We start from the raw sequence: 140,963 nt of genomic DNA, 5'->3' as shown, positions 1-140,963 counted from the left end.
CTCAAACCCCACTACCCTGGGGGACCCTGCCCTCTCCCCCCCCAAGCACTCACAGGAGACATTGAGCCAGGTGGTTCTTTCCACGGTGGCCTGAACTTCTGGCAGTTTCACCTGACAGGTGAGGTTGGTGCCATGGTCCTGCAGCCTCGGGGTGAAGGCCAGCACCGAGGAGTGCAGGGTCTCGGGGTCCAGCGAGTCCAGAGCAGCCCCCACCCAGGAGAATGTGAGAGGTCTTTCCCCTTCGCAGGACCCCGGCAGGCTGCAGGTCAGCTCTGCGGGCCAGCCAGACTTGAGGGGCTCCGGGAAGTGGATGTCGGGTTCCTGTGTCAGGGCTGAGGAGGAGACAGGGAGGTGCCCGGGCCCCAGGGAGGTGGGGACCCACGGGGTGACCCTGAGAGGGTCCGGGCCTCAGGGCCCAAGCTGACCCCGGGCCCCGTTATCTCTTCCAACCATCCCAGCCGCAAGACCCGCAGCAGGGAATGTTCCGGCGTCCTGTGCCTGCTCTAAGAGGGGGTGTCCACATCCCAGAGCGCTCCCCCGGGGCCCCTGCTGTACCTGCCACCCGCAGAGTCATCGTCGTATGTGTGTAAGTATATCTCACGTCTTCTCCTCTCTCCACTCGGAAAAAGTAGACTCCTTCATCACTCCTCATGGCGTCTCTGATTTTCAGGGAGCAGTTGTAGGCCCAGGGGTCCCCGACGAGGCGGAATCGGCCCCGGGCCTCTGTCTTCACTGCTCTCTGTGGGTTGTTTGTAGCCACCGGATAATGGTTGCTTGAGGTGTCCTTTTCCCGGAACCAGTATATGTAGAGCATCGTCCGGGGATACCACCACTTCCAAGGGTAGGAGAAGGAACAGGGCACGTGGACACACAGACCCTCCTGCACGGTCACGGATTCCTTCACTCGGAGCTGGTACTCTGGATCCTCCCCTGGGGGGACACGGAGGCTCAGCCGGGGCTCCAGCCCCTCCCACCTGTGCCCAGCCCTCCTCCCGAGGCCCACTCACCCCCCAACAGCAGGGGCAGCAGCAGCAGGGGCACCATGTCTGCACCGGCCAGGGCAGGAGCCCGGATCCAGGTCCTTCTGTCAGGGAGGGAAATGCCCCAAATGTGGGGTGAGGCCAAGGAAGCCCCAACAGGAAGCCGTGTGTGACAGAGCTGTGGTCACCACAGAAGGGGAACTTGGGCAGCACAGGCCGTGGGGGGGTAGGGGGGTGCGGTGAGTTGGGAACTAAGAAATTATCTTGTCTCATCTCTGCATCTGACACAGCCCGTGAAAATACCGAGGGCCCCGGAGGCTGGGGTGCTCATCCAGATGTGAAACTGAGGGTGGTCACCCGGCCAAGGCCATTTAAGTCAAGAGTGAGGTGAGCGAAGGGAAAGAGAAACGGGGAGCCTGTGGGCAGCCTCAGCCCCTTCCCCCAGCCCTTTCTCTTCCCAGCTCCCCATCAGCCTGTGCAACCAGGCGGGGGCTGCTTCGAGGAGTTTCGTGCAAGCCCAGTGGGTCTTAGGTCCTCCTCATGCCCTACAGTCCCTTTTACCAAACCTGGGGCCCTCCGAGCCCCAGCCCCGGGACTTCAGCAGTCACGGGTGGGCGGGGACGCCCAGCCACTGCTCAAAGAATTTGCTGAGCCTACCAGGAAGTCAGCAGGACTCAAGCAACAGGAGGAAAATTTGCAACAGTTGTAATAGTCCACAAAGCACCTTGCCCAGGAAATACAATAGTTAGGAACTGGACGCTCAGGAAGAACAAAGGACGCCAACTGAATGACTTCTCTGCAGCCTTAAAGGATTTCCAGGCTGGGTGGAGAGGAGGGTCTGCAAAGGAAAAGGAGAAGATCGCCAGGGCGAGAGCCGCATGTCTCCCTGCAGAGGGGAGGCCACGAAAGAGCAGCGCCTGTCCTTTGATGGCCACGACGAGTGGGACCAGATGCAGAACCAGGGGGATGACGTGGCCACCTCGGAGCAGGAACTGGAACTGATTAAAGAGAGGGAAAGGGCAATTCGGCAGCTGCAGGCTCACACTTTGGACGTCCGTCAGAGGTTTAAAGATTTGCCCGTGATGATCCGTGACCAAGGAGACCCCACTGACAGCACGGAAGCCGACGGAGAAGGCCCAGAGGTGCGTGCAGACAGAGCCACGCCGGTCAGTTTCCGCAAGCAGCTTACGATCAGAAAAGAAAATCTCGCAAGAACGTCTGTGTTCTGGTGCTCGTCCTGTTGGTTATCACTGTTCCCTTGGTACTTAGTATCTGACAGATTTATACATGAAGCGATTGCCTCGGAGCTACCCTCTGCTTAGCTGTAGGGGGTCCTTCTGGAACAGACTGATCCGGGGAAGAGAGCAGAGGCCGGATCGTCATAATTGAGTTAGAAACTAGCTACCCACCAGACAGTGTGTATCAATTTACACACACACTCTATTGATTGCTCAAATTAGGAGTTAATTTACGTGCATTTTGCTTGCTCTTGTATTCTGAGTGCCCTTCATCCCAAGGGCTTACTGGAATTTCCGTTCTAGACATTCTTGTTTTGACAGGTGACACCAGGGTCTTGTAATACCGCCCTTTTAGTGTAAACGAGGTTCATCTTTTTACCAGCAACTGGGATAGAATTACTCTCTGGCACCCAGGATCTCGGAGTCTGGCAGAAACTATATAATAAGCCAGCACTTTTCATTATTGAACCTTTTCATTTGAATTTCTTTATCTGCTTTGAAAGATTTTTAGCAATGTGTTTAACTGGAAGGCAGTTTCTTTTCTCTTTTAAGAAACGTTTATTTCTTTGTTTTGAGAGAGCACGAGTGGGCACACGAGCAGGGGAGGGGCAGAGAGAGAGAGAGAATCCCAAGCAGGCTTCCCTGAGCTGAGAGCTGGACACAGGGCTTGATCTCACGAACCTCGAGGTCATGGGCTGAGCCGAGATCAAGAGTTGGTCGCTTAACTGAGTAGCTCAGGCACCCCTGAAGTTTTCTTTTTTTTTTTAATTTTTGTTTTTAATGTTCATTTATTCTTGAGACAGAGACAGAGCGTGAACAGGGGAAGGGCAGAGAGAGAGAGAGGGAGACACAGAATCAGAAGCAGGCTCCAGGCTCCGAGCTGTCAGCACAGAGCCCGATGTGGGGCTCGAACTCACGGACCACAAGATCATGACCTGAGCCGAAGTCGGATGCTCAACCGACTGAGCCACCCAGGCGCCCCTGAAGTTTTCTATATTATCTGCTGGTGTCCATAGCAGCTCACCCATATGCACACTTCACTTTCTGAAGTGGTGAATTTAGTTAACAGTAAATTTCCCTTGGGGGACCACACAATGTTCCATCGTAAAGTATGGGCACCAGCCGTAGAACAAAGCCCTGCGGGTAGCGTTTGGCTGACAAATCGTACCGCAGAACATCGTCCCCGTTTTCTATAATCGGAGAAAATGGCCAGCACTCACTCCCACGATCCTCTTTTTCCCTAGAAGCTCCTCTCCCATCACCGCTTAGCCTTCTCGATTCTTACCTCGATCTTCTTGTGGTGACCGATTTCTTCTTTCCGTGCACATCTATAGAGTGTGTTCGGTTAAGTATTCTGATGCGCCCGGGGCTTCCAGAATGGAAGAGACCCACCTCTGCTCTAGAGGAGGGTGGAGTCTAGTTGAAGTAAATACAAGGGAAGCATCCTGAGGGAACAGACGGAGCAGAAGGAGCACCTCCTCCACTGGAGGAGAGAAATGGACGCGGTAGGACCAGAAGGTATTGCAAGTATGGATTTCTGTTATCCCGTGAACATTGGAGTCGATGCCAGTCGCTCTTGGCGTGGGAGATCCAGTGAACAAAAGCGTGTGGCTTCTCTCGCGAAGCTTGCAACTCCGTAACGGGAAAGGACAGGACCCGAGATGATCCGTAGTCGCCTTCGTCTAGAACAGGGGTCCGGAATGCGGGCATGTGGCCAAATCCGGCCAACCACTTTGTGTACGAGTCTGACTTGCCCATCCGGTCGTGGCCTACGGCTGCTTCTGTGCTACAGTAAGAGTTGAAAACCCGAATGCGGAGACACTATGGCTGCAAATACTGGCCCTGGCCCTTTAAGGAAAATTGTGCTAAACTCTGATAGAAAATCAGATGAGGAAGTGGTGAGCCCCGGGGGAGAGGGGAGGGCATCTTCTGAGAGAGATCCTTCCGAGGAACCCATGGCGATAAGGCGACACTTGAGCACAGACCTCAAAAAAAAAAAAAGGAAACAAAAAAACCCTCCGGGGTTCATCTGCCTCAGTCTGGATAGACAAGGGAGATTTAGACACAGCATGCTTTTGGAAGGCAAACAGGAATGGTGTGGAGGGGTTTCATCTTGTTGCTGCTGCCTGGGGTTCTGTGGTCCCGGTGCACGGTGAATATTGCCATGGCCATGAAAAGGCCGACCTTTCCACCGTAAGGATTGTTGGGCATTTGATGGCAGGGAGATTCGCAAAGCTATGCTGAGGTGGGCTTAAAATTTTGTCCTTGTGGGGCACCTGGGTGGCTTAGTCGATTAAGCGTCCAACTTTGGCTGAGGTCATGATCTCATGGTTCGTGAGTATAAGCCCCAATTCCCAATCTCTCTCTCTCTCTCTCTCTCTGCATTTCTTGCTTACTCCCCACCCCCCCCCCCCAAAAAAAAACTAGTCCTTGTGAACCTGGCAAGAAAGTAAAGAGTCATTTTTGTAAATAATACTGGTTTGGAATAGTGATATTAGACTTATGTTCCTAGGAACATATGAAGAGATTAGTTTCTCCTCCCATTGTTTTAGACTAAAAAAAAAAAAAAGAAGTTTCAATAAAACATTGCTGTCTTGGGGCGCCTGGGTGGCGCAGTCGGTTAAGCGTCCGACTTCAGCCAGGTCACGATCTCGCGGTCCGTGAGTTCGAGCCCCACGTCAGGCTCTGGGCTGATGGCTCAGAGCCTGGAGCCTGTTTCCGAATCTGTGTCTCCCTCTCTCTCTGACCCTCCCCCGTTCATGCTCTGTCTCTCTCTGTCCCAAAAATAAATAAAAAACATTGAAAAAAAAATTTTTTTTAAAAAAACATTGCTGTCTTGGGGCACCTGGGTGGCTCAGTCGGTTAAATGTCCGACCCTTGATTTTGGCTCAGGTCATGATTCCAGAGTGGCGGGATGGAATCCCGTCACGTTGAGCCTGGAGCCTGCTTGATATTTTCTCTCTCTCCCTCTGCCCCTCCCCTCTTATCATGTTTAGTCTCTTAAAAAAAAAAAAAAAAAGATTGCTGTCTTGTAATTAATCCTTTCTAAAGAGAGAAAGGGGAAACTCCTAGAGATTCAGTGTGACTCACCCTCCAGCTGAACACCACTGCTGCTTCTGGAAAAGGATCATTTACCATTTCCTTAAAACCATTCAAGTGCAGGCCTGGAAGGAAGGCATTTCCGGACCCAAATCCAGGGGAGGGGGGGAAGCAGGGGAAGGCTCAGGGTCAAAGCCCTTCTGCCCTGACGGGTTTTGGGAACACGGCATCCTCAAATGATTGTCTGCGGATCTGAGGGTCTTGTGGGACAGTGATGGCCCAGGCCGCGCAAAATGACAGATCAAGGGAGATCGGGACCCCACTGGGCAGGGACACCCCAAATCTGTGACTTTAGCAGAGAAGCAGCATTACCCTGCTGCCATGAAGGTCATGAGGCTCTACCTTTCAGGGACCCTTTCTGAAAGCACTGGGAGGGGCTCAACCTTGACAAAGCGTTCCTCAAATTGCGCCATGATCATAAACACTTTAGACATTCCCGTAGCAGGCTGTAGGATTGAAAGTCAAGTTCTTGGGGCTCCTGGCTGGCTCAGTGGGAAGAGCGTGCCACTCTTGATCTCAGGGTCATGATTCTGAGCCCCACGTTGGGTGTAGAGGTTACAAAAATCAATACATAGAAACCTAATACACACACACACACACACACACACACATATATATATACGCCAGAGAGGTATCGCAAACGACTGATGAAAGGAGTCTCTAATGCTTGTGAGATATCTTATTTTTGGATTTTGAGCATTTTTGCTTTTGCAATTTGACATGGTGCATTTAAAAAAAAAAATTCATATGTGGGGCCCCTGGATGGCTCAGTGGGTTGAGCCTCTGGCTTCAGCTCAGGTCATGGGTTCATGGGTTTCATGGGTTCATCTCATGGTTCATGGGTTTGAGACCTGCATGGTAAATCTGCTGACAGCATGGAGCCTACTTGGGATCCTCTGCCCCCTTCTCTCTCTGCCCCTCCCCAACGCACCCCTCCCCCTGACTTCAGCTCAGGTCTCGATCTCACAGTTCAGCAGTTCGAGCCCTGCATCGGGCTCTGTGCCGACAGCTGTCGGTCTGACAAATCTCAAGCTGTGATGACCAAAAAGACAAGAAACAACAAGTGTTGACAAGGATGTGGAAAAGAGAGAACTGTTGTGCACTGTTCGTGGGAAGGAAAGTGAATTGGTGCAGCCACTCTGAAACACAGTCCAAGGGTTCCTCAAGAAATTAAAACCAGAACTACCACATGATCCAGCAATGGACTTCTGGTCTGTATCTGAAGGAAATGAAAGCACTCACTCAGAAACATATGTGCACCTGTGTGTTCATCGCAGCAGCATTTACAATAGCGAAGATCCGGGGGCTCCTGGGTGGCCCGGTCAGTTCAGCGTCCGACTTCGGCTCAGGTCATGATCTCCCAGTTTGGGACTTCGGACCCCTTCGTTGGGCTCTGAGCTGACAGCCCAGAGCCTGGAGCCTGCTTTGGATTCTGTGTCTCCCTCTCTCTTTCTCTGCTCCTCCCCTGCTCATGCTCTGTCTCTCAGAAAGAAATAAAAGTGAAAAAAAAAATTTTTTTAAGGGTGCCTCGGTGTCTTCGTCGTTAAGCATCTGATTTCGGCTCAGGTCATGATCTCACGGTTTGTGAGTTCAAGTCCCACATCAGATGAACATGAGCCCTGCTTCTCTCTCTCTCTCTCTCTCTCTCTCCACCCACTCTCTCTCTGTCCCTGGTGGGATTCTCTCTCTCTTCTCCTCTCCTCTGTCTCTTCCCCTTGCTTTTGTGCCCTGTCTCTCTCAAAAAAATAAAATAAAATAAAAATAATATCTTTAAAAAATATTTTTAAATGTGTGGGGCGCCTGGGTGGCGTAGTTGGTTAAGCGTCCGACTTCAGCCAGGTCACGATCTCGCGGTCCGTGAGTTCGAGCCCCACGTCAGGCTCTGGGCTGATGGCTCAGAGCCTGGAGCCTGTTTCCGATTCTGTGTCTCCCTCTCTCTCTCTGCCCCTCCCCCATTCATGCTCTGTCTCTCTGTGTCCCAAAAATAAAAAAAATAATAATAATAATAATAATAATAATAAAAAATAAAAAAACGTTGAAAATATTTTTAAATGTGTAAGTAAATAAAAAAATATGTCATGCTAATGGGTTTAAAATAATACTGTATAAAAGTCAAGTCTACCTAAATTCATATGCAGAATCAGAGCCATATATCAACCAATCCCCCGGAGCGATTTTTGAAGAACTTGATATTTTCATTATAAAATTTATATTGGAGTAGGGATCCGTGGCTGACTGAGTCAGTAGAGCATGGGACTCTTGATCTCGGGGTTGTGAGTCTGAGCCCCACATTGAGTGTAGAGAATACTTAAAAATGAAAATATCTTTAGGGGCACTGGGTGGCTCAGTCACTTAAGCGTTGACTCATGATTTGGCTCAGGTCATGATCTCGCAGTTCCTGGGTTCAAACCCCACATCGGGCTCTGAGTTGACAGCGTGAAGACTGCCTGGGATCCTCTCTCTCTCTCTCTCTCTCTGCCCCTCCCCTGGGTGCACTCGCTCTCTGTCTCTCAAAATAAACAAACATTTGAAAAAATAAAGTCAAGTCCTGAGACCTAAGTCACAGTTCTTACTAAGACTCATGAAAAAAACATACATCTGCACACACCAGGGGGGGGCTAAAGTTGAAAGGCCTGGTTTTATCCAGTGTTGGACAGAATGCAGGGGACCCAGACCTCTTCAGACCCTGCTGGTGAGAATGTCAATGAGCATGGTCACTTTGCAAAACTGCCTGACAGGACAGCGGGTCCCCTTAGTCCACAGTTTCACTTTGTGTGGTTTCAGTTCCCCTGAGGTCAGCTGCGGTCTGGATGCTTTTTCCTTAGGACAACCAGAAGGTCAATGGCAGCCTAGCGCTACATCACAAGCCTACCTCATTCCCCTCGCTTCGTCTCAGAAAGTAGCGCTTTATCATCTGCATCGTCGCATTCAGAAGAAGGGTGAGGACAGCACAAGTGGAAATTCTGAGAGAGAGCCTGAGAGATCACATTCACATACCTTATAGGACAGTATATGGTTACCACGGTTATGATATCTCACTGTGCTTCGTATGTAACTTTATGATAGGTTTGTAGAGAGAGAAGAAACATTATATAGGATTGTTGGTTCAGGCATCCCCTGGGGGCCTTGGAACATACGCCTGACACAAAACACCCTTGGGTTGAGTGCTGGGGATGCGGGGAAGAAGCTTTTGTTCTCACGCTGAGGGAAAGGACATCAGCTTGCCTGTGACAATCACACATCACCCTCAGGAAGCCTCCCACGTATCATGCTGGGTTGGCAGCTTTGGGTTCTCTGCAATGAGTAAGTGTGAGAGATCCGGCCATCTTCTGTGGATGTTAAATCTGAGAAGGATGAGGGGCACCTGGGTGGCTCAGTCAGTTGAGCATCCAACTCCTGATTTTGGCTCAAGTCGCGATCCCAGTGTCTCCGGATTGAGCCCTGCATTGGGCTCCGCGCCGACCGTGGAGCCTGCTTAAGATTCTCTCTGGGCGCCTGGGTGGCTTGGGCACGTAAGCGTCCGACTCTGGCTCAGGTCCCAGTCTCACGGTTTGTAAGTTCGAGCCCCACGTCGGGCTCTCTGTTCTCAGTGCAGAGCCTCCTTCGTGTGCTCTATCTCCGTCTCTCTGCCCCTTCCCTGTGCTCTCTCTCTCTCTCAAAAATAAGCATTAAAAAAGAAAAAGATTCTCTGTCTCTCTCTTCTGCCCTCTCCCACTCTCTCTCTAAAATTAGAAAAAAAAATTTTTTTTAATAAAAAAAGTCTGAGCAGGGTGCGGGATTTGCTGTGCTGGTTTGTACCATAAAACTCAAATCTGCCGCTGTAGCATAAAACTGAAATAAGACAGTCAGGTGCAGCACAACTTGCCAACATTTCAGTGAGACAGAGGCACTGGGAACGGAGTGGTAACGCCCGTGCCTGAGCGTATGGTGCCGTGCGGACGGGCCGAGGTAGGGGGAAGTAATTCTCAAGGGCTCCAACCACGACAGCTGTGCATCACGGGCAAGAAGAGAGAAAACCCAGGGGGCTGTGCCTGCTTTCTCGTCTGGCTTCCACTGGGCGGCATTATCCGTCTCCTGTTCCCAATCTGTCTGTCTTGACTAGGTTTATAGAAGGGTTTCGTTTGGGTACGGAAGACAGAACACAAAAACGACCATTTTGGCCATCTTGACCTTTTTGTTTTATTCTTTTGTAAAGTTATTTATTTTTGAGGTGGGGGAGGGGCAGAGACGGAGAGGGAGAGAGAACCCCAAGCAGGGTCCCCAGTCCGCACAGAGCCCAACACGGGACTCAGTCCCACAGCCTCCAGATCATGACCTGAAGCGAAATCAAGAGACGCTTAACTGACGGAACCACCCAGGCGCCCCTGGACCATTTATTTTTTATTTTTTTTTTTTTAACATTTATTTATTTTGAGACAGAGAGAGACAGAGCATGAACGGGGGAGGGTCAGAGAGAGGGAGACACAGAATCTGAAACAGGCTCCAGGCTCTGAGCTGTCAACACAGAGCCTGACGCGGGGCTCGAACTCACGGACTGTGAGATCATGACCTGAGCCGAAGCCGGCCGCTCAACCGACTGAGCCACCCAGGCGCCCCTACCCCTGGACCATTTTAAAGTATACACTTCAAGTGGCACCAGGGTGGTTCAGCGGGTCAAGGGTCCCACTTCGGCTCAGGTCATGATCTCACGGCTCGTGAGTTCGAGCCCCGCGTCGGGCTCTGTGCCGACAGCTCGGAGCCTGGAGCCTGGAGCCTGCTTCGGATTCTGCGTCTCCCTCTCTCTCTGCACCTCCCCTGCTCGTACTTTCTCAAAAATAAGCAACTGTTTCAAAACATAATAATACATGAAGTATACACTTCAACAGTATTCAGTACACTCAGCCTGTTGTGTAACCATCACCATCGTGCATTTCGAGCACTTCCTCAAGTTCCCAAACTGAAACTCTGTACCCAATAAACACCAACTCCCCATTTCCCCCTCTCCCAGCCCCTGACAGCCGCCACTACTTTCTGTTTCTGTGACTCTGACCACGGTCCATGTACCTCACATTTTCTGTCTGACTTCTCTCCCTTAGCATAACGTCCTCAAATTCACCCACGCCGCGGCACGTGTTCGAAAGTTCCTCCGTTTCACGACTGAATAAGGTCCCATCGTGTGTATACACCTCATGTGGTTTATCCGTGGAGCCACGGATGGACTCTGGTCGGCTGCCAGCTATTGAGGGAGAAGGAGCTGTGAACACCGATGCACAAAGATCCGTCAAAGTCCCTGCTTTCCATCCTCTGGGCATCTATCTGCCTAGAAGGGAAATTGCTGGATGGAGCAAGGTTAGAACTTTGAAACATGCACACGGGGGGCGCCTGGGTGGCTCTGGTGGTTACGCGTCTGACTTCGGCTCAGGTCATGATCTCACAGTTAGTGAGTTCGAGCCCCACATCGGGTTCTCTGCTGTCGGCAAGAGCCTACTTTGGATCTTCTGTCCCCTTCTCCCCCTGCCCCCTGAGCGTTCCTCTCTCTCTCTCTCTCTCTCTCTCTCTCTCTCTCTCTGAAAACACATACAGAAACTCAATAAAGGCTGGAAAAATTAAAATATTAAAAGAAAACATGAACATGGTGATGGGGATGTGAATTCACGTGACTATTCGGGAGAAGGCTTTCATGATATTCTCTGCACCTGATTACACGCCTACCTCGTGATGGAGCAGAGTGCTAGCGTTCCTTCTTTTTCAGTGAAACTTTCCTATCGGGGGCGCCTGGCTGGCTCAGTCGGTGGAGACTGCAACCTTAGGGTCATGAGTTCACACCCCACGTTGGGCATGGACCCTACTTAACCAAATTTAAAAAATCACATAAATAAATCATCACAAATAAAAGCCAAACCCCGGGAACAAATGCAGTCACTGTATTTTAGAATAAACGGATGGCAGGATGTCCAACCTACGATACTAATTAAAAGCAAAAACTGGGGTGGCTCCGTCGGTTAAGTGTCTGACTCTTGATTTCGGCTCAGGTCATGATCTCATGGTTTGTGGGTTTGAGCCCTGCATTGGGTTCTGGGCTGACACTGCGGAGCTTTCTTGGGATTCTCTCTCTCTCCCCCCCCCCCCTCTCTCTCTCCCTCCCCTGCTCTCTCAAAAGAAATAAACATTAAAACAAGCAAAAAGAATACCAAAACCAAAAATGAATTACTGATGCATGAAACAACATGGATACACCTGAAAAACTTAAAGCTGAGAGAAAGAAGTCAGACCCTAAAGCTTGTGTAGTATCTGAGCCCCCATTCGTAGCGCACAAAGAACGGGCGCTGCGGATCTGCGGGGACAGAAGAGAGGGAGGCCATACAGTTGTAAATGTGTGATTTGAAGGGGCCTAAGACAAAGCCCAATGCCTTCAGCTGGGCACTCAAGGCTCCAACATTTCTCACCCTGCCTTCTCTCCCATGGCGATCCTGTCTCTGGTGCTTCTGGAACCCCTGCCACGCGGCGGGCAAGGGGCCCCCCCCTTCATCTGCCAGGGCCGTGTCAGTTCTTGGCACATCTCCACCCTGACTGCCCGCCCACCGCTCACCCTCCCCACCTTAGTGGTGGAACCTGACCTCCAGCAGGAAGTGGAAAGAATCTGTAGGTTGAGCTTGGTGGGGGAAGCAAGGGTGTCCACACAGGTAAGCACTGATCGAGTTGCACTCTTTAGATTTGCATATTTTACTCTATTTAAGTTAGGCCCCCAAACACAATGAATAAATGAAAAGTCTTGGTTAGAAACTGTTCAGCAAAAAGGAAGAGAAGATTAAAACATAATTTTGCTCTAGAAATTTCTATAGACATTAAATGATAAAATCAATTGTTATGTCTCACTTTTAATCAAACTCGTATATACAATTTTTTATTTTTTTAATGTTTATTTATTTTTCAGAGAGAGAGAGAGAGAGAGAGCAGGGAGGGGCAGAGAGCGAGGGAGACACACAGTCAGAAGCAGGCTCCAGGCTCTGAGCTGTCAGCACAGAGATTGACTTGGAACTCGAACCCACAAACTGAGATTATGACCTGAGCCAAGTCAGACGCCCAACGAATGCACTGGGCCACCCAGGCGCCACTGACTTGTATTTATAATTACACGTGATGTTCTGGGGGTGCCTGGGTGGCTCAGTCGGTTAAACGTGCCACTCTTGATTGAGGCTCAGGTCAATGACCTCAAGGTTCATGAGTTCAAGCCCTACATCGGGCTCTGCACTGCCAGTGCAGAGGCTGCTTGGGATTCTCTCTCTCCCTCTCTCTTTCTCAAAATAAAGAAATAAACTTAAAAAAGCCTGTGATATTCTCTTGCAATTATTATGAGGTAGGTGTCTTTCGGGTGGGAAAGACGCGTTCCTGACTCCACCGGGCATTGACGTCTACACTGAGCAGGAAATCTGGGAGACCAGAAAGTCGGGGGTTAGGCAGGTAACTTCTGGGTCATGAAAATAAGGCTGAATGAAGCTCATTCCTTTCGCAGGGGCAGGGCTGGGGATGGAGAGCAGGAGGGTGGGAGGGGTGACACCAGCAAGGAGGAGCAGGCTGAACAGAAGGAGTCACCCACAGGCACAGACGGGGGAGAGGGGGTGCCCGTGGGGTGTGTACTAGTCAGATTGTTCGTTTCCTGTATCTTGTGACTTTTGACCTGTTAAAAATCTTGCCATCCCTGGGGAGACGGCCCCTCCAGGCCGGGCCGGGTCTTAAAGGTAGCAGAGGGCTCAGTCCCTTCAGAGCAAACCAACCAATCCCCAGCCCGTGTCCCCCAAACACCCCTTTTCTCTACTCTCACGCCAGGCCACCGTTTCCCCTGCCCTAAGACACCCAGGACGGGAACCAGACACCTAGAGCCCCCCTCTAGGCCAAGGCCCCCCCAGAACGACTCAAACTAGCTGGTCCCAAGCTGCCCTCCCGGCCTGGCCTTTCCCACAGGTCTCTGTCGTCTCTGGCGAGGCTTCCCTGCACCTGCTTCTGCCCCTGTGGCCCTGAATGGCGTGGCGTGCCACAGCCCCTGCTGAAACCTAAGTAGTCCCTTCTTCTGATGGCGTGGCCTCCCCACATTGTCACTCAGTCCGCTCTCCAAATTAAACTCCCAGGAACTGAGCAGGCTTGAGTTGAGAGCTTCCAGGAAGAAGCTGACCACGAGGGCCCCATATCTGTCCCTCTGGGCTCCAGGGCCACACCTCAGTCCCGTCTCCAGAAGGAGGGAGGCTCGGTCTGGGCTCTCAGCCCTGCTTCCTGGCGGCCTCCACACCTGCAGGGACAACATGGGTCTCAGATCAGAGAGTCGTCCCTTTCATTCTAACTCCAGGCGGGTGGGACAGCTGCGTCCCACCTGGAACTCAGGGACTTCCTGGAGACTGCCCTGGGCGGGGGGGTGGAACAGGCCCGCTCACCTGGTGTAGTAGATCCAGGTAAGGCCATAGGTGAGGAGGAAGCCAGCCCCCATGAGGGCCCCTCTGAGCAGGGTGAGGACCAGGGGCCAGGAGCCCTCTTGCTCGTCAGTCACACAGTTGCAGGAAGACGGGCTTCCTGGTGAAGCGGGGGACAGAGGATGAAGTCCTGCCCGCAGGCCCCAGGCCCTTCCACATCCCAAACACCCGGCCAGGCTGTCCACCCCCACAACCCGTGTTGCGACTCACTCTGCACAGAGAGGCTGAAGGAAATGTGCTGGGAGCCCAGCGGGTGCCGAGCCTGGCAGGTGAATTCCCCTTCATCTCCAGCCCCTACGTGGGGCAGCTCCAGGACCCCGGGCGTGGAGGGCTGGGAGGGGCTCAGGGCTTTCCCCTCCCGGGACCAGCTCAGCACGGCAGGGGGATTGCTGTCAGCCACGCAGACCAGCCGCAGGAACTGGCCCTCCAGGACCGGCAGCGACATACCGTTGCACAGCGTCTTGGGGACTGGGTAAGAGATTCACCACAAGGCGGGTGGAGCCGGGACACGAGTCCCTTCCGGATTGTGCCCGCAGAGCCAGAAGTGGAAAGACAGGGCCATGCCACAAGGGCTGATGGCGGGGCTACTCGTGGCTGATTAACGACCCAGGCGGTCAAGTCAGGCCACCAGAAAGAAGGGGGGCTGCGCTGAGGTGGGGAGGGTGAGCCGTGGGCGGGCAGCTCCCGTGGAGATGTGCCAAGACTTGAGGGCCTGGCACGTAAGGGGAGGAACACCTGCGCCTGGGCAGGGAGAACCAGGACAGACACCGTCCCGGTGGATCCCGGTGGATCCCGGTGGGAGAGAAGGCGGGTGAGCCTTGAGGGCCGGACTGAGCGCCTTGAGCTTTGCCCTGAGGTTACTGGGAAGCAGTAGGGGCTGTAAGCAGGGGAAATGCAGTATCAGCACTGGGTCTAGAGAGATCCTGCTGGGGCCAAGTGGGGAGTGCAGGGGAGAGATTAACCAGGAGGCAGGGAGGCTGAGGAGGAGGCTGAGGCGAGGGTTCAGGGTCCAGGAGCAGACTGGAGCTGGGTCTGGGGCCAAGGGCAAGAAGAGGGGAATGATTTGGGAAGTGAGGTCCTCGAGACTCCCCGACTCGTGGGGGGATGCTGGCAAGGAGGGGACTAGAAAGTTGTGGGAGGCACCAGGATAGGGTCAGGATAGGGACGGGGGCACAGGTGGAGACAGGGACAGAATGAGCAAGCCCACGAGAGTGGAGACAGAGAGAAACAGGGGTCCAGGCTGGAGCTGTGGGGAAGGGGAACATGGAAGGGTCCACCAGATCAGAGAGGCAGGAGAGCAGACAGCAACTCCAGCCCAGGGAGCAGAACCTGGAGAGTCAGAAGGTGGAAGGGAGGCTGCCAGGGAGCGGGGGAGGGGAGGGGAGGTGTGGGAGGGGAAGCGAGGGGAGTTGGTGCCTGATGGACACAGTTTCGGTTCTGGGAGCTGGAGGGAGCCCTGCAGACCGGTTGCACAACACCACGAATGGACTGGACATTGCTGAGCTCTACCCTTAAACACCCGGAAGGTAGTGTTACCTGTGTCTGTTTCACTACAAGTAACATAGACTTTGGGGCACCTGAGTGGCTCTGTCGGTTGAGTGTGTGACTCTCGATTTCAGCTCAGATCTTGATCCCAGGGTGGTGGGATCAAGCCCCGCGTAGGGCTCTGGGCTGAGCTCGGAGCCTGCTTGAGATTCTCTCTCTCTCCCTCTGCCCCTCCTCCCTCTCTCTCCGCGCGCGCGCGCTAAAATAAAACTTAAAATGAAGTTAAAAAACCACAGACCTTAAAACTAAGGAACAATGGAGAAGGTCAAAAGGAACCAACGTCCAGTTATAGAACAAATAAGTCACGGGATGTAACGCGCAGGCACGGAGACCGTAAGTAATAGCGGTACCCCAGACTTGAAAGCTGTTGGGGTGCCTGGGTGGCTCAGTCGGTTAAGCGTCCGACTTCGACTCAGGTCACGATCTCGCGGTCCGTGAGTTCGAGCCCTGCGTTGGGCTCTGGGCTGATGGCTCGGAGCCTGGAGCCTGCTTCCGATTCTGTGTCTCCCTCTCTCTCTCTGCCCCTCCCCCATTCATGCTCTGTCTCTCTCTGTCTCAAAAATAAACGTTAAAAAAAAAAATTAAAAAAAAAAAAAAAAAAGAAAGCTGCTACGAGCACAGATCTTAGATTTTCTCACCACAGGAAAAAAGAACAGTAACTACGTGTGATGAGGGATGTTAACTGAACTTACTGTGGTGATCATGCCCCAATACATGTCCCAATACAAATCATTATGTTGTATAGCTAAAAACGAACACAACAATACAACGTTATGTGTCGATTAGTCCTCAGCCAAAGCAAAACATAAACAATACATACAAACCAGAGAAAAGAAGAGGCAACAGCCAAAAGCAATACAGGATCCACGATGGGAGACGCTGGTGAGGTGGGGGGGGGGGGGCAGACCCAGACCACAGGGCTGAGGAGTGGGTGAGGGTCTCAATCCCCAAGGCCTGAACCCTGAGCCCTGAGCACGCAGAGACCCAGTTCCTATCACAGCCCCAGGGAAGAGAGGATCTTTCCTGCCTGTGTTATGTCCCTGCAAATTGTGGGTGGTCATCAACTGCGGTGTGGCTGAGAGGGGTGGGCTTTTGCCCTTTGTTCCAGAAGCCCCGTAAATGAAAACCTTGGACGGGGTGTTCAGACTTCCCCCAATGTCCTCCTGGAAAAGGATCCCAAGCCTGGATCCCTCTTCCCCCCATTGCCCTCTGGGACCCAGCCCTCCCTCCAGCACTCATGGGAGACAGTAAGCCAGATGGTCCCTTGCTGGGAGCTGAACCCTCACCCTCACCCCAGGCCTGGCCCCAGCCCCCAAGAAGACAGTTCTTTCCTACCTGTGACATTGCTGAAGAAGATGCTGATGGTGAGGTTGTGGGGGGCATCTGGGGTAGAAAGATATGGTCCTGCTTCAGAGGTGAGGATTGGGATGGAAGCTGACCCAGCACCCCCAGAGGGGTGGGGAGCACTATGAGGGGGTGGGGAGCACTGAGAAGGGGTAGGGGCGCATTGGGAAGGGGTAGAGACACTGAGAAGGTAGGGAGCACTTGGAAGTGGTGGGAGCACTAAGAAGGGGTAGGGAGCATTGGGAAGGGGTGGGGGAGCACTAGGAAGGGGTAGGGGAGCATAGAAAATGGGTAGGGGAGCACTGGAAAGGGGTAGGGAGCACTGAGAAGGTGGAGATGGCCGTCCTTGCCGTCTCCCCTCCCTCTACTCCCAGAACTGCTCAAACCCCACTGCCCTGAGGGACCCAGCCCTCCCCCCACCAAGCACTCACAGGAGACATTGAGCCAGGTGGTTCTTTCCACGGTGGCCTGAACTTCTGGCAGTTTCACCTGACAGGTGAGGTTGGTGCCATGGTCCTGTGGCCTCGGGGTGAAGGTCAGCACCGAGGAGTGCAGGGTCTCGGGGTCCAGTGAGTCCAGAGCAGCCCCCACCCAGGAGAATGTGAGAGGTCTTCCCCCTTCGCAGGACCCCGGCAGGCTGCAGGTCAGCTCTGCGGGCCAGCCAGACTTGAGGGGCTCCGGGAAGTGGATGTCGGGTTCCTGTGTCAGGGCTGAGGAGGAGACAGGGAGGTGCCCGGGCCCCAGGGAGGTGGGGACCCACGGGGTGACCCTGAGAGGGTCCGGGCCTCAGGGCCCAAGCTGACCCCGGGCCCCGTTATCTCTTCCAACCGTCCCAGCCCCAAGACCCGCAGCAGGAAATGTTCCGGCGTCCTGTGCCTGCTCTAAGAGGGGGTGTCCACATCCCAGAGCCCTCCCCCGGGGCCCCTGCTGTACCTGCCACCCGCAGAGTCATCGTCGTATGTGTGTAAGTATATCTCACGTCTTCTCCTCTCTCCACTCTGAAAAAGTAGACTCCCTCGTCACTCCTCATGGCGTCTCTGATTTTCAGGGAGCAGTTGTAGGCCCAGGGGTCCCCGACGAGGCGGAATCGGCCCCGGGCCTCTGTCTTCACTGCTCTCTGTGGGTTGTTTGTAGCCACCGGATAACGGTTGCTTGAGGTGTCCCTATCCCGGAACCAGTATATGTAGAGCATCGTCCGGGAATACCACGGCTTCCAGGGGTAGGAGAAGGAACAGGGCACGTGGACACACAGACCCTCCTGCACGGTCACGGATTCCTTCACTCGGAGCTGGTACTCTGGATCCTCCCCTGGGGGGACACGGAGGCTCAGCCGGGGCTCCAGCCCCTCCCACCTGTGCCCAGCCCTCCTCCCGAGGCCCACTCACCCCCCAACAGCAGGGGCAGCAGCAGCAGGGGCACCATGTCTGCACCGGCCAGGGCAGGAGCCCGGATCCAGGTCCTTCTGTCAGGGAGGGAAATGCCCCAAATGTGGGGTGAGGCCAAGGAAGCCCCAACAGGAAGCCATGTGTGACAGAGCTGTGGTCACCACGGAAGGGGAACTTGGGCAGCACAGGCTGTGGGGTGGGGGGAGTAGAGCGGGGCTGAGAAACCATCTCCTCCTGCCTCCCTGCCTGTTGCAGGGGAGCCCGGGAGCAACTGGAGATGGACCGAGGCCTGTCTAGGCGGATAAGGCCCCAGAACGGTAGTAGCCCTTTCCTCGGGCACCATGTTTGCACAGGGAAGAGAAGGGAACACCACTGGGCTAGCTCCCTGGGGTGGGAGCCCATGGGCGCTGGAAGAGATCAGACAAATGCATTATCACACGACGGGGCTCTAAGGAGAGGCTCCCAGGCTGAGAAGCCAGGCGGCATCAGGGAAGGTAAGTTCTCAGGGACAAATACATCAGGTAGACGTCACTCGGTCCCCAGCAGTCCCTAGAGATGTGGTTGGCACCAGTGACCCTATGGCCTCCTGACCCCTTGGATATGGGTCCCCCTTCCCACCACTGTCCTCATCCCAGGCCGCCTCAGACTCTGGCCCTGGTGTTGACGCAGAGTTGACCCGAGAGCCGGGCATTTGGAGTGTGCGAGTTGAGGGCTGGAGTCACCAGGTTGGAACCCAGACAGCTGTCTACCTACCACTTCTGCCACCTGCTCAACTTTGCCAAAATTAGTTAGCCTCGCAGTGCCTCAGTTTGCTCATCCATAAAATGGGGCCACTACTGCACATGCTATGTGACCTTAAATGAGTTCACGTGTATCAGATGCCTAGGGCAGTGGCTGGCACTGGGTATTTGTTCATCCAAATTCTGTTTCCTGGACACCTCCCATGTGCCAAGCCCTGTTTTACAGCTGGAGACGATGCGTTTGGGAGTGGAGGTGGGGGTCCAGAGCCAACAGTCAAGAAAGAATTCTTGAAATGTCTTTGGTGCAAAAAAAGTGATTTTATTAAAGCACAGGGATAGAACCTGTGGGCAGAAAGAGATGTGCTGGGGTTGTGAGGAGTGTCTGGTTATATACTGTGGCCTTGGGGGAGGGAAAGGCAAAAGGGACGTTTCCAGAAGGACTTTCATATGCTAAAGAAGACTCACAAGAGGGGCACTCGGGGGTGGCTCAGTTGGTTGAGTGTCTGACCTCAGCTCAGGTCATGATCTCAGGGTCTGTGAGTTGGAGCTCATCATTGAGCTCCACACTGTGCACAGCCTGCTTAGGATTCTCTCTCTTTCCCTCTTCCTCTCTCTCTCTCTCTCTCTCTGCCCCTCCCCCACTCACACTCTCTCTCAAAACAAATAAACCTGAAAAAACGCAAAAACAAAACAAAACAACAACCAAAAAAAGAAGACTCACAAGATACTAGAGGCCTTGCTGTTGTCAAGCTAAGGTTGTATTTTCCCTGAGTAAGACATTAACATGACAACAGTGGGGATTTCTGGAGAAATGTTTTACTCCACTGCCTCAGGCATCTATCTGTCAATGGGCTGCAGGTTACAAGGAAACTTAATTTTACCTCCCATTTTCCTTCTGTCTTTGTTTCCCACATCATTCCCCCCTGAACCATTTTGACCCTGAAACCTCTAAGGTTGCTGAGGGTGGAAGGTCTCATCTGTAGTCTCCTCCAGCTGAACAGGGGCTAGAGATGTCCCCACCTGTGGGTCAACATTGGTCAAGTGGGGTATTTATATACAATTACCAAAGGCAGAGGCAGCCATTCCAAGGTGGACAACATATATGAACCTCCTGGAGTAGAAAGGATCATCTGTCAGCTACAAGTTATAGCAGTATAGGAGTTTGGGCACCAGGCAGGGAGACACCAGAAACGACAACAAATTAGGGTTAATATTATTATAAGAACAAGCCTGATAAAAACAGCCTTTGGTAGTTCATCTGAACTTTCCTCAAGGCCTTCACTGTCGTTAGAAGAGAAATTTGAGGTTCTCTACAGGTTCACAGGAAGGTGCATCAGCTGGCATACTAGATTCCTTTGAGGAAGGTACAGGTTTAATTCCTGATATGTCAGTCCATGAGGAATGTCCTTCTAATTTTACTGCCATGGAAGGGAGTACATAATATGACCCGGTAGGAGTCCTTCCATTTTGGAGTTAAATCCCCTGTTGTATTAGACTTCCGATTGAAACAGGGTGCTGCCGGAAAAAAACCACCAGACGCCGAATAGAAGCGAGGCAAGATTTTATTCACGGGCGGGCCAAACCTGACCTCCTGATCTTAAGGAGAAAAGTGCAGAGAATGGCCCCGAACAAAGGTAGCAGTGAGCTTATATGGATTTTAGCAAGTCAGAATACGTCATTATTTAGTTAACCAATTATAATTTACAGCATTTCATGGTAGCCAATTATACTGTGACATACAGACGTTAGTTTTGGTGGGAACCTATCAATTTAAAGTTCTTTGTCCTTAAGAGGATTTAAAATGACCAATCATAGCTAGACACCCGAGATACCATGGGGCAGTGAGTACGTGACTTTTTACATGTTGGCCTTGCCTAGGCCAGATCTTGGTAGAAGGGGTGGGGGAGCGTTTTGCATCCTGTTATCTATTTAGCAAGCAGGCGAGGTCACAGAAGCGAGATAGGGCAGTTAGTAATTTCCGATAACCCTAATAGGGAACTACATAAGCTTTTGTCTCAATTATTCATGAAAGGTGAGTTTAAGCCGAACTTATATCAATAAGCTTTCTGATATCTTATAAGTTGACCTATTACACCGATTCTTTAAAAAAATTTTTTTAAATGTTTTTATTTATTTTTGAGAGAGAGACAGAATGCGAGCAGAAGAGGGCAGAGAGAGAGGGAGACACAGAATCCGAGGCAGGCTCCAGGCTCCGAGTTGTCAGCGCAGAGCCCAAAGTGGGACTCATAAACCATGAGATCACGACCTGAGCTGAAGTCGGAGGCTTTACTTACTGAACCACCCAAGTGCCCCGAGATTTCCAGTTCTTTAAATAAACTAGGTCTCCTGAGTTTATATGGGATGGGTTTCTAGTAACTGTCAGATCAGGTTTAGGGAGGATATGGTTTGCATATTCATTTAGAGATTTATGAATTAACCGGGCCTCAAGCAAATAATTTAACAGAGCATGATAGTCTTTACCTATTGATAGGTCTACTGTGAAGGAAGGCCTTTTGGAAGCAGACTGAAAACCTTAGTTTGGAGAGCCATAGCCAAATCAAGACTAATTCTTTTGTAAAACAAGTCCAGTTTTAACAAATTTTACATTGGGGCGCCTGGGTGGCTCAGTCGGTTGAGCCTCCGACTTCGGCTCAGGTCATGATCTCATGGTCTGTGAGTTCGAGCCCCACGTCGGGCTCTGTGGTAACAGCTCAGAGCCTGGAGCCTGCTTCGGATTCTGTGTCTCCCTCTCTCTGGCCCTCCCCTGTTCTTGCTCTGTCTGTCTCTGTCTCAAAAATAAATGAACATTAAAAAAAAATTTTTTTTAAACACCAAACTTTACATTATTTACATAATGTAAATAATTATTTACCTAAGCTACCTAATTATTTACATAAGCTCAGCAAGAATAGTGATTGGCCATATAGATCTTTTAAAATCTGCTTTGTTGGAACTTTTCATGAGGAATCTAAGTTGAACTTTTAGTAGCCTCTCTAGGCCAGAAGCCAAGCCAAATACTTGCCATCAGACAGGCCTGTAAGGCCTGTAGAGTTGGGTCAAGTCCTCTTTACGAGGTCCCCAAGATATCCTGAGGTTCCTGCACCTGCCAGAAAGTGACCTTCTTTACTCACCTGGTGAGGCTGCTGGGAACTCTATAAGCAAGGTGTCAGGCCAACATTTCCAAGGGACTTTATGACTCCACGTTTCATAAAGTCAACCTTAGTTCCTTAAAGTCATCTGGTTATATCTGAGTCTATGCATGTCTCTCAAATAGGACATTCCAGTCAAAGCCCTGGTAAAATAACCAACGTTTCTAATGGTGTCCTGTTACATGAAGAACAGATTCCTTTTTTTTTTTTAAGTTTATTTATTTTGAGAGAGAGACAGAGAGAGCGGGTGGGGAGGGGCAGAGAGCAAGGGAGAGAAAGAATCCCAAGCAGGCTCTGCGCTGACAGCAGGCTCAAACCCACAAACCATGAGATCATGACCTGAGCCAAAACCAAGAGATGCTTAACTGACTGAGCCACCCAGGAGCTTCAAAGAACAGATTCTTACTGAATTTATGTGAATAATTATGATGGCCATGAAAGAAAGAACACTCAAGGGGAGTTTTTTGAATTTCAGAAGGTTCAGGTAGAGAGAAAAGTTAAATGCTTCGATTTGTTCACAAATGAATATTTTGTCACATTTCTTTTTTTTTTTTTTTCAACGTTTATTTATTTTTGGGACAGAGAGAGACAAAGCATGAACGGGGGAGGCGCAGAGAGAGGGAGACACAGAATCGGAAACAGGCTCCAGGCTCCGAGCCATCAGCCCAGAGCCTGACGCAGGGCTCGAACTCACGGACCGCGAGATCGTGACCTGGCTGAAGTCGGACGCTTAACCGACTGCGCCACCCAGGCGCCCCTTGTCACATTTCTAAAGGGGTCACAGATACCTTAAGAGAAAGTTTCCTTAACGTGGAAGGGCAAACATTAGAGAACAGCAATATTTTAAACAGGAGTCACAAGAACTACAAATGACAAAAAGACTCAAAAACGGACAAGGTTAGAGATCTGAGGAGAGTGCGTTATGATGCAATTGACGGGGAAATTCAGTCGCTTCCGTGGCACACAACACTTCAATAATTAAGACTATCAAGTGATGCCCTTATACCAAAATATATTAAAACTTTAAGAATTGCCTATCATATCTCTAGAATAGTTATAGCATTTACCCAAATGTAACCCAAGGCTTATTGTTTGTTTAACCACGGTGACGATAAAAGATTGCAAAGGCAAATAGTTAGGGTTATATGGGTGTTAGCAAAACCTAGTTCCTTTAATACTGAGAAGTGTTGACTGAGTCATCAAAGACCTGATAAAGACAAAATATAAAAACTGGTTTTCTGGGCAGACAAAAGAGGAAAAACAAAAACCTTTATTTACATTTTCTTATCAAGAGCAGACCAACAATCCAAGAAAGCTTTTTTGTTTTTTTTAACGGAAAGAAAGCATAATTTCAATCTGATACCAGTGTACTTTTAAAATCCATTCATTTCAGCTTTAGTCCTGACCACACATAAAATTCCTTTCCAAAGATTTCCCTTCATAAACCTTTCACAAGAACTTTTTAATCCAGAGTTTCTTTATTTCCATCTATCTAACTACATTTAGCAGAATTTTAACTCTTAGAAACCTTCATCTCCAGTGAAAACTAGTAGTAACCGATTGTGAACTGTGATATCAGAATTCTTTGGATGGCAAACTCAAGTATTCTTAGTTTCTCTGTAATAAGTAAGAAACAAAAACGTTCAATAATCAATGCTTTAGCATTTTATCTCATTTGGAAAAGGCTTAAATGCCCAATGAATTCAATCCCATTTATCATGCAGGCAAAACTTCAGAGTTTCAAGTTACCAAAGGCTGAAAGCCATCTTAACAACTACCCATAAAAACCTTAAGACGGAAAAAATTAACTATCATTTTCAGTCATCTTTTTGCTGCCAAATTGCAACAGAGAAAACATGAGTTTGTTTGACCTTCAGTAAACCTAGGAAGAATAAAAGTTTCATATTTAATGCTGATAACTCTAAAGGCATGTGTATCTTAATTAAACCCACACACTCAATTTAGATTAAACACCAAATCCTGTTCCACTTGGGTCCACTTAAAAGACCACCAACTTGTTCCCCGTGGTCAATTTTTACCTGGGCCACTGGTGGGGAAATCTGAAGTGGGTGGTCCAAGGCAGGTGCTCTTGCTCCTTGACAGAGAGGGGGGGAGGAGGAGCCAGTGGTGCCAGAGGCACCGAGGATGGCATAGGTACCAGTTACAGAGGCTGCACCGAACGTGGTGCAGAAATAGGAGGAGGAGGGGGAGGCAGAAGAGGCGAGGTGCTCCCAGAAGGCAGAGAAAGAGGCTTCCTGGTTCTAAACCTCATCAGCTCAGACAGGTGAGCAGACACCGTGTGTGTTCTTTTTTTTTTTTTTTTTTTTTCCACCAAAGTGGATATAGCAGTCCGTGTTGGGCCTGAGAAGACAGAGAATTTCCTGAAACAAATGGAGTTTCACCAGCTGCTTGGGAATATTACTTAAAGCCTCCATCCCAAGGTAGACTTATCAGAGACAGTTGGTTCCAATTAAAGTTATTAGCTGGGTGAATGAATGAGGGAGAAGCCCCCACATCTATTAGGAGAAGAATAGTGAGAGACAGATGGTATACTCTTCATTAGAGGTGGCCTGTATTTCCTCTAGCAATGTGGATTTATTCAGAGGAGTCCTGTTCAGATAATAAGAGGCCCTTAGCTCTCGGTCCTGATTTAGAGCCATAAAGGCCTGGATCTAGGGCACCTCTATTCATTTGCCCTGTTTCCTGCAGAAGAGATCTAACTGCTAGATCCTACTGAGGCCATGTAGTGTTACAGAAGATCAGTCCTTTCTCAAATTTTACAATCTGAGTTGTTTCCAGTGGGTTAAAAAAAGCATCCCAGGGGTGCCTGGGTGGCTCAGTTGGTTAAGTGTCCAATTTAAGCTCAGGTCATGATCTCACAGTTCATGAGCCCTGCATGGGCTCATGCAGGGTTTGAGCCCTGCATCTGCACTGACAGTGTAGAGTCGGCTTGGGGTTCTCTCTCCCTCTCTCTCTCTCTCTGCCTCTCCCCCACTAGAACTCTCTCTCCCAAAAATAAATAAATAACACTTAAAAAAGAAAAAGGCATCCGAAGGGAGAGTCCTTGGGGACTTAAAGAAGGTCAGTTACTAAGAAAATCCCCCCCTGACTCTTGGTGGTGTCCCACACAGCATATGTCAGAGGTTCCTGGTGTCAAAGCGGCCCAAGGCATCCCTGGAACTAAATTGCTATGATCACCACCTGCCATAAAGGCCCTGTAGAAGAGAGGACGGCCCTCCCCCTGCTTCCCCATTGCATTCTAGACTACAGTGGATGCTGGCATAGGGACTGAGTTTGCCTTGCTGAGAAGGCTGTGAAGAACCCGTCATTTTTAACCCATGGAAAACACTGGAAAAGTTTACAAGGTGAAATTACCCACTTATGTAGTGGAAAACAATGATGGAAAACAGTAAAGCTAGAAATCCATCATTATCTAAGTGACATTCCAACACATGTAGTCCTTACAGCCAACTTCCTAGCAGTCTCTGACTGGGTTTTAATTCATTCAGGTACTGGTTTTGACCAGCTTTGCGGGAGGTCCCACGGCCAGAAGCTGCTAGACTAGAGATGTGGAGGGGATCACATAAGACCAACAAGGAGAAAACCTCACAAGGGAGTCTTAAGTTTGGAAGCTATGCTAGTCACTTTGGTGGCAGTCCCGTGCCCAAGATGGACAACTTTGTGTAAGGACAGAAATAAAGAGAGGGCATCAAGTTTCTGGGCCTTATTACCATTTCAGCCAGGCTACTAACTTCCAGCCAAAAGGCAGGCTTTCTCCTCCCCATAGAGTAGCCATGGGCTAGAGGACTGCAGCCCGAGCAATTGACATGAAAATGTTCCAATAAGACCATACTCCTTGAAAAGCCCCTGAAATGAGAGTAAAGGAAGAAAAGAGAAAATACTCAGCAAATTTGCACCGAAGCTCAGAGTCCAGATGCAAAGACTAGGAGTCCCACGTTGGACACCAAAAATGATGCAGTTTTGTAGCGATGGTTGGATTCAGAGCCAACAGCCAAGAAAGAATTCTTGAGATGTCTTTGGTGCAAAAAGGTGGTTTTATCAAAGCACAGGGACAAGACCTGTGGGCAGGAATTGCTGCACTGGGGTTGTGACAGGTGACAGATTATATACTACGGAGCTGGGGGAGGAAAAGGCAAAAGAGAGGTTCCCAAAAGGATTTTCATTTGCTAAAGAAGACTCCTAGGATCCTGGAAGCCTAGCTATTGTCAAGCTAAGGTTGTTGTCCTCTCTAGTGAAGCATTAACATTACGGCAGTAGGGGTTCCTGGAGAAATGGTAGACTCTGCCTGCCCCAAGTCTTTGTCAATGGGCTGCAGGCTATAAGGAAATTTAATTTTATCCACCATTTCCTTCTGCCTTTGTTTCCCACATCACATACAATGGAATATTACTCAGCCATCAAAAAGAATGAAATCTTACCATTTGCAATGATGCGGCTGGAGCTAGAATGTACTACGCTAAGCAAAGTAAGTCGATCAGAGAAAGACAAATACCATGTGATTTCACTCATATGTGGAGTTTAAGAAACAAAACAGATGAGCATATAGGAAAGGGGCGGGGAGAGAAGAGAGGGAAACATACCACAAGAGACTCTTAACAATGGAGAGCAAACTGAGTGAGGGTTGATGGGGGGAAGTGGGTGGGGGGTGGGCTAAATGGGTGATGGGTACTAAGGAGGGCACTTGGGGTGAGCACTGGGTGTTGTACCTAAGTGATGAGTCACTGAATTCTACTTCTGAAACCAAGATCGCAGGGTATATGAACTAAAATTATAAATAAATAAACAAACAAAAAACCAAATAAAAGTATCTTGATTTCCTTTTGGAGGACAGCCATCGTCCCATTATCAACCCGATTCCCTATTCTATGGGTGAGTCTGTGAACCAACACTAACCGGTGGGCATATTTCATCACCGATAACACCCACGGTCAATTTATCGGCTCCTGGATGAGCCTATATCCATTTTCCTCTAACGAGTTTCCAGGACTTCTGCTATACCTTGGGGAAATATAGCTGCCCTGTTTCTCCTGGGGTCTCTGAAAGGGTAAGATTCAAGCCTGGAGCTGTCAGGGCCCAACTGGGCTACAGCCTGCCTGAGAACAAAGCCAACAGAGGAGAGCAGAGCTACAGGGGTAACAAATTTTTTTAAAGTATTTCGGTGACATCGACCAAGCTCTAGAACCCTCTGTGCCACAGGCCAGTGTATTTCAAAACCTTTCAGCCAGCAGAGTGTGTTACTGTGATTTATAATAAGAAATATATATTTGGTCACTGTCCCAGTTCCCGGCAGAAATGTCCTAAAACCCTTGGAGAATTTCCTTAGTGAGGAGAGCAGATAAAGGTTTCTTTTGTTATGCTAATGAGGTAACTTGGAAAGCACCTAAGGGGCGGAGCTGGTTGCCAGGGGAAACAACCTTGCTCTTAGGATGTTGGGACTTTCTGGGGGCACCTGGGTGGTTCAGTCAGTTAAGTATCTGACTTCTGCTCAGGTTATGGTCTCACGGCTCTGTCTCCCCCTCTCTCTGCCCCTCCCCCATTTGTTCTCTCTCTCTCTCTCTCTCTCTCTCTCTCTCTTTCCCTCTCCCCCCTCCCGCAAAAATAAAGAAATATTAACAACAACAACAACAACAAAAGGAATGCTGGGACTTTCAGTCCGAGCATGTTGACTTCCAGGGAAGGGAGAGAGGCTGGAGGTTGAGTTCAAACACCAGTGGCCAATGATTTAAGCATTCAAGCCTATATAATGAAGCCTCCGTAAAAACCCAAAAGGACAAGGTCCAGAGAGAGCTTTCAGATGCATGAACCAAAACGCATCCATGTGCCACCGTGTAGGGTCCCAAACTCACAGGCACAGAAGCTCCTTTGTTCAGGACATCACCCTATGTACCTCTTATCTGGCTATTGATTCCTAGCCTTCGATATTCTTTGCAATAAATTGGTAACCTAGTGAGTAAACAGGTTTTCTGAGTGTGTGAGCTGCTCTAACCAATTAACTGAACCCAAGGAGGGGGTCTTGGGAGCCTCTGATCTACAGCCAGTGGGTTAGAAGCACAGGTGACAAGCTGGGACCCTTGACTGGCATCTAGGGGAAGGGGGTGGTCTTGTGGGACTGAGCCCTTAACCTGTGGGATCCTAGGCTGTTTCCAGGTAGCCAGTGTCAGAGTTAAGTTGAACTGTAAGACGCTCAACGAGTGTCTGAGAATTTCCTGGATGTGTAAGGAAAAAGACGTTGGAATTGGGAGAATTGTAGTGAGTTAATACTTTTTTTTTCCCCCTCCATTAGGCCAGTTTGAACTGGGCTGATCTTACACATACTCAAAAGGTCTAACACCCCCTCTCCGCTAACCATCGTGCCCATGCCCGCTTGCCTCAACCCCTGCAGAGGCAGAGAGAGAGGCAGAGAGAGAGGCAGAGAGAGGTTACCTGCTCTGCCTCAACCCCTGAAGCTGCCAGCACCTCCCTGTGAAACTTGACTTCACTTTCACAGTTCATAAGCCTTCCATGGACTTCCGGGAAAGACACTGACATATGTTCATGCTTTAAAAAAAAAAAAAAAAAAGTTAATTAATTATTTTGAGAGAGAAAGAGAGAGTGTGGGGGGAGGGGCAGAGAGAAAGAGAGAGAGAGAATCCCAAGCAGGCTCCCAGCTATCAGGGCTGAATCCCACAAACCATGAGAACATGACCTGAGCCCACATCAAGAGTCAGATGCTTAACCAACTGAGCCCCCCCTGGGGTGCCCCCTGAAACAGTTTTAGTTCATTGGTCGCAGTTTAACATTTGGAGATCTCAGGGCGCCTGGGTGGCTCAGGCAGTTAAGCATCTGACTTCAGCCCATGTCGTGATCTCACAGTTCATGAGTTCGAGATCCATTTCCGGCTCTCTGCTGTCAGTGCAGAGCCGGATTTGGATCCTGTGTACCTCTCCTGCTCATGTGCTCTCTCTCTCTCTCTCAAAAATGAATGAACGCTAAAAAAAATTCGGACATCTCTTCCAATAATCTGAATGTCCACCCTTTCTTGAACGTATTGATCCTCTGGCATTCCCATATGACAGATCAGCTAGGGCTGAACGGAATCTGCAGGGCCTTAATCGGCGACATTGTCCCAGCCAGTGCCGTGGTCTCAGTGGAACTGGGGCCAAAGCTCAGGTCCCAGTTGTCAGCATGTATGCCTGCCCCACTACTGTCCTTTACCGCACGTCTGCTACCTCATTTTCTGTCCCTGCCTTTCTATTGTAGGGGTTTGATTTTGCATCTGCTGGGAAAATAGATGCCCTGACTCATGAAGCAAAAACTTCATTTCTCAGCCACGGATCTTGTTGAACCTGAGGCAGGGAAGCAATCAAAGTCCAAGTGTGCCCCCTGCTGGACAAAGTGCGCTCAGCACGCTTGGCCCGTAAACCGTGGAGTGAATTCCTAGGATTCCCAATTTAGATGCCTAAAAAACGCTCCAGCTCTCTCTTCCAACACAATTTTGACAAATAATAAAGGAGAAAAAGAAAAGAGGATGAAAAAATTATAAAGAGGGGCGTTCGCCTGGCTCCGTCGGTGGAGTATGTGACTCTTGATCTCAGGGTTGTGAGTTCGAGCCCCACATTAGATGAAGAGATTACTTAAAAATAAAAGATTTTTTTAAAGACTATTTATTTATAAAAGAGTATTTTAATTTATTAACTGCAAGAAGCAAAACAATGGTAGGCTCTAGCAGCTTCCACTTATATGGAAATTGAAGAAAACTTATATGAGCAATAATAAGAAAGCAGAATACAGGGGCACCTGGGTGGCTCAGGCGGTGAAGCATCTGACTTCAGCTTAGGTCATGATCTCACAGTTAGTGAGAATGAGCCTCGTGTCAGGCTGTGCGCTGCCGGTGAAGAGCCTGCTTGGGATTTTCTCCCTCACTCTGTCTGTCTCTCTCTGTCTCTGTCTCTCTCTCTCTGCCTCTCCCCTGCTCGAGCAGGTGCATAGGTGCGCGCTCTCTCTCTCTCAAGATAAATAGAAATAAAACTTGGAAAAAAAAGAAAGAAAAATGCAAATGGAACTGGTAAATCGAGGGCAAACTATTAAGGAGAAAATGATGACAATGAAAAATTAAAATGGGACTTAGAAGCATAAAATACAAGACTCTGCACACAGAAAATAAACACGAGTGGCATGGTTTCCAAGTTCAGGAAAATCACACAGGATGCGGGGGAAAGAGCCAAAGGGTGAAAATAATGAGAGGGATGGTGACAGCTCTGGAGGAACCACATTAGAGAACTCTGTTCAGGGGCGCCTGGGTGGCGCAGTCGGTTAAGCGTCCGACTTCAGCCAGGTCACGATCTCGCAGTCCGTGAGTTCGAGCCCCGCGTCAGGCTCTGGGCTGATGGCTCGGAGCCTGGAGCCTGTTTCCAATTCTGTGTCTCCCTCTCTCTCTGCCCCTCCCCCGTTCATGCTCTGTCTCTCTCTGTCCCAAAAATAAATAAAAAACGTTAAAAAAAATTAAAACAAAAAAGAGAACTCTGTTCAGCTCCTTGCTAATAAGTAAAACACGTGGGATGAATGGATGATTTTTCAGAAACCTAAGTTGCAAAAATATTCCCAGGAAGAGATGAACATGTTAAATAGATTGGTCACGATGAAATAAACCTACAGAGGGGCGCCTGGGTGGCTCAGTGGGTTAAGCATCTGACTTCGGCTCAGGTCATGATCTCGCGGTCCATGAGTTCGAGCCCCACGTCAGGCTCCGTGCTGACAGCTCAGAGCCTGGAGCCTGTTTCAGATTCTGTGTCTCCCTCTCCCTCTCCCTCTCCCTCTACCCCTCCTCCACTCATGCTCCGTTTCTCTGTCTCTTTCAAAAATAAATAAACATTTAAAAAAATTCTTTGGAAATAAATGGACAGAAGCGTATTATTTTAAACTATCAACAGACAGACGATTCTGATTCCACGTAAACTAAAGATAAAAATTAAAACTTCCTGGGGCACCTGGGTGGCTCAGCTGGTTAAGCATACAACTTCAGCTCAGGTCATGATCTCATGGTTTATGGGTTCGAGCCCCCTGTCAGACTCTCTGCTGTCAGCTCAGAGCCTGGAGCCTGCTTCAAATTCTGTCTCCCTCACTCTCTGCCCCTCCCCCACTCACGGTCTGTCTCTCTCTCTCAAAAATAAACATTAAAAAATGTTTTTTTTTTAAATAAAACTCCCAAATTATCTTTATAGAGTCAGCACTGCATAATATAAAAATTGAATATGGTAACACAATAAGGGAAAACTACAGACACATAGATAACAAACAATAGAAACCTCCAGTACTGGGCGCCTGGGTGGCTCAGTCAGTTGAGCACCCAACTCTTGGTTTCAGCTCAAGTCATGATCCCAGGGTAGTGGGATTGAGCCCCACGTTGAGCTCTGCACCAAGCGTGGAACGTGTTTAGGATTCTCTCTCTCTCTCCCTCTGCCCCTCTCCTCTACTTGTGCTCTCTCTCTCTTCTTCTCTCTCTCTTCCTCTCTTTTCCTCTCAAATAAAAATAAATAAATAAAAGAAACCTCCAGTTTCTTTTATATAATTAAATAAATATTATACAAACACACACACACACACACACATACCATGGCCAGCTAGATCTCCTAATTTTCAGATACCTTTCCCAACAATAATCCCCTTACATAGGATTATTTCCTTTAATTTAGAATTCTACTTGGGCGCCTAGCTGACTCAATCAGAAGAGCATGGGACTTGATCTCAGGGTCGGGTGTTCAAGACCGACGTTGGATGTAGAGATTACTAAAAATAATACATGAACTTAAAAAAAAACCTTGAGGGGCGCCTGGGTGGCTCAGTCGGTTGAGCATCCGACTTCGGCTCAGGTCACGATCTCACTGTCCGTGAGTTCGAGCCCCGCATCGGGCTCTGTGCTGACAGCTCGAAGCCTGGAGCCCGTTTCAGATTCTGTGTCTCCCTCTCTCTCTCACCCTCCCCCGTTCATGCTCTGTCTCTCTCTGTCTCAAAAATAAATAAACGTTAAAAAAAATTAAACAAAAAAAACCTTGAGAGTTCTACTTACCAATCTCTCAGGTCACCTAAAACCAAAGACAAGTTAAATGCTTCCTTGTAAAACACTGCATTGGCAGCCTACCCCAAGACCTACGCCTTGGGCCACTTCTCTCTGCCATCTTTACTCATTCCCGAAGCAATTTACTCCAGTCTGAAGTCTTTAAAGACGACAAAATACTGGTAACTCCCAAATGTGTATCTTCCTTCTGATCCTCTCACCAAAGCTCCAGGTTCCTCAATTTACTTGCCTGCTTGGGGTATCTAATATGTCTCTTAAACTCATCATGCCCAAACCTTAGTCTGGATTTCTGCTCCATGTCTGCTCTTCCCACAGCCTTCCCCATCTCGGGAGAGCTTAACTCCATCTGTTCAGGCCAAAGACCTCAGAGTTATCCTTGTCTCCTTTCCTCATTCACCCTACATCCAGCTGGAAATCCCCTCGGCTCTGCATTCAAAATATATTGAAAATTCATCTTCTCCTTTCCCCGCCCCATCCCTCCTTCCTTTCCTGTCTCTTCTTTTCTCTTTCTCTTCTGATCAGGAGGGCTCAGGTGCAAGACGGATACCTGTGTAGAGTGGTGGCCTAGAATGAGGTGTCTCAAACACGTGAAGAGGGTGTCTACTCAAGAATGTCATAGAGGAGGGGTGCCTGGGTGGCTCAGTCGGTTGAGCATCTGATTTGGGCTCAGGTCATGATCTCATGGTTTGTAAGTTCAAGCCCCACATCAGGTTTGCTGCTGTCCGTGCAGAGCCCACGTCAGATCCTCTGTCCCCATCTATCTCTGTCCCTCCCCTGCTCATGCTCTCTCTCAAAAATAAATAAACATTAAAAAAAAGAAGAAGAAGAATGTCATGGGGGAATGTCAGAACCTGAGCAAGATAAGGAGGGCATTTGCATGTGTTTACTCTCTGGAATGACCCAGCAGAATGAGAGGGAGTCCTTGGTGGAGGAGGGTGGGAACATCCCAGCCCCGAAAGCAGAGCCAATAAGGAGGAATGGTGGCTGAGAGGGAGAGCTAGTTACACTCAGAGGGACTGATGAAATAAGTATACATATGATGGATAATGGGAAACAGGTTTCCCGTTTTTCAGAGAAGGGATTCACACAAGCAGGAAAGCGGAAACTAGAATGGCCCATGTGATAATTGGATTGGAACCGGAGGTAAAGGAATGAATGCATGGACTTCAATATTCATTTTGTGAATGAATTAATGAATGTGTGCAAACAAGAGACTATTTCCAGCGAAGTCAGGAACAAGACAATGGCACCTGCTATCACAATTATTATTTAACATTCTAATAGTCGGGTTCTTGGTTGTGAAGGAAACCAATTTGGGTTAACAACAAAAAAGAAAAGGAGTTCATTCATAGGACATGGGGCAGCTGAGAAAGCTAAAGTACCAAGTTCAGAAAATGGGTCAGAACCCAAGGAAACAATGAAAGGAGAATCATCGCCAAGTTTGCCTAGGGACAGCCTGGTTCAGTGCCAAAGCCATCAAAGTGAGCACTGACCCCTTCTTGATGTCTTTATAAAGTCTCAGTGTGAGTTCAGTCAGACACCTGCATGCTAGGTTTCAGGGAAAGCAAGCAATCTCGCCGTTAGGTCCTTAATGGTAGGAAGTGGGCCTTCACAATGACAGAATTCCCAAACAGAGAAGTAGAGTTCAGCTGCTCAGTGCAGACACGGGTTAAGAGTGCCAGCCAAGTGCAATTACAAAACAGAACCAAATAAGAGGTAGAAATACTGGAAAGGATAGATCCTTATTTTTTGCGATTAGTGGGATTGCATCCCTGGGAAATCCAAAACGAACTGGAAACACTGTTAGAAACAACATGATATCTCGTTAAGGTGTCGAGTTACACCACAGATTTTCAATTTCAGCACTACTGATCCGCCTTCCATTCACCCGATGCCAGGAACACCCCTCTCCCCCAATCAGGATGAACAAATGTCTCCAGACCTTGCCAAGTGCCCCCAGGAGGGAAAGCAAAATTGTCCCCGCTTGGATTGGGTTGTACAATCAATATTAAAAAAAATCAATAACTTTCTTACATTAAAAAACACCCAATCCAAAATTATAATGGAAAATATTTTTTGTTCGTACATAAATTACCTTAAAAATCATATTAGATCCATCTGGAATGACACTATGTATTGTTTGAAATACACATCTAATTTTACCTGTTGCAGAGCCTGGGTGGCTCAGTCAGTTAAGCATCCAACTTCAGCTCAGGTCATGATCTCACAGTTCATGAGTTCGAGCCCCACGTCAGGCTCTGTGCTGACAGCTCAGAGCCTGCAGCCTGCTTCGGATTCTGTGTCTCCCTCTCTCTCTGCTCTTCTCCTGTTCATGTTCTGTCTCACTCTCTCCTTCAAAAATAAATAAACATTAAATTTTTTTTTTAATTTTACCTGTTGATTCTTCGTAAGATCTTGATGAATATATTTATCTTATATCTTGCCAAGTCAAAGAACTTGATAAGGAGTTCTGTTTCTCTGTAAATTCTCTTGGGTTTTTTAGGTGAAGGATCATATCATTTTCAAAAGATGACCAGCTTGCCACTCATTTCTCATATCTACACAGTTTATTTCAATTTCCTGTCTAGCTGCCTGTGCTAGCATTTCAGAAGTAATTACAATTGGGTTAATAGACCACCCGGTTCCTGGCATAACTGGGAAGACTTTAGAATTTCACCATTATCACTAATGACTCTTAAATTTCTTTAGCAGTTGAGATGGCTGGACTCTGTTGGATTTGATGTGATTATTTTCTAGATATTCTGAAATAGCGATTTTGATGGGCCTATTGTCAGAGAATGTTTTCCTTCCATTTTGGCTCTGTGTATGTGTGACTTTTACCATTTTGTGATAGATACGATGACTCATTAATTACATGAAATAGATCCTCTACACAATGTGTCTAATAGTACTTGCCATCTGTGCTGTCTAATATAGTGGTCACTAGCCACATGTGACTAAAGAGTACTTGAAATATGGCTAGTTGTGACTAACTGAATATTCAGTTTTATTTCACTTTAATTAATTTAAACTGACATAGCCATATGTGGCTAGTGGCTACTGTATTAGACAGGACAGCTCTAAAATTTTATTTATTTTTACCCATTGATTCTACCATAGCCAAGAGGGGTAAATTAAAATCTCTTAGTACAGGAATGCCTGGGTGGTTCAGTCAGTTGAGCATCTGACTTTTGGTTCTGGTTCAGGTCATGATCTCACAGTTCATGGGATTGAGCCCCTCGTCTGGCTCCACTCTAATAGCACAAAGCCTGCCTGGGATTCTACTTGGGATTCTCTCTCTCTACCTCTCCCCTGCTCACTCTATCTCTCTAAATAAATAAATAAATAAATAAGTAAATAAATAATTTAAAAAATCTCTTAGTACAGATCAATATTTGTGGTTTTGCTGTTTAAGTTGTGATGCTATACAATCCTGGACTTTAGCCTCTACTACAAAGCTATAATCATCAAGACAGCATGGTATTGGCACAAAAACAGACATATAGACCAATGGAATAGCATAGAGAACCCAGAACTGGACCCACAAATGTATGGCCAACTAATCTTCAACAAAGTAGGAAAGAGTATCCAATGGAAAAAACACAGTCTCTTTAGCTAATGGTGCTGGGAGAACTGGACAGCAACATGCAGAAGAATGAACCTGGACCACTTTCTTACACCATACACAAAAATAAATTCAAAATGGATGAAAGACCTAAATGTGAGACAGGAGACCATTAAAATCCTAGAAGTGAAAACAGGCAACAATCTCTTTGACCTCGGCCATAGCAACTTCTTACTTGACATGTCTCTGAAGGCAAGGGAAATAAAAGCAAAAATGAACTACTGGGACCTCATCAGGATAAAATCTTCTGCACTGCCAAGGAAACAATCAACAAAACTAAAAGGCAGCCAACAGAATTGGAGAAGATATTTGCAAATGACATATCGGATAAAGGGTTAGTATCCAAAATCTGAAAAGAATTTACCGGGGCACCTGGGTGGCTGAGTCGATTGAGCGTCCGGCTTCAGCTCAGGTCATGATCTCACAGTTTGTGGATTCGAGCCCCGCATCAGGCTCTGTGCTGACAGCTTCGAGCCTGGAGCCTGCTTCGGATTCTGTGTCTTCCTGTCTCTCTGCTCCTCCCCGACTCATGCTCTGTCTCTCTCTCTCCTTCAAGAATAAATAAAAATTTTTAAAAAATTAAAAAAAAAGGATTTACCAAACTCAACACACAAAAAACAAATAATCCAGTGAAGAAATGGGCAGAAGACATTAATAGACACTTTTCCAAAGAAGACATCCAGATAGCTAACAGACACATGAAAAAATGCTCAACATCACTCATCACCAGGGAAATACAAATCAAAACCACCTCACACTGCTCAGAGTGGCTAAAATGAACAACTCAAGAAACAACAGATGTTGGGGAGGATGTGGAGAAAGGGGAACCCTCTTGCATTGTTGATGGGAATGCAAACTGGTGCAGCCATTCTGGTAAACAGAGTGGAGGTTCTTCAAAGAATGAAAAATAGAATTACCCTATGACCCAGCAATAGCACTACTAGGAATTTATCCAAAGGATACAGAAGTGCTGATTCATAGGGGCACATGTACCCCCATGTTTATAGCAGTGCTATCAACAATAGCCAAATTATGGAAAGAGCCCAAATGTCCATCAACGGATGAATGGATAAAAATGATGTGGTAAAAAACGATAAAAAATGATGGAATACTACTCAGCAACAAAAAAGAATGAAGTCTTGCCATTTGCAACAACGTGGATGGAACTTGAGGGTATTATGCTAAGTGAAATAAAGTCAGTCAGGGAAAGACAGATGTCATGTTTTCACTCATATGTGGAAGTTGAGAAACTTAACAGAAGACCATGGGGAAAAGGAAGGGAAAAAATAGTTAAAAACAGAAGGGAGGCAAACCATAAGAGACTCTTAAATTCAGAGAACAAACTAAGACTTGATGGGGTGGGGTGGGTGGGGAAATGGGTGATGGACATTGAGGAGGGGACTTGTTGGGATGAGCACTGGGTGTTGCATGTAGGTGATAAATCATGGGAATCCACTCCCAAAGCCAAGAGCACACTTGGCTTGACAAGTGAATTATATATATAAATAGCTAACTTGACAATGAATTATATATATAAAAAAAGACATTTCTATTGAGAAAAAATTGTGATGCTATATTATTTGATATGTAGAATATCATGGGTGTTATTAGATCATTCTTGTGTTATATATATCTTTTATTCTCATAAAGTATCTCTCTTTATCCTGTTTATGGCTTATTGTCCTAAATTCAACTTTGTTGTATATTAAAATTGAAGCCCTGCTTTCTTTTTCTTTCAATTGGTCTCACATGCCTTGGCCCATCTTTTCATTCGCAAACCTTCTGCATCCATTTGTTTTAACATGTTTCTACTATTTCCAGAAAATAGTTGGGTTTTACTGTGTGATCTGATGTGATAATTGCTTTTAAAAAAAAATGTAGAATAAGCACATTTAAATTCATTTCTATGACAGATATATTTTCCCTTAGTTTTATCAACATTTTAATGTTATACTTTCTGTTTTTATTGCTTCTTTTGAAATTATATTTCACAATATGGTCTATATTTCTTTTTGTTGTGTGTGTGTGGGTGTGTGTGATCATTCTTCACTATGAGCAATGACAAAATTAGAATATTTCCACTTCCTTTCATCCCCTCCACACCCAATTTTTAGTTGATTTTGCTGTTTTTCTTAGTTCTGGTTTTTACTTTTTTTTTTTCCTTAAAGTAGGCTCCACACCCCATGTGGGGCTTGAACTCACGACTCTTAGATCAAGGGTCTCATGTTCTACTGATTGAGCCAGCCAGGCGCCCCTGGTTTTTACTTTTATATCTTTTTAAAAATGTTTTATTTATTTTTGAGAGAGACAGAGACAGAGTGTGAGCGGGGAAAGGGCAGAGAGAGAGAGAGGGAGATACAGAATCCAAATCAGGCTCCAGGCTCTGAGCTATCAGCACAGAGCTGGACATGGGGCTCAAACTCACGAAACTGAGAGATCATGACTTGAGCTGAAACCAAGAGTCGGTCTCTTAACCGACTGAGCCACCCAGGTGCCCCTATCAGCATGTTACTCTTATAGGCTTATAGATTTATACTTCTGTTCTGTGATGACAATCCCCATCATTGTCTTACTCTGAGTCCAGCAGGTAAGTAGAGTTGGTGTTCATCATTTTGTAGGAGGGTTGGTACAGTTGACTGGTTGCTCCATAGCTGTTCTTTCCCCCTTTTATTGTTCTCACCTCCTGCTGAAGAGACTGAAAGGGCAAGAAGCCAGTTCTCCACTTTTTAAATGATATCTGGGGCGCCTGGGTGGCTCTCAGTTGGGTAAGCGTCTGACTTCGGCTCAGGTCGTGATCTCAGGGTCCATGAGTTTGAGCCCCGCATCGGGCTCTGTGCTGACAGCTCGGAGCCTGGAGCCTGCTTCCGATTCTGTGTCTCCCTCTCTCTCTCTCTGCCCCTCCTCCACTCACGCTCTGTCTCTCTCTCTCTCTCTCTCTCAAAAATAAATAAACATTAAAAAATAAATAAATAAATGATCTTTAATTCACTACCTACAGACAGTTGCTTCCACTGACGCTCATGAAGGTGGCTACAGGCTGATCCAGGCTTTTATGGCTCTTACAATCTACGATGACAGAGCATGTAGGGTCCTTATTCTTTCCTGTCATTCATTTATCAAACCTCTTAGAAAAGTAATGAAGGGTGTTTGTTTGTTTGTTTGTTTGTTTTAATGCAGAAGAATATACTATCAATTTGGTGTTATCAAACTACTGTAATATTGGAATAGGAATAGAAAAATAGATCAAAGGACATGATAAGGAATCCAGAATAGATCCAAGTCTACATGAGAATTTTAAATATAACAATGGTGATGGTCCTATACAAATGAGAAAGAATAGTGTATTTAACAAACAGGCCTTGGGGTGCCTGGCTGGCTCTGTTGGTAGAGCATGTGACTCTTGATCTTGGGGTTGTGGATTCAAGCCCCACGTTGGGTGTAGAGATTACTTAAAAATAAAATCTTGGGGCGCCTGGGTGGCTCAGTCGGTTGAGCTTCTGACTTCGACGCAGGTCATGATCTCATGGTTCGTGGGTTCAAGCCCTGCGTCGGGCTCTGTGCTGACGGCTCAGAGCATGGAGCCTGTTTCAGATTCTGTGTCTCCCTTTCTCTCTTCCCATTCCCCTCTCACGCTCTGTCTCTCTCTCAAAAATGAATAAACATTAAATAATTTTTTAAATACATAAAATCTTAAAAACAACAACGCTAACTTCTTTAAAAAAAACAGGTCTTGGCTAAACAGACCTATCTGAAAATATAATAAAGCTGGCTCCCATCTCAGGTCACATCACATACAGAAAGGCATGGGAGGATTAAACTTTTTTTTTTTTAAGTTGTGAACATATTAGAAGAAAATCAAGGCAATTATGCGACTGTGGAGGTAACTTTAAGCAGGAGACCAAAAGGTCTGGGGAAAAAATAGTCATGTGACTATATGGATATAAAAACTTTTGCCAAGGGGTGCCTGGGTGGCTCAGTCCATTAAGCATCCGACTCTTGATTTTAGCTCAGGTCACCATCTCACGGTTCATGACAAAGAGCCCCGTGCCAGGCTCTGTGGTGACAGTGGAGAGTCTGCTTGGGATTCTCCCTCTCCCTCTGCCCCTCCCCCACTCGCCTTCTCTCAAAATAATTAAATGAAAACATTAAAAAAAAAAGAACTTTTGGCAAGAAACAGACTCTTAACTACAGAGAATGGACTGATGGTTACCAGAGGGCGGATGGGTGGGGGGATCGGTTAAATAGATGATGGGTATTAATGAGGGCACTTGTGATGAGCTTCGGATATTGCATGTAAGTGTTGAATCACTAAATACACCTGAAACTCATATTACACTGTATGTTAACTAGCTGAATTTTTTTCTTTTAAGTAGCCTTCGCACCCAGCATAGAGCCAGACCTGAGCTGAGATCAAGAGTCGGATGCCTACCTGACTGAGCCACCCAGGTACCCCTAACTACTGGAATTTAAATAAAAACCTGGAGGGGAAAATAATAAATACTCTATATGTAAAAATAAAAATAAAAACTTCTGTATAGCAAAATGCACCCAAACAATCATCAGTGTACCGAGGGTCATGGGTAGTACATCTTTCAATACTGATGGCTATTAAAAATCGAGATCCATTCTCCCACAAGAAGTTAAAAAGAGAGAAACAACTCAATAGACAATGGGCAAGGAATGAGAATAGAGAATTCATAGAACAAAATAAATCCAAAAAGCTAACCATGAAACAAATGCTCAAATTAACCAGGAGTCTGAAAAGTGCGTATCTGAGTAACAATACAGTGCCCCTTTAGATGACACAATTATAAGGCATTTGAACACCCTTCGCTGGCGTGAGTGTGACGAAAGAACACGCTTACATGTGGAAGTGATACGGCATCGGCCACTAGCATTACATCTACATACTGCCCTGATCGCAACCATCCCACTCTAGAGAATTAATTCCACGGAAGCAGAGGTAGAAACACGTAAGGATGAACAAATAAGGATATTAATGGTAGCATTACTCATGGTAACAAACCAAACGAAACCCACAAAACTGAACACCAACTGAACGCTCACCAGCTGAATCATGGATGAATGAACTTCGGCTCACTGACATCACTGAAAACAAGCCAAAATGAAAAAAAAAAAAAAAAAAAGCCAACTATCACAACAAATTGAATGAAGACGCAGGTATGAGAATTCTGTTATCTCCCATTAAGCCGGAGACTAAAGAGGTTTGCAAAAATGTAAAACAATCTCTCGCTCTCTTTTAAGGCTTTATTTATATAAGTGATCCCTACAACCAATGTGGTTGTAATACTTTTGACAGCAATTCTCATTGGATGAGGATTATAAAGAAACCACAAACTTAATTAGAAAAAGAATTAGGCAACCCAATACCAAAATTGCCTAATGCCCTGAGCAGACTTCACAGAAAGCCCAAATGACCAAGAGTTACATTAAAAGGTTCTTGATAACTTTATTATTTAAAAATATAACAGGGGCGTCTGGGTGACTCAGTCGGTTAAACGTCCGACTTCGGCTCAGGTCATGATCTCACGGTTCGTGAGTTCGAGCCTGCGGTCGGGCTCTGTGCTGACAGCTCGGAGCCTGGAGCCTACTTCCGATTCTGTGTCTCCCCTTCTCTCCGTCCCTCCCCTGCTCATGATCTGTGTCTCTGTCTCTCAATAAGAAATAAACGTTAAAAATTAAAAAAAAATATATATATATATATAGTAAGGTCAGTAGCATTATACCAATGTTAATTTCCTGAGTTAAAAATTTTTTTTCTTTTTACATTTATTTATTTTTGATAGAGAAAGACAGAGCACAAGTTGGGGAGGGGCAGAGAGAGAAGGAGACAGAATCCGAAGCAGGCTCCAGTCTCCGAGCTGTCAGCACAGAGCCTGACATGGGGCTCGAACTCATGAACTGTGAGATTACAACCTGAGCCAAAGTCAGAGGCTTCACCCGCTGGGCCCCCCAGATACCTCCCCCTCTAACAAAGTTTAAGGGTACAACACAGTGCTGTTGATTGTAGGGACAGTGTTGTACCACAGATCTCTAGAACTCATTCATCTTGCTTACCTGAACTTTATGTCAGTTGATAAGTAATTTTCCATTTCCTCCTTCTTCCAGCCCCTGGCAACCATCATTCCACTCTTTGATCCTGTGAATTTGACTATTTTTAAAAAAATTTTTTTAAAACGTTTATTTACTTTTGAGAGACAGAGAGAGACAGAGAATGAGCAAGAGAGGGGCAGAGAGAGGGGGAGACACAGAATCCGAAGATGGCTCCAGCCTCCGAGCTGTCAGCACAGAGCCCGACACGGGGCTCGAATCCACGAACCCTGTGATCATGACCTGAACTAAAGTCAGACACTTAACTGACTGAGCCACCTAGGCGCCCCAAATTTTGACTATTTTTTAAAAGATTTTATTTTTGGGGCGCCTGGGTGGCGCAGTCGGTTAGGCGTCCGACTTCAGCCAGGTCATGATCTCCCGGTCCGTGAGTTCCAGCCCCGCGTCGGGCTCTGGGCTGATGGCTCAGAGCCTGGAGCCTGCTTCCGATTCTGTGTTTCCCTCTCTCTCTGCCCCTCCCCCATTCATGCTCTGTCTCTCTCTGTCTCAAAAATAAATAAACATTAAAAAAAAAAAGATTTTATTTTTTTAAGTAATCTCTACACCCAATGTGGAGCTCGAACCTACAACCCTGAGGTCAAGCATTACATGCTCTACCTACCGAGCCAGCCAGGTATCCCTGAGTTTGACTATTTTACATACCTCATGTAAGTGGAATCATCCAGCATTTGTCTTTCTGTGCCTGGCTTACTTCAGTTAGCATGATGTCCTCAAGGACATGTTGTTGCATGTTGCAGAATTTCCTTTCTTTAAAGCTGAATTAGATCTCATCATATGTATATACCACAGGGGTTTTGTTTGTTTGTTTGTTTGTTTCAATCCATCCACCTGTCAGTGGACACACAAGTTGTTTCCACATTTTGGCTATTGTTGATAATGCTGCAATGAACACAGAGGCACTAATATCTCTTCAAGATCCTGCTTTCAATATTTTTGGATAAATTTCTAGAAGTGAGATTGCTGGATCATAGGTAGTCTCTTCCTAATTTTTCAAGGAAGCTCCATACTGTTTCCAATGGCACCCCTGCCATTTTGCATTCCTACCAACAGTGTGCAAAGGTTCTAATTTCTCCACATCTTCAACACTTTGGGGGTTTTGTTTTGTTTTGTTTTGTTTTGTTTTGTTTTGTTTTATATAGCCATCCTGACAGGTGTGAGGTATATCTTATTGTGGTTTTGATTTACATTTCCATGATAATGAGTGATGTTAAGCACTGTCTCATGTATCTGTTGGCCATCTATGTGTCTTCTTGGAAGAAATGTCTATTCAATTTTCACCTCATTTTTTAAATTGAGCTAAATTTTAAACTAAGGCTTTTATTTTTTTTACTCTTGAATTGTAGGAGTTCCTTACATATTTTAGAGATTAACTCCTTATCGGATATATGGTTTGTAAATATTTTCTCCCCTTCCATAGGTTGTCTCTTCGCCCTTGATTGTTTCCTTGGCTGTGCGGAAGCTTTTTAGTTTGATATAGTCCTCCTTGTTTGTTCTTGCTTCTGTTGCCTGTGCTTTTGGGGTCATATCCATGAAATCAGTGCTAAGACCTTTGTCATGAAGCTTTTCCCTGTGTTTTGTTCTAGGAGCTTTATAGTTTAAGGTCTGATGCTTAGGTCTTCAACCCATTTTCAGTTGACTTTTGTGTAGGCTATAAGGGTCCAATCTGATTATTTTGCATGAACATTCAGTTTCCCCCACACCATTCGTTAAGGGATTATTCTTTCCCCATTGTGTATTCTTGGCACCAGTTATATAAGAAGTTAACATTAGGGAAAGTTAGAGGAGTATGTGGGAATTCTCGGTACTATTTTTGCAACTTTTCAAAACACTAAAATGAGTTCAACATAAAGAGTTAAAACTGTATGATGATCTAACTTTAACATTTTAACAGTAGAGAGTGGGAACAATGATTTCTAGGCACTTTTATTTTTTTAATGTTTATATATTTTTCATAGAGAGAGAGAACACGGCGGGGGGGCGGGTGCAGAGAGAAAGGGAGACAGAGGATTGGAAGCGGGTTCTGTGCTGATGGTAGAGAGTCTGACTGGGGCTCAAACTCACAAACTGTGAGATCATGACCTGAGCCAAAGTTGGATGCTTTACTGACTGGGCCACCCAGGCGCCCCCTTGGCACTTAACACCTGTTATTTCTTTTTCTCTCTGTTCACCAAACTGCACAGTTCTGACACTAAGTAAATGCTCACTTTGCCAGTAAAGGATCCCCGTGATAGTGATGTCACCATCAGGGTATTAAGCTTTCCTTCCTCCCTAAGAAAAGAAAGTGATTAAAGGAAAGGATTACTTCCTCTTCGGGAAAATTTGGTCAAAAGCAATGATGTAATTTCATTAAAGATGTTCCACAGACTGAATCTTTGCTGCTTTCTCAACCATTTCAGAAGCCTATGTAAGATTCTTGCTCTCAGCTATATATTTCTTGTGAAATATTACATAAAGATGCATAAAACAAATGTATTCATACGCACGAGTAATTTTATTTTATTTTCACACATGAGTAATTTTATTTTATTTTTAAAATTTTTTGGTGTTTGTTTTTGAGGGAGAGAGACAGAGACACAGTGTGAGCAGGGGAGGGGCAGAGAGAGAATCCGAAGCAGGCTGGAGGCTCCGAGCTGTCATCACAGAGCCTGACGTGGGGCCCGAACTCACAAACCGTGAGATCATGACCTGAGCCGAAGTCGGACGCTTAACCGACTGAGCCACCCAGGCGCCCCTACACATGAGTAATTTTAAAGTAAACACTCTAGGGGCACCTGGGTGGCTCAGTCGGTTAAGCGTCCGACTTCGGCTCAGGTCATGATCTCTCAGTCTGAGAGTTCGAGCCCCGCGTCCGGCTCTGTGCTGACAGCTCAGAGCCTGGAGCCTGTTTCAGATTCTGTGTCTCCCTCTCTCTCTGCCCCTCCCCTGTTCATGCTCTGTCTCTCTCTGTCTCAAAAATAAATAAAAACATTTTAAAAAATTCAACACTGTATTGTCACATAGGTCAAGAAACGAAATATACACAATATTTCAGAATCTCACGCATGTGTTTTCCTTTTCTTCAGTGGTAACTCCTCCACACCTCCAGAAGTTTGCAACATTCTAACTTTTTGATAAACTTGTCCTCAATCTTCTTCTTTTTTTTTTTTTTAATGTTTATTTATCTTTGAGACAGAGAGCCCAATGCAGGGCTTGAACTCCCAAACCGTGAGATCATGACCAAGCCAAAGTCAGAGGCTCAACAGACTGAGCCACTCAGGCACCATGGCTCTGACTCTTCTTTTTAATGCCTTCACTTAGTTTTCTTTTGCCTGTTTTCAAGGATAGATATTTATGCACATGAAACAAGACTTTCTGTATCCTTTTGTATCTTATTTTCTGCAACACAGTGTGTGTGAGAATTCTATACATAGTTGTATGCTTCTCAGCAGGCCCCAGAATTTTCAGTTTCAGGACGTCTTTACACTATGAAAAAAAGAAGTATTGAGAGCCCCAAGAGCTTTGGCTTATGCAGTTTATAACTATGAATACTCACCTTATGAGGAATTAAAATAGAGGAACTTTCAAAATATTTATGTATTAATTCATTTAAAAATCACATTTTAAAATTACAAGTTAACACAAAGAATGTATTTAATAGAAAACACTCTTTTAAAACAAAAGCCAATGAAAAGAATGGCATTGTTTTACATTTTTGTGAATGCTTTTTTTTTATGTTTATTTATTTGTTTTGAGAGAGAACGTGAGCAGGGGAGGGGCAGAGAGAGAGAGAGAGAGAGAGAATCCCAAGGAGGCTCAGTGCTGTCAGCACAGAGCCGGACGTGGGGTTTGAACTCACGAACTGGGATATCATGACCTGAGCTGAAATCAAGAGTCGGATGCTTAGACTTCAGCCAGGTCACGATCTCGCGGTCCGTGAGTTCGAGCCCCGCGTCAGGCTCTGGGCTGATGGCTCAGAGCCTGGAGCCTGTTTCTGATTCTGTGTCTCCCTCTCTCTCTGCCCCTCCCCGTTCATGCTCTGTCTCTCTCTGTCCTAAAAAAATAAATAAATGTTGGGAAAAAAAATTAAAAAAAAAAAAAAAGAGTCGGATGCTTAACGGACCAAGCCACCATCAGCCTGTTTGGGAATGTTTTTAGTGTCTGATTGATGGAACAGATTGTGGGACTTCCCAGCCTCCATAATTGCATAAGCCAATTCCATATAGACAATCTCTTCCTATGTATCTATACCCTATTGGTTCTGTTTCTCCAGACCACCCTAAGAGACCCATCCTCCAAGCCTACATGTCTCACTGGCTTCAGGTACCACCGTTTCCTTCCTTGTCCCATCAGATCTGGGGGTGGTAATGGCTCCCCACCATTGCTGGTACCAGAAATCCCACTATCCCTTACTGGACCTCTTCATCCTGCCACACCTCTGTAACTAGTTATGTTTAATTGGGCCATTAGCTTATGTTCAACTGAGCCCTTCACAGGGCCATGAGTTTCACAGTGAGATTCTGATGGAAACATCTATACATTGACCACTTTCTTGCTCTGTCCACCTCACACCTTCCAGCTGGGACCATTTTCTTTTTGTGATTTAAGAACCTTCCTCCAGAGAGGGTGTAAGTTTGCTTTTCCATTTGCCATAGAAGCAGCAGGGTACCACTTTGATCTGGGTTCCCTTCATTCCGGGAGCCTGTTGAAAACTATGGCTCATTTTCATAATCAGAGCAGCTCAGAATGCTTTTCTTATTTCTCTGAGTTCCCCCTTAATAAACCTAAGGTGGGAGAGCCACCTGGGTGGTTCAGTCGGTTGAGCATCCGACTTTGGCTCAGGTCATGATCTCACAGTTGGTGGGTTCAAGCCCCGCGTCGGGCTCTCTGCTGACAGCTCAGAGCCTGGAGCCTGCTTCAGATTCTGTGTCTCCCTTGCTCTCTGCCTCCCCCACTCATGCTCTGTCTCTCTCTCTCTCTCTGTCAAAAATAAATAAACATTTAAAAATTAAAAAAAAAAAAAAACCTAACCTGGGAAACTCCTCACTAGATTGTCCTATCTTTCATGATTTTGCAAGAACTGTTGTTAGCATTTTATCCAGTGCTTTTAGTTGTTTTCAGTAGAAGGGCTGATTGAAATAACCCAGCCTGACATTATCAAAAGCGAGAAAGCCCTGCCCTCTCTCACATTTCTTTTTCTTTTCCCCTGAGGTTTTTGCAGGCACTGGCTACTTCGCATAATTACTCAGGAATAATCTGTTCTTCCATCTCAAATGAGAAACATGACAATGGAGCAAGGCCATTGACTTCCAGGATGTCAAAACTGTATTAGTCATCTTTTGCTGTGTAACAAATGATCCCAAAACGAAGCAGCTTAAAACAACACATTTATTGGGGCACCTGGCCGGCTCAGTTGGTAGGGCATGTGACTGTTGATCTCAGGGTCATGAGTTCAAGCCCCACGTTGGGTGTGGAGACTACTTAATTAAAAGAAAAAAAAAACCCAACACATTTATTATCTCAAGGTTTCTGTGAGTCAAGCGTCTGAGCATAGCTTATCCAGTCTTCTGTTTCATACTTTCTCACTAGGCTAAAACCAAGGTGCTGATCCAAGGCCTGCAGTCTCGTTTGAAGGCTCTACTTGGAATGCCTCACTTCCAAGCTCATTCATTGGTTTTGTGCAACATGCTTCATAGGAGGTTGTACCGAGAGCCTCAGTTCCTTGCTAGGATTCCCTCAGGTTCTTAATACCTACGTCCTTCCAAAATGGGAGATCACAGTATAGCCACTTACTTCATTAATAATGAAAGCCAGGAAGGCAATAGAGAGAATTTGACAGAAATCCCAGGCCTTTGTAACCTGATCTTGGAAATGAAATGACATCCCATCACTTCCACCATATTCTATGAGTTATAAGCAAGTCAATGGGTGCAGCCCATACTCAGGGGAGCTGGGTTACACAAGGGCATGAGTACCAGGAAGTGGAGATCATTGGGAGCCATTTTAGAAGGCACCTACACTACAAGAATGCGGTCTGAATTTCCATCTGTGAGCCCGGTTTTCAACAGCTACCCACCAATTTTGGCACCTTGGTAGGAGCGGGATGACGGCAAACTTTTTATAACACGTATCTGTATAGACTACCTCCATGCTCCAAGCACCTTGGTTTGGCTACCTCTTCAGTAGGCTCATCAGATAAACCAACCGCTTTTTCTATAAGCAACTCTCAGTCGTCAGGAAGTCTTGATATGTTAATATTGCCATGCAGAGTATACCATAAAATCTCTTCTTGGGGCACCTGGCTGGCTTAGTTGGAAGAGCATGACCTTCTGTTTTTGTTTTTTTTTTTTGTAATATTTTTTAATGTTTTATTTTTGAGAGAGAGAGAGACAGACAGACAGACAGCACAAGTCGGGGAGGGGCAGAGAGAGTGGGAGACACAGAATCCAGAGCAGGCTCCAGGGTCTGAACTGTCAGCACACAGCGGGATGCAGGGTTCAAACCCACAAACTGTGTGATCATGACCTGAGCTGAAGTCAGATGCTTAACCAACTGAGCCACCCAGGCACCCCGAGCATGAGATTCTTGATCTCAGGGTCGTAAGTTCAAGCTCCACCTTAGGTGTAGAGATTACTTAAAAAAAAAAAAAAAAAAAAAAAAATTAATAAACTTAAAAAAAATAAAAAATATCGTCTTTTGCTCAAGTGGGCCTTTGAACATAGAAAAGCTTTTTTGCCATTTTGTTTGAATGCAGTTCCAAAACCTGTTGTATGTCATGAGATTGATTTTGGCTGAAGAAGAACCATAACAGTGTAGCCCGCCATCTTTCTGCTTATGGCCGGTAATTGTTCACCTGGTACTGAGCTCCAGTCGCTTTAGACACACAGCTAAAGAGTGTGAACACATCATAATACGCTTGCAATTTCTAATTCCCTCATAGCCTTCTCCATTTTCGTTCCATTATCAACGACAACACTGCTTTTCCATTCCACATATATTTCATAAGCCATATTCATTGTCTTATTAACTATGTATAAGACCTAGAAATATCTCAGCAATCAAGTAGAAACAGGGTTAAGTTCATTATAAATCAGGGACACCTGGGTGGCTCGGTCAGTTAAGCATCTGACTCAATTTCAGCTCAGGTCATGATGTCACGGTTCGTGACATCAAGTCCCACATCTTGCTCTGTGCTGACAGTTCAGAGCCTGCTTGGGATTCTCTCTCCCTCTCTCTCTGCCCCTTCCCCCGCTTGTGCATGCACATGTGCTCTCTTTCTCTCTCTCTCAAAATAAATAAATTTAAAAATTTTTCATTACAAATCAGATAAAAAGATACCTGATGGTTTCTTCATATCCAAATGTTCCATGTACAAGATACGGAAGTAATACACACAGGAAGTCTGTGCACAGCTTAATAAGATCCAGACAATTTTTCAAACTATGTTTTCTAGAAAGAACTTGTGGGACTAATAGCTTGGGAAAATTTTGAAAATCATTCATTTTCCACTTCTGAAAACAGTTGACAGTATTTTGCAGTCAACTTGGCAGCTTTGATGTAAGCTTTTGGCCTTAATAGGCTCAAAACTTAGATATGCACTTGTATCTATATAAATTATCCTTCCAAAATATTCTTTTACTTTATTAAAAAAATTTTTAATGTTTGTTTTTGAGAGAGACAGAGAGAGAGAGAGAGAGAGAGAGAGAGAGAGAGAGTGCAAACAGGGGAGAGGCAGAAAGAGAGGGAGACACAGAATCTGAAACAGGCTCCAGGCTCTGAGCTGTCAGCACAGAGCCTGACGTGGGGCTTGAACTCGGGAACAGCGAGATCATGACCTGAACCAAAGTTGGATGCTTAACCGACTGAGCCACCCAGACACCCCTCAAAAGTATTCTTATAAAATATGTTGTTTTGAGGTTTGATTGGTAAGAACAACATGTATTCAGCGGATCTAATTTTCTAACACTTTCCTATTTTCCTCATGCTCTTTGTATTCACTATTATGTCTAGATCAAAGGTGATTTATCATACAAGTTGGTGTACATAATTTTAGAGAGTTTTATTTCCACTTCAAGAAATTTAAGTCAGCAAAGCTGTCAAACTTTTAAAATTCATCCTCACAAATGTGAAGGAATACTTTTTACCATTTATTTATTTATTTTTAACTTTTTATTTCATTATAATTTTTTAATGTTTATTTATTTTGAGAGAGAGAGAGGGAGAATCCCAAGCAAGCTCTGTGCTGCCAGTGCAGAGTCCAACATGGGGCTCGATCCCACAAACTGTGAGATCATGACCTGAGCTGCAATTAAGAGTTGGATGCTTACCTGTCTGAGCCACTCAGAAGCCCCTATTTTTTATTTTTTTTAAGTAGGCTTCATGCCCAGTGTGGAGCCCAACACAGGGCCTGAACTCAAAACCCTGAGATCAAGACCTGAGCCGAGATCAAGAGTTGGACACTTAATCGACTGAGCCACCCAGGCACCCCTGAAGTAATACTTTTTAAAAATACAATTAGGGGCGCCTGGGTGGCGCAGTCGGTTAAGCGTCCGACTTCAGCCAGGTCACGATCTCGCGGTCCGTGAGTTCGAGCCCCACGTCAGGCTCTGGGCTGATGGCTCGGAGCCTGGAGCCTGTTTCCGATTCTGTGTCTCCCTCTCTCTCTGCCCCTCCCCCGTTCATGCTCTGTCTCTCTCTGTCCCAAAATTAAATAAACGTTGAAAAAAAAAATTAAAAATACAATTAACTAAAAAATCAAATATAGTTATTAAAGATTATTTTTAATAGTATGAATGGTAGAATACAAAACAATTCTACAAAGAAGGCTGCCTGCCATAGAAATGATCTCTGAATTTCCATTTGATCTGATCTTTGCTGTTTTGCCTCACGTTATTTATTCTTCACATTTTTACAGGAATTTGTCCATTGCAAGAGGAGAAAACTGTCTTCCTAATGGTATCTGAATGAAGCACCTTTAATATTCACACCAACACTCACTCTCCTTCCTGATTTACATAATTACACGGGAGCTCTCAAAGTTTGTTTGGGGCATGTAAAAGCCATCCTATAATGGACAGACTTCCCCTCCAGGACACTGCTGAGGGTGTTGAGGTCTTGAAGCTGAGTGCCCGTCCCAGAGACTGCCCTCAGAGGAAAAGGGCTGCCTTGCCCACTCCCTTGCCCTTGGTCACAGCCCCTCCCTAGGGGCAGCCCACATCCAATGCCAGGTCAATGTGTAATACAAAGACTTGGTCCTCTTGCCTCTTGAGACACATGCCTGGGGGCATTCAGCTCTAGCTGCCTGTGGGACTGGATGAGGTATCCTAGTTCAGCTTCTTCCTCTCCCTGCCCCCCTTTACGCTGCTGAACCTGACAGCGCTCCCCAGTTAATATCCTAAACCCTAATTTCTTTTTCAGAGTCCCTTTCCTGAAAACCCAACCTACAGCCTGCAATCATCATTAATTATTTCAGCGTCTTACTCCTGTAATTATGTAATTACTCATGCGCGCACATATACACACACTTCAACTGACAGATAAAATTTTGACTTTGAATGCACACACAAGGTTTTCACTCCCCTTACACCAGGATGCTTAAATTTAAAAGTGGCTATTATGATCTTAGGAGCACCTGGGTGGCTCAGTTGGTTGAGCGTCTGACCCTTGATTTCGGCTCAGGTCATGATCTCACGGTTTGTGAGTTCGAGCCCCACGTCGGGCTCTGTGCTAACAGCTCAGAGCCTGGAGCCTACTTCAGATTCTGTGTCTCTCTCTCTCTCTGACCCTCCCCTGTTCATGCTCTGTCTCTCTCTGTCTCAAAAATAAATAAACATTAAAAAAAAAAAAAAGATACCAGTCATTGGATTTAAGGCTCACTCTACTCTAGTATGATCTCATCTTAATTTGATTACATCTTAAAGACCCCCAAATCAGGTCACATTCACAGGTACTGGGAGTTAAGAATTCAACATAGGGGTGGGTGGCACATAATTCAACCCATGACAGATACCATATGTAATTCAGGGTGAAGAGGTGCCTGGGGCGTGGACAAGAAGGAAGGAGTCGAGAAAAGACAAGCTAGGGGCGCCTGGGCGGCTCGGGTGGTTAAGCCTCTGACTTGGGCTCAGGTCATGATCTCCCAGTTCATGAATTCAAGCCCCAAATCCGGCTCTGCGCTGAGCCACAGAGCCTGCTTCGGATCCTCGGCCTCTCCCTCTCTCTGCCCCTACCCTACTTGTGCTCATTCGCTCTCTTTCTCAAAAATAAATAAACATTAAAAAAAAAAAATAAAGACCTTAAAAAAAAAGCAAGCAAAGGAAAAAGAAAGAGGAGGGAGAGGAGGAAGAATGTAGTAAACAATATTTCCATAAGTATAAATTGTCCTGGGGCGCCTGGGTGGCGCAGTCGGTTAAGCCTCCGACTTCAGCCAGGTCACGATCTCGTGGTCCGTGAGTTCGAGCCCCGCATCGGGCTCTGGGCTGATGTCTCAGAGCCTGGGGCCTGCTTCCGATTCTGTGTCTCCTTCTCTCTCTGCCCCTCCCCCGTTCATGCTCTGTCTCTCTCTGTCTCAAAAATAAATGTTAAAAAAAAAATTAAAAAAAAATAAATTGTCCTGTTTCTAGAAAATGCTGTGCATGTTTATGTAGAAATTAGACTAAAGAGCTAGCTTTCTATTTTTTGTGGGAATAATAACAACAGATAATCCTATCTGTGGCTTACTAGGAGCCAGACACTGTTTTAAGCACTTTATACATATTAACTCCTGTAATCCTCATATCTCAACCCTGTGATGTAGGTACTATTAATTATCATACCCATTTCACTGATGCCAAAATTGAGGCCTAAAAAGACACAGCTAAGAAAATGGTTGAGCCAGGATTCAGCCTGGCTTCAGAATCTGTGCTCTTAAACACTTTGCTATATACAATATAATTCTGTTCTTGGAAAACAAAAACACTACATGTGTGTACAAATGCTTGTATACTTGGAGTGCCTGGGTGGCTCAGTTGCGGTTCGTGGGTTCAAGCCCTGGGTCAGGCTCTGTGCTAACAGAGCCTGGAGCCTGCCTCAGATTCTGTGTCTCCCTCTCTCTGTGCCCCTCCCCGAGGCGCGCTCTGTCTCTCTCTCTCTCTCCCAAAAACAAATAACGTTAAAGAAAATTTTTTTTAATGCTTGTATATTTTATAAGACCAAATAGATAAAAAACAAATAACAAAACGAGGCGTCAAAATAAAAAAGTAAAGAGGCGCTTGGCTGCCTCAGTCAGTGGAGCATGTAACTCTTTATCTCAGGGTTATGAGTCTTAAAATCCTCTAAAAAAATTTTTTTTAAGATTAAAAAGTAAAAGCTTGGATTCTAATCAGTTCTGTTTCAGGGTCAGAGGGGACACAAATGAATGTTCTGATTGGCCTGTGTTGGGTCAAATGCCCAGACCACATGTTTTGCGGGATGGAAGTTGCATTAGTCCCAGAACATTCTCAGTAGAGTCACATGGGTGGATTTCGTACACCAAAGAGGCTCTATTACCAGAGGAAGCGGAAGTAGATGGCCTCTGAGGGGCTTGGAAAACCACCCATCCACGCCAGTCTCCTTGAACCTCAGAACCACCCTCCCTACCTTTTGAAGAGATGCAAAAAAAAAAAAACCAGGGTAGCTGGAAGTCCTTCACTATTTGGATGAACAGAAGGCATGGCCCTAAGGGGAAGAAACAGGCTGCGGAGAAACTCTCCCTTCAAAATCCCTCCCATGTTTCCTACCCTCCGCCCAGGAAAGGGTTAATAAAGGGACAAAGCTTTGTGTTCTCTGCACCTGCCACACAGACAGACAGACAGACAGACAGACACACACCACACACACACACACACACACACACACACACACACACACACACAAAGGTGCCCCTGTCCCCAAGTCCTACGAGGGGCAAGTGCCCATCTGGGATAACTTAATGGTGCAACGGGAGCTCGTGTTGCATTTGGATCATCTGGTATTTTGGTTGCTCTGCCAGCCTGAGGATTATCGCACCTGTGGGGATTAAGTGGTGCTGTAGGATTATCTTGAGTTTGGAGTTTAACCCCCACGTGGAAGGATTTTCTGGCGGTACTGTAGGATTATCTCGGGTTTGGGTTTGATCCCTCATATGGAAGGATTCTCTGCTACTTTGATGTTCTTCATGACCTGGTGCCTTCTTTTCTACAGTATTAATCAGTGAATTATTGACTCAAGACCTACTTCAAGGCAGGTATCTTCATGGCTAATAGTTCCTGTTCTGGGATCGTGGAGATGTATTTGTGATGGGTGGGATGGTTCTATTTTCCATTGGCACACTGTTCCAAGGGATAATAATTATGGCAGAACTTGTATCTCAGGAGTTGGTGGGAATGGTGGGCCCTGTATCCTAGGGGTATAGGAATTATAGATGTTGGGTCTCAGGGACTGAAAAGAACAACAGTATTTGTATCCCAATGTCTGATGAAAATGGTGGCCTTGGTGTCTCCAGAGTTGATGGGAAAGGTAGATCCAGAGTCTCAGGGGCTGATGGGAAGGTGGGTCCTGAGTCCCAGGAGCTGATGGGAAGGGTGGGTCCAGAGTCCCAGGGGCTGATGGGAAGGGTGGGTCATGACTCTCAGGGATTCGTTGGAATGGTGGGTCCTGAGTCTCAGCGATTAGTGGGAACGGGTCAGCTGAGTCTTAGGTGCCAAGGGAGTCGAAAACTCTATATCAGAGAATGATGGAAACAGTTGGTCCTGTGACTCACTAACCAATGAGAATGTAGGCCTTATGTTTTAGGAACTAACGGGAATTATGTATGTTCTTTTACCCCAGAGGCTCAAGCAAGTCCCAAGCCAACCCAACCCATAAAGCTGTTTGTTATTCATCTATCCCTCCATTTCGTTAGCAAACCCTTTCCTGGGCCCCTACTATGAGCCACACCCTATGCTGGGTGATAGTGAGGACACAGAGATGACTCAGGCCTAGATGGTGCCCTCAGTGAATTCCCAGAGCCAGACCCAGACACCGAGAATCACAACATGACAGGATCAGAGCCAGGAAAAGGAGACAGCAGGGTGGTGCAGTTACTGTCCTGTCCAGACTATAGGGCATCTGGGGTAAATGTAGAGTGACAGTAACTCTGTATACCAAATCAAGGTGTAGGGCCTGACAGAATGTCCTTTTTCTCCCATGTGAATTCGTGTGCATGACAGGAGCCAAATACTAATCCCAAGTGAGCTGCATATTTTTGCAGAGGCAGCTCGCCCCCGAAGGAGAGGCATGGACCGTGCAGCCAGAGACACCAGGGTTCAAGTCCTGCCATTGCCATTCACTTTGGAGGTTGGCTAACTCCCTGTTCAGAACTTCAGTTCCCTCATCCTTACACAGAGATAAAACAATTCCAATAGCAAGACTGCTCTGAGGGGCGCCTGGGTGGCTCAGCTGGTTGAGCGTCCAACTCTTGGTTTCAGCTTAGGTCACGATGAGATCAATCCCCACATAGGGCTCTGTGCTGACAGCCTGGAGCCTGCTTGGGATTTTCTCTCTCCTGCTCTCTGCCCCTCCTCCCCCCGCCCCCCACACTCTCTCTCTAAATCAAAAATATTTAGGGGCTCCTTGGTGGCTCAGTCGGTTGAGCGTCCGACTTCAGCTCAGGTCACGATCTCACAGTTCGTGAGTTTGAGCCCCGCTTCAGGCCCTGGGCTGATGGCTCAGAGCCTGGAGCCTGCTTCCGATTCTGTGTCTCCCTCTCTCTCTGCCCCTCCCCCATTCATGCTCTGTCTCTGTCTCAAAAATAAATAAACATTAAAAAAAATTTTTTTAATGTTAAAAAATATTAAATGAAATATTAATTTTAAATTTAAAATATTAATAAATTTAATTTTAATTATATTTAAATTTAAATAAAATTTAAATTTAAAATATTAATATTAAATAAAATAAATAAAATAATTTTAAAAATATTTAAAAAATAGTAAGATTGCTGTGATGACTGGATGATCTGATTTATAACAAATACCCAGCCCAGGTCCCACCCCAAACTAGACACTCAGCAAAGGGTATGTGTTGTCATTACCATTATTCCTGTCGTTAGTAAATAAAAACAAAATTTAAAAGACTTTGAGGTCAGTATCCAATATCTGAGTTCAGAGGCTTAAGAGCATCGGAAGAAATCAGTAAAAAATAAAAATAAAAATAAAAAACAAATGGGGCTCCTGGGTGGCTCAGTCCGTTAGGCATCCAACTCTTGATTTCAGTTTGGGTCATGGTATCAGGGTTCCTGAGCTTCGCACAGAATCCGGCAATGTGCCAATGGTGTGGAGCCTGCTTGGGAGTCTCTCTCTCTGCTCCTCCCCAGTTCGTGTGTGTGCGCGCGCTCTCTCTCTCAAAATAAATAGATAAACATTTTTTAAAAGAAGTAATTTGCATATGCATAAGCATCAGTTTCTGTATGCAAGAAAACATATCTCCCAATTGCCTGAGTTAAGTATGGATAATGTATGCAATGGAGTACTATATAGCCCCTAAAATGGAGAAGTTGGGTCTATAAGCATGGATAGGGGAGGCTCTTCAAGACGCAGTGTTAAAAAAGCAAAGTGTAGGCCACTGTGATCCCAGCTGGGGACAAAAAAAAGAGAAAGGGGTGGCATAATATATGTGCATAGATATATAGAATTCGGCTGAAAAGATGCACCAGAAATTGGTAAGCCTAAGCTATCTCCAGCAAGTACTGGGTGTCTGGGGGGCAGGGTGGAAGGCAAACGCATTTTTCACTGTTGGAGCCCTAGAATCACATACCCACCGCTGCCTGAATGTGTTCCCTAAACGTCCCCTGACCCAAACGCCCACAAAGTTCCAAGCTGCGCATAGCACCTATCCTCCCCAGTTCCCTCTTCCTCCTGGTTCCCATTTGGGAACAACTTCTGTCCCCTCAGTTCCTGGGCCAGACTCCTGGTGGCTGTCTCTTCTTCACGTCTTCCCCTCCCCATCACGCCCACAGTCGGTCAGTGCCCGGTCCCTCCTGCCGGCACGCATTCTCTGCCCCACCCTCTCCTTTCTGTCCGCAGGGTCCCAGCCCCAGCCCGGGCATCCGCCCCCTCCACCCATCCCCCACAGGGCCCCAGAGGGGTCTCTCTGACGTCCAGACCTGACTACCACCCTCCACGGCTCCCGGTCACCCCCAGGAGAAAGTTCCCAGCCTGGCCTTCAAAACGCTCTCGAGCCTGGCCCCGCCCACCGCCTCAGCCGCATCTTCGGAGCTCCTCGGCTCCTGTCCTCTAAGGCTCCAGGCGGACTTGACTGCTTTGCGGTCCTCCCGGAATCGCCCCCGGTTCCCTGCCTTAGAGCCTCTGCCAGGAACGTCCTTGCTGCGGCCAGCCCCCCTCTCGGCCATCCAGATCTAACTTCTCCCGGTTCTCGGAGGTCCCTTCGGCTGTCTCCAGCCGAAAGGGCTCCTTCCTCCCCTGGGCTGGCACAGCCGCTGGCCTCTGGCTCTGTCATACCCCGATCGCCCTGCATTGGAACTGTCTGCGTCTGGGGCTGTCTCCTCCATCAGACTGTGAGCTCCGTCTGCAAGGGCAGCTATGGGTCTGATTCACCTTTGGGGCCCCAGCGCGGGGGGCGGGGGGTGGCGAAGCGGAGGGAGGGGAAGGAGGCTGGGAGGGCAGGAAGGGGGGAGAGCGAGGAGGGGAGCAGACCCCGCTGGGGCGGGGGGGGGGGAGGAAGAGGAGAGACACAGAGACGGAGAGACCGGGAGGAGAATGCACCGCGCAGGAGGCGGCGACCGCGGCGACAAGGCGAGGGCGCAGAGGTGGAGGGCGCGGGAGAAAGCGGAGAGGGGAGAGCCGGGCCGGCCGCAGGAGGCGGAGGGAGGGAGAAGTGGAGCGCGGCGCCCCGCCGCCCCGGCCCCTTTTGTCCCTTCCCTCCGCCCTGCGTCACGCTCCCGGCCGGCCTCCCCGCGCGCTCCCTCCCCCGCCCGCGCCTCCTCCCCGGGGCTGGATGGAATTTTTTCCCCTGGACCGGGGCCAGCTCCGGGGCCGGGGGAGGCAGGCCGGGCCCGGCCGGCGGCGGGGAGGGGCCGGGGCGGGGGCGCCCGGGGAGGGGGCCGGCCCGCGGGGTCCCGGGCGGAGACGCGGACCGGAGGGAGTCGGGAGGAGGGAAGGAGGATGGCGGGGCCGCCGGGAGGAAGGGGAGAGGCCGTCGGGCGGCGGAGGCGGGGAGAGGATGGAGAGCGGGCGGCGGCGGCGGGCCCGGCGCGGCGCGGCCTGGGGGCTGGCCGGGGAGCCCCTGCCCTCCGACGCGGGAGCGGCGGAGCCGTGAGTCTGCGGAAAGCGGGCGGGGGGTGGGGCGGCGGGGGGCGGGGGTAGGGCGCTGGGGCCCGGACCCGGGGTCCCAGGGGGAGGAGGCCGCGGCGGCCTGGGTTTCTGGGTTCTTGGAGGAGGAGGGGGCTGGGGACCCAGACTCCTGAATCCTCGGAGGAGGGGGCTGGGGGCCTGGATTCCGGGGTCCGGAGGAGGAGAGGGCGGGGAACGCCTCCCGGATTCCAGAGGAGGAGGGAGCTGAGGCCGGGGTAGCTGGACGCGGAGGCTGGAGGACACTGGGGCAAGATGCCCGCCCGAGCCCTCAGGGGAGGTGGAGGGAGAGAGGTTGGCTTTGGAGGTGCCTCTGGCAGCGGAAGGGTTAACGTCTGGCTGGAGGGGCGGGGGAGGGGCAGGGAAGGGGCTGCGGGGCTTTGAGGGGTCAAGGGTGAGCCGTGCGAGGTGGGGGCGGAGGAGGGGGGGGAGGTTGTCTGGGCTGCCAGACAGGCCAGGGTCAGCGGCGGGGGCAGGGGATGTCTGGCGGAGGAGAGGCCCAGCATCCAGGCTCCCTTGGGGACCTGGGATTCCAGGCCTCGGCCCCCTCCTCCTTCAGACCTGGGAGTCCGCCACCCAGCCCCCTCCCCCAAAATCCGAACCCTTAGCCCTCTTTACCCCAGGACCCGAGAGAGACTGGGCCTCGGGCCTCTTTTTCCCTCAGACCTGGGAGTCCACAGCCCAGCCCCCACCCTTCACAAAACGGCGGAGTCCGGGCCCCTTGCCCCTTCCTCCCCCGAACCCAGGCGTCCCCACCTCCTCTTTAAGCCCCAGCTGGATCCCAGCCCTCTGGGGGTTAAGGGGGCGGGGCCAGCCGGTTGCCATGGTGCCAGACTGTTTGGGTCTGCTCTCTGACCCTTGGGGGCTCCCCAGGGTCTGCAGAGAGGGGGAGGGGGACCCAGACCTGAGGGAAGTCCAGCGCCAACCCCCTCCCCAAATCGGGCCTATGGGCCCAGGGAGTTCGTGTCTCCATCAGCGCCGTGTCCGGTGACCTTGAACAAGTCCTGACGGTTTTCTCTGCGTCTCAGTTTCCCCAAGGAGAAATTTTGGGGGGGAGTGGGGAGATGCTCGGGTCCTGCAAATCTTTAAGATTCTCAGCTCCCCTCTCACCCCCTCCTCAGGCCCCAGGCAGCCCCGGGGCATGCTGGGAACCCGGCCTGGGCTCTGGGCCAGGTTGTGGGGGGGCGGGGGCAGCCTCCTCCCTTCCCCTTCCTCCCCACCTTGGCCTGACTCTCGCCCCCGCCTGAGGGTCTGGGAGGTTGGGAAGGAGGGAAGGGGGATGAGAGCCGGACCGACTCTGGCCCCCCATCTCCTCCTTTCCTCCTCCGCCCCCTTCCCGCCTCTCCTCCCCCTCCTCAGCAGGTCGCTACCCCAGCCCTGGGCCCCTTCTCCAACCACCCCCACCCCACCCCCAGCTCCAGACCTGGCTCTGAGCTGTGAGGGGGAGGGAGAGAGGGAAGGAGAAAGACAGAGAGAGAGAGAGAGAGAGAGAGAGGCGAAGAGAGAGGCAGAGAGGGGGCGAAGGAGAAGGGAGGGAGAAAGAAGGGGGTGGGAAGGAAGGGAGGAAAGAGACAGAGGGAGACAGAGATGGAGAGAAAGGGAGAGGAGAAGGGAGACGGCCAGAGACAGAGACATTGAGGAAGAAAGAGACTGAGAGCATGAGAGACAAAGAGAGAGGGAGGGAGGAGGACAAGGGAGGAAGAAAGACAGAAGGGGAAGAAAAAGAATAAGGAAGGAGAAAAGAGGGAGAGGCCATCTGCGAGGGAGAGTGCCGGAACCAAGGAGGGGAGAAACAGACTGAGCGAGGCCGAGAGAGAAGGCCGAGAGAGAGCGGGGAATGAGCAATGCGGAGCCGGGAGAAACAGACGCAGAAGGAGGTAGAGACCAGGTAAGCTGGGAGCTGACACGGACACCAGGCGCAGCAGGAACAGGCAGCAGGAGGAGACAGCCAGAAAGATGGAGCTAGAGCGAGGGACAGACAGAACTGGACGGAGGGACCGACCTGCTGCCTGCAGGTGCACAGACGGGCTAAAGGTTAGCCCTCGGGTGGGGAGGCTGGGTGCCCGCCCCAGAGCCTGCCAGGCCCGGCCCCTCCCACTTGCTCTGGCCCAGCCTCTCCCCCTCGTGGGGCAGTGCGGCGGCCTTCTCACCTGCCCAATGGGGGGAGCCCACAGCACCTTACTAGGCCTGGGGCAGTGTTAGCGCTCAGGGATCACAGCTGTCATCATTATACATGATGGGAGGCCAAAAGAAGAAATGAGAGAGGGGAAAAATATCCAGAGATGTTCGAAGGTTTCATATCCCCGCCTCCGCCCTAGTCCTGGATTCCAGAATCTGACAGGTAGGTAGGGAGCTGCTTGCCCAAGGGGCCCAACTCCAAAACAGGTGAGGCTCCCTCTGACTCTGCATCCGGGAAGCCAGGCCATGCCTTCCCCAGGGAGGCAGGCCTGGCTGGACTCCCGGGTCTGAGGGAGGAGGTGGCTGGGGGGGCCTGGATTCCAGGGCCCTTTGAGGAGGAAGGGACTAGGGCCCTGAACTCCTGGGTCCCTGCTGGGGAAGGGGCCAAGGGACTGATTCCTGGGTTCCTGGGGGAGGAGGGGGCCGGGGGCCCGGATTCCTGGGTCCTGGCACCCACCCGTAGAACCGACCTTGCGGGGCCTTCGCCGCACACAAGCTCGAGTCTGTGGGTCCGTGTCGGGGGCTCACCATCGCGGCTGGGGTCTTCCCGGCCCTCCCCGCCCTCCCTGGTCCTCCTGGCCCCCATCTGTCCGTCCATCCGTCTGTCTGTCCACCTGCCGCGCCCCCCGGGCTGAGGTAGGAGGTTGTATAGTTGAGGAGGACACCCACGGAGATCACTATACGGCCTCCTAGCTTTCCCCAGGCTGCGCCCTGCACGGGACGCCCGGCGGGGACCCCAGCCCCGGACCGCTGCCCCATGCCGGGGGGACCCTGGGTGGAGGAGCTGGGCTGTCTCTCCATCTCCACTGTGTCTCTGGAGTCTTCTGTGTGTCTGCACAGCGGCCTCTCAGACTCTGTCTTCATCTCTCTCTTACTGTGTTTTCTGGCATCCCTCCATGTCTCAGCTCCTGTCTCTCAGGATCTCACAGTATCTCTGTGCCATCTCCACTCTGACCCCACACCCCCACCCCACGCCAGCGCCTGTCAGGCCACCCCACGCCACACTGCCGGCCTCTGGGTCCCTGAGACCCTTTAACCTGTGAGGACATCCAGGGTCACAGGTGAGGTTCTTGGGAGCCTGGCGTCCGGACCAACCACAAGCCTGGGGATTGCCCACCTGACCCCTGACCGCTCGCACCCTTTCTCCTGGAAAACCCAGAGCTTGACGTTTGGCCAGCCACAGAAATCCGACCTCTGACTCTAGACCACGTGCCCCTCCCCCCCACCATGGTGACCTCACAAAGGTCACCAGCGTCTCCCCGGGCCTAGACCCTCCGCTATGGCCCTGCTGGCCCGAGACAGCGCTGTCCCGTGTGCCCTGGTGGTCCTCACGGTCTTCAGGGCCCCCGCCTGGGCCTGTCTGATCTGCTTCACATCCTATAAGGAACGCACCCGCATCTGCCAGATGTTTGCTGGTACACAGGGCCCCGAGCTGGAGAAGTGTCAGGAGGCATTCAGCAGCGCCTTTGCGGACCTCGCCGACATTGAAATCAGTGAGGAGACCTGCCACTCTCCTCCGGGGTCCTGGGGGGTATGTGCAGGGAGGGCCCCGAGTGCCTTGAGAACCACTGGGATTCACACAGAGAGGGGATGGTGGGGGCAGACTTAGAGCAGGATGGAGAGTGAGGGACAGACTCGGGGGAGGACAGACATTTGGGGGGACAGTCTCAGAAGTGGATAGTATAGACATGGAGGACAGACTCAGGAGAGGATAGAGATGGGGGGATAGACGGGGGGGAACAGAGATGGGGGACAGACTCAGAGAGGAGAAGAGAGGTGTAGGGGGACAGACTCAAGGGAGGAGAGAGATGGGGTAGATAGGGGACAGACTCAGAGAGGGCAGGATAGCAGTGGGGGGGGGGTGGACAGAGACTCGGAGACAGAAGGTATCTTAGAGAGACAGAGAATCTCCACACTTCGGACGTGGTGTTGAGGGGACTGCTTTTCCCAGCCTCTGCCCTCCGCCCTTACTCCCAGACTACGATGACAGAAGCCATCTGCATGACGCCTTCACCCAGATGACCCACTCTCTCCAGGAGACAGCTGCCGCCCAGGGTGAGTGGGGTGGGGATGGTCTGGCGGATGTGGGTTGGAAGCCCCCAAGAGGTAGATGTGTGTGTGCGGGGCGGGGCGTGGGGGGCAAATGTGGCAGATCCTGAGGCGGTGCCATAGGCTGAGGGAGCTTGATTATCTGTCGGGAAGAAGGGACGGCCGGATGCTGGCAGGGAGGTCCAAGAACAGTGCAGAAATGACCTTGAGTCTGAAGCCCAGTCGGGAGCAGGCAGACATGAGTTCCGAGCCACCTGGCTGTGTGGCTCCCCCTCTTCCTGGCTGTGAGGTTCTGGATGTGTCGCTGCCTCCCTCAGGGTCTCAGCTCACTCACCTGTAAGATGGGACAATTGCTTTGCTTCCCTGACGGCTGTGCAGCGTGGTGAGCGGGAGAAGCCTCCCGACCAGACAGACCTTGAGGGTGGGAGGGAGGAGGGAGGCCTGAGCGCTGTTTGCAGCATGAACTGGCCAGTTGGGGGTCCAGGGCTCAGGGTTTATTTCTACATCTGCAGTTAGGCCTTTTGTTTTCTGCTCTTGCCCACCAAGCTTTCTGACAACGACCCTGAAAGATGGGGAGGTTCCCGTCCACCCAGGGGGTGTCTGGGGAGGGGGTGAGCGTGGAGAAGACTTCAGCTACAGACCCCCAAACCCCAAAGAGAGGCCTGGGCAACTCAGAGCTGGGGTGGGGGGAGGGGCTCAGGACTCCAGAAAACACCTTTTCTCCCCACGTAGACCACCTCCTCACAGAAGTTTCTGAAAAGCGCAGGAACGAGTCCCGTTCTGCACGTAAAAGATCTCCCCCTAGAGCCGTGTGTGGGACAGACTGGAGTGGGGAGACAGTGGAGGCTGGGAGGCCTGAGCCAGGGAAGGGCTGTGACGGTGCAGGAGAGGACACGGGCGCAGATGAGAGTCCAGAGCAAGAGGGACAGGGGGTGGGTCTGATGGGCTGTTTGGGGAGTTGCATGATAACGGACAGCACCCGGGGTCCCCATGCGAGGGTGGGGGCTGGGTCATCCCTGGAGACGGGGAGTCTGGGCAAAAGAGCAGGAGTGGGAGTAGGTGGTGAGCTGGGCTAGGATGTAGTGACCGTGAGGGACGCAGGAGACATCCAGGAGGCAGCTAGACACATGCGTCCAGGGTTTAGCTGCAAGGTCAGGGAGACTGGAGACTGTCCTGAAGGAGCAGGGCTATGAGTGGGGAAAGGGCAGGCTCAGCTCTGGGCGTAGCAAGATCCTCTGGGGTTGTGTGGGGGACAGACCGGAGGCCGGGAGAAGCTGGTGCAACATAAGTGACAGGTTTCTATTGAATGTGCCGGAAACAACACTGAGGACATAGCTGTGACCAGAACTCCAAACCACTAGCCCTCAGGTTGCTTGTATTGGGGGCGGTGGGAGGCACAGACAATAAACGTAATCGGTGAAATACTATAGTGTGTCAGTTGGTAATCCAGGATATGGAGGGGAACAGAGGACAGAAAGGGAACAGGGTGCCCCATGAGATGATTATTAAAAAAAAATGTTAATGTTTTTATTTATCTTGGAGGGAGAGAGAGACAGAGCACGACCAGGGGAGGGGCAGAGAGAGGGGGAGACACAGAGTCCGAAGCAGGCTCCAGGCTCCGAGCTGTCAGCACAGAGCCTGACACAGGGCTCGAACTCACAAACCGCGAGATCATGACCTGAACCAAAGTCGGATACCCAACCGACTGAGCTCCCCAGGCGCCCCGTGGGGTGATTATGTCACGTAGGTCGGTCAGGGGAGTTGCAAATTAGAAGATGCGGCTGAGCAAAGATGTGCATGAGGTGACAGAGCCATGCAGATAATCTGGGGGAAGAGCCAGCACAAGGGGCTGGAGCGGAGGGAAAAAGCGAGAGATGAAATCAGAGGCTTGGAAGAACCACATCCTGTAGGACCTCGTAGGCCAGTGGTTGTCAAGCTCCCGTGGATGTCAGAATCACCCGGGAGCCGGTTAAAATGCAGACACCTGGGCCCCACCCTCCATTTCGGACCAGTAGGTCTGAGGCAGGGCCAGGAAGCGCACATTTCCAACAAGTTCCCAGGTGATGCTCCAGGAACACACTTTGAGAACCGTTCTTGTGGGCCCTTGAACTGACTTCAGCTTTTGCTCTCGAGGCGGGAGCCACACTGGAGGATTTCAGGGAGAAAGAAAGAGACGATATCTGACTGAGGCCATGTAGGCCAAGGGCAAAAGCAGGGCAACCACTGAGAAGGTCAGCGGTGTTTGGACCAGCTGTAGTGGGCCAGGTGGGCCAAGACGAGGGTTGGGCCTGAGCGTGGAAGATTAGGAAGGTCAAGGATGTGACCGTGCCAATCGTGCCCCATACATGGGAGGGGCCGTGTCTGCGGTTACACATGTTAATTATCCTCCTCAAGGACATCTCCATACCGGCCCTGTGAGGTGGGGTTTTGTGGCCCCATTTTCTAGATGGGGAAGCTGGGGCCCGGCTAGACTTTCTGTCCTGGACGGACCCAGGAGATGCTGGATTGGGTGTGTGCAGGGTGAGGGGGATGGGAAGGGCAGCTCCAGGTCTCCGGGACGGAGGACCCAAGAGATGGACACGCTGACTCCGAGAGGCTCTCCGTGGTGGCAGGTGATCCTGTTTGCATATAAAAACCAGGGAGTGGACAGCATGGTGTAGAGAAGGGAGGTATGCCACAGGTCATGGAGCTCAACCACCTGGGTTGAAGTCTAGCTGTGTGACCTCGGGCCACCTTCCTAACTTCTCTGTGCCTCAGTTTCCCCATCTCAAACCTGGAGGTGGTCGATGCGAGCAGCTGACCCGTCCGTAACACTCACCGTGTGCCATCCGAAGCGCTTACAGACATTCTGTCACGCGGCCATTAAACAGCACATCGTTTGGCATGGGGACGCCCTTTATATTGTATGGCATTAAATCTCGCCCCAGCCCTAAGAGGCAGGCGCTGGTATTGTCCCCATCTTGCAAACTGGGGATCAGGAAAGCTAAATATTTGGCCAAGGTCACATAAGGAAGAGGGCTGGAAATGGATGTCTCAGCTGTGACATTTCTGATTTCCAAAGCCATCTCCACCAATCGCCAATCCACCATCCAGCCGTTACTTTGGGAAAAGCCACAACACCTTACAGTTTGGAGGCCCTTGCAAGGGTCAAAACTCCCAACACCCATAACAGATGGATGAGCCGGGACTCAAACCCGGATGGTCTGAAACAGTTGAAGTTCCTACGGATACGCACTTTTTTTTTTACATGCACCTCTTTTGGGGAGACTTTACAACATCTACCCACGCCCCCTTGTGGCTCACTTGAGACAACCTCCACCCCTCTGCCTCTGGACATTTCACTCTATCCCTGTTTTATTCCCATGATTTACTCGATCGATACAGCACGCACACATACCCTGGGCATGGCTCACTTGGTATATCCCACACTCATCCTCCCTGTGAGTCACTTGGTTTGGCCCAAAGATATTCCTTGGATGACGACTCCAACATCCTGGCCTCTCATTTGAGCACCCCACTCTGACCACATCCTCCTGATCATCCTGCCGTCTCCAGACCACACATCTGCCCTGTGACCAAGGAGAGACACCTGAGTCCTTGACCCCTCATTCTGAACCCACTTCCTGGCTTCAGTGCCCCCTCTCTCCAATTTATACCCAAAGATCACCACATCAGCCACACTTGCCAATATCTTCCATTTTTATATGGTCTTAAATCACAGAGGAACAGGGCCCCTGGGTGGCTGGGTTGGTTAAGCGTCTGACTCTTGACTTCAGCTGAGGTCTCGATCTCAGGATTGTGAGTTCAAGCCCCGCGCTGGGCTCTGCGCTGGGCATGAAGCCTACTTAAAAAAAAAGTCACAGAGGAATGTGCAACGGCTTAAGCAAGCTAGAAGTTTATTTCTCCCGTGTAAAAGAAGTCTTGAGGTAGGCACTTCAGTACGGCAGCACCATTTCATCTTCTTGGGGACCCAAACCCCTTCCAGCTGCCTGCTTTACCATCCCAGGGTGGAGCCCTTATCTTCGTGGTTCTACATGACTGCTAGAGCTCCGGCCATCCATCCAAGCTTCAGGCAGCAAAATGGAGAAAGGGGAAGGATTGATAAAATGTGCTATGTCTCTTTTAAGACTATGTCCTATGAACTTGGTTATATGACCACAACTGGGTCACATGACTGCAGCTACAAGCTGCAAGGGCTGTTGAGAAATCTAGCCTTTTAGCTGGGTGGTTGGCGGGGCCGGGGGTGCTTTCCCAGCTGAAATGCAGTGTGATGTTACTAAAGAGATATTTGGAGGCAACTAGCAATCCCTGTGTGTTAGCTTGCTGGGGTTGCTATAACAAAGTGCCGTAAACTGAGTTGCTTAAACAACCGAAAGGTATTTGTTCACAATTCTGGAGGCTAGAAGTCCAAGATCAAGGCATCAGGGTGAGCAGGGCTGGGTCCTTCTGAGTCCTCTCTCTTTGGCTTGTAGATGACCATCTTCTCTTTTGCTGTGTCTTCACACGCTCTTCCCTTTGTGTGTCTGTGTCTAGCTTTCCTCCTCTTACAGTGCCATCAGTCATGCTGGATCAGGGTCCACCCGGATGACATAATTTTAACTTAATGACCTCTTCAAGGCTGTACCTCCAAGTACAGTCACAGTCCGAGGTACTCGGGGTTAGGACTTCCGCATACGAATCTGGGAAGACTGCATACAATTCAGTCCATAACACCTGCCACATTTCTAATTTCCGAAGCCCTCTCCACCAATCACCAATCCACCATCCAGCCGTTCACTTTGGGAAAAGCCACAAAACCTTACAGTTGGGAGGCCCCTGCAAGGGTCCAAACTGCCAACACCCACAAGGACGGAGAAAGAAAGCGTAAAAGGGGGGTAGGAACGAACAGAGACTGGAGACCACAGAGGAGGGTCAGGTGCATGCCCTGTGTAGCCGCCCCTAAGCTGTAGTTACTTGCCCCCTCACAAAAACACAGCCTCTGTGTTGCACCTCTTCCAAATGTTTTAAAAGGAATGCCAAACGTTTTATGTGACTTTCCCAAATTTTACATGCTGGCAACTGGTTAATTTTTAAAAATAAATTCCAGTCCAAATATAACACATGCAAGAGATGGACTGGAGCCACAGGCCACCGGTTGTGGTCGCCATTCCAGCTGGATCCTGGAATTCATTCTACACATACTTACTGAGCACTTTCTAAGACTCAGGGCCCTCCCCTGGGTTCTGGGGATACGGCACTGAAGAACGAAGAACAATGTGTTTACGAAATTAACAGTGTACACACTTACATGATTGCTGTATATATAAATTATGTAAGGGGGCACCTGGGTGGCTCAGTCAGTTAAGCGTCCGATTTCAGCTTAGGTCATGGTCTCGCGGTTTGAGATTTCGAGCCCCACGTCGGGCTCTATGCTGACACCTCAGAGCCTGGAGCCTGCTTCAGATTCCGTGTCTCCCTCTCTGCCCCTTCCCTGCTTGTGCTCTCTATCTCAAAAATAAACATTACAATTTTTAAAATAAATTATATAAATACATATCATTCTAAACTGAGAACTCTAAATGGAATGAATGGAACACTTCGGGAGACAAAAATAGGGAACTGGATTAGATCTGTGGTCAGGGAAAACCTCGCAGGAGACGACATGAGGTCAGAGATGAAGGATGGGCAGGAGTAGGGGGAAAGATGTGTTAGAAACAGAAGCCAGCATGTGCAAAGGCCCTGAGGTGCTAGAGAATATGGTTGTTTTCACACTAGGGGAAATGATAGGTGGGCACGATGGAATAGAGAGCCAGAGGAAACTAGTCAGACCATGTAGGGGTAGTAGGACTTGGTGAGGAATTTGATCTTTATCTTCCCCTTCCCCCTCAATAAGATCAACACAGGATGCAGAGGGGTTCCATTGGAGAGACAGTCCAGGGGCAGATGGAAGGACATCTGGGGATCTGTCAGGCTTCCAGGTAGACAGGGTGGGAGGAGGTGAGAAGAGGGGGTGCAGTATATACTAGACACGTAGGGACGGGGAGGGGCTGAGGAAGGGAAGGGTCTTTACTACAAGGCCCCCCCCCTCCATTCTCCAGGCTCCTTTAACGTTGCTTTCCCTGATGCTGCCGAGAAAATGCGGAAGGTCATTAAGAAGCTTAAAGGAGGTAAAAGAGGCTCCAGTTCCTTCCCTTAGGCGCGACACACACGATTAGAAAATTCCTGAGCCAGCCATCCTCTCCCTTCTGCCCAGTCCCTCTGAGCCGCTGCCCTCGGTGGGTCACTCCTGACACAGCCTCTCCCCCTGCCAGGACCACTCTGGATGTGGTCCCCGCTTCGGTGGAAGGTTTCCTCTCCAGCTAGGACCCCTTCTTGGGATGGTTCCGTCCCAGATTGGCCTGGGCCTCTCCCTGGATCTGTCGGCGCACTCTGACATTTCCTTTCCAAGTGGACCCCCTCAGTGGGGGAATTCTAGCCTAGCCAACACCTCTACTCTGAGCCCGCTAGTTAGGCCCTGTCCCTAAAACAATCGCCCGGGGTCTAGCCCCGCTCCCTCAGTGGAACACACTGGGGTCCGCCCAGCGCCCTTAGAAACAGCATGCCTGGGCCTGATGTTACTGGAATGCAGCAGGCCTGGCCCCGCCCCCTAGGTGGGCGGTGGCAGATCAGGCCTCGCCCCTGGATCGCCCGCGGCAGGCCTGGCTCCGCCCCCTAGGTGGGCCGCGGCAGGCCTGGCCCCGCCCCGTAGGAGGAAAGCATCTGGCCCAGTAACATCCCCTATGGGAGCTCCGGATGGGCACTTCCAGGCCCTCCAAGGTAGTTATGTCTCCTCTCTCTCCACAGCCCAGGCCTGCGTCCCTCCCTGCGGTAAGCACCTCATTCAAAGCTCAGAATTGAGGGGGCAGGGAGGCGGTCGGGATCGAAACCTGGGTGGGCGTCGGGTCCGAAGGAGGCCAATAAGAGCCCTGGAGAAAAGTAATAAAACCAGGTATTGCTCACAAACCTCATATAAGGCGGGCCTGAAAGCAAAAACAAGCCAATAGGAGTCCTAGAGGCCGGAGAGTATGGCGAGTCAGCCAGTGAGCGCAGGGAAGGCGGCGCCCAGGGCCTGTCTGGCCGATAGAGCCCGGAGGCTTAACAGACCTTAAGTTGGCCAAAGGGACCCTGGCTGGGGAACGCAGACGGAGCCCAGGTGCACGCTTCGGTCCCACAGGGTTCCAGGATGTCGCCCGGCGTTTCCTCTGCTACGGGTGCTACTCCAAGGCCTGCAACTTCCCGCTGGACTGCCCAGGTGAGAGGCGGGGCCTGGAAGGAGAAGAAACGGTACGAACTGGAGAAACTAGAGCTGAGCCGGGAAGGGAAGCGGCCGCACGGGGGCGGGCCCGGGTGGTGACGCGGACATGTCTTCAGTTCAGGACTTGACGGTGACTCGGGGTCAGCAGGCTAAGTTCTCCTGCACTGTGAACTTCCAACTGCCTAAGGAGGAAATCACCTATTCCTGGAAGTTCGCAGGAGGAGGTGTGAGTCGGAGCGGGGCCAACGCGAAGGGTTTAGGAGGCGGGTTATGCTTCTCTAGAGGATGGGGGGGGGGGTCAGGACTCAAGGGGGTGGGACTCGAGGGAGCTCGGTCTAGATTCACGTTTCGTGCAAGGGGACGGTCCCAGGATTTAGAAGTGGAGTCAAGGTTCAGGAGGGTGGCTTACGTTTAAGGAAGGATTTAGGGCCGAAGAGTGAGTACGGCGCCCAGGAGGCGGGGTTATGCGTGGAGGCGGGGGGGGAGGGGGAGGTCCGCTAATAAGGGATGAGGGGTGGGGCCAAGGCTCGAGAAGGCGTGGTCTAGTTCGGGGTCGGGACTCGAACGTTCTGGTTTGGCGAGACGCTTGCAGGGGGAACCTGACCCAAGTTAGGGCAGGGCTCCGCTCCTCCCACCGCTTCAGCCCGGGCGTCCCTTAGCTCCGGACGCAGGACCAGTCCTACTTCCGAGACATCCCGCGGGCCCAAGGATACCTGGCGCGGATCCGGCCGGTGCAGCCCACGCACAGCGGGACCTTCTCTTGCTCCATCCTGCACGACCAGCGCCCACTGGCGCGGCTCTACTTTTTTCTTAACGGTGCGCGCGGGGCTGCGCGAGGGGGCGGGGCTGCGCGGGGCGCCGGGAGCGCGCCCGACTGACGTGCTCGCCCCCGCAGTGACCAGTGCGCCCCCGCGTGGGGAGATCGAGCTCCAGGTCTCCTTTCGGAAAGTGCTGCGCGGGGCGCCGAAGGAGACGGAGACGTTGGAACCATGGAGGCCAAGCCTGGGCGAGCTGCTGGCCAGGCCCGAGGCTCTGACGCCGGGCAACCAGTGCCTGCTCGCGGCCCTCGCAGCCGTAGCATCAGCCAGTGCGACCCTTATGGTGTGGTGAGTCCCCGGGACCCTGGAGTGCCAGCATCCGCTCTCCTTCCTCAGACCTGGGTGTCCGGCACCCTCGTACCCAGGAGTCCAGGCCACCATCCACCTCCTCCCTCAGACCCGGGAGTCCAGACCTCCAGCCCCTTCTCCCTCAGACCCAGGAATCTAGGCTTCCAGCCCCTCCTCCCTCAGACCCATAAGTCCAGGTCCACGGCCCCCTCCTCCCTCAGATCCAAGAGTTCAGGCCTTATCCACCTTAGGGACTCAGGCTTCCAGGACCCCAGTATCTCATCCCCAACCCTGCCCCCCAACACAAAGTGCCTCCTTGTTTCCCCAGGGTATTCTTTCGATGGTACTTCAAGGGCAACTAACAAAGGTATCTTTTTCTTACTTCCTTGTCCTGTTTTCATCCCTAAAATAAAGAATGTCTTTCCGCTCTCTAGATTCTTTCCATCTTTGAAGGTGGTCAGTACCGTCGCAGGTAGCAGGAGAGGCAGCGTACCCCAGATACGTTCAGGCGGATAGGCTCCTGATGACAGGAGTATGTAGAGTCGTCACAGTGCAAGGGCCTGTGCTGAGGGCTTTAGGTGCAAGCCCAGACCCTTCCCGGGATTTCTGGCGGTCTCTCTGACATTGCAGCCTGCAGAAGACACCCTCAGATAGAGTCCTTGATGTCTCCTTGAAAGCCCGTGCCTCCCTGAGGCTTTCCTGCTAAAGGCGCCCCCGACCACCCAGCTGCTCCCCCAGAAACCTAAGTTGAATTCCTCCTCCTCTCCTGTTTTCATGCCTGAGCCTTTTTAACTCCTAAACATCTTGTGCAGCTGCCCTCTCTCTGTGGTCCCAGTCACCATCATCTCTTGCCTGGATCACTGCAGCAGCATCCCCACTCGCCCCCCTGCCTCGACTCGGCCTTGCCCCGCTGCAGTCCGTCTTCCACATAGCAGCCAGAGTAATATTTTAATGTATGTCAGGTCAGGGGCGCCTGGGTGGCTCAGTCCGTTAAGGGTCCAGCGCTGGATTTTGGCTCAGGTCATGATCTCACAGTTCATGGGATGGAGCCCTACATCAGGCCCTGTGCTGACAGCATGGAGCCTGTTTGGGATTCTCGCTCCCTCTCTGCTCCTTTCCCCTGTTCATGCTCTCTCTCAAAATAAATAAAGTTAAAAAAATAAGTGTGTCAGATCAGGTTACTCCGGCTCAAAAGCCTTCAGTGGCTCCCAATTGCCATTGGGACAGAATCCAGTTCCTTGTCAAGGCCTCCGAGATCCCCCAGGTTCTGGCCCTTGATGATCGGGCAAGCCTTGTCCCACTCTTCCCCTTGATCTTTCTACCCTGCAGTTCGTTTGGCCTTTGCTTATTCCTTGCGTTTGTCATGATTCTTGTCACTCTCCCCAGGACCTTGTTACATGGCTAGTTAACCCAGTTAGGGTTTCCTCTGAAAAGCCTTTACATGTATTAACCTATTTAATCCCCACGACAGCTCTGTGTGCCTGGCACTGTATTTGCCTCTCTTTTCTTGTGCCCCCTCTTTACTCTCTATCCCCATTGGCCATTTTTTGGTCCTTGAACATACAAAGCTCGGTCCCATGTTCAGGCCTTTGCACATGCTGTTTTTCATACTTGAAATGACTTTACTGTGAACCGCACGAAGCTACCTCTCTCTCAGTGCACACGTCCCAGCCCAAATGCCATCTTCTCTGACTACGCTCCCCCTCCATGGACATCCCCCTGTTTTAGCTTGTGCATAAGCACTCATTGGGACTTAATGTCAGCTTGTGTTTTTTATTTGGGTTTGTGTCCTCGCGTGTGAAAGATAAGTTCCTTTTAGGCATCTACTCATTCTTATTCACTGATGTATTCCCCTTTACTCATTCGTTTAGAGAATACTTACTGAGTACTTCCTATGTGCCGGGCATTTTTTTTTTTTTAATTTTTTTTTCAACGTTTTTATTTATTTTTGAGACAGAGAGAGACAGAGCATGAACGGGGGAGGGGCAGAGAGAGAGGGAGACACAGAATCGGAAACAGGCTCCAGGCTCTGAGCCATCAACCCAGAGCCCGACGCGGGGCTCGAACTCACGGACCGTGAGATCGTGACCTGAGCTGAAGTCGGACGCTTAACCCACTGAGCCACCCAGGCGCCCCATATTTTGTGTTTTTTTTTTTTTTTTTAATTTTTTTTTTCAACGTTTATTTATTTTTGGGACAGAGAGAGACAGAGCATGAACGGGGGAGGGGCAGAGAGAGAGGGAGACACAGAATCGGAAACAGGCTCCAGGCTCCGAGCCATCAGCCCAGAGCCCGACGCGGGGCTCGAACCCACGGACCGCGAGATCGTGACCTGGCTGAAGCCGGACGCTTAACCGACTGCGCCACCCAGGCGCCCCACGTGCCGGGCATTTTTAAGAGACTGTCAAGACAGCAATGAAGAAGTCAGGACAGACAAAAGTCTGCACCCTCATGGAGTTTATGTCCTCATGTATGGTCAGACGATAAACAAAATGAAGCAAAAATGAGGCATGGATCAAGTCAGAAGCAACCTGAGTGTGCCCAGCATCGGGGACATGGCCAGATGGCAGGGCATCTGGGGCAGGACTTTAGGAAATGGCTACGCAGTGAGGTCAGAGAGGATGTGAGGGGACCAGGTCATGCAGGACCTTGGCCACTGGAAGGTCTGCGTTTTCCTCGGAGATGAACGTTATGGGCAGTTTTTCAGGCAAGGAAGGCCATGATTTGATTTGATTTGCGTGGCTACTGTGTCGATGCTACACCGTAGCGGGAAGGGTAGAAGCAGAAACCACTGTTTGGTGCTGTGATAACCTGGACAGCTTTAATCCAGGAAAGAGATCCGGCGTCAGGGACAAAGTGGGGACGGTGAGAGCAGTCGTTCTCCATCTGGCCTAAAGGTGTGGAGCAGTGGGGCTTGCTTGTGGATCGGAATGTTGGGTGTGAGCGGAAGAAAAGAGAAGGGGCAGGTGTCAACGGTCAGGGCAGCACCAATGTCCAGTAGAACCCTCTGCCGTGATGGGAATGTTCTAGATGTGCACTGTCCATCATGGTGGCTGCCAGCCACCTGCGGCCACGAAACAGCTCAAATGTGGCCAGTGCAACTGAGGAGCTAAATTTATAATCTTTTGTAGCTTTGATAACTTAAATTGTCCCTCATCTTTGAAAACAGTAGTCACAGAGGGACGTGTCTGGGCATCCTGGGTATAGTCTGGATCACACTCTTTGTTTACTTGACTAGGAGCGCCTGGAAGTCAGGCGCTGCCTCTTAATTCATTTCTGTATTTGCAAACCTGGCAAAGTGTGGAATTCAATTCATACTTGGTTAAGTGGGTCTGTGACTGATTGACTTTGTCAAAGAATGAGTGAATGAAAAGAAATCAAATACTCCTATGTGGTAGGGGTTACTGTTGTGCACAACACACACGGCATGAGCAGCTCTAAGGTAGGGGTTCTGTTTCTGGATATCGGTGCTGCTGGAGGGTCAGGTTTCCTGGGGATTAAGGGGGAGGAAGGGGAGGACAGATGAGGAGCTGGGTCTGGTTTTGAGGTATCCCAAGTGGGAATGTCCTGGAGGCAGTTGGGGATACAAGTCTCGAATGTAGGGGTGAGGTCTGACCTGAACATACAAGTTCCAGAGTCCCTTCTCCAGGCAGGGAGCATGAACGAGGCATTCAGAGCCGTATCGCTGGATACACAGAGGAAACGAGTGTAGAAGAAGTGGGTAGGAGGAGGCTTCTCCAAGGTGAAGCAGTCTGAAACATTACGTGGAACCGAGAAGGAAAACGGAGAGGGAAAACAAGGCAGCTGTGGCATTCTGAAAGCCGGGCAAAGAAAGCATTTCAAGGAGAGTGACCACCTGGGTCACATGCTGCCACATCATGAAATAGGGAGGCCTGAGAATTGGCCGTTGGTTTTAGCCACATGGACAACACTGATGAACTTACCCTGAGCAATTTCTGTAGAGCAATGGGGTGGGAGGTGGGGGAACCATGTGATTGGCATGGGTTTCAAAGTCAGTGGGAGGCAACATTAGTCATCAGGGAAATGCAAATCAAAACCACAGTGAGATACCACTTCACACCCCCTGGGAAGCTATAATCAAAAAGCCAGGTGATAACAAATGTTGGTGAGGATGCAGGGAAACCAGAACCCTCACACTTCGCTGGTGGGAATATAAAATGGTACAGTCACTGTGGAAACCACCTGGCAATAAATTACACGAAGGATTGCCCTGTGACTCAGCAACTCCACTCCTAGAGAATTCCACCCGAGAGAAGTTAACCTGTGTGTCCACAACAGCTTGAATGTGAATGTTCATAGCGTTATTCACAATAGCCCAAAAATGGAAACACCCCAAATGTCCATCAACTGATAAATGCATCAGCCAAATGCGATACATCCCTACAGTGGAATGTTATTTGGCCCTGAAGAGGAAAGAGCCACCGATACATGCAACGACACGGATGAACCTCAAAAGAAGTCTGTCGCGAAAGACCCGTATCGCGTGATCCCATTTGTGTGAAATATCCAGGAGAGGCGAATCTGTAGAGACAGTAGATTATGGTTGCCTGGGGTGCGGAGGTGGATCCAGAATGAGTGCGTGAGGAAGGCAAGTGACTCCCAGTGGGTATGGGGTTCCTTTTTGGGGGTGATGAAAATGTTCAAAAATCAGATGACGGTAATGGCTGCACACGTCTATTGAATTATACACTTACACGGCTGAACTTTGTGGAAACTGGAGACAAATATAAACAGCCCTCAAGGAGTTTTGTTGTTAGAAACGAGACAGTTTGGGGTGCCTGCAAATCTTGATCTCAGGGTTGTGAGTTCAAGACCCACTGGGGGTAGAGATTACTTTAAAAAAAAATCTTTTTAAGTTTATTTACTGATTTTGAGAGAGAGAAAGCACGAGTGGGGGAGGGGCAGAGATCGAGGGAGAGAGAATCCCAGGCAGGCTCCGCACTGCCAGCACAGAGCCTGATGTGGGGCTCGAACCTACAAACCGCGAGATCATGACCTGATCCAAAGTCGGTCGCTTAACCGACTGAGCCACCCAGGTGCCTAGGGGTAGATAAATTACTTTTTATTTTTAAAAATTTTTTAAAAACATTTTATTTTTGAGAGACAGAGCGTGAGTGGGGGAGGGTCAGAGAGAGGGAGACACAGAATCCGAAGCAGGTTTCAAGTTCCCAGCTGTCAGCACAGAGCCCGACGGGGGGCTCGAACCCACAAACCATGAGATCATGACCTGAGCCGAAGTCGGTCACTCAAACGACTGAGCCACCCAGGCGCCCCTGAGATTACTTTTTTAAAAATGAGTAGCTCAGGAGGAAATAGGAATAGGAAGGGAGTGTTAAAAATTCGAGGGATGGCATATTTGGATGCTGGTGGGAAGGACCCCGTGGGAAGGGAAGAATTGATGACGGTGAGCGCGTGGGAGATCTTTGAGTAGACAGACCAGACGGCATGAGGTCTAGTGCCTGAAGGGGTTGGCATCGGAACACAGAGGGTTCACCTGCAGTAGTGGGGGAAGGTGGCCTGTGTGGGCACAGAGGCAGTGGGAAGACGTGGGTGGGGACTGGAAGTCTTCTCGTCCAACTCTGTTTTCTCAGTGAATGGGAAGCAAGCCAAGGGTGAGATGCTAGGGGTTTGAGGAGAGACGGTACAAGTTCCCCTTCTTAGGAGCGGAGCGGATGGACCAGGAAGACACCACCCACAGTGCCTGACAGTGTCCCCATGTACTAGGTACTCCGTAAGTGTCTGTGAGTGAGGAGTTGAGAAATTTCACCCTCACACCTCTGAGCCATGGGATTAGTATCCCCGTTTCCCAGAGAACCGAGAGTCGGAAGAAGGAGGGTATCCTGTCTAGGTTCAAACAGTTCGGAGGCGGGGGGGGGGGGGGGGACGCCTGGGTGGCTCATTCGGTTAAGCAGCTGACTTCTGCTCAGGTCATGATTTCACAGTTAAGTTTGTGAGTCCGAGCCCCACATCGGGCTCCGCGCTGATGGTGCAGAGCCTGCTTGAGATTCGCCCTCTCCCCCTCTCTCTCTGCACCTACCCCCGCCCCGCAAATAAATCCATAAACAAACAAACAAAAAGCAGCTGGGCCACCTGGGTGGCTCAGTTGAACAGCCAACGTTTGGTTTCAGCTTGGGTCTCAATCTCACGGTTCCTGGGTTTGAGCCCGCATCAGACATTGTGCTGACAGTGCAGAGCCTGCCTGGGATTCTATCTCTCCCTCTCTCACCCTCCATAAATAAAACAAACAAACAAAAACAGCAACCAGCTTGGGGCGCCTGGGTGGCTCAGTTGGTTAAGCATTGGACTTCAGCTCAGGTCATGATCTCACCGTTCATGAGTTGGAGCCCCACATCAGGCTCTGTGCTGACAGCTCAGAGCCCGGAGCCTGCTTGGGATTCCGTGGCTCCCTCTTTCTGCCCCTCCCCCGCTCATGCTCTGTCTCTCAAAAAGAAACATTACAGACCCATGAGTCTCCAACCTTCAACCACACAGCCCCTCCATTCTCAAAAAAAAAAAAAAAAAAAAAGGGGGGGGAGAGACTCAGAAGAAAATAAATAAAATTCTTTATTATGTCCTAATCACACAGTACAAATGGATATTAAATACGAACAGGGAGAAAGCAGACCCCAGGACAGCATACGGGGACCCCTGTCTCCCCCTGCCCCTAAAAATCCACACCCTAATCAATAAATACCCCTGCCCAAAGACCCCAAGTCCCAGCCCCCAAATAGTCCAGGCTGAAGAGTCTCGGGTGGACCCCCTCGCTTCACAGGGGAAGGCAAGCCAGGCCCACAGAACCCGAGGCCGGCAAGTCCGTGGCTCCCGGGGTCCCCGCACGCCGGGACTCACACCTGCACGCGGTAGCCGCCCGCCCGCCGCCGGCAGAGCCTCCGCACGCCCACCCAGTAGAGCGTCAGCATCACCACCCAGTACCCCACGTAGGCGCCGGCCCCTGCGGCCAGGTGCCGGGCCTCGGCGGCCCGCGAGGGGCCGCCCCAGTCGGCCCTGGCCTCCTGCACCACGCTGCGGACCAGGCCCCCCAGCAGCAGCAACGCCCAGAGCGCCAGCGGCAGCAGGGGCACGTAGTTGGCGGCCAGCTTCCGGCGGCCGGAGGTGCCCCAGCCGCTCTGGTTCATGGTGGCCAGCGCCAGGAACTTGGCGGGCAGGAGGCCGCACATGTAGAGCGGCGCGTAGAGCGAGAGCAGCACCATGCGCGGGCAGCCGCGCAGCCAGGCCGCGAAGGCCGCCTTGGCCAGCGCCACGCCCTGCACGCACAGCAGCACCCAGAGCAGCGCCCACGGGCGGCCGGCGTAGAAGAGCCGCAGCACGGTGGCCGCCACGAAGAAGGGGAAGAGGCCCGACACCACCGCCTCGTACGTCATCCAGGCGTGGTGCCGGTGCCACCAGAGCGCGTTGTACAGCCACTCGCGGAAGTACGACTTGGACCAGCGCGTCTGCTGGCTCAGCCAGCGCAGGAAGGAAGAGGGTGTCTCGGAGTAGCAGCGGGACCGGGATGTATACCTGCACGGGAGGGACGAGGCGGGGCGTCAGCACGGCCCTCCCCGTGGCCAGGACAGAGCTCGGGGCCAGAAGAGGCCACTGCGGCGCGGCCACTGGGCCGTAAGCTTTCTTGACCTCCCCGGGCCTCCGGTTCTCGTAGGCAAGATGCGATCCACGAGGATTCCCACCTAACAGGGCTGCCGTGAGCGCTGAATCAGGATTACCAGCCCGGTTGCTCAATAAATATTAGCAGCTACTACTGTTTTCACGGTGACTAATGCCACTACTGTCGTTACTAACAGCATTACAGTTACTGACCTATTACTAATGCTATCACTAATCTATTACGAATACTCTAGCACTCACTACTATTGGCAGGCCTCACGGTGAGGCACAAGCCAGGCGATGTTCCCGCTGAAGGCAGCCGCCCAACGGCTCTAGCTCAAGGGACCCATCAAGCCCCCTTCCCGTGGCCGCAGCAGACATCCTGATCGGTCCCCACCCAGTTTCCAGCTAAGCCCACGCAAGGCTAGAATCCCTCTTAGGGAACGTCAGCAGGTGGCCTCTAGCAGTCGGTTGGTTAGGAGGCGTCCAACTATTCTATCCTCACGGGTATTACTGGACAGTGTCCGGTCTCCTTCCCCTGTGTAGCCTCCCTGCCCTGCCCTTGCCTCCTGCAGTCTGTACTCCAAACAGCAGCCAGAGGGATCCTGTTACCACAAGCAGCACCTCACCCCTCTGCCCGGAACCCTCCCGTACTTCAAAGTTCTCGCGTGGCCTACAAGCCTTTCGTAGTACGCCCGCCCCCGTGACCATTCCGTCCTGCCCTGATGCGCTCCCCCTTGCTAGGGCTCCAGTGGCACCGCTTCCAGCCTCTGCCTCTGCCCTTCCTGGGGCATCCTAGTTAACATTTCATTCCCTGCTCCCAAACACCCTATCCCCCCTTTTCCCGGACTATCCAACCGCATGGCATGTGCCATCATCCATGTATTTACTGTGTCCCCGGATGTCTGTGAGCATGAATTTGTGTCTCTGCTGCATTCTTAGAGCTTCGAACATTGTAATGAGGGGCGCCTGGCTGGCTCAGCGGGAGAGTGTGGCTCTTGATCACTGGGCCGAGCCCCACAATAGACGTAGAGATTACTTTAATAAATAAACTTAAAAAAAAATTGTAATAAATACTTGCTGGGTGAATGAACACGGGTTCTCTTGATATACCCCAGGTGCTCTCTGGCCCTTTCATGGGGTCTAGCTTGGTAGAATTCTTCCCCCCCACCCCACCCGAACTTGACCTGCTGGAAGATGTACTCCCCTAGTTTCATGGAATTACAACTCTTCTTGAAGCATGTGATTCTTCTCACTCACTTGCTCACTAGATCCCACCGTTTATCTCTTTCCCTTCCCACGTCACTGGGAGGAATGTGTGCCGCCCATGGTAGAGCCACCTTGCCCCGATCTCGTGTTGTGTCTCCTAGGTGGAATCCCCCGCCCTCACCTTGCCTCACTTGGTAGAGTCCACTGGGTCACGTGATCAATGGGATTGCCACCCCTGTCCCTTCTGGTGTCTTCCACTCTCCACTAATGTCTCACTTGGTAGAGCCACTGTGCGGCAAGGTATTTTGGGTTTGGGTAATTCCCAGCACACACACACACACACACACACACACACACACACACACACACACACACCACCCAAGCCTTCAGCTTACTTGGTAGCATAACCCATGCTGAGCATGCGGTTGGTGAGGTGCCGGTCATCCCCAAAAGTGCAGTGGGTGCCCAGGAACTTCTGGTTGTACCAGGCCTCAAGGAACTGCTGCAGGAGGTGGTTCCTGTACAGGCCTGGGTGGGGAGTACAGGAAGAGCATCAGCCTCTCCTGTTGCCAATACTGTCCCCAATCCTATCTCCGACCCAACTCGCCTCCGATTCCAGCCCATCCTCAACCATCTCAGTCCTGTCCTCAGCCCTACCTCCAGCCCTGATCCCGTTCTCAACACCGATCCTCCCTTAACCCTCTACCCTCAACCCCATACTGCAATCCTATGCCCAAATTTGCCCCAGTCCTGCCCCTGGCCCACCCATTTTTGATGGCAAAGCCACCTCAACTCCATCCCCAACCCCGTATCCATTCTCAGTCCTCTCCCCTACCCATCCCCATCCAAAAACCCATCACCAACCCCAGACTTGGCCCCAACCCTGTCCTTGACTCCAACTGCATCCCATCCCCTTCCCCAAGCCACCGAGCACCTATCCCCATCCACACCCTTTCTCCAACCCCACCAGACACCATCCCACCCTCCAGTCTCATCCCTATTCCCAATTCCTGCTGCAGCCCCATCTCTGTCCCCAGTCTCAATCACCTCCTCAACCCGTTCTGGCTCCCCTTCTCCCCCGCCACCCCACCCATGGCCCTCCCAAGCCCTACCTCTGCTCACCTAGGGGACCACTGATGCAGGACACACAGTGGAAGTAGCTCTGACAAGCCCGCTCCACATTGAAGGCCACCCAGTACCGCAGGCTGCTTAAGAAGCTGACCCAGGAGTCCAGGGGGTTAAGGATCCGCACGTCCCCCCCAACAGCCCCCACCCGGGGGTCCTCGTCCAGCACCCGCACCAGCTCCAGGAGTGCCATGGGGTCCAGCCTCGTGTCCGAGTCACAAACCTGTGGAGCAGAAGGGGCTGGGATCAGGCCAGATCCTGAGGGGAGGGCACCCACGGGTGGGGAGCTGCTGGGACGTTTTACAGCCAATCTGAACATACGTTTGAATTTTGTCGTTATTTCCAACGCCTAATCACATTTTAAGAAGACTTCCTCCCCGAGACCCATTCCCCTGTGTAATACCCTCCTCTGGTGTGTGGGTGAGACCTGTAATTTGCTTCTAACCCACAGAATATGGTAAAAGTGATGGGATACAACTCTCATGATTATACTACCTTGTATACAAATGGTAAAGGAGTTTTGCAGTGTAATTTATCCTTAATCTGTTGACATTTCCTGCGTAGGTCTGACCTAATCAGGTGAGCCCTTTGAAAGGGCATCTAGAAGTCTGAGAGTTTCTCTTGCTGGTCTGGAAGAGGCAAGTTTTAGGACGGCAAGAACATGAATTCTGCCAACAAACACATGAGCTTGTTAGAGGCCCCGGGCCTTAGATAGGACCCAGCTGACACCGTGATTGTAGCCTGATGATACCCTGAATAGAGGATCCAGTAAGACTTTGCCCAGACTTTCCTGATTCATGGAAACTATGAGATAATAAGTGTTTTGTTTCCAGCGGCCAAATTTGTGGTAATTTGTTATGCAGTCATAGAAAACGAATGCAGTACATTAATGAATGAATTTCTACACTGAATGGATGAATGACTAATTGAGCAAATGAATATATTGAATAGATAAGTGGATGAATAAATGAACAAAGTAATCTCCACACTGAATGTCTCTACGTTCAATGGGTAAGTGAATGAATGAATAAATGAATGCACGGTCTCCCTATTAGATGGATAATGGATGCATGAACCGATGAGTAAAGGACAGAATTTCTACACTGGATGAAGAAAGCAAGAAATCTCTACATGGAATGGATGAAAATACAGAAATTAGAGCTACCTGACTGGCTCAATCAGTAGAGCGTGCAACTCTTGATCCTGGGTTTGTGAGTTCGAGCCCCATGTTGGGTGCACAGATTACTTAAAAATAAAATCTTAAACAAGCAAACAAATAAATCTATAGTAGATGCATAAATGAAAAAATCTTTAGACTGAGTGGATGACGACATGGACGGATGAGTGAATGCATGAAGGAGAGTGTGCATCCAACAGATATATGAATGAGTAAAATGAATGATCTCCATATTGGAGGTGGGTGTAAGAATGTGTGATGTCAACTACACTTCAACTTAAAAAGAGTAGTGGGGCGCCTGGGTGGCTCAGTCGGTTGAGCGTCCGACTTAGGCTCAGGTCATGATCTCACAGTCCGTGAGTTCCAGCCCCGCGTCAGGCTCTGTGTTGACAGCTCAGAGCCTGGAGCCTGTTAGATTCTGTGTCTCCCTCTCTCTCTGACCCTCCCCCGTTCACGCTCTGTCTCTCTCTGTCTCAAAAAACTAAATAAACATTAAAAAAAATTTTTTTTAAAGTAGAAATGAAAGAAAGAGTATGCACTCGAGAATGAATGAGTGAAGAAAGGAAGGAATTAACGAATCGCCGCATGAACGAAAACACCAAATGAGTCTGTCTCCCCGTAAGAATGAACGAGTGAAGGAAAGAATCGCTACTTTGAACGGATGAATAAACAAAGGCAGTTGGAGGTTCATTCCGATCTCTGCACCGAAAAAGGATCCCAGAGAAGGGGCATTCCGAGTGTCAGGGGCACGGTGGGGAGGGGACGCCTTCCACTCACCTGCACGTAGTCCACCGAGTCGCCGAGCGCCTTGAAGGCGGTGTACATGACCTCGCGCTTGCCGCCCCAGCGCTGCGCCACGCACACGCAGCGGTGCGTCCTCACCAGCGCCTCCACCGCCAGCCGCCCGGGGTCCTCGGCCTCCACCTCCCGGTAGGCGCCCGCGCCCGCCGCGCCCGCCGTGGCCGCCGGCTCCCAAGGCCGGTGGTAGTTGCCGTCCCACACGTAGGTGGCGGGGTCCTCGTCGGCGAAGACCTCGCGGAACATGTCCACCATGTAGAGGTCCTCGGCGCGGTTGCCGTCCACCACCATGAGGACGCGCAGGCGCGCGCGCGGGTACTGCAGGGCGCGGGCGGACGCCAGGCACTGGCGCAGGTACGCGGGGTCCTCCTGGTACGCCGAGATGGTCAGCGCCACGCTGCGCGCCGCCGCCGCGTCCAGGGGCCCCCGCGCCGCCGCCCGCCGCGCCGCCGCCGCCACCCGCCGGTGCTCCAGGTACGCGAAGAGGCTCTGCGCCACCAGGTGCGCCGAGAGGAAGGCCCCGTACAGACCGAAGGCGAGGAGGCCGTAGCGATCGGAGGCCAGCGGCACCCCGGCGGCGTAGGCCCAGGTCATGAGGCCCAGGATGAGCAGCGCGAACGTGACGGTCAGCACCCGCCGGGCCAGGCCGGAGCAGTGGCGGGCGGCCGGGGTGGGCTTGGGCGCGTCCTGCTGGGAGCGGGGAGAGGGGATAGCAAGGGAAGAGAGTTCTGAAATCCTCCTCCGGGAAGAGAAGACCTAGATCCACCCACGCCCCCCGCCCCAAGCCAACATTGCATCCCCTTGTCGTTTAAAAAAAAAAAAAAAAAAATCCCCTGGGTACTGCAAAGTTATTTGAAAATAATTGTGGCAAACAACAAGGCTTAATGCCTGATTATATGCATTCTGGTACTTTTGTTTTCACATTTTCAACAGCTCTTCAATCCGTGAGGATTACACTCAATGGAATGTCACAGGGGAACAGGGGTTCTCTCCCCGCCCCCCCCCCTTTCTTATCTTAGTGGCACAGAACATAATCACTCATCTCACAATCAAAGGTTTCCTAGTGTTGATACAACCATCATCATTATCTAAAATATAATGCAGTTTGACATATATCAGGTACTGCTGTAAGCCTTTTACAGAAACTGTTTTGAGAGAAAGAGCCCAGGGTGGGGGGAGGTGAAGAAGGGAGGGGGACAGGATCAGAAGCAGTTCCATGCTGACAGCAGCAAGCCCCATGCTGGACTCAAACTCACAAAGGCAAGATCACGACCTAAACTGAGGTCCCAGTCTTAACAGACTGAAACCACCCAGGCGCCCCCGGAAACGAACTTATTTTAATCCTCCCAACAGCCGTAGGAATAGGTACTATTACTATTATCCCCATTTTGCAGATCAGGTCACTGAGTCACAGAGGGGGGCAGCAACCTGCCCAAGGTCACACCTGGATAGCAGAGAAGCCAAGATTTGAACCTCAGGAATCTGGTCACTGAATCACCAGCTCATATACTGCTTTTACTGTTCAGGAGAGCCGGGGGGAGGGGGGGAGGGGGGGAGGGGAGGAGGGGGGAGGGGGGGCGGGAGGACAAATAATGTTTACTGCCACCATACACATGGCAAAACAGGACTGATTAGCCAGGAAGAAGGGCTCGCTCAAGGTCATGAAGCTCACAGGAGGAGGAATCTTTTCTCTGACTTCCCAAAGCCATGGCCACCTTCTCCAACTCCACTCCTCAGGTCTCCCCAACAGGGCCAAGTGCCCAGTTCATGTTGCTGGAAGAGCTCAGAATCAGAACGGGGGGGGGGGTGCCTCCATTTTCTCATCTTCTAAAATGGGGATTTAGCTCCTTCTGCATGCCAAGGACTGCTCCATGGTGTAGATACTGTTATCACTCCTATTCCATATGAGGAAACTGAGGCACGGAGAGGTGATTCTCTAGCCCAGGGCCACTCAGACAGTTTGGCTGCATCGTCCTCTATGCTCAACTGCCTCGTGTGTCACCGGCTCCTGCCTCATGGGCTTATTTATGAGTTAAGTGAGTTAAGATACAGATTCGTGTTGTCCAGTACAGGAGTCACCAGCCACGTGTGGCTCCTGAGCGCTTGGGAAGCAGCCAAAATGACAAAGGACCTGAAATTCTAATTTTACTTCAATATTTAAGTTTAGGAACTGATACTTAATTCAGTTATTGGAAAGCTTTTAAGTATGTCCGAAACAAGTAGGGCGTGGGAAGCCCTACTTTTTCAAGTGTAAATTTTATGAAATCTAAATACAGATCAAGTTATCTCCAATGAAAATATAGCATCTGTATGTGATGTGCTACGCTTCTGGATTTTGAGGCTTTCCTTTGAAAAACAGAAAGGAAAGTATCTCATTAATATTTTTGTATTGGTTACATATGGAAATGATAGTTTGAAAAATCTTGTTATGAAGTTTGTTATGTTGTAGCAAATACAGTCTACTGCATCTATTCATGAAATTATAATATTTTTTTAATGTTTATTTATTTTTGAGAGAGAACAAGTGGGGGAGGGACACAGAGAGAGAGAGAGAGAAGGAGACATAGAATCCAAAGCAGGCTCCAGGCTCTGAGGTGTCAGCACAGAGCCCAATGGGGGGCTCGAACTCATGAACCGGGAGATCATGACCTGAGCCGAAGTTGGACGCCTAAATGACTGAGCCACCCAGGCATCCCATGAAATTATGTTTCTGATAGCAAGGGTTGGCTTGGGATTCTCTCAATGCCTCTCTCTCTCTCTCTCTCTAAATAAAGTTAAAAAATAAATGGGTGAAGAGAGTAAAAAACAAAAAGCCCAATTTTGTTGCATAGGAAAATGACATGAAATTCAAACTTCAGCATCCTTAAATCAAGTCTTACTGCCACACAACCACACTCCTCTGTTTACATATTGTCTGTGACTGATTTCACACCAGGCCAAAGTTGACTAGTTGCCGTAGAGACCATATGGCACACAAAACCCTCAAATATTGACTGTCTAGCTTTGTACAGAAAAAGTTTGATGACCCTTCATACACTGAGTTGAATAAAATATATTATTGCAATTCACTTTACTTTTATGTTTCTATAGGATACTACTTTTAGGTTCTCTATAGAGCTTTTGGCCTGGTGCTAATAAATGCTCAATATTAATAATTACATTATTATTTCTTCTGGAATTCTCCTTTTCTGTCCTTTTGCCCTAAACCTGGCCCTGACTGAGATTCTGGGGGTGGCCCAATTCATGCTGGGACAGGTGGGTGAACAGAGGGTTCTAATGCCAACACTCACAAACACACCTGTATCAGCTGTGGACACACAGCCCCACACATATACTCACATATGACACGAGACCCAGAGAGTGTGCCAACATAGGAGAACATTCATGTTCTAGAAGATCTCCCCAGGCACTTGCTCTTAGAACTTAGTGATCCTGGGGCACCTGGGTGGCTCAGCCGGTTAAGTGGCCGACTCTTGGTTTGCGCTCAGGTCACGTTCTCACCGTTCGTGGGTTCCGGCCCCAAGTCCAGCCCTGTGCTGGCAACGCAGAGCCTGCTTGGGATTCTGTCTCTCCCTCGCTCTCTCTGTCCCTCCCCAATTCACGCTCTGTCTCTCTCAAAAATAAAGAAATAAATAAACTTAAAGAAACAACCTAGTGATCCTGAGACCCCCACCAACAGCCATGCAGGGGAACTTGGGAACACGTGCCCTTGAGCAGAAAGGAGCTAAGCCTAGAAGGGAAGCCCACAGGACAAGAAACACATGGGCAAGAAGAAATAGTAACGGTTAAGGTTGGGTCCGGAGCAAGAAGAAAGTAAGAGTTAAGGTTGAACTGCATGAAATTGCCGTTTTCAAAGGGCAAAAGTGACCAGACAGCGGCGATTTCGTTTGGTTCAACTTAATAGTTACTGGACACAAAAAAGTAGAAATCCAGGCCATGTGTCAAGCAAATCCCGCCCTGCCTCCCCACCCGCACCCCGCACACAGACGCGGACTTAAAGCAGGATAAGCATGGACTTGTCACATCTATTCTACCGGCGGGATGGCCACCCACACAGGGATATGGAACCCGAACTCGGCCTCACGGGGTCCCCGTCCTACACTGACGGCGGCCGTCACGCACAGGAGCGCGCGCAGTGCGCCCACCCACGTGGTCACACAGGTGCCAGCGGGCCCCGCACGACCGCGCTCTCGCACGCACCTGTGTCATCGCTATGGCTCCGGCGGGCGCTCCTCTTCTGCGGGCTCCCGGGTCTCGCTGGGGCTGGGAAGCCCGGGGGTCATTTGAAGCCCGACGCGGGCGGGGGCGGAGGAGGGCTGACGTCAGGGCGGAGCTGGGCCAGGGGCTCTGAGGTCACGGACGAGCCGGGCAGCTCCACCCGCTTCCCGCCATTGCCCGCACCCCCGCGCCCGACGGCCTCCCTTCCCAGGGCCGCCGTCGCGCCCTTCCCTGCCCTCCGAGGCCTCCCCTCCGTCGCACCCGTCCTTCTCCGGCTCTCCGCTCTCTTCCCCCTCTGGTCTCTCTCCATTTCTGCGCTCCTCTCCCTCGCGTTCCTTCTGCCTTCGGGCGCCCCCAACGCCCGTCTTCCCCCCCCCCCCCCCCGGTCTGTCCGATCTCTCCCCCCGCCGCCCAGCCCCCCGCACCCCAGCCCCTCCCCTCGAAGCCCCGGGGATGGAGAAAATGCGCACACGTGCGCGGCTGTGGGCGTGGCCGCGTGCGCTGGCCGTGGGGCGCGCCGTCTGCCAGGAGCTGTGAGTGGTTGTGGGTCTGCGTGTGTGCGTGTGTGCGTGTGCGTGCGTGTCCGCGTGTGCCAGGGCTGGGGAGGGGGCTGGGCGCTGGGCTTTGTCTCCCAGGGGCTCCCTGGTGAACTCACAGAGTTGTAGGTCAGCTGCCCCCAGGGACCGCCCCCCCCCCCTGCGACCTGAGAGCGAAGGCGGCAGTGACCTCGCTTAGAGGTCAAAGAGACTGGGTCCCGGGCATCTAAGCCCCCAGCCCCTCAGGACAAGGAGACTGTGATAAATGCCATTGCTTCCATGCCCTTCTTTCCATGATTAAAAACAAAAACAAAAAAACTGTATCTTTAAAAAATTTTTTGTTTATTTTTAATGTTTTATTTATTTTGAGTGACAGAGAGAGGGACAGAGAGAGAATTTCAAGCAGGCTCGGAGCTGTCAGTGCAGAGCCCGACGCAGGGCTGGATCCCAGGAACCTTGAGATCCTCACCTGAGCCGGTATCGAGAGTCCAAAGCTCAACCGACTGAGCCCCACCCGGGTGCACCCCCCGCCCCCCAATTCTCTATGTCTAATTGTTTCTGTTTCTCTTCCTGTGGACTGACAACGCCCATCTCTCCCCCTCCGTAGCTGCCTCTCTCCCTGCTTCTCCCTCTGCCCCTGGCTGTACATTCCCATCTCCTTTTTTTCTTGAGTCTCTGTCACTTTGTCACTCTGGCTCTACCTCCCAGTCCCCCTGTCTGCTTCTCTCCATGTGTTCCTGTCTCTTTTGTCTCCATGCCTATCTCTCTCCGCCCCCCCCCCCTTTTTCTGTCTGTGTGTCCTTTTCTACCTGCTTCCCTCTGGGTTTGTGTCTGTCTGTCTGTCTCTTCATTTCTGTTGGTCTCCCTGACTTTCTTAGTCTGTGTCTCTCTTCCTTTCTCAGCGTCCTGTGTGTCTCTGCCTTTGTTTCCTTTGCATTTGTCTATCTTCTCTGTTTCTCTTTGGATGTCTGTATTCGTATCTCCCCCCTCCCTCCGCCCCATCTCCCAGTTTTTCTGTGTTTCTCCCTGTTGCTCTCAGTGGCTGTTTCTCTGTCTCTCTCTCCCTCTCTCGGTCGGTCTCCCTCGGTCTCCCCGCATCTCTGTGCATCTCCTTCTGAGGCTCCATCGCTGTGTGTGTTTTTCAGTCTCTCTCTCTCTCTCACGCTCTCTCATTCACTGTTTCTCTCTGTGTTTTCTGTCTCTTAAGTGCTCCTTTCTTTCTCCCTGCGGCTCCATCCGGCCCAGACTGTCCCGGAGCTTTCCCCTGCAGGACACCAAGTCCTCACTCCCTGGTTTTCCCCGGGGACGCAGGGTGTGGGGGGCCATCGCTAGGTTGGGCCTTGCCTGAGCCTGGCTGTCGGGGAGGCCAGTTCAGGGCCCAAGTGAGAGGCACCCCGCCTGCCTCACCAGGGCGGGGCCGCGTCTGTGACGCTGTTGCCTGGAGCCTGGGCTGCCTGGTGTCCGGCTGTGTCAGGATGATGGATCCTCCGGCGGGAGCTGAGCCCAGAGCAGGAGGGGAGGGAGATTGCTCTACCCCAGGGTGGGGGTGGGGACAGCCCAGGCTCCACTCAGAAGCTGGGCATTTGGCTGCCCAGCCCCCACCCCACCCTGCCCGGGTGGAGCAGCTGTATAAAACCAGATGTTTCTAAAACCAGAGTGTGGATGAGGGAGGAGGGACCGGGACTTTAAACCCCTATGGTTTCCTCTTCCAGGATCCAGGCCCCCAGTCCCTTCCTCCCTCAGACCCAGCAGTCCGGGGGGGCCCCCAACCTTTCCTCCCTCATACCCAGGAGTCCTGGCCCCTAGCTCCTCCTACCTTAGACCCAGCAGTCCTGGCCCCCAGCCCCTCCTCCCTCAGACCTGGAGGAGCCCAGTCCCCCAGCCCCTCCTCCCTCAGACCCAGGAGCCCAGGCCCCCAGCCCCCTCCTCCCTCAGACCCAGGAGTCCTGCCCCCCAGCCCCTCCTCCCTCAGACCCAGGAGTCCAGGCCTCCAGCCCCCTCCTCCCTCAGACCCTGGAGTCCTGCTCCCAGCCCCCTCCTCCCTCAGACCCAGGAGTCCTGCCCCCAGCCCCCTCCTCCCTCAGACCCAGAAGTCCTGCCCCCAGCCCCTCCTCCCTCAGACCCAGCAGTCCTGGCCCCCAGCCCCTCCTCCCTCAGAGCCAGGAGTCCTGGCCCCCAGCTTCCTCCTTCAGACTCAGGAGTCCAGACCCCCATCCCCTTCCTCCCTCAATCCCAAAAGTCCAAGCCCCTAGCCCCCTCCTCCCTCAGATTTACATATCCAGTCTCCCAGAATTCCTTGCAGGGAGAGATGACCACGGCTTGGTGGTAGCCAAGACAAGGACAGATGGAACCAGACACTCCCACAGGAGGCAAGAGGTAGTGGTGGGATGATGTCCTGCTGCCCTAACAGCCTTCTTTCCCAGAACCCTCCACTCCAGTGGAGGCCGATCTCTGTCCCTGCCCTGGGTGCACAGTGGCCCTCCCAAGATTTCAATCATCATCAGAAAACCTCAGGGTCTGGTTTACAGAACACCAGGACAGAAGGAGTGAAGAGTGGGGAGATAATAAGGCAGAAATGGAGAAAAGGCAGGAGAAAAGAACATTTGTTCATTGTAGGGACATCTCCTGCACCGCTGGTGCTCCAGGCCCTTGGCTGGGTGATGCCAGGCCCACAGAGATGACTCAGACCTGGGCCCTGCCCTTGAGGAGATGCCAATCTTGGGGAGGAGACAGCTGTGTAAACAGAGGATCAAAGACCAGCGCATGGATGCACCAACACCGCTGGAGAGTCAGGGAGGGCTTCGTGGTGGAGGTGATGTCCTGGAGGAGCAGAGTCTTGACTGATGGGAAATTAGCCAAGGTAAGGGCAGGGACGGGGGGGGGGGGGGGTCGGTGGCTGGTGGTTAGAAAGTGGAGTTGGAAGGGCCTGCAAGGCAGGAAATGTCCTGGGCCGGTCAGCAAAGTATAGATTGGTTGATGTAGAGGCATATAGGTGGAGCCCTGGGGTGGGGGTGCAGTACCTGGCTGAGTTCACCTGGAGCAGGGTTTGGATTGACAGGTTCGGGGGCTGGGGTTCGTCCTGGGGGTGCTGGAGAGCTATGCTGTGGGAGGGCTGGGTCAGCTGTGGGTGCCCGTGAGGGAGAGACTGGATGGAGGGCCCAGGGACTCTTGGCCAGGGTGTCTCTATCACGGTCTTCTCTGAGCGAGTCTGAGCCGGGATGCGGGCAGAAGCTGTGGGGCTGGAGAGGAGACGAAGCGCACAGAGCGAGGCCGAGCAGAGGTCCCTGAGAAAACCCTGAGGAGCGAGGAGACTGGGAGGCAGCTCACGGAGCCTTTCGTCTGCGCTCCTTCTCCTTCCGACGGCATTTGCCTCATTTCGGGCGGGTACCCTTGGCGACGATTACTCGCCTGCCTCCAGGGGGACTAGGAAGCGCTTTGGGAGAGTAGATGCGGAGAGACAGAGGAGGGAAGGAGGCGGGAGGGGGAGAGGGAGGGAGGAGGGAGGAAGGGGGGAGAGAAGGGACGGAGGAAGGAAGGGAGGGAGAGAGAAGGGAAGAGGGAGGCAGGCTTACCTGGCCACCCAGTCTAATACGGAAACGTGCCCCACCCCGGGAGCCCCCTTCCCCTTTCCCTCCCTCTGCCCTTTCTTGTTTTTCACAGCATTTTCCACCTTCCTACCTAAAGTGTCACTTGCCCACTGACTGCCCTTCTTGGATAATGGGCATCTCCCTCCTTAGAATGCAAGCTCCCCACCAGCCACCAGCAGGCGCGGTCTCTGCCTGTCTTGTTGGTGACTGTTCAGGAGCCAGACCGTGGCCCGTACGCAGTAGGTGCCCGGCAAATACGTGTCGAGGGCATGAGTGAGATACTGATGGTGAGACAGACGGAGAGGAAAGAGAAAGAAGAGAAGGGAAAGGAGAGAACAGGAAGGAGGGAGGGAGGAGGAGGAGGGGCAGAGAGAGGAGAAAGTGGGAGGGAGAGAGCCCCCGTGCTGGGACCCCCCACCCCCACCCCTACCCAGTTGCTGGGGAGCATCCCAGAGTGGCCAGTCCTCACAGGGGTGGGGTTAAGGGCTCCCAGGGAGGTGGGACCCTAGGCAAGGCGCCCCAGGATGGCCAAGATTCAAATCTGGAAGCAGACTGCCTCTGGACTTCCAGGAACTCAGAGGGCTTGGGTCCAGTGCTCTCAGGGGAGCCCTGGACAGTGGCAGCCAACACCGGAATTCTGGGAAACACCTAGGCCTCCAAGATTCTGCGGAAATCTGGGAGGGAGGGAGAGAGGGAGGCAGGGGTGACTGCAGGTCTGTCTTCTGCCTCTGGGAAGCATCTGTGGGGCCTGCGGGGCCCTGTCTTCCCGTGACCACGTCCCTGCAGCCACATCCCAGATTCCTTCATTGCTGTCCACGTCCCTGTAGGAAACAGAAACAGAGACAGCCACAGACTGGGAGAGGGGAGAAGGAGACTTCTTTTTCTGGGAGTTCTGTCCTCTCCAGGGAAGAAAGAGAGGAGGGGTCTCCTTTTTCAGAGAGGGAGCCTGACGCCTGAGGAGAACAGTTCCTTAGCCAGAGTGAGGCAGCAAGGAGGGGGGGGCTGGGGGCCAGGACTCCTGGGTCTGAGGGAGGAGGGGCTGGGGGTCAGGACTTCAGGGTCTGAGGGAGGAGGGGCTGGGGGGCAGGACTCCTGGGTCTGAGGGAGGAGGGGGCTGGGGGCCTGGGCTCCTGGGTCTGAGGGAGGAGGGGCTGGGGGCCTGGGCTCCTGGGTCTGAGGGAGGAGGGGCTGGGGGCCAGGACTGCTGGGTCTGAGGGAGGAGGGGCTGGGGGTGAGGACTCCTGAGTCTGAGGGAGGAGGAGCTGGGGTCTGGACTCCAGGGTCTGAGGGAGGAGGGGGCTGGGGCAGGACCCCTGGGTCTGAGGGAGGAGGGGGCTGGGGGCAGGACTCCTGGGTCTGAGGGAGGAGGGGGCTGGGGCCTGAACTGGGTCTGAGGGAGGAGGGGGCTGGGGGCAGGACTCCAGGATCTGAGGAAGGAGGGGCTGGGATAGGACCCCTGGGTTGAGGGAGGAGGGGGCTGGGGCTGGACCCCTGGGTCTGAGGGAGGAGGGGGCTGGGGCTGGACCCCTGGGTCTGAGGGAGGAGGGGGCTAGGGGCCTGAACTGGGTCTGAGGGAGGAGGGGGCTGGGGCAGGACCCCTGGGTCTGAGGGAGGAGGGGGCTGGGGGCCTGAACTGGGTCTGAGGGAGGAGGGGGCTGGGGGCAGGACTCCTGGGTCTGAGGGAGGAGGGGGCTGGGGTCTGGACTCCAGGGTCTGAGGGAGGAGGGGGCTGGGGCAGGACCCCTGCATCTGAGGGAGAAGGGGGTTGGGACAGGACCCCTGGGTCTGAGAGAGGAGGGGCTGGGACAGGGTCCTGGGTCTGAGGGAGGAAGGGGCTGGGACAGGACCCCTGGATCTGAAGGAGGAGGGGGCGGGGGGGCCTGAACTGGGTCTGAGGGAGGAAGGGGCTGGGACAGGACCCCTGGGTCTGAGGGAGGAGGGGGCTGGGGCAGGACCCCTGGGTCTAGGGAGGAGGGGGCTGGGGGCCTGAACTGGGTCTGAGGGAGGAGGGGGCTGGGGCAGGACCCCTGGGTCTGAGCGAGGGGTCTGCACTTCTGCGTACTGCAGAGGACTGGCCCTGGCCTCTCTTCCAAGCTCGGACAGGAGATCTTGTGAGAACCAGGTTACCCTTACACGCATGGTTTGGCCATGCGCCTCTGCCACTCCCTTCCGGAAGCAGTCCACTGTGAATCCCAAGTCCGCTTCCAGCACAGGCCAAGGCCTGATGAGCTTCCATGGAAGGAACACAGCCATCTGAGTCAGAAGACAGATGCGAGGATGTGGAGTTGGAGGCACAGTCTGGGGCCCCAAGGAGGGCCTGGTGACTTGCGTGCTCTTGGCAAGGAGCCGTTTCGTTCCCCTGAGCCTCTCTTTCCTCATCTGTGAAATGGGAATATCTCAAGTTGTCAGCGTAAGAGTCAGAGAGAGGGCTTCGACCTGGCACACTGCCACGTGAGATACCTGTTAGCTCTTCCTGAAGCGGCCGCACGGAGGGTCTCCGTGAATGATTCAGGTGGCAACAGGGGGACTCTCCACCTGTCCTGGCCACCTCACTGGTGCTCTGGGGAGTCAGCCCGGTAGGGGCCTGGAGGGGCCCACGGTCTGGAGTCAGCTGCTCCAGGGTTCCGAGGCTGGTGGCCTTAGGCAAGCTATGTCCTACCCTGGCCAGGTGTCCCACCTGCAGACCAGCAGAGCCCACGACCCCACTGATGTGCGTGGACGGGACTGGGCTGGCCATGGAGCAAATCTCTGGGCCCCGGCCTCCTCGTGTCTGGAGGAGAGTGAAGATCCTGCCTACTCCAGGCTATTTCGAGGAGCTCGGACAAGTTTAGGGAGCAGACGGCGTGCAGCAGAGATGGTGTGTCGAGGAGAGTTGCCCCTGTGGGCTCCAGACGGAGGAAGTCAGAGGAGCAGGTGAGATGCCTGGAGCCGCTTTCGGTGGTCGGTGCTGCAGGCACGCGCCCTCCGGGGGCTCCAGTCACACAGCTGGGAGACGAGAAAAGGAAACAATGCAGACTCCACTTTCCATCTGGTGCCAGCACCCCGGCTGCGTGTTTCCAACCCAGCTCTTATCCTCCCCGGGGCAACTCTGATTCCTGTACTGAGTTCCCTTTCCCAAATGCCAAAATTGGGACTCAGGGAGGTGATGAAGGAAAGTGCCCAGGAGCATGTGACTGGAAACTGTTTCCACCATCTACTCTTGGTCTGAATATCCAAATGTCCCACCCATGGGTCTGCGGGCCTGGGGTGCTTTTCAAAAGCCACCTCATTAACGTAACCAAAGACACCCTCATCGCTCCCAACGCAGGAAATTCCAACAGATTTGGTAGCTTTATGCCAGAAACAGGGATAAAGATCAAATAGATATTTCTTATTATACATCACAGTATCACAGATGTTAACATACAAGCCACCTAGCAGGGAGACCACTTAGCTAAAGAAGATAAGGTCCAGGGGTGCCTGGGGGGCTCAGACGGTTAAATATCAGACTCTTGACTTCCGCTCAGGCCACGATCTCATGGTTCGTGGGATGGAGCTCCACGTCAGGCTCTGCGCTGACAAGAGTGGAGCCTGCTTGGGATTCTCTCTCTCCCTCTCTCTCTCTCTCTGCCCCTCCCCAGCTCTCTCTCCCTCAATAAATAAATAAATATCAAAAAAGAAGAAGAAGAAGAAGAAGGTAAAGTCCTTGCCCTCCAAGAGAACAGACTGGGCAAAAGGTATATGTAGAAAACAAAAACTCTAACAAAAATGTGCACAAATGGTCATAGCAGCACTCTCCAGGGCAGCCAGATGTTCTGGATGTTCTCCAGAACATCCCAAATGTCCACTGACAGATGGATGGAGAGACAAAAGTGTGGTCCATCCATACAGCAGAATATTTTTCAGCTGTAGAAAAAGGAACAAAGCCCTGATGCTGGCTATAACATGGATAAGCCTCACAAGGAGAAAGAAGCCATACGTAAAAGGTCACGTATCATCTGATTCCACATGGTTGACATGTCCAGGACAGGCAAATTCACAGAGTCAGAAAGCAGATTCAGGTTGCCATGGGCTGGGGAATGGGGAGTTACTGTTGGCTGGCTACATAGTTTCGGTCTAGGGTGATGAGAAAGTTCTGGAACTAGGCAGTGGTGATGGCTGTGCAACAATGCAAATACGCTTACTGCCACTGATTTATGTACTTAAAATGGTAAATATTATGTGTATTTTACCACAATTTTAAAATTATTTTTTTATTTTTTTTTAATTTTTAAAAGTTTATTACTTATTTTAGAGAGAGAGAGAGTGTGCATGAGTGAGGGAGAGCTGGGGGGCGGGAGGGGGTGTGGAGAATCCCAAGCAGGTTCCTTGCTCCCAGCATAGAGCCCAGCTTGGGGCTCGATCCCACAAACTGCAAGATCATGATCTGAGCTTAGATGCTTAACCAACTGAGCCACCCAAGCGACCCCACAATTTTTTTTTAAATTCACACCCAGCATGAAACCCAGTGTGGGGCTTGAACTCATGACCCTGAGATCAAGACCTGAGCTGAGATCAAGAGTTGGAGACTTAACCGACTGAGCCACCCAGGCTCCCATACCACAATTTTTAAAAAGCAAAAAAAAAAAAAAAAAAGGTGTGTGGATATCTGGTTGATGATTGATTGATGAGATTGAGGATGAGTCCAGTGACTCACAGACAGACAGACATGAGCTCAGACGTTCTTCCTGCCATGAGTCTCTGCCTGAGAGCTGTAAGATATGCAACTTCTCTGTCTCAGATTCTGCCCCCCCCCCCTCTCTCTTAAGGGGCACAAAAGCCCCCATTTCCTCCACCATTGTGAAAGGTTAGGCACAATATTTGGTTGGTTTTCTTTTCTTTTTTTATAGTTTATTTATTTGTTTTAAGAGAGAGAGAGAGAGAGAGAGTGTGTGTGTGTGTGTGTGTGTGTGTGTGTGTGTGTGTGTTTGCAAGAGCACAAGCAGGGGAGGGACAGAGAGAGAGAGAGAGAGAGAGAGAGAGAGAGAGAGAGAGAGAATCCCAAGCAGGCTCCATGCTGTCATTGCAGAGCCTGATGCAGGGCTCAATCTCATGAACTGTGAGATCATGACCTGAGCCAAAATCAAGAATTGGATGCTCAACTGACTGAGCCACCGAGGCTCCCCAATTTTTAAAGATTTTATTTCAAAGTAATCCCTACAACCAACACGGGGCTTGAACTCATGACCCTGAGATCAAGAGTCACATGCTCTACTGACTGAGCCAGCCAGGTGCCCCAAGATGCCCGGTGTCACAGACATGGTTCACCTTGCGATGGAATTCAATGTTCTACAGCCTAGAAATAGCTTGTAGATGTTTTTCTCACCCCCAACCAACCACAGAGATGCCCTGAGGACAGTTTGTCTTCAAGAATCTTTAAGGCAATCATTTGAAAAGCAATGCATAGGGAAGATTCTGTAATACCAGGAAGGGACACACCACAGAGGAAAGGCTGTGTGGCTGTTACTCCATCAAGGCTTGAGGGTGGGGAGGAAACCTGTTATCTGCAACCAGTACAAATCATGGTGGCCGCCCTCGTTGAGCCGCTTCTATTGGGGCAGTCACTGTACCACATCCCGACTCTTCCTGCCTCTGAGCTCAACAAGCTCCGAACTGGCTAAGCATCGTCATCACCAAATGACAGAAAAAACTCTGGCTTCGAGAGGGGAAATGACTGCCCTAAGGTTTAAGATCACAGTGTCTTTCTTTTTTTTTTTTTTTTTAAGTTTATTTATTTATTTTGAGGTGGGGGGGGGGGGTGGCCAGGGGCAAAGAGAGAGAAAGAGAATCCCAAGCAGGCTCCACACTGTCAACACATACCCCAATGTAGGGTTTGAACTCACGAGTCATGAGATCATAACCTGAGCCGAAGTCAGATGCTTAAGGGACTGAGCCACCGAGGTGCCCCAAAGATCGCAATTTCGAGGAGGCAGAGCTGAGTCCTGTTGATTGGTCCCATGGGACCTCCAGGACCAGTCTCTTCAGGTGGGGACACATGATCACTGCTCTGGAAGGCTACTGCTTCCCTATTACCTTCATTTCCCCAAGTTCTATAATAATTTTTTTTCCAACGTTTATTTATTCTTGGGACAGAGAGAGACAGAGCATGAACGGGGGAGGGGCAGAGAGAGAGGGAGACACAGAATCGGAGACAGGCTCCAGGCTCTGAGCCATCAGCCCAGAGCCCGACGCGGGGCTTGAACTCACGGACCTCGAGATCGTGACCTGGCTGAAGTCGGACGCTTAACCGACTGCGCCACCCAGGCGCCCCTATAATAATAATTTTTTAATGTGTATTTATTTTTGAGAAAGAGAGAGACAGAGCTTGAGCAGGGGAGGGGCAGAGAGAGAGGCAGACACAGAATCTGAAGCAGGCTCCAGGCTCTGAGGCATCAGCACAGAGCCCGACGCAGGGCTCAAACTCACGAACGGTGAGATCATGACCTGAGCTGAAGTCAGACACTTAAGCAATTGAGCCACCCAGGTGCCCCTATTATTTTTTTAAAGTTTATTTATTTATTTGAGAGAGAGAGAGAGAGGGAGGGGCAGAAAGAGAAGGAGAGAGAAATCTGCACTGTCAGTGCAGAGCCTGATGCAGGGCTCAAACCCACGAACCGAACCGTGAGATCATGATCTGAGCTGAAATTGAGTCAGTCACTTAACTGACTGAGCCACCTAGGCACCCCTATAATAATTATTTTGGCCCTTCTGCTTTCTCCATAAAGCTGCGGACCTCCTCTATCATGCCCACTCACAGCCGATGTACTTGCTTTATGTTCCACCAAATCTACCCTCCTGTCTGTGACTACATCACCGTTCGCTGCTTTTGCTTCCATGACCAGAAAGCAAGTACCCCTGCCCAAGACCTATCCTTCTACTTCTCTTCTGAATCCCACCCCCGCCTTCTCCAGAACTTTCCTTCTTTGTTTTCCCCTCTTTCTCCTGTCGCAACAGTATTTTCTCTCTGAGACTCCATCATTCCCATCAGCACCCTGATACGGTATTGAACCTCTTTTATTTTTTATTAAAAAATTTTTAAACATTTATTTTTGAGAGAGAGAGAGAGAGAGCGCGCACATATGCACAAGTCGGGGAGGGGCAGAGAGAGAGGGAAACAGAGGATCTGAAGCAGGCTCTGCAGATGAGGGGCTCGATCCCACAAACCGTGAGATCATGACCTGAGCTGAAATCAAGAGCTGGACGCTTAACCCACTGAACCACCCAAGTGCCCCAGGAACTCTTATCTTTTAAGAAATTAATTCTTAGATGCCACATCCTTCTTTAGTTTCCAACAAATTCCTTGGCTGTCTTTCACAGAAAAACATCCTGAAGGAATACTGTATGTTCAATATATTGATTTCTTCACCGTGCATTTTTCTATAACTCACTCCAAAGAGTCTGTTGTCCCCTCCATTCCAAGTGTGCCCTTGTCAAGCTCCCCAGACTCTAAGGATACATTTCCCACCTGGCCTTTTCCTGTTCTTCTTCTAGATAGTTCTAAGTTCTGGTGTCCTGAGAAGAGTAAAGGCAGTCCTCCTAAAAACATTATTCCCAAGGCCCTGAATCAATTAGGTCTTTTCAATTTTAAGTCACTTACAATTTACAATTACACCTAACAATGTCTTAAACCAGACACTTACTCTTTACAAAAAAAAATTTTAAGATTTTATTTTATTTTTTAAAAATGTTTTAATGTGTATTTATTTTTGAAAGAGAGCAAGAGCGGGGGGGAGGGGTAGTGAGAGAGGGAGACACAGAATCGGAAGCAGGCTCCAGGCTCTGAGCTATCAGCACAGAGCCGGACACGGGGCTCAAACTCACGAATTGCGAGGTCATGACCTGAGCGGAAGTCGGACGCTCAGCCAACTGAGCCACCCAGGTGCCCCTAAGATTTTATTTTTAAGTAATCTCTACATCCAATGTGGGGAGCAAACTTACAACCCTGAGATCAAGAATCACACGCCCCATGGATAGAACAGCGCTTCTACAAAAATTTTGGAAATGGAAGGGTGTCTTGGTGGCTCAGTCTTGGGTAAGCATCCAACTTCAGTTAAACGTCTGACTTCTACAAAAATTTTGGAAATGGAAGGGTGTCTTGGTGGCTCAGTCTTGGGTAAGCACCCAACTTCAGTTAAACGTCTGACTTCGGCTCAGGTCATGATCTCACAGTTTGTGAGTTTGAACCCCTCATGGGGCTCTCTGTTGAAGAGAGCCCCTTCAGATCCTCTGCCTCCCTCTCCTTCTGCCCCTGCCCCACTCACACTCTCTCTCAAAGATAAACATTAAAAAAAAAAAAAAAAGAATTTTGGAAATGGATACTACTAGGTTAGGTTCTGTTTCAGTGATATCGTTAAGGACATTTATTTTATTTTGTATTTATTTATTTATTTATTTATTTATTTATTTATTTAATTTATTTATTTTCTTGGATGTCACATATATATTTTAAAAAATTTTTTAAACATTTATTTTTGAGACAGAGAGAGACAAAGCATGAACGGGGGAGGGTCAGAGAGAGGGAGACACAGAATCCGAAACAGGCTCCAGGCTCCGAGCTGTCAGCACAGAGCCCGATTGGGGGCTCGAACTCACGGACCATGAGATCATGACCTGAGCCGAAGTTGGACACTTAACCGACTGAGCCACCCAGGCGCCCCATCACATATATCCAGTTAGCATGTAGTGCAACGATGATTTCAGGAGCAGATTCCAGTGATTCATCCCCTACATAGAGCACCCAGTGCTCATCCCAACAAGTGTCTTCCTTAATGCCCCTTTGCCCATTTAGCCCATCCCCCATCCCACAACCCCTCCAGCAACCCTCTGTTTGGCCTCTATATTTGAAAAGGCTCTTATGTTTTGTCTCCCTCCTTGCTTTTATATTACTTTTGCTTCCTTTCCCTTATGTTCATGTGTTTTGTATCTTAAATTCCTCATATGAGTGAAATCATATGATATTTGTCTTTCTCTAATTTTGCTTAGCATAATACCCTCTAGTTCCATCCACGTTACTGCAGATGGCAAGATTTCATTCTTTTTGCTTGCCGAGTAGTACTCCATTGTATATATACCACATCTTTTTTAAAAAAGATTTTTAGACGTTTATTTATTTTTGAGAGACAGAGACAGAGTGTGAGCAGGGGAGGGGCAGGGAGAGAGGAAGACACAGAATCTGAAGCAGGCTCCAGGCGCTGAGCTGTCAGCACAGAGCCCGACGCGGGGCTCAAACCCACGAACCATTAGATCATGACCTGAGCTGAAGTCGGACGCTTAACCAACTGAGCCACCCAGGTGCCCCTCGCATCTTTATCCAGTCATCCATTGATGGACGTTTAGGCTCTTTCTATACTTTGGCTATTGCTGATAGCGCTGCTATAAACATTGGGGTGCACATGCCCCTTCAAAACAGCACACCTGTGTCCCTTGGATAAATACCCAGTAGCGCAATGGTTGGGTGGTAGGATGGTTCTATTTTTAATTTTTTGAGGAACCTCCATACTTTTTCCAGAGTGGCTGCACCAGCTTGCAATCCCACCAGCAGTGCAAAAGAGATCCTCTTTCTCCACATCCTTGCCAACATCTGTTGTTGCCTGAGTTGTTAATGTTAGCCATTCTTACTGGTGTGAGGTGGTATCTCATTGTGGTTTTAATTTGTATTTTCCAGATGATGAGTGATATTGAGCATTTTTTCACGTGTCTGTTCACCATCTGGACGTCTTCTTTGGAGAAGTGTCTATTCAGAGAACATTTACTTTTAATTCTCCCATTTTATCATCCCCAATATGGTGGCTTTCTTCCTGGAGACTGCCACCTAATGGCTGCAAGACAGCTGCCACAGCTCCTAACTTCACACCACAGCACTTCAAGTCAGGAGGATGAGGATGAAACGGGAATCACTGAAGATTTTTAAAAGAAGTAGGGTATGTTCAGATGTGTATTTTATAAAAATTTCTCTGGAGGCACACATAGAAGACACAGTTTAGAATGTTCCCAAGGAAGGAAGGGTAACAAGTGTGGATGTGACCAAGAGACAAAAGGAAGTCACAGTCTTGCTGGGAATTAAAGTGAAAAGAATGGCAGAGGGCACTACTATTCATCGAGGAGAAGGGCTCAGATGCTGAGAGAAAACAAGAGACATGGGACCCCATGGAGTGTAACTCTCAAATTTCCAGGTCTTTGGGAGTCTGACTTCCCCAAACCAGACTTCTTGGATGCCCCTGCCTGTTTCCCATAAGCCGTGAAGTATATGCAGGTTTTATTCTTTGCTACCAAGTGGCCCATGATTGACACACCAGGACTTGCAGAACTGACAGAGGCAAAGTGACTAAGGTGAAAAAAAGGGCAAGTCCCAAGTGGACTCTGATTCCTGAGTGTCCACATTGTCTAATGTGTGTAAGGCCAAAGGGGAAATGATTTTGGGGTTGGCCCTGGTGGGGCAAATTCCTGCCTGTATTGCAAAATCCCTGACCCCTGTGGTGGCTGATATCCTGAGTGGCCTCTGTGAACCTCAAAGTCTTTCAGTAAACTGCACTGCCTGAGATGGTGAAGCCAGATTGCCTGGGCTGGAAACCCAAATGTACCCTTGACTCAAGTTCCGCAATCAATCAGGCCATCTAACCCAGGGGTTGGCTAACGTTTTCTCTAAAGGGCCAGAATAGTAAATCTTTCATGTTTTGCAGGCCATACTGTCTCTATCACAACTATGCAACCCTGCCATTATAGCGTGAGTATAGCCATCGGCGATATGTAGACGATGAGCACGGCTGTGTGCCAATAAAACTTTATTTAAGATGCTGAAAATGGAATTTTATGTCATTTCCTTTAACACAGATTATTATCCTTTTGGTTTTATTCAGTAATTAAAAAATATCGGGGCGCCTGGGTGGCGCAGTCGGTTAAGCGTCCGACTTCAGCCAGGTCACGATCTCGCGGTCCGTGAGTTCGAGTCCCGCGTCAGGCTCTGGGCTGATGGCTCGGAGCCTGGAGCCTGTTTCCGGTTCTGTGTCTCCCTCTCTCTCTGCCCCTCCCCCGTTCATGCTCTGTCTCTCTCTGTCCCAAAAATAAATAAACGTTGAAAAAAAAAAAAGATTAAAAAAATATAAAAACCAGGGGCATCTGGGTGGCTCAGTCGGTTAAGTGTCAAACTCTCGATTTTGGCTGAGGTCATGAAATTGTGGTTGTGAGATCGAGCCCTGCATCTGGCTCCGTGCTGAGTGTGGAGCCTGCTTGGGATTCTGTCTGTCTCCCTTTCTCTCTCTGCCTCTCCCTCACTTGCTCTCTCTCCGTGTCAAAATACATAAACTTAAAAAAAAAAAAAAAAAAAGACCTGAGCTGAGATCAAGAGTCAGACACTTAACCAACTGAGTCACCCAGGTGCCCCAGAAGAAAAATCATGTGAAGACACAGTGAGAAGACATCCATGTACAAGACAAAGAGGTAGCCATCAGAAAAAAACAGTCCTGCTGACACCTTGATCTTGGACTTTCAGCCTTCAGAGCCATGAGGAAATATGTTTCTGTTGTCTAAGGTGCCCAGTCTGTGGTGGTTTTGTTGAGGCATCCTTAGGAAACTAAATATTCTGTTTCTCTTCATGGAATTCTATCAGTGATGGCCCCCAAACCCACCAAATTACCCTGGTATGGTTATTTTATTTTATTTTATTTTAATGTTTATTTATTTTTGAGACAGAGAGAGACAGAGCATGAGCAGGGGAGGGGCAGAGAGAGAGGGAGACACAGAATCTGAAACAGGCTCCAGGCTCTGAGCTGTCAGCACAGAGCTCGACGTGGGGCTCGAACTCACAAACTGTGAGATCATGACCTGAGCCGAAGTCGGACGCTTAACTGACTGAGCCACCCAGGCGCCCCCTGGTATGGTTATTTTAAAGAAAATAGCTGTAAAATCCTTTGACACTTCTCCCCATGAGAGGTAGGGTCTGTGTCCTCTCCTCTTGAATCTGGGTGGGATCAGGACTACTTTGACCAATGGAATGTAGTAGAAATGACACTACGTGACTTCCGAGGCTAGGTCAGAAAAGGCCATGAGGCTTCTACTGGTTCTTTGTTTTCTTTTTTCTTTTAGCATTTATTTATTTTTGAGAGAGAGAGAGAGCGCATGAGCGGGGGAGAGGCAGAGAGGGAGACACAGAATCTGAAACAGGTTCCAGGCTCTGAGCTGGCAGCACACAGCCCTGCTCGAACTCGGGAATGGCGAGATCATGATCTAGCCCAAAGTCGGACGCTTAACCGACTGAGCCATCCAGGCACCCCTCTACTGGTTCTCTTGGGACTCTCGTTCTGGAGGAAGGCAGTCATTATGGAAGAAATCTGATTATCCTGGGGCGCCATGCTGGAAAGGCCTTGTGTAGGTTCTTGGCATTCGGGTCATCCCAACCCAGGTACCAGACACGTAGATGAAGGAAGCTCCAGATGACTCCAGTCTCCAACCTTCAAGTCACTTCCAAACTTTCAAGTCTTAGGGGGGCAGAAAGAAACATCTCCTCTGTGCCTTGTTCTAATTCCTAACCCATATAATCCATGAGCATAATAAAATGGTTGTTTGACATCGCTATGTTTTTTTTTTAATATGATATAATATAATCAATAATATAATTTATTGTCAAATTGTTTTTCAAACATCGCTATGTTTTAAGGTGGCTTATTATGTAGCAATAGTAACAGGAACTCAAAAACCGAGGGATTCATTAAGAGCCCTTCTTCCTTCTCATTCCCCATGGCTGCCCAGTCTCCAGAGCCCATCTCCTGAGCCTGAACAATCTTTCCTCAGACCACACTTCCTCTCTATGACACTGTTCCTGCCCTGGGCAGCTCTTCAACAACTTTCCTTTAATCTTTTGCAAGACCCTCCACTCTATGGTCTCTGGCTTCAATTGGGAGCATTCTCAAGTCTACTCCTTTGCAGAACTCTAGGGCTTTTTTTTTTTTTTTTTTTTTTTTTTCCTGAAGCATGCATCTGACAAGTCCCTTTCTTGTTTAAATGGCTTTTCATGGGGCGCCTGGGTGGCGCAGTCGGTTAAGCGTCCGACTTCAGCCAGGTCACGATCTCGGGGTCCGTGAGTTCGAGCCCCGCGTCAGGCTCTGGGCTGATGGCTCAGAGCCTGGAGCCTGTTTCCCATTCTGTGTCTCCCTCTCTCTCTGCCCCTCCCCCGTTCATGCTCTGTCTCTCTCTGTCCCAAAAATAAATAAACGTTGAAAAAAAAATAAAATAAGTGGCTTTTCATTTTTCCTATTTTTTTAAAAATTGAAGTATAGTTGACAATGTTACATTACTTCTAGGTGTACAACATAGTGATTCAACAACTCTACACATTATGCTATGCTCACCACAAATGTAACTCCCATCTGTCACCATACAACATGATCACAATACCATTGACTATATTCCCTATGCTGTACCTTTCATCCCCATGACTTACTGCATAACTGTAAACCTGTATCTCCCATTCCCCTTCACTCATTTTGCTAATTCCCACTCCCCACCCGCCTCTGGCAACCAACGGTTCATTCTCTGTATTTATGGTTTTGTTTCTGCATGTTTGTTCACTTGTCTTATTTTTTTAGATTCTACATATAAATGAAATGATACAGTATTTATCATTTTCTGACCGATATTTCACTTAGCATAATACCCTCTGGGTCCATCCATGTTGTTGCAAATAGCAAGATCTCATTCTTTTTTATAGCTAATATTCCATTGTATACGTATACCACATATTTTTTATCCACTCATCTATTGATGGACACTTTGGTTGCTTCCATATGTTGGCTACTGTATTTTGTTTTTAAAGTACACATCACACCCAGCATGGACCCCAATGCAGGGCTTTGAACTCATGACCCTGAGACCGAGTCCTGAGCTGAGATCAAGAGTCAGACGCTTAGCCAACTAAGCCATCTGGGCACCCCACTGGCTATTGTAAATAATGCTGCAAATAAACATAAGGGTGCTTTTATTTTTTTAATTCAAAAAGAATTAAACAGTAATGAAACACTAATTTAGTGTTTTTGCTTTCTCTGGATAAATACCTGGTAGTTGAATTTCTACTTTTGTTCCTATTTTTAATTTTTTGAGGAACCTTTATACTGTTCCAACAGTGGCTGCGCCAATTTACATTCCAACCAACATGAGGGTTCCTTTTTCTCCACATCCTCACCATACTTGCTATTTCTGTCTTTTTGATTCTAGCCATTTTAATAGGTGTGAGGTGATATCTCATTGCGGTTTTGATTTCCATCTTCCTGATGATTAGAGATGCTGAACATCTGTTCATGTGTCTGTTGGCCATCTGGATGGCTTCTTTGGAGAAACGTTTATTCAGGTCCTTTGCCCGCTTTAAAATCAGATTATATGTTTTTGTTTTTGTTTTCTCGGTGTTGAGTTGTATAAGTTCTTTATAGATCTTGAATATTAACCCCTTATTGGATATATAATTTGCAAGTATCTTCTCGCATTCATTAGGTTGTCTTTTTGTTTGGTTAACGGGTTTCTTTGCTGTGCAGAAGCTTTCTATTTTGGTATGGTCCCAATGGCTTTTCATTTCCTTAAGAAGAAAGTCCAAGTCCTTCTTGTAGCAGTGAAGAGCTTCTAAGAGATGGCCCTTGCTATCACTTACTGCTCTCTGCCTCACTACCTACGCTCCAATAACCAACTTAACCTATTTCTTGGCCTCTCTCCTGTGCATTTTCACTCCCCTCTGCCTGGAATGCAATTTTCTTTCTCTTCTTTACCTGAGCCTCTAAGACCCAGCCTAGATGTTCCCTCTAGGCAACATCACTATACTACTAGGTCTTGTCAGTCTGAGTTTAGCTGTTTCTTTTGGAGGATCGCATAAAAACCCAGGCATCTCTCTATCACTATGTATACTCTCACTCTACTGTGACCAAGTGAGACAGAGCAGGGACTGGACTTGAGTCCTCTCAATCCTGATTAAGCAACCCAGTGTCCCTCGATAGGTGAAGCCCTAGGCCCCTTAAGTAGCATATTTTGCAGGAATGTGGGAGCAGGATGCTTACCAAAGGAGGGTCTCGACTGGCAAAGACAAATCGAAACCAGCCTGCGCCAAGAGTGGACCCCAGCACTGACCTTTCACTGACTTCTTCCCCGATTATAATACTAAAAACACTCCCAGGGGTGGAGATTTAACATACTAATGAGACATGCAATGCACGATGAAGCATGTTCTGTTCACTATACCTGTGCACCCAATTTCCTGTATCTCTCCCCAACTACATGACTTAGAGTCACTCCTGCCCCATCTCAGTCTCTTTTAAAGAATGTTCTCTGGCCTTTGCCAGAGAGCCAGCACAAAGGACCCTTGTGCTTGAGCATAAGCTCCAATGAAAGCCTGAAACTCCTCTAGTCAATGCCTCTAGTAAATTTCTATTGCTTGGAGAACCCAAAGGACCTAAGTCAGTGACACAAGCCCTTCACTGTCTCATCTCTTCATCCAGTTGGTCAGAGCCCATGTCTGATTACTTTCTACGTCCCCAGGAACCAGCAAGGGAGAACTCCTTTGGAGATCTATACCTATACAGTTATCTACCACCTTTATTCCTTGATAAGTGGACTCCATTTTATCCAGGTGGCAATTTCCTTCATCGTAAGCCAATCAGGGCAACTTCATTAAAACTTTGTGTGTGTGTGTGTGTGTGTGTGTGTGTGTGTGAGGCATTGGTCTAGAAATGGGTATATTACTTGGTTCTGCCAGTGAAAAGTAAGAAGAGGTTTTGCAAAGATGGCAGAACAGATTTTCCTTCCTTATAAAATCAGAGGGGCATATTAATGAAGTCTGTTTTTCTGCCCATCCCCATTCTCCTGGCTTGGGAGGTTATGTGGCCATGATGGTGATGTCTGGAACAATGGCAGCCATTTCGTGGTCATGTTCAGGAAGCCCCTGGAAGAAAACCAATGGGATGGTGGACTGGAAGAATTATAATAAACTCAATTCTTGTTCAGACTCAGAACCTACTTCCTTCCAATTAAAAAAAATTTTTTTTAATGTTTATTTTTATTTTTGAGAGAGAGAGAGATAGAGTGCGAGTCATGGAGGGGCAGAGAGAGAAGGAGACACAGAATCCAAAGCAGGCTCCAGGCTCCGAGCTGTCAGCACAGAGCCTGATGTGGTCTCGAACTCATGAACTGTGAGATCATGACCTGAGCAGAAGTCGGACACTTAACTGACTGAGCCACCCAGGTGCCCCGAAAAATATCTTTATTTTTTATGTTAGAGGTTTCACTAGGTACCCCTTGTGATTATATCTTTAGGGTAGTGCTGATTAACTACTTACAAGCTAGTAGGGTTCCCACAGATTCCTTGGCTGTCCAGCTGTGCCTGGGGGTTGATACAGACCCTATTGTTCTTTATTTCATCTGAAATGACAAGATGGACACAGGCTTTGGTTGTTTTTGAGTCATAACCTTTACATAATAAACTGGTAAACACAAGCAAATTGCCTTCCTGAGTTTGTTGGGCCACTCTAGCAAATTATTGAACCTAAGGGGGTCACAGGAGCCCCTGATTTAGCTGGTCAGTCAGAAGTACAGGTGGCAAGCTGAGAAGTAGCATCTGAAATGGGGGCAGGCTTGTGGGATTGAGCCCTTTACTACACATTTGGTATCATGAGTGCTACATGGGCAGGGGTGCCTGGGTGGTTTAGTCAGTTAAGTATCTGACTCTTGATCTCAGGGTCATGAGTTCAAGCCCCATTTTGGGCTCCATGCCAGGCATGGAGCCTACTTAAAAAATAAACTAGGGGCGCCTGGGTGGCGCAGTCGGTTAAGCGTCCGACTTCAGCCAGGTCACGATCTCGCGGTCCGTGAGTTCGAGCCCCGCGTCAGGCTCTGGGCTGATGATGGCTCAGAGCCTGGAGCCTGTTTCTGATTCTGTGTCTCCCTCTCTCTCTGCCCCTCCCCCGTTCATGCTCTGTCTCTGTCCCAAAAATAAATAAACGTTGAAAAAAAAAATAAAGAAAAAAAAATAAACTAAAAACAAACAAACAAAAAAAAACTGTTGTGTGAGTAGAGAAACAAGATTTTGACTATCTTCTATGCTTTTTATTGCTTGCCTTGAGTTCCTCTCATCTCACTAATTGTTTCTTTCATTTTCTTGAATCCCTGAAGGAGAAAGGGAGGGCCTGGACATCCAGATTCCTTGATTCTTGACATTTAGAGGGCTGAATTCCCGTCTCCCACAGAAGGTTGGAGGTGAGGGGAATATTCAGACTTCTAAGAAGGGGATGCTGACAACACATCCAGGCTGCTTTCTGGAAACTGCAAGAAGCCTGGGTTTCTGTCACCTGATTGGTCCCAGCTCCACTGTCCCTCCCCCTTGTCCAATAAAGCATCTGCCCGAGTTGAGTCACTCTGCAGGAAGCCAGGAACTAGAGACAGAAAAAGGATCTCAGCTGGTGGTAAGTTGGGGGCTTGACAATTTCAAAACTTATTATTTGAACCTCTACCGTGTGGCAGATACCTCCTAAGCCCTTAGGCCGGGCTGTCCAATACAGAATCCACTTGCCACATATGGTTGTTGAGCTCTTGCTAGGCCAAACCGCGATGTGCTGGGAAGTGTGAAACCAATGTTATATTCAAAGACTTAGCATGAAAAAAGAATGTAAAATGTCTGATTGGTAACTTTTTTTTTTTTAATATTTATTTTTGAGAGAGAGAAAGCACAGGCAGAGGAGGGGCAAGGAGAGACTGGGACAGAGGATCCAAAGCGGGCTCTGTGCTGACAGCATAGTGGGGCTCGAACCCACTCACTGTGAGATTATGACGCTCAACCAACTGAGCCACCCAGGAGCCCCCTGACTCATGACTCTTATATTGGTTACATTTTCAAATAATATTCTTTATTTTTTTTAATTTTTTTATTTTTTTTTTATTTTTATTTTTTTTAAATTTTTTTTTTCAACGTTTATTTATTTTTTGGGACAGAGAGAGACAGAGCATGAACGGGGGAGGGGCAGAGAGAGAGGGAGACACAGAATCAGAAACAGGCTCCAGGCTCCGAGCCATCAGCCCAGAGCCCGACGCGGGGCTCGAACTCACGGACCGCGAGATCGTGACCTGGTTGAAGTCGGACGCTTAACCGACTGCGCCACCCAGGCGCCCCCAAATAATATTCTTTTGATATGTTGGCTTACATAGAATATATTATCAAAGTTAATATGTTATTATAATCAATTTATTTTACTTTGTAAAGAGAATGGTAACCCTCATATATGGCTCATATTTATGGCTTACATTTATGTTTCCATTGGAGAGCGTTACTCTAGAAGTATAACATTGAAAGAATTTGGTAGTCTTCTAGCATATATGCTAACGTGGAGGATATTTAGAGTAGAAAATAAACAAATGGATACACAGGAAAAATATCTGGGATAGCTGCTCTGCATTATGGGCCAGGTGGGGCCTCTGAACATGTTAGTATCTAAGCTTGGACTGAATATTCAGTAAGAGCCAAATGTGGGAAGCCTGAAAGAGCATCGTAGGCAGAAGGAACAGAGGATCCAGAAGCCCTGAGATGGCAGTGAGCTCAGCATGTTGGAGGAATTGAAGGAATTCAATTTGGATGGAGCCCATTATGTAAGATCACAGTGAATGTGTGAAGGACGATCCAGTGTGATGTGGTGATACATAATAAGAAATATATGTCGGGTCTTCATCCTGTTTCTGGCACCAAGCTCCTAAAACCCTGGGAATTTCCTAAGTGATGAGAGCAATAGAGGTGTCTTTTGTTATGTTAATGAGTGATTTGAGGGAGGCACCTAAGGCTGGGGGCTGGTTGCCAGAACTTTCAGGTTCAGCCCCCTGACCTCCAGGGAGAGAAGAAGTGGTAGAAACCGAGTTCAATCCCCAGTTCAATCCCCAATCCTCATTAACCCCAATGAGTTAATCAGTCATGCCTATGTAATGAACACTCCACAAAACCCCAAAAGGACGCAGGGTTCAGAGAGCTTCCGGGTTGGTGAAAACATATGGAGATGCCTGGAGAGCGGCACACCTGGAGGGCCCATAGAAGCCTTGCGCCTTTGCCTCATACCTGGCCCTATGCATCTCTTCCAACTGGCTGTTCCTAAGTTACAACCTTTTCTAATCAACTGGTGATCTAGTACGTAAAATATTTCTCTGGGTTCTGGCAATCATTAAGTTTTGTGAGGAAGAGGTTATGGGAACCTCTGATTTACAGCCAGTCAGTCAGTCGCACAGGTACCCTGGGCTTGCAGCTGGTGTCTGATTTGGCCCAGGGGCAGGAAGGGCATCTTTTAGGACTGAACCTTTAACCGGTGTGATCTGACGGTGTCAGAACTGAGCTGAATTCTTGGAAATTGTTTGTTGGTGTGGGGACTCCCTCACACTTTGGAAATTGGGTCACAAAAGAAGGATAGACAGGGCAGATCCAACAGTGCTTGGTAAGCTTGAGTTAGGAGTTTGGAAACCACTGGAGGGTGTTGAACAGAATAATGTCATGATCTGTGTTTTTAAAAGGTCATATGGCCACTGTCTGGAGAATGGATGTTTTGGGGTGAGTGGGGGGAGGCATTCGGAACAGGAACAAGCTATTTTCAAGGTCAGTGGAAACATGCAGACCAGAAGAGGGGGCATGGGCAAGGGCAGTGGAGATGGAAGTGATTCTGGGTGTGGATTCAGTTGCTTTGCAGACAGAATCTATAAACTTGGACTGCTTTGGGTGATAAGGCAAAGACAGCAAGGATACGATTTAGATTTGGAGCTTTAACAGCTGGGTGTTTACATTCCAGATAGATACAGGATACTGTGAGAGAGGCAGATTTGGGAGGATGGAATAGTTGAGTTTGGTTTGGGTAATGTCAGGTTTGGAGTGCCTATGGCATTCGCGCAGGGAGGTGTCAGGAAGTCAGGTGGTTATATCAGGCTAGAGCTCTAAGGAGAAGCCAAGGCTGATGCCTTAGATGAGAAGTTTTCAGTATAGGTGCCCTGGGTTGGCTCAGCTGGTGGAGTGTGGGACTCTTGACCTCGGGGTTGTTGGGTGTGGAGATGACTTAAATAAAAAAAACCTAAAAAGGAAGTTATCAGTGTAGTATTATAAGCCATGAGACCAGATGATACGACCTATGGAAAGACTACATAGAGAGGATGGAGGGGAGCAGGTACAAACCCTGGGCTGCCCTAACATTGAAAGTGAAGTTTAGAGGGGGCTCTTGGCTGGCTCAGTCAGTGGAGTGTGTGACTCTTGATCTCAGGGCTGTGACTTTAAACCCCATGTTGGGTATAGAGATTTCTTAAAAATGAAATCTTTAACAAACAGAACAGGATGGTTTCTTTTTATTTTTAAATATTCATTTATTTGTTTATTTACTTATTAGGTTTATTTTTGAGAGACAGTGTGGGGGATGAGCAAAAGGAGAGGGGGACAGAGGATCTAAAGTAGGCTCTGTGCTGACAGCAGAGACCCCAACTCAGGGCTTGAATCCACAAACTGTGAGATCATGAGCTGAAGTTGGATGCTTAACCCATTGAGCCACCCAGGTACCCCACTTATTTTTTAAAGTAAGCTTCACACCCAGCGTGGAGCCCAACGTGGGGCTTGAACTCACGACCCTGAGATCAAGACCTGAGCTCAAAACCTGAGCTGAGATCAAGAGTCAGATGTTTGACCAACTGGGACCCTTGGGTCCCCAGGATGGTTTCTTTTTATTTAAAAAAAAAAATTTTTTTTTTGAAGTTTATTTATTTTGAGAGAGAGAGAGAGTGAGAGCTGGGTAGGGGCAGAGAGAGAGGGGAGAGAGAATCCCAAGCACGCTTTGCACTGTCAGCACAGAGCCTGATGCGGGGCTTGAATTCACGACCATGAATCCATGACCTGAGCCCAGATCAAGTCTGTTGCTTAACTGACTCAGCCACCCAGGAGCCCCTGGGATGGTTTCTTTGTAAGGAGAAGAGATAAGATAACATAATCTAATTTTTTTTTAATTTTTTTTTCAACGTTTATTTATTTTTGGGACAGAGAGAGAGACAGAGCATGAACGGGGGAGGGGCAGAGAGAGAGGGAGACACAGAATGGGAAACAGGCTCCAGGCTCTGAGCCATCAGCCCAGAGCCTGACGCGGGGCTCGAACTCACGGACCGCGAGATCGTGACCTGGCTGAAGTCGGACGCTTAACCGACTGCGCCACCCAGGCGTCCCTAACATAATCTAATTTTAAGAAAATCTTGGGTTTTTGTTCTTGGTAAAAAAGAAAAGGGATAATGCAGGAGGAAAGTTCTTGGGAAGGTGAGGTAGAGAGGGATCCAGAGCAAACATGGGAAGGTAGCCACTGGGATGAACGAGAACTCTACACTGACTGTAGCAGTGCAGGCAGATTGGAAGGTTTGGGGCAGGGAAGGCTAAAAAGTTCCAATGGTTACCATTTTCCCGTTAAAATATGAGGCAAAGGCACCAGATGAGCGCACAGATGAGGAGGGGAGAGGCCAGGGAAAAGCAGACGGGAGGAAGTGGAACTACAACAGTTATTTCAAAACTTGGAAATGCAAATGTGCTGGAGAAGTAGAGTCAGCAGACACACAAATGCTGAGCTGCCATATGAAATTCGGTCAGAAATCCAACTGTGCTCCTTAGTAATTGTGACACTGGACAAGTCACTTCCCCTGCCAGAGTCATGGCTTCCTTTTACGTTATGTGGTAATGATACTTCAGTTTTTTATTTTTTTTTTAAGTTTATTTATTTATTTTGAGAGAGAGCAAGGTAGGGGCAGAGAGACAGGGAGAGAGAGCGAGTCCCAAGCGGGCTCCGCGATCACAGAGCCCGATGTTGGGCTCGAGCTCACAAACAGCGAGATCATGACCTGAGCAGAAGTCAAGCGTGGGACGCTTAATTGACTGAGCCACCCAGGCGCCCCAATGATGTGGTAATCATACTTATCCAAAAGCAAGACTGTTGTAATTGGAGATCATAAAAGGTACAGTGACTGGCACATTTGAGGGGCTTACCAAATAGTAGTCATCATAATCCACTGGGGTATCGTCTGTGGTTTGCAGGTTCTGTGTACCACACTGCAACCAGGGTGCGGCCCTAATTTTACAACTTTGTCTCACTGGCCTTTCCTCTCCTGTCATTGCACAATTGGCCTTCCCTGTTGCAGCAACATCATCCCTTCTGAGTGCCTTGTAGGGTGCTTAGTGAGTGGGCAGAGAGAACTTGACTCTGTTATGGAAGTATAGCAGGTGGAAGAAGGTTGAGAGGACAATTCTGGTGGAATCTGTCTGGTTGAGCTCACATTCTGGCACATGTCAATCCTCAAACGCCATACACAAGGGTTGTGGTGAGGGCTACAGGAACTCTTGGCATATGGAAAATGCTCGTAAGTCCTAGCTGCTACTGTTGTGAGCACTGTACTTGACCTGGACTTGAGATTCCATGATGCGTGGATGGCCCAGGACTAAGCCCCAGGGCACAGCATAGAGCCTGGGGAAAACTGAAAGTTCCCATCTGTTAGACTCACTTGGTCCTGCCTGAAAGATTTCCATGTCCGCTCTCAACTAACCCTCACCTGAAAATCAGTCTCCTCCATAAAATGGCCTCTCTTCTGTGGAGGAGCAAACTAAAGCTCAAAGAGTTGTCACCAAGAACCCACTGGGCAGGTGTCAGATGAGAATACAGACTGACCTCCCCCCAGAGCCCAACACTCTTCATACTGTTAACAGTGGCTCTCAACTGGGAGTGATTCTCCCCACCCCCCCCACCCCCCCACCCAGGGGACATTTGATAACATCTGTAGATACTTTTGCATGTCACAACTGGGGGTGGGGCTGCTAGAGGGGGGCCAGGGATGTTGCTAAAACATTGTACAATGTACAGGAAAGTCTTCCATAGCTAAGCATTATCCAGTTCCAAATGTTCAATGGTGCCAAGGCTGAGAAACTCTGCATGACATTAAGCAATGTGCCTCCTCTGCTGACTCTGAGTCTAGCGCTTCCCTCACTAAGCTGTAACTGGCTCCTAATCAATTTCTCTTATCTATTCACCCTCGGTGTAGTTTTCTGCTAGTAAACAGGAGCCTCGTAATCCTCTTGGCTAAGCAATCAGCCTGATAGGTGGAATGCATATGAATTATTATGGGAATATGGAGAACTATCCTTTCCCAAAGTAATAGCCAAAAGAGTGTCAATTTTATAGTATAACCGGCCAAGTTTCAGTAGAGTGGGAGTCCTAGTTGGAGTGGTAGTTGATGTTGTCCATGAATAGGGAGGCTGTAAGATGGTTCATGGATTGGAAATGGCCATTGTTGAAATGTTTCAGGCGTGTGCAAGATGGAAACCAACCTCTCCATCGCTCCGAATGAATATGAAGAGATACTCCACGAGTCTGCTGGCTACACTGTTCTGTGGATCCTATCACTGGTGGTGCTTGGGATCACCTTTGTCCTTGGCATCCTGGGCAATGGGCTTGTGATCTGGGTGGCTGGCTTCCGGATGGCACGCAGTGTCACCACCATCTGTTACCTGAACTTGGCCTTGGCCGACTTCTCTTTCACTGCCACTCTGCCATTTCTCATTGTCTCAATGGCCATGAAAGAACGGTGGCCTTTTGGCTGGTTCCTGTGTAAGGTAATTCACATTGTGGTGGACATCAACCTGTTTGGAAGTGTCTTCCTCATTGCTTTCATTGCCCTGGACCGCTGTATTTGTGTCTTGCATCCAGTCTGGGCCCAGAACCACCGCACTGTAAGTCTGGCTACAAAACTCATCATTGGACCCTGGATTTTTGCCCTAGTCCTTACCTTGCCAGTTTTCATCTTCTTGACTACAGTAAATGATGGAACAGGGAATATATACTGTACTTTCAACTTTGCACACTGGGGCAACAGTATTGAACAGAGGTTGAAGGTGGCTATCACCATGTTGACAATCAGAGGGATCATCCGGTTTATCATTGGCTTCAGTATGCCCATGTCCATTGTTGCTATCTGCTATGGGCTCATTGCTGCCAAGATACGTAAAAAAGGCATGATTAAATCCAGCCGTCCCTTAAGGGTCCTTACTGCTGTTGTGGCTTCCTTCTTTCTCTGTTGGTTCCCCTTTCAAATGGTTGCCCTTTTAAGCACAGTCTGGCTCAAACAGATGCTGTTTGAGGGCAAGTACAAAATCCTTGATGTCCTGACTAATCCAACAAGCTCCCTGGCCTTCTTCAACAGCTGCCTCAATCCAATCCTTTACGTCTTCATGGGCCAAGACTTCCGAGAGAGACTGATCCACTCCCTGCCTGCCAGTCTGGAGAGGGCCCTTACTGAGGACTTATCCCAGACCAGTGACACAACAAACAAATCCACTTTACCTCATGAAGAAGCAGAGTTACAGGCAATGTGAGGGCAGCTGGGGGACATTTTTGAGCTCTGTATGCTCCTACCCTTCTCCCATTTCCAGCTCCATCTTACCTTGGGTCATACTGAGACACGCATCGTGAAAGGAAAAAGTAACATAAGATGTCATTTTTGGATTTTGGGCCTCAGCTTCTTCCCCTGGGATAAGTGGAGACTGTAAAGGGGTACAAGGGAGGAGAAGAGAAAGTGATGGGGAACTGGTAACGCTTAGATAAGAGGGTATGGTAAGGGGAAAACTTTAGTTATTTTACCATTAAGATGTTTGCTGTAGGTTTTATTTTAAGCTATTTTTAATAAGATTACAGGAATTTCTTTGTATTAATAGTTCACTGTTTTCTTCCTTTAAAAATCATGAATGGCTATACAACTGTATCAAATGAATTTTATGCATATATGAAGATATTATTTTTATCCTTTTATTTACGCCACCATACATTACCTTGATTGATTTTTGCATGTGAAACTACCCTTGCGTTCCTAGAATAAACCAGGATTGGTCATGATGTATTTTGTCTAATTATAATTTACGTCACTAGATTTGTTTATAACTTATGCATTTATGTTTATGTAAAGATGGGTCTGTTATTTTCCTTTCCACTAATATCCTCGTCAGCTTTTGCACCAAACTTCTAATGGCCTCCTACACAGACTTGGGAAGTGATTTCTCTGATTATATTCTTTCATAAATGTTCAGAAATTCACCAGCGAAGACAGTTGGCCCTGGGTTTTCTTTCTGGGAAGGCTTTTAGTAACGAGTTCAATTTCTTTCATAGTTATGGGACTATTCAGATTTTCTATTTCCTCTTCCGTCAATTTTGACAAACTGTGACTTTTAATGAATTTAGCCATTTCATCCAAACTGTCAAATCTATTGGCATGAAATGGTATAATAACTGTGTGTAGTACTTGGTATGCTTTCCTTTACATAATGAGAATGTAAGCTATCTGAAGGCAGGGATTTTGGTCCGTATTGTTCACCAATGGATCCCCATACCATATGTGTAAAATAGTGCCTAACATGTGATAGACAGACACTCAATAAATATTGAATTGATGAATAAATAAACAATGGTATCATCCAGATATCAAGTGAGAGCCTTTATTTTATTAAAACATTTTTTAATGTTTTATTTATTTTTGAGAGAGAGAGAGAGAAAGAGAGAGAGAGAGAGCATGATTAGGGGAGGAGCAGAGAGAGGGAGACACAGAATCTGAAGCAGGCTCCAGGCTCTGAGCTGTCAGCACAGAGCCCAGCATGGAGCTTGAACTTGTGAACCATGAGATCATGACCTGAGCTGAAGTTGGACGCTTAACCGACTGAGCCACCCAGGCGCCCCAAGTGAGAACCTTTAAAGCTAGCTAAAATGATCTCTGACCCTCATATCATTGCAGTTTACAAGATTTACAAATTCCCATGTGGCTTACATTTTTATGAATCTGGTTTTGAATTTCTACTTCAAGTAAAGCACTCTGACTGTTGCTTGGTGCTTCTGTTTTGACATAAATCAGTCTACAATAATACTCGGCTTTTTTTTTTTTTTTTTTTTTTTTGGCTTTCTGCAAATAATCACTTGCAAATAATCCGTTACTGTGTAACATACTTTCCTGATGCATTGGCAAAAGAAAGAACTCAAAATAAATATTAGGTAGTCTTGTTATCAAAAGTCCTTCACCCAGGGGCTCCTGGGTGGCTCAGTCAGTTAAGCGTCCAACTTCGGTTCAGGTCATGATCTCACGGTTTGTGGGTTCAAGTCCCACATCGGGCTCTGTGCTGACAGCTCAGAGCCTGAAGCCTGCTTCGGATTCTGTGTCTCCCTCTCTCTCTGCCCCTCCCCTGCTCATGCTCTGTCTCTCTCTCTGTCAAAAATAAATAAACATGAAAAAAAATAAAAATAAATAAAAAATCTTAAAAAAAAAAGATTCCTATACCCAGCAATCCCACATACCCTCAATTTTATATATTCATGTCAACAGCACATGTTTTCACAAATGGTCACTGTAGAATTGTTTACAACAGCCCCAAACTATAAACAACCCAAAAGTTCATTAACAGAATAAAGTGTAGTAATAGTAAATTACTCTTCAGCAATAAAATATTTAAAAACTACAACATGAATCTATCACATAGACAAAATAAAAAGACAACAGTATGTACAGCATTCCATTTATGTTTTCAAAATTTTTAGTTAATAAAGTTGAACTGTATTTTTATTTATTTATTTATTTTGAGAGAGACGGGGCGAGCACAAGTGGAGGAGGGGCAGAGAGAGGGAGAGAGAGAATCCCAAGCAGACTCTGTACCATCAGTGCAGAGCTGGACACGGAGCTCAAATCCACAAACCATGAGCTCATGACCTGAGCCCAAATCAAGAGTCAGACACTTAAATGACTGAGCCACTCAGATGCCCCTAAACTATACAGTTTAGAGATACAGACCTATGCAGTAAAATTATGAAGGAAAGTGATGAATTGATTGCCATAATCAAGATAGTGGTTATATAATTGGAAGAAAGGAGAGAAACTGATCAGGAAAATGTATGTTGCAGCTGATGGCTTCTGGAATGCTGTGATCTCTACTGCTGGTGGTACATGGGGATTTCCTTTATGCAAATATGTTAATCTCCATGTTTATCTTCTATCTGTTTTTGCCCTTAGGTTTGTTATATTCCTTGTTTTTTTGTTTTTTGTTTTTATTTTTTTTTCAATGTTTTTTTATTTTTTTATTTTTGGGACAGAGACAGACAGAGCATGAACGGGGGAGGGGCAGAGAGAGAGGGAGACACAGAATCGGAAACAGGCTCCAGGCTCCGAGCCATCAGCCCAGAGCCCGACGCGGGGCTCGAACTCACGGACCGCGAGATCGTGACCTGGCTTAAGTCGGACGCTTAACCGACTGCGCCACCCAGGCGCCCCTTGTTTTTTTTTTTAACAGTTCAGGGAAATTCAGATCCCTTTTCCTTCATACCAGGAAAACTTCATAGCTTCTGGATTTAGGCTGATTCAAGTAGGGCAACCCATTCATACAGACACTGCAGTTCTCTAAGTTTGGATTTATTAGGACAGGGATAGCTGAGGGGTCAAAGGGAAGCAAGCAGCAGTGAACAATCCCAGCTTTGGTGTCCTTTAAGCACTAAAGAAAACAGACTTAGAAATAGAGCTCCACCTTGTGGCTTCCAGGAAACTAAGCAAGCAAACAGGCGTCTGGCCGCCGCCTCAGCTCTACAACCTAACCTCACTGGGAGAGATCCTCTGAAGAACCAGATTCTCTTCCAGGTGAGTTCCCCCAAAGTGAATTTCCAAGTGCATCTGAACAAGGAAATCTGTTTTGTAATCCAGGAAGTCCCCCTCATTCATTCCAGAATGTTCATTCCAGAGATAGGAGAGTGGGCATGTCTCCTGTATGTCATCCCACCCTAAGATACTAGATAAACTCGCTACTAGATAAAAAGGGACTTTGTGTGAATGTCTCATAATCTTGGAACACTGAAGATTGAGCAACTGTGTTTTTTCCTTGTGTTTCCATCTCCTGGCTCTCCCAGCTCCAAATACCATCTAGGTAACTGTTTCCCAAATAAGGATCTACAACTGATGCTGTTCCATCAGAATCACCTGGGGAGGTATGTTTTTAAATATGGGTTAGGTCACTGCAGCACCAAGCCATCTGATCGACAGAGTCTGATACAGAATGCAGGAATCTGTATTCATTCACAAAGCTCCCTGGTAGCTATTTGCACAATCAGATTCCTGTGCTGATTAGCAGTTGAATAAGTGTTCTCTTTACAAGAGAGCCAACTAAGAACCAGTATCAGATCTTGGAGACACAGATATATCTTTAAAGTCCACACCCAAGAACAAATGGTCTTCTTATGGGGTGGTGAGGCAGCTCTTAGGAGGGCAATGTGGGCAGTTAAGTTAGCAAAATAAAAAAAAAATTAATGTTTATTTACTTTTGAGAGAGAGAGAGAGCACACAAGCGAGAGAACACATGAGCAGGGGAGGGGCAGAGAGAGGGGGAGAGAGAGAATCCCAAGCAGGCTCTGTGCTCTCAGCCCAGAGCCTGATGCAGGGCTTGAACTCACGAACCATGAGATCATGACCTGAGCCAAAGTCGGTCACCCAACCGACTGAGCCACTCAGGCACCCCAGCAAAATAAATCTTAACAGAAAGGTTGCTGTACAGTATCTTGTTTGAGATCCTCTGGAGCTGTTTTGGTCTTGAAATGGCAGATGGGGGTGAGGTAATTCTATTCTAAAAGGAGAGGTTCTCAGGATCAGCTAACAAGTTACTAATCAGGAAGACATCTTCCTCACCCTTTCCAACTCCAAATTCTCAGCCTCCATAATCATGCGAGTGGATACCTCACAATAAATCACACACCCACACCCATGCAACCTATTGGTTCTGTTTCTTTGGAGAACCCTAATATATTTTTAAAAATTCTTGTTAATTGTTGGGTGTAATGGTGGCTATAGTCTTTTTAAACCCTTATCTGTTACAGATACATACTAAAGTATTTACAGGGAAAATGGCATGACACATGATATCTGATTAGAGATAATCCCCAGAAGAAAAAAAGGCAACCAGTGAGAGATCAGCAGAATGTTTTCAACTTTTGAAGCTTACTACTCTTGTATATGTTTCCATTTTCCACTTCAAAGTCTTTTAAAAGTCACTCTATGACCCAACAAATCCACTCCTAGATAAATGCATAAATCCCCTACTAACAAATGTGCGCCTATGAACACTAGGGCACATACATCGTAGGTAAGGGAAAAACACAGCTGAACAAGTGTGTGTCCAAGATTATAAAATACATACATATTTCATAATAGCACCAAACTGTAAACAAATCTAATGTCCATCAACAGTAGGATAAACAATTGCAGGAGTGCCTGGGTGGCTCTGTTGGTTAAGCGTCTGACTTCGGCTCAGGTGACGATCTCACAGTTTGTGGGCTCAAGCCCTGCATTGGGCTCTGTGCTGGCAGCTCAGAGCCTGGAGCCTGCTTCAGATTCTGTATCTCCCTTTCTCTCTGCCCGTCCCCTGCTTGCACTCTGAATGTCTCTCTCTCTCTCAAAAATAAATAAGTAAACATTAAAAAAATTGCAGTATATTCCTAAAATGAATTACTATACAATAAGATAACTGAAGTAGTCTGCACAACATGGATCAATCTTAAGATCATCATGCTAAATGAAAAAGCCACAGATATCAGAATAGATCTGTTATATTCTTTTTTACGTGCAGTTTTCCAAAAGGCAAAATTAAACTCTACTACTTAGGTACACATAATTAAGTTTATTTTATTTTCTTTTTAGATTTTTTTTTTTATTTTTTTTTCAACGTTTATTTATTTTTGGGACAGAGAGAGACAGAGCATGAACGGGGGAGGGGCAGAGAGAGAGGGAGACACAGAATCGGAAACAGGCTCCAGGCTCCGAGCCATCAGCCCAGAGCCTGACGCAGGGCTCGAACTCCCGGACCGCGAGATTGTGACCTAGCTGAAGTCGGACGCTTAACCGACTGCGCCACCCAGGCGCCCCTTCTTTTTAGATTTTTAAACTATGTATTTAATAGCAAAACCTTCAGTAATGGGGATACAAACATGCCTTGGAAAATACAAAAGCAATGAACTCAATGTAACGGTAGGGGCACCTGGATGACTCAGTTGGTGAAGTGTCCAACTTCAGCTCAGGTCATGATCTTGTGGCTCGTGAGTTCAAGCCCCGCTTTGGGGTCTGTGCTGACAGCTCAGAGGCTGGAGCCTGCTTCGGATTCTGTGTTTCCCTCTCCCTCTGCCCCTTCCCTGCTTGTGCTCTGTCTCTCTTTCTCTCTCAAAAAATAAATAAACTTTTTTTTTTTTAACGTTTATTTATTTTTGAGACAGAGAGAGACAGAGCATGAACGGGGGAGGGGCAGAGAGAGAAAGAGACACAGAATCTGAAATAGGCTCCAGGCTCTGAGCTGTCAGCACAGAGCCCAACGCGGGGCTCGAACTCACGGACCGTGAGATCATGACCTGAGCCGAAGTCAGACACTTAACCAACCAAGCCACCCAGGCGCCCCAATAAACTTTTTTTAAGGGGGGGGGGCATTAAAAAAATGAATTCATTCCTTTCCCTTTACACTAAAGAAGCCTCTTGGCTTCTGGGATCCAGGCAGTCTGAAGTAGGGCATCCTATTCATATCAGAGCTATGTTATCTAAAATTGGGCTTATTAGAAGAGAGAAATCTGGGAGATCAAAGAGACAGCAAGCAAAACAACTTGGGCCTGACCTGAGATTGATGCCACTCCTATTTTATTTGTTCAAGAGCTAATGAAAACTTGAGTTAGAACATAACCCCAATGGGGGCGCCTGGGTGGCTCAGTTGGTTAAGCATCTGACTTTGGCCCAGGTCATGATCTCATAGTTTATGAGTTCGAGCCTCACTAGAGTCCTGACAGTGCAGAGCCTGCTTGGGATTCTCTCTCCCTCTCCCTCTCCCTCTCTCTCCGCCACCACCATGCTCTGTCAGAAATAAATAAAAATTTAAAAAAAAGAAAAAAGAAAAAAGAAAAAAAAAAAACACAAACCCCACCCAGTGGTTACTTGGAGCTCTGGCACAATTAAGGAAGAGGAAGTTTGGCAGAATCTCATTTCTTCACCCCCATTGGGAGAGACTCCTAACTCGCCTACCTCTCTGTCAGCTTCTCCAGATTGAGTTTTCTGGGGCCCCCAAACAAACAACCTTCCAAGAAATCCAGGATATCCTCATCCATCCAAATGTGTATTCAAGAGACTGGCCCTCCCCTCACCCCTCACTGTTACTAGGCTGAAGAAAATAGGTTATAACTGCTGTATACTGTTCGCCCCTGAATTCCCAGCTTCCCCCACCCTCCCCCAAATATCTTCCCCAAATATCACCTGTGGCAATTTTTCCATAAGTCCACAGTGGACTTTCCATAATGTCCACAACATTTATTTGCAACAACAAGGACGGACCTTAAAGGCACTATGCTAAGTGAAACAAATCTGAGGAAGACAAGTACTGTATGATCTCACTTAAGTGTGGAATCTAAAAACAAAACAACACAAAAAAAACCACATCAAACTCCTAGAGAAAGAGATCAACCAACAGTGATTGTTGGTGACCAACAGTGGGAACAGGGGCAGGGGAATCAGAGGCAGGTGGTCAAAGGTACAAACTTCCAGTTACCAGATGAAGAAGTACTGGGGACAGAATGGACACTATGATGATGATGGGGAACACGACCATACAGGGTACTTGAAAGTTGTTAAGAGGGTAAATCCTAAGAGCTCTCATTACAAGGAAAAACAAATTTTTTTTCTCTTTTTGCTTTCTCTTTATTGCATCTAAGAGATGATAGATGATGGACAAGGCAATTTACTGTGGTGATCATTCCACAATATAGGTAAGCCAAACTACTGTGTGATACACCATAAACTTAACGGTGTTTCATGTCAATTAGATCCCAACAAAACTGCATGTTTTACTTTACTTTATTTATTAAAAATGTTTTTGAATGCTTATTTTTGAGATACAAAACAAACGCATGTGGGGGAAGGGGAGAGAGAGGGGGAAACAGAATCCAAAGTAGGCTCTGCCCTGTCAGCACAGAGCCCCACAGGGGGCTTGAACTCAGGAACTGTGAAATCATGATCTGAGCTGAAGTTAGACACTCAAATGACTGAGCCACCCAGGTGCCCCTAAAACTACATATTTAAAAAAAATTGTTTAATGTTTATATTTGAGAGAGAGAGAGAGAGAGAGAGCAAGCAGTGGAGGGTCAGAGAGAGAGAGGGAGACACAGAATCCGAAGCAGGCTCCAGGCTCTGAGCTGTCAGCACAGAGCCCCACATGGGGCTCAAACCCACAGACTGAGAGATCATGCCCTGAGCCAAAGTCGAATGCTTAACCAACGGAACCACCCAGGTGCCCCCAATTTTTTTTTAATGTTTATTTATTTTTGAGAGAGACAGGGAGAGAGAGACAGAGAGACAGACTGGGCATGAGCAGGGGAGGGGCAGAGAGAGTGAGACATAGAATCTGAAGCAGGCTCCAGGCTCTGAGCTGTCAGCACAGAGCCCGATGTGGGGCTCGAACTCACAAACGGTAAGATCATGACCTGAGCCGAAGTCTGATGCTTCCAACTGAGCCACTCACGCGCCCCTACAACTACATATTTTCAACAGCTCCTCAGATACCAGATATTTACCCAAAGAAACCCAAAACATATTTCAACAAAAAGACTATAAGAAGGTTCACAGTAGCTTTATTTTTTTTTTTTTAATATTTATTTTTGAGAGAGAGAGAACAGAAGCTGGGGAGGGGCAGAGAGAGAGGGAGACAGATGATCCGAAGTGGGCTCTGTGCTGTAAGGACAGAGCCCAATATGGGACTCAAAGTCACCAGCCATAAGATCATGACCGAGCTGAAGTCAGGCCAACCAACTGAGCCACCCAGGCACCCCCATATTAGCTTTATTTATAATAGCCCCCAACTGGAAACAACCCAGGAGTGTATTCATAGGTGTGTGGATAAACTGTGGTATATTCATTTATGTTTTCTGCAATGTCCTTTCTCTTTTTTTTTAAGTAATCTCTACCCCCATTGTGGGGCTTGAACTCACAACCCTGCGATCAAGAGTCGCATGCTCTACCGACTGAGCCAGACAGGCACCCCCTTATTGCTTTAAAACAATAAAACGCTTGGTTTCCAATGACTTTGTCTTGTGGAAATTTGCAGTGAAACAAAAACGAAGCCAAATTATTTTTTACTGCTCCAAAATGTCCCAAATTCTCTTAAGTATGTGACTAGTATAATAAGGGTGTTGTGACATTCGTCAGGTACTTCATGAAATTCCTATGATGATAAAAATGGAAAGACACTGTGAAATCTTACTGTTCAAATATAGTTAAGTACTGATCACAAGTACTTGGGTTAGACCCTTTTTGTCAAGTAGGTATTGATGTGGGAAACAAAGGCAAATGAAAAATTAAATTTCATCACTACCTACAGCCCATTGGCAAGTCCTTGAAACAGGCAGAGTGACCTTCCTCTAGGAGCTTAGCTGCCTGGATGATGACATACTACTCAGGGCAAAAGGCAATCTTAGCCCACCTGCCCCCCATCCTCTCCCCCCCCCCCACCCCCCCAACCCCCCCGCCGTAAGTCTACTTTAACATACACAAATTCCTCTGGAAACTTCCTTTGTCTCTATACCCAAAATATATATTAGCAATCATCCTCCAAGCATATGGCCCACTGATATACATCAGAAGGGTCTCATGACTAAAGTTTTATTAGACAGTAATAAACGACCTTTTGTAACAATAGTTCGCTCCTTCAAGGTCCTAGAAACCTTTTTTCGAAAATACCTTTCCAAAATACCTGTGCTGTCTCGAACCCCCTCCCAACTTGAAAGTATAGGGGTGCCTGGGTGGCTCAGGTCATGATCTCTTGGTTCAAGAGACAGTTCGAGCCCTGTGTCAGGCTCTGTGCTGACAGCTCAGAGCCTGGAGCATGCTTAGGATTCTGTGTCTCCCTCTCTCTGCCCCTCTTCCATTCATGCTCTGTCTCTCTGTCTCTGTCTCTCAAAAATAAATAAACATTTAAAAAAATTTTTAAACCAAAAAGAAAGTATACAAGTCACCCAGTGTAGCTCTCCCTGCCCATGGATCCTGCTTTAATAAAACCACCTTTTTGCACCAAAGACATCTCAAGAATGCTTTCTTGGCCATTGGCTCTGAACCCCAACATTTTCTACATCAGGTATCACAGTGAAAACAAAAAAAGGTGATGTGTTGATATTTTATTCACAGATTAGTACTTTATGAAATTATAGTATTTCATACAAAGGACTATTATATACATGTAAGATAGAAAAAAAAATTAGTGAAGACTCCCATTCACCACCAGGCTTAAGAGAGAGAACACTACCAATGCTATGAAAGTTTTGTCTTTGCCCTTCTCTGACCAAATTCCCCTTTTATACCCGTAAGTAACTACTTTCCTAAATTTTGTGTCTAGCATTCCTCTAACTATTCTTTATAGCTTTACTATATATAACTCTCTAAGAAACTTATTTGTCTGTACCATTTTATTTATATTTTAATTAATTTTTAAAAATGTTTATTTATTTTGAGAGAGAGAGAGAGAGAGAGAGAGAGAGAGAGAGAAAGAGAGGAGGCATGCATGTGCCCTGGGAAGGGCAGAGAGAGAGGGAGAGAGAATCACAAGCAGGCTCCATGCTGTCAGTACAGAGCCTGATGTGGGACTCGAACTCAAGAACTGTGAGATCATGACCTGAGTTGAAATCAAGGGTCAGACACTTAACTGACTGAGCCACCTGGGCTCCTCTTTATTTTGGGGGCCTCTAGGTGGCTCAGTCGGTTAAGCCTACAACTTGGGCTGATACTCTTAGGAAGTAACACATAGATATAGAGTTGAAATAGTTGATGACTTCTTCTCTTATTCTGAATATTCCATTTACTCACACACTTAAAAACTCTCATACCATCTCTTCTTCCTACTGAAAGCCTTTTGAAATATATATATATATATATATATATATATATATATATATATATTTTTTTTTTTTTTTTTTTTGAGAGAGAGAGAGAGAGAGAGAGAGAGAGAGAGAGAGAGAGAGAGAACATGAGCAGGGGAGGGGTTGGGAGAGAGAGAATCCCAAGCAGGCTCTGCACTGTCAGCTCATAGCCAGATATGGGGCCTGATCTCACTACCTGAGCCAAAATCAAGAATTGGACACTTAACCAACTGAGCCACCCAGGCACCCCTGAAATATTTTATCAACATGGTATTCACAGCAAGAACATGACTTTACAAAATTATTTCTAGAGAAAATGATTTCCTCGATTCACTGACCTGGCTTAATTTTTCATAAATATAAATTATCTTATACACAATGAAGTTTATTCATGGTATAGTCATCCCTACACTTAATACATTCATAGGTTTGCATTTAAAAAAAAATTTTTTTTAACGTTTATTTATTTTTGAGACAGAGAGAGACAGAGCATGAACGGGGGAGGGTCAGAGAGAGGGAGACACAGAATCGGAAACAGGCTCCAGGCTCCGAGCTGTCAGCACAGAGCCCGACACGGGGCTCGAACTCACAGACCGCGAGATCGTGACCTGAGCCGAAGTTGGCCGCTCAACCGACTGAGCCACCCAGGTGCCCCCAGGTTTGCATTTTTATATGTATTGTCTGTACACATTTTTTTCATAATCAGAAAAGGTTTTCAAGCATTTTATGGCAATCGAAGTTATTCCTTAGTGTAAACTCTCTAATACCACGTGCTTATGACTTTCAACAAAAGGTTTTTCTCACATTTATTACTCTTCTATGATTCACTCTGGAGTAAACTCTCTGATGCATCCGGAATTTGGTTTCTCAATGAAAATACTACAACATTCCCTCCCTTGTACAATTTCTTTTCCATATGAGTTTCTCCGATATAAAATGACCTATACTTCTTGAAAGTTTTCACAAAATTACTACATTCACAGTGGCTGTCTTTCTGTTGTATAATGAGTGCACACCACTTCTTTTATAAATTTTTATTTATGTAATATTTATTTATGTAAAATTTTTAATTTTAATGTTTGTTTATTTTTGACAGAGAGAGAGAGAGAGAGACAGAGCATGAGCGGGGGAGGGGCAGAGAGAGAAGGAGACACAGAATCCAAAGCAGGCTCCAGGCTCTGAGCTGTCGGCACAGAGCCCAATGCGGGGCCCGAACTCACAGACCATGAGATCATGACCTGAGCCAAAGTCAGACACTCAACCGACTGAGCCACCCCGGCACCCCTATTTATGTATTTTTTAGAGAGACAGTGGATGCACACACACCCAAGCTGGGGAGGGGCAGAGGGGGAGGGAGGGAGAGAGAGACACAGAGAGAGACAGAGAGAGACAGAGAGAGAATCTCAAGCAGGCTCCACAGCCAGCACAGAGCTGGATGTGCGGGGCTTGGCTCGTTCCCATGACTGCGAGATCACGACCTGAGTCAAAATCTAGACTCAGATGCTTAAGAGACTAAGCCTCCTAAGTGCCTGCTAACACTTCTGTGTGAAAAACTTTTGCACATTTGCTAAATTCAGTTTCTCCCATGTATGCATTTTCCTGATGAACAACGCACTACAGGTTGTTACTGAAGATTTTGTCATATTTTTTTAAAAAATTTTTTAATGTTTATTTTTGAGAGACAGAGTGTAAGCAGGGGAGGGGCAGAGAGAGAGAGGGGGAGACACAGAATCCGAAACAGGCTCCAGGCTCTGAGCTGTCAGCACAGAGTCCAACGTGGGGCTCGAACTCACAAGCCAAGCGATCATGACCTGAGCCGAAGTCAGACAGTTAATTGACTGAGCCACCCAAGAGCCCCGATTTTGTCATATTTATTTACTGCACTAGATTTCTCTCTCATTTTAGCTTCCTATAAAAGTAAACATCCTTGTGGAAGCTTCTCCTTAGTCACCATAAGAATTCTCTCCCATATAAGGGCCCCTGGGTGGCTCAGGCAGTTAAACGCCAGACTTCAGCTCTGGTCATGATCTTACGGTCTGTGGGTTCCAGCCCTGCATCTGTGCGAAAGACAGACAGACAGTCAGAGCCTGGAGCCTGCTTCAGATTCTGTGTCTCCCTCTCTCTCTGCCCCTCCCCCACTAGTCTGTCTCTCTCTCCAAAATAAATAAACATTTTAAAAACTTAAAAAAAAAAAAAAAAGAATTCTCTCCCATACGCCTGCAATTTCATGCTGGAAGGACCTCCTTAAAGGCTTCCTCATTTTCACCATACCCATCTGATTTTGCCCTCTTTGGTGTCTACCGAGGTGTGCCTTGACACTAAAGGATTTCACACACTCACGGCCTCTGTAGGGTCTCTCTCCTGTATGTGTTCTTTGATGCCTACTTTGACTAGGCTTCCAGGCGAAAGGTTTCCCACAGTCGCTTTCCTCCTGCGTGGGTTCTCCCGTGTATAATGAGTGGGGACTTATGGCTGAAGGTTTTCTGACAATTACTTCATTCACAGGGTTTCTCTCCTGTGTAGGTTCTTTGATGCACAATGAGTTGTGACTTCAAACTTTCCCACAACCACTGCATCTGTAGGGTTTCTCTCCTGTGTGTGTCCTCTGGTGTATAGCGAGTGTTGATTTGGAACTGAAGGCTTTCTGGCATTCACTACAGCGGAAAGGCTTCTCCCTGGTATGAACTCTCTGATATAAAGTGAGCTCTGACTTCCAGATGAAAGCCTTCTGGCATTCTTTTTTGTTTTTTAATTTTATTTTTTATTTTTTTAAATTTACATCCAAATTAGTTAGCATATAGTGCAACGTCATGACCTCAGGAGTAGGTTCCTTGATGCCCCTTCCCCATTTAGCCCATCCGCCTTCCCACAACCCCTCCAGCAACCCTCAGTTTGTTCCCCATATTTATGAGTCTCTTCTGTTTTGTCCCCCTCCCTGTTTTTTTATATTTTTTGTTCCCTTCCCTTATGTTCATCTGTTTTGTCTCTTAAAGTCCTCATATGAGTGAAGTCATATAATATTTGTCTTTCTCTGACTAATTTCACTTAGCTTAATACCCTCCACTTCCATCCACGTAGTTGCAAATGGCAAGATTTCATTCTTTTTGATTGCTGAGTAATACTCCATTGTATATATAGACCACATCTTCTTTATCCATTCATCCATCGATGGACATTAGGGCTCTTTCCATACTTTGGCTATTGTTGATAGTGCTGCTATAAATGTGGGGGTGCCATGTGTCCCTTCGAAACGGCATACCTGTATCCCGTGGATAAATGCCTAGTAGTGCAATTGCTGGGTCGTAGGGTAGTTCTATTTTTGGTTTTTTGAGGAACCTCCATACTGTTTTCCAGAGTGGCCGCACCAGCTTGCATTCCCAGCCTTCTGGTGTTCTTTCATGAAAAGGGTTTTTCTCCAGTGTGCTGCCTTCGGTGTTCAATGAGCTGTGACCTGTGGATGAAAGCTCCCTGACAATGACCGCATTCACTGGGCTTTTCTGCAGCACGCGTTTTGTAAAGTAAAGTGAGACTAAACTTAAGAGAGAAAGTTCTTCCACATTCCTTACAGCCACAGGGTTTCTCACCTGTATGAGTTCTCTCACGCTTAACAAGATGTGTCTTACTAATGAAGGTTTTCCGACATTCATTACATTCATAGGGTTTCTCTCCTGTGTGAGTTCTCTGATATAAAATACGCTCTACCTTCTGAATAAAAGCTTAGAGACATCCATCACATTCATATGTTTTTTCTCCTGTATGAGTTCTCTGGTGTACCATGAGCTGTGATTTCTGGGAGAAAATTTTTCTTCATTCACTGTATCCACAGGGTTTCTGTCCTGTGTGACTTCTCTGGTGTAGAAGGAGTTACGGCACATGGTTAAAGGATCTTTGACATTTACTACCTTTATAAAATCTCATTTCTATATGACTTATATTCAGGCATGACATCTTATTGACAGATTCTCCATAATCATATTCACAGCAATTAATTCCAGAATGAGCATTTTTATGCATAGTATGGAAAAACAATTTCTCATAGATTTAACTTCTTAGCTTTTTCACTTATATAATTTCTGTTCTGGAAAAGTAAATCTAAATTATGTTTCGAAGTTTTCCCATTTGAATCAAATTGATCAAAGTCTTTTCTCAGGTGAGACATTTTGTCAAATACGTCACATTCCTGGTGCCTTGCCATGGGATCAAGTTTGTCAGAGTTTTCCTGGAGCCAGTCTGTCTCATCATCAACTTGCTAGGCATCTTCTAGGAAGGAGACCGATGAATCTGTATACAATTAGGCAGTGGAAGAGGCCAACTCTCACAATGAGGATCAAGGATCCTTACAAATGGGGGTTTTTAATCAGGAAACAAGTTAGAGGCATCCAGTAGAAGAAGAGAAAATAGAAGGGAAGCAGAGGGACATGGTAAAGGGGAAAAATTCATGTGTATCTGGAAGCTTAATTCTGACCAGAGGTGAGATGTTGAGTAGGAGGAAGGCAACATGAGCAGTACTGGTGGTGAAGAGTGAGGATGCTAGAAACGGAGAATAACCAAGAGAGCTGGGTCCTAGTTGAGTCCAAGATCTGACACAGAGTGCAAAGACATAATGGCCTATCTCCTTTTTTTGGAAGCTTATTTATTTATTTTCGGTAATCTCTACACCCAACGTGGGTCTTGAACTCATGACCCGATCAAGAGTCACATGATCTACCAACTGAGCCAACCAGGAGCCCCAAAGGTTCAAGGGTTTTTAAATAATGTCCTCAAAATAACCTATCAAAGGTTCTAGCTTCTGGGGCGCCTGGGTGGCTGAGTCGGTTGGGCATCCGGCTTCCACTCAGGTCATGATCTCGCAGTCCCTGGGTTCAAGCCCTACGTCGGGCTCTGTGCTGACAGCTCAGAGCCTGGAACCTGCTTCGGATTCTGTGTCTCCCTCTTTCTCTGCCCCTCCCTTACTCGCACTCTCTCTCTCTCTCTCTCTCTCTCTCTCTCTCTCTCTCAAAAATAAAGAAACATTAAAAAAATAAATTAAAAAAAAGTTATAGCTCCTTAGGCTTTCACTCATCTACCTGGCTGTTATCCACTCCCCCAGATGGTCCTTACTACTGACTTCCCCCTCTGCCATCCATGGCTCCCTGCTCCAGCTGGAGGACTGCTGCTAGTCGGGAAGCCTAACAATTTGATCACGGCTAAACACGGTGCCAAGAGGTTGATCTTCAGAACCTCTGAAGAAGTAGGAAGGGGCTGTTTCAGAGTCAACACCTCAGCAAAGTGCAAAAAAATTTTTTAAGTTTATTTATTTATTTTGAGAGAGACAGAGATAGCACCAGTGCAGGAGGGGTGGGGGGGGGGCGGGTGGAGAGAGAGAGAGAGAGAGAGAGAGAGAGAGAGAGAGAGAATCCCAAGCAGGTTCCACACTGCCAGTGCAGAGCCTAATGTGGGGCTTGAACCCATGAACCGTGAGGTGATGACCTGAGCCTTAACCAAGAGTTGGACATTTAACTGACTGAGCCACCCAGGCGCCCCATGAATTTGGGAGGCGAGAGCATGATCCTCTCTCCACGTTCAGACAGACCCAAAGGCTCTATCATTTATAAATCCTAAGTTCAAAGACATTAAACACTTCAGAGAGCTTCTAAATTCCAGCAGTTAAAGAAGAAATGGCAACAGACTGGGGTTCACCACAGTCCTTGCCCACTGACCTGAGGTTGCTTTAAGTTTCCAACATTACAACCCAGTACAGCTTCTTCTGGACCACATCCAGTAGTTGCCAGTCCTCTGACGAAGTGCACGGCCACATCCTCAGGTGAGTGTTACCTGTAATGACACATTGTTTCAAGTGACTTTTCACTCAATGGTATGGAAAAAAATGCACATGAATTTATTATGATCATTTTCACAATACATTATATACCCAAGGTTTGGTGAATCTAAATTTGCCTTGTACCTACGGAAGAAACTTACAGCTCATTAAAAATATCCTGCCATTCAAAAATCAACCAGTGTAACTCACCACATTGACAGAATCAAGGATAAAAATATTTTTTTAGGTTATTTATTTTTGAGAGAGAGAGAGAAAGAGAGTGCATGAGTGGGGCAGAGAGAGAGGGAGAGAGAGAATCCCAAGCCGGCTCCATGCTGTTAGTGCAGAGCACAACCTAGAGCTTGATCTCATGAACTGCAAATCATAACCTGGGCTGATACCAAGAGTCAGACCCTTAACCGACTGAGCCACCCAGGTGCCCCAAGGATAAAAATCTTATCATCATGACAATGGATCCATGGAAAGCATGTCACACCAGTGAGCACACATATGTCTAAACTATTGAATGGATTGCTAAGATTTGTATATTTGGTTGTATATAAGTTTTACTTCAAAATAAATAAAAGTACTATAAACAAATATTAAACTCTAGTTAATAATATACATGCTGGAGTATTTAGGGGGAAGTTTACTAATTTTTTTAAAATATATATTTTTAAGTGTATTTATTTATTTTGAGAGACAGAGAGAGCAAGCGGGGGAGGCGCAGAGAGTGAGGGAGAGAGGGAGAATCCCAAGCAGGCTCCACAATGTCAGCCCAGAGCCCAATGCAAGGCTCAAACTCATGAACCGTGAGATCAGACCTGAGCTGAAACCAAGAGTCAGATGCTTAACCAACTGAGCCACCCAGGCACCCCCTAATGTTTGAAATTTACTTCAAAATACATTAAAAAAAAAAAAAACAAGGGAGCAAGGGATGGCTAAATAAAAGCAAATATTTTGGTATTCTGAGACCCAATTTCTAACATGGCAGAGGGGTGGTTCCCTCATAAAAACAATAAGCAATTCTTGGGACACCAGCTCAGTGTCCTACAATTCAACTTAATTCTGATATTATCTACCTGCAGATAGCATCAGATTCCACACTTTAAGGGGTCAGTCCCACAAGACTGCCTTTCCCCTCTGCCACCTCAGATCCCAGTTACAAGTCTAGGGTGTCACCTGTACTGCTGACTGACTGGCTATAAATCAGAGGTTCCTAAAACTTCTGCTTCAGGTTCAATTAATTTGCTAGAATAGCTCAAAGAACTCAGAGAAACATTTTACTTTCTAGATAAGAGTTTACTATGAAAGGATTTAACAAGGGAAGAGACAAGTGAAAGGGATGCGTAGGGCCAGGTATGGGGCAAGGACATGGGGCTTCCACACTCTCCAGGTGCACCACCCTCCCAGTCTCCATCAACCTGGAAGCTGTGCAAACACTCTCCTTTTGGGTTTTTATGAGGGCTTCATTGCATAGGCATGACTGAGTAAATCACTGGCTGCTGGCAACAGATTCAATCTCTTACCCTTTTCCCATTCCCTTAGGTCAGGGGGGTGTGACTGAAAGTTCCAACCCTCTTAACACATGATTGATTCTCCTGGCAACGAGCCCTCTTCCTTGGAGGCTTCCAAGAAGTCATCATTCATGTAACAAAAGACACTGTTATCACTCTCAGTATTTAGGAAATTCCAAGGATCTGGGGAGCTGTGAGCCAGGAACTGTGGATAAGACCAAATATACATGAAAAATGTATTTTGGTTGTCTGAATGACCAAATGTATATTTCTTATGAATCACAGTATCACATAGCTGATAAAGCAAGTAAAACATTAATTATAGAATTTAGTTGGTTGGTATATAGGTGTTCACTGTAAAATTCTTTCAACTTTTGTGTACATCTGAAATTTTTTATAACAAAACATCAAAAAAATACTAGAAAAAAAGCACATAGTAAAATTTAACACCCTTTAATGATGAAAACTCTTAGCAAATTAGGAATATAAGTAATCTGCCTTAATCTGAAAAAATAATATCCATAGGGGCATCTGGGTGGTTCAGTCAAGCGTCTGACTCTTGACTTTGGCTCAGGTCATGATCTCATGGTTTGTGAGATCGAGCCCTGCATCGGGCTCCATGCTGACAATGCAGAGCCTGCTTGGGATTCTCTCTCTCCCTCTCTCTCTCTGCCCCTCCCCTGTTTGCACATGTGCGCTCGCTCTCGCTCTCTCTCTCTCTCTCTCTCTCTCTCAAAAAAATCTATATAAAACCTAAAGCAAACATTACATTTAATGGTGAATTATTAAAAGTCTTTGCACTGAGGTAAGAATGAGGCAAGGATGCCTATCACCATTTCTATTCAAATGCTACTGAAGGCCCTGCCAGTGCAACTGGGCAAGAAAAAGAAGTAAGAGGCAAAAGAATTAGGAAGAAATTTATCATTCACAGAGGACGTGATTTGGAAAGTAGAAAATCCGTAAGAATTATAAACTATTAGAATTCATAAATGAATTTCTCAAAGTCACTGACCATAAGATCAGTATTAATAAACCAACTGCATTTCAACAGTCGCCAACTACTAGTAGCCAACTACTAGGAAATGAAATTAAATAATAATCCACTCATAATAGTATCAAACAGCAAACGGCTAGAAATAATTCCTTTTTTAATTAAAAAAATTTTTTAATGTTTTTATTTATTTTTGAGACAGAGCATGAGCAGGGGAGGGGCAGAGAGAGAGGGAGACACAGAGTCCGAAGCAGGCTCCAGGCTCTGAGCTGTCAGCACAGAGTCCGATGCGGGGCTCAAACCCACAGACTGTGAGATCGTGACCTGAGCCAAAGTCAGATGCTCAACCGACTGAGCCACCCAGGCACCCCTGACTAGAAATAATTCTTAAAAGGATGTGCAAGACCTCAATATTGAAAACCATAAAACTCTATTGAAACACGTTAAAGAAAATGTGAATAAAGGCAAGAATATGCCATGCCTTGGATTAGAAAATTCCACCGTACAGGCATGTTGATTATCCCCCAAATTAATAGAGCCAAATGCAATAAAACCAATATTCTAGCAGGTGTTTTCTGGAAACCAACAAGCTGATTCTAAAATTTACAACAGCAGCTCCTGGGTGGTTCAGTTGGTTGAGCATCTGATTCTTGATTTCGGCTCAGGTCATGATCCTAGGGTTGTGGGATTGAGCCCTGTGGCGGGCTCTGTACTAAGCACGGAATCCTGCTCAGGATTCTCTCTTTCTCTCTCTCTCTCTCTCTCTGCCCCCCTGCCCCACCCTTTGCGAGTTGTCTCTAAAATAAAAAAATAATTTTAAAATACTGTTTTAAAAAATAAACAAAATTTATAAGAAAATACCAAGGGTCTGGGGAGGAGCCTGCGACACAGCAAGAACGTGAGCAAGAACAGTGAGGCGGCAGCTGCAGTGGTCCAAGTGACCGATGACGATGGCTCTGACTAGGGTAGTGCTGTGGCAAGGAAGAGCAACAAATCTGAGTTCGGCTTTGTAAGCAGAACCAACAGGATTTGCCCTCGCACGATGGGAAACACAGAGACCGATGAAAGTGTGAGAAGTGGAGACGTGTCCGCTACGGCTGCTGTTGTGCTGTGGTGGCAGAGTCGAGTAGTTGCAGCAGAGAGTATCTGGCCCACAAAGGCTTATTGTTTTGCCCTTCACAGAAGTTTGCTGACCCCTCGTCTGAGAAGCTAAGAGAAGCTATTCATTGAAAGAGGGAAACTGTGGAAGGAACGGGCTTCAGGGGAGATTCAGAGCTAGCTTTGGTAAATGGCAAAATGGACGCACCTGTAGAGATGTGCACCTTAGAGATGTCAAGGAGGCAGTAAGGTACAGGAGGTGATGCTTGGCGGACAAGTGCAGGCTGGAGATAGAAAGAGGAAGCCATCGGCATGAGTGCGGTTTAAACTGTGACACCAGGAGAAAGTACAGACACAAAAGATGCAGGGAATGAGCCCTGAGACAAGATAAGAGGATTGGGAGACAAGACAAATTACAAAAAGAAGTTGAACCCTAGAAGTGGCCAATAAGGCAGAAACACCGAGAGAGCATGGGGTTCTGAACACCAAACGACAAGAGTACTTCAAGGAAGAAGAAGTATCGACAATGTTAGATGCTGCTGGAAGGTCCAGTAAAAACTAAGCATGGGATTTAACAACAGGAAGTCACCGAGGATCCTGATAAAAACCACTTTTGGAGGAAGGAGGGGATAAAAGCAACTGAAGTGGGTTCAAATAAGAGAGGGAGGAGGGACTGGTGATACGGAGTTTGGGCGACTCTTTTGGTTTTTGATGAAGACCTTGTTGCCTAAGTGACAGAAAGCATTTATTGACTGTGAGGAACTGTCTTAATGGAAAATGTACTTCATAAAAATGCCCGTTTCTCTTCTGATTACGGCTGCCATCCGCACCAGCAGAAAATCAGCAACCCTGCTCTGCACTGTATGGTTCGCGCGGCAATGTTTCAACGTTAAGCGCTCTCACCCACGATCTATGTAGGCTCCACCTGGCTGTGTCTTAATCTTCTATCTTCTCGTCCATGCTTTTTCCCACGGGACTATTATGTGCACATAGTGTTGCTCTCAAAATTGTGCACATTCTTAGAAATCTCCCCAAATCCTTTGGAAAGACAGCTCACCTAGGACTTGGTCATTTTCAGCTGCTCTTGGGAAATGGCCAGTGAGTCCAACATCTGCCCAAAGGACTCTTCCAGCTCTTCTCTGAATCTTGGTATGAACTCTCCGGTCAAGAGAACCATCAGTGACAAGGCACCGCTTACTCGGGAATGCTACGTCCTCGCATCACGTAATCTGTCTTTTCCCAGAAAGTGAGACCTGTGGATTTAAGGGGAATACTTACGTTAGATGGCATGTTAACACCAGGCCCTGAATCTCTGCTTTTATTGTCGAGGCCTTATCCTCACATGGAACTCCAGGCTAGGCTTTCTGCTGATTCTGATCAGCCTTCTGGGAACAAAAATAGCCTTAAGTGTTTGGTTTAATCCAAAGGCTCTGGAAATACAGTGTCCAAGGCTGAGATGCTATTAATATTCCCAAGGACATCCTAAGCATACTTATGGATTGACGACTTTCCCACGTACCGTTACCAGACCCAAGTCCATTTCCAGCAACGATGGAAATGAGGCTGGACCCAGAATTTAAAGCACAGGGAAGGCTTTATTGGGGCTTATGCTCGAGCACAAGGGAGGCAGCACTAAGGCAGGAATCCTCAAGCTGACCTCAAGGAGAGGTCAGGGAAAGTTTTTAAAGAAACTTAGGTGGGAAAACGTTATTTATACCTGTGCATTTAAAGGTCACACTTCTGGGGCGCCTGGGTGGCTCAGTTGGTTGAGTGTCCAGCTTTGGCTCAGGTCATGATCTCATGGTTTGTGAGTTCGAGCCCCACGTCGGGCTCTGTGCTGACAGCTTGGAGCCTGGAGCCTGTTTCGGATTCTGTGTCTCCCTCTCTCTCTGCCCCTCTCCTGTTCGTGCTCTGTCTCTGTCTCTCAAAAATAAATAAATAAACATTAAAAAAAAATTAAAGGTCACACTTCTTCATGTGTTATGTGTCTAACATGTTAAAATCTCCACCCCTTACATGTGATTTTTACTATTATAATAAGGGCAAAAGTCAGTAAAAGGTCAAATCTAGCAGACACTGTGTCTCAGACTAGTTTGCTCTGATCCTTAGCTGGTGTCTTGCTCTGCAAGAGAAGTGGTAATGGCCAGCACGGAGCTTCCCAGGGGCACAGAGGCTTGTTCCCAAGGTTTTTACTGTCTCAGTACAATACAGTTACATTAAAATTTGAGTCTTTGAATATATATTAAAACGTGCAACTTCACAAGTATAGTCTATTGGGAAACATACAATAACTGGTAAAAACTGAGTTTTGAGAACAGTCCAAGAGAAGAAAACTACAGGCAAATCTCATACATGAACACTAGTGACACTATGTAAAAGAATAATAAATCGGCAGCGCTTTCTGCCCACAGATCCTGTCCCCATGCTTTACCAAACCATCCCTTTGCACCAGGAGGAGGAGGGGCAGAGAAGGGGGAGGATAACGGGGAGAGGGAGGAGGAGAAATCAAATCTAGCAAAAGCTGATTTAGGATGTCATCAAGGTTTTACCCTAGGAGTACAAAGTTGATTTAAAACCTAAAGTTACGGGCGCCTGGGTGGCTCAATCAGTTAAGTGTCCGACTTTGGCTCAGGTCATGATCCCGTGGTTCATGGGTTCCAGCCCTGTGTCAGGTTCTGGGCTGACAGCTGAGCCTGGAGCTTGCTTGGGATACTGTGTCTCCCTTTCTCTCTGCCCCTTCCCCTCTCATGCTCTGTTTCTGCCTCTCTCTCTCAAAACATAAACAAACATTAAAAAAAAAACCCTAAAGTTAGGGCCCCTAAAAGTTAAAATATCCTAAAGTTAGGATGTCATCAGGGTATTTACCCCAGGAGTACAGAGTTCATTTAAAATCCTAAAGTTGGGGCACTCGGGTGGCTCAGTTGGTTAAGCATCTGACTTCAGGTCAGGTGATGATCTCGTCAGGTTCTGTGCTGATAGCTCAGAGCCTGGAGCCTGCTTCAGATTCTAGATCTCCCTCTCTCTCTGCCCCTTCCCCATTTGTGCGCGCTCTCTCTCTCTCTCTCTCTCTCTCTCTCTCTCTCTCTCTCTCTCTCTCTCTCAAAAATAAATAAACATTAAAAAATTTTTTTAAATAAAATAAAGTTCTAAAGTTAGGGGGCACCTGGGTGGCTCAGTCAGTTAAGCGTCCGACTTTGGCTCAGGTCATGACACCACGGTTTGTGGGTTTGAGCTCTGTGTTGGGCTCTGTGCTGACAGCTCAAAGCCTGGAGCCTGGTTCAGATTCTGTATCTCCCTCTCTCTCTGCCCCTCCCCTGCTTGAGCCTGCGTGGAATTGTCTCTCTCACCCTCTCTCTTCCTCTCCTGCTCACATTCACACACCTGTGCTCTCTCTCTCTCTCAAAATAAATAAAAACTTAAAAAAAAATCCTAAAGCCAATAAACATAATTCGTCACAACAATTAAATAAAAAACATCAAGATAATGAAAAACATTTCAGAAAACTCGTTACATTGATGACTAAAACAACAGTAACAATTATTAAAGACAACAAAAATATCCAGCACATAATTAAACCAGAAATTTTCTTGAGGAGCTGGAGAAAGAGACCAATTTGTATTAAGTTAAAAGTAGGGGTGCCTGGGTGGTTCAGTCGGGTAAGTATCAAACTTTGGCTCAGGTTACAATCTCACAGTTCGTGGGTTCAAGCCCCGCATCAGGCTCTGTGCTGACAGCTCAGAGCCTGCAGCCTGCTTTGGATTCTGTGTCTCCTCTCTCTCTCTGCTCCTCCCCCGCTTGCACTCTATCTCTTTCTCTAAAAAATAAACAAAAAACATTTTTTAAAAAAGTATAGATTGTTTTGCCCAAATTTATGTTTAGTTCTTTTTAAATTTTATTATTATTTTTTTAGAGAGAGAGCACCAGGGAGAAGGCAGGAGAGGGAGAGAGAGAATTCTAAGCAGCCTCCACTTTCAGCAGAAAGCCCAACATGGGGCTCGATCCCACAACCCTGGGATCATGACGTGAGCCGAAATCAAGTTGGCTCAACCAACTAAGCCACCCAAGTGTCCCTGGATTTTAATGTGACACCAGTCAAAATTCCATTGTACATTCACTTAATGGAATACTAAAAGTATTTTTTAACTTAAAAAATAAATTTAAAAGAATGTGGGAATGCATACATTATAAACTCAGTTTTAAGAAACTGTTCAATTAATAACTTTTCAAAATGCATTAAAAGCCTTAAAAAATAATGAAAATTTAACAATTGTTATCTCTAGGTAGCATATATGGGGGGATGGGGAACTGGCTTCTCACTACCTGTGTCATGATCAACCACAAAGGAAATACTCAAGTGAAATTTACAAAACTCAAAAGTCAAAAAGGCAGAAGCTTCTGCCTTTTTGACTTTCTTAACACACATAGTTTGCAGATTAATCTAATCACTTCAAAGTATTTTCATTTTTCATAGAATAAGAGGAGAGTAGGACTTGAGGTCAAAGGAGAGTTGAAAACGGACCTTGAGTAGGAGATTGGATATGATGGACCAAACTGTGTGTCAGCTGTGAGAATCATACCGCCAAAGAGCCTGCTCCCATTTTCCCAGGTGGTGGACTCAAATTATTGAAACCCTCTGTCCATCAAGACCTCCCCAATTCACTGCACTTCTCAGACCCGTGCATACCCCAACAGCTACCCAATCACAAACATAAATAAGGCTGTCCAATTGATGTGGAAATCTTGAAATTTGGAGCTGAGGGCCAAGGAAGAATTCTTGAGACATTGGTGCAAAAAAACTGCTTTATTAAAGCACTGGACAGGACACGTGGGCAGGAAGAGAGCTGCACTAGAGTCCTAAAGGCGTTAGGGACAGCACAAGCCTCCAAGAATTTTGGAAACAAGGATTCCAGGACCTTGAGGGGGTAGCTGTGGTTCGGAAAAGGTCATTTATTACTGCTTAGTAAACCCTCAGTCATGAGACCCTTCAGCTGTGAATCAGTGGGCCATATACTTAGAGGATGATGGCTAACATGTATCTTGGGAGGTAGAAATAAAGGAAGCTTCCAAAGGAATTTGTGTATGTTTTAAGTAGGCACACAGGATCCTGGGGGTTTGGGATAATGCTAAGCTAAAATTGCCTTTTGCCCTTAGCAAAGTGTCAACATCCAGGCAGCTGACCTCTTCGAAAACAGTCACTCCGCCTATTTCAAGGACTTGCCAATGGGCTGTAAGTTATAAAGAAATTTAATTTTTTCTTTTGCCTTTGTTCCGCACATCACAATCACTCAAGCCCACTCTTCTATCTTATCCTGAACCAAGTCACCCCATTCAAAAACCCACGGCATTTAAGTTATCGCGGACTCTCGCAGCCAACCAAACATAGACCACCAAAAGTCCCCAGGGAGGGGCGCCCGGGTGGCTCAGTTCATGAAGCAGCAGACTCAGGCTCAGGTCATGATCTTACGGTTCATGAGTTCCAGCCCGTGTTGGGCTTTGCACCGACAGTGCACAATCTTCTTGTCTCTCTGCCCCTCCCCTGCTTGCGCTTTCTCTCTCAAAATAAATAAAAACTTTAAAAAAAAAAGTCCCCATGGAATAATCCCTAAGCCCCGCTGACGTACTCCCGTGACACCTGCTCTCACGCCGAAGCC

At 48.3% G+C, this 140,963-nt stretch overlaps 5 protein-coding genes and 2 long non-coding RNA genes across 21 annotated transcripts in view; 2 read left to right on the top strand and 5 right to left on the bottom strand.

The window, feature by feature from the left end:
* Positions 1–4,195, bottom strand: part of SIGLEC5 (sialic acid binding Ig like lectin 5) — a 14,964-nt gene extending 10,769 nt beyond the window's left edge. For 3 of the 5 annotated variants that reach the window (XM_023245221.2, XM_045046216.1, XM_023245219.2), the window contains exons 1-4: positions 3,504–4,195; positions 1,705–1,818; positions 556–930; positions 54–332 (exon numbers count right to left, since the gene is read on the bottom strand). In XM_023245221.2, the coding sequence (XP_023100989.2) occupies positions 54–332; positions 556–930; positions 1,705–1,818; positions 3,504–3,546 (811 nt within the window). In that variant the 5' untranslated portion in view covers positions 3,547–4,195. Of the gene's footprint in view, positions 1–53; positions 333–555; positions 931–1,007; positions 1,666–1,704; positions 1,820–3,503 lie in introns of those variants that run through there. The other 2 variants (XM_045046215.1, XM_023245220.2) reach the window with 2 other exon arrangements.
* An 8,093-nt stretch (positions 4,196–12,288) lies between these two features.
* On the bottom strand, positions 12,289–18,189 carry LOC101093728 (sialic acid-binding Ig-like lectin 14). The gene is made up of 7 exons (XM_023245222.2): positions 18,033–18,189; positions 17,581–17,955; positions 17,079–17,357; positions 16,639–16,686; positions 13,969–14,226; positions 13,723–13,858; positions 12,289–13,580 (listed from the first exon to the last, which is right to left on the bottom strand). The coding sequence occupies exons 1-7, from the start codon at positions 18,067–18,069 to the stop codon at positions 13,511–13,513; spliced, it is 1,203 nt and encodes a 400-aa protein (XP_023100990.2). The 5' UTR covers positions 18,070–18,189; the 3' UTR covers positions 12,289–13,510.
* A 41,512-nt stretch (positions 18,190–59,701) lies between these two features.
* SPACA6 (sperm acrosome associated 6) lies at positions 59,702–72,674 on the top strand. 9 transcript variants are annotated; one of them, XM_045046279.1, is made up of 9 exons: positions 59,702–61,743; positions 62,228–62,305; positions 68,377–68,445; positions 69,122–69,145; positions 69,492–69,601; positions 69,694–69,798; positions 70,232–70,388; positions 70,468–70,678; positions 71,113–72,674. In XM_045046279.1, coding segments are annotated over exons 1-9 (969 nt in total). In that variant the 5' UTR covers positions 59,702–61,529; the 3' UTR covers positions 71,114–72,674. The 9 variants fall into 9 exon arrangements, with proteins under 9 accessions (XP_044902214.1, XP_019674174.1, XP_044902213.1 ...); XM_019818615.2 differs by lacking the exon at positions 71,113–72,674 and adding an exon at positions 71,007–71,111 and having other exon boundaries at positions 59,702–59,960; positions 62,202–62,305; XM_045046278.1 differs by lacking the exon at positions 71,113–72,674 and adding an exon at positions 71,086–71,111.
* Positions 66,179–70,238, bottom strand: LOC105261229. The gene is made up of 2 exons (XR_006590466.1): positions 69,982–70,238; positions 66,179–69,583 (listed from the first exon to the last, which is right to left on the bottom strand). It is a non-coding gene; the product is annotated as an uncharacterized LOC105261229 (long non-coding RNA).
* Positions 72,675–77,239: 4,565 nt separating the features above from the next.
* HAS1 (hyaluronan synthase 1) lies at positions 77,240–87,150 on the bottom strand. Its single transcript, XM_011289756.4, has 5 exons — positions 86,814–87,150; positions 82,593–83,300; positions 80,636–80,861; positions 79,909–80,041; positions 77,240–78,220 (listed from the first exon to the last, which is right to left on the bottom strand). The coding sequence occupies exons 1-5, from the start codon at positions 86,820–86,822 to the stop codon at positions 77,545–77,547; spliced, it is 1,752 nt and encodes a 583-aa protein (XP_011288058.3). The 5' UTR covers positions 86,823–87,150; the 3' UTR covers positions 77,240–77,544.
* Positions 87,151–90,261: 3,111 nt separating this feature from the next.
* LOC109494597 lies at positions 90,262–138,020 on the bottom strand. 3 transcript variants are annotated; one of them, XR_006590479.1, is made up of 6 exons: positions 137,030–138,020; positions 136,370–136,565; positions 131,606–131,720; positions 107,280–107,361; positions 93,088–93,939; positions 90,262–91,775 (listed from the first exon to the last, which is right to left on the bottom strand). It is a non-coding gene; the product is annotated as an uncharacterized LOC109494597 (long non-coding RNA). The 3 variants fall into 3 exon arrangements; XR_006590478.1 differs by lacking the exons at positions 90,262–91,775; positions 93,088–93,939 and adding exons at positions 105,440–106,885; positions 133,236–133,428; XR_002149570.3 differs by lacking the exons at positions 90,262–91,775; positions 93,088–93,939 and adding an exon at positions 105,440–106,885.
* On the top strand, positions 108,138–115,856 carry LOC101091916 (N-formyl peptide receptor 2). The gene is made up of 2 exons (XM_019818608.3): positions 108,138–108,401; positions 114,273–115,856. The coding sequence occupies exon 2, from the start codon at positions 114,284–114,286 to the stop codon at positions 115,337–115,339; it is 1,056 nt and encodes a 351-aa protein (XP_019674167.1). The 5' UTR covers positions 108,138–108,401; positions 114,273–114,283; the 3' UTR covers positions 115,340–115,856.
* Positions 138,021–140,963: the final 2,943 nt, after the last annotated feature.

This window comes from Felis catus, chromosome E2 (assembly GCF_018350175.1).
Source record: "Felis catus isolate Fca126 chromosome E2, F.catus_Fca126_mat1.0, whole genome shotgun sequence".
In the NCBI taxonomy this organism is placed as follows: Eukaryota; Metazoa; Chordata; class Mammalia; order Carnivora; family Felidae; genus Felis; species Felis catus.
The sequence above is the reverse complement of the archived record's forward strand: the minus strand, read 5'-3'. Positions and strand labels throughout refer to the sequence as shown.

Bases quoted from the DNA above. Each gene is read 5' to 3' on its own strand.
- LOC101093728 (XM_023245222.2), bottom strand. From the start codon at position 18,069: ATGGTGCCCCTGCTGCTGCTGCCCCTGCTGTTGGGGG. The intron at 16,687-17,078 runs GTGAGTGCTTGG...TTTCTACCCCAG, and splicing joins CACCTGGCTCAATGTCTCCT to ATGCCCCCCACAACCTCACC. The intron at 13,581-13,722 runs GTGAGCGGGCCT...TTGTCCCTGCAG, and splicing joins ACCTGGATCTACTACACCAG to GTGTGGAGGCCGCCAGGAAG.
- SPACA6 (XM_006940919.5), top strand. From the start codon at position 61,530: ATGGCCCTGCTGGCCCGAGACAGCGCTGTCCCGTGTGCCCTGGTGGTC. The intron at 61,744-62,227 runs GTGAGGAGACCT...CCTTACTCCCAG, and splicing joins CCTCGCCGACATTGAAATCA to ACTACGATGACAGAAGCCAT. The intron at 69,146-69,491 runs GTAAGCACCTCA...TCGGTCCCACAG, and splicing joins GGCCTGCGTCCCTCCCTGCG to GGTTCCAGGATGTCGCCCGG.
- HAS1 (XM_011289756.4), bottom strand. The intron at 80,862-82,592 runs GTGAGTGGAAGG...TCTGCTCCACAG, and splicing joins ACTCGGTGGACTACGTGCAG to GTTTGTGACTCGGACACGAG. The intron at 80,042-80,635 runs GTGAGCAGAGGT...CTCCCCACCCAG, and splicing joins CTGCATCAGTGGTCCCCTAG to GCCTGTACAGGAACCACCTC.
- LOC101091916 (XM_019818608.3), top strand. From the start codon at position 114,284: ATGGAAACCAACCTCTCCATCGCTCCGAATGAATATGAAGAGATACTC.